This window comes from Anabrus simplex, chromosome 1 (assembly GCF_040414725.1).
Source record: "Anabrus simplex isolate iqAnaSimp1 chromosome 1, ASM4041472v1, whole genome shotgun sequence".
NCBI classification, from domain to species: Eukaryota; Metazoa; Arthropoda; class Insecta; order Orthoptera; family Tettigoniidae; genus Anabrus; species Anabrus simplex.
Window position 1 is genome coordinate 396782211 of NC_090265.1, and position 144179 is coordinate 396926389.

Genomic DNA, 144179 nt, shown 5'->3' on the forward strand with positions numbered 1-144179 from the left:
CATGAAATGATGATGAAGACGGCACATAGACCCAGTCCCCGTGCCAGCGAAATTACCAATTAAGGTTAACATTCCCGACCCTGCCGGGAATCGAACCCGGGACCCCTGGGACCATAGGCCAACACGCTAACCATTTAGCCATGGAGCCGGACAGGTCTGCATAGGACAGGCAAAGATAGCAGCACAATTAAATTAAAGACAGGGGTAAAAACAAAACATTTTTATATCAGTATTTGGAAGTTTGTGAAAAATGTAATAATTGCTTATAGCTCCGTTCTTATTATTATTCGTACGGTAAAAAATGAAAAACCATAACAGATCGAAAATTATATTTCTCGCAGCTCCTGCCATGTACAGTTTTTAGATACAGCTTAAGTTATCGAAGAAATGTGACATTTCTACTTGTTTAACTTCGCACTAACACATCGAAGGGTTTCGGTGACGGAAGGATGGGGAAGGGCTAGGATTGGGGAGGTAACGGCCGCGGCCTTAATCAAGGTACAGTCCCAGTTTGCGTGATGTGAAAATTGGAAACCACGGAAAACCATCTTCAAGGCTCCCGACGGTGAGATTTGAACCCACTCTCTCCCGAATGCAAGCTCACAGCTGTGTGGCCCTAACCGCTCGGCCAGCTTGCTCGGTCCATTTCCTGTTTAGGTACCTTTAATATTGCAACGCCACAGTAGACGAATAAAACAACATATAAGCTAGAGCACTCTCCGGCTATCCCAGAACTTAAGTACCGAGTTTCAAGAAATTATATCCAGTCGCTTTCTCGTAATGTTGAGACAAACAGACCGACAATAATTGAACTGAACCCATTTTCGACCTTTTATACCTAACGCGAGATAAATGCGACTTATAAGACTAACATTTGAAGTCTACAGACAAGAATTATAATTTTATTTAAATATATGAGGCTAATGATGCAAGGAATTTGAAATTCCTAAAATGAATCAGTACTGAGAAAAATAAAGCAGTGAAGACAACAGAAACTACAATATTACCAAAAATCCAGGGGAAGTGTCAGTGATGGTGATTGATATTGAAGGGGAAAATAAGAGGATTATCAAACTCCTCATCAAAGAACAAAAAAACAGTTCTAGTTCTTCAGGCAAGCAACTCAATGTTGAAAATATCCTAGGCATATGAACTACGAAGTTTAGATGAATACGATACAATCTATATATATAAAAGAACTTGTCCTGACTGACTGACTGACTGACTGACTGACTGACTGACTGACTGACTGACTGATTCATCATCGCCGAGCCAAAACTACTGGACATAAAGACATGAAATTTTGGGGATACATTCATATTAAGATGTAGGTGCTCGCTAAGAAAGGATTTTTGGATATTCCGTCGCTAAGGGGGGGGGTGAAATATTAAAATGAGTGTATCTATATCTCAGAACTTTAAACGTTCACAGATGTAAAAATTGGTATATAGAAACTTCTTTAAAAATAAGGAAACTCGTATTTCTTTGCTTTCAGAAAATCCCAATAGGAGGGGTGCAAAAGGGTGAAAAATGGGTTGAATGCTTTGAATCAGGATACCGGTACTTATATCTCAGAAAATGAAGATATAACAGACCGGAAAATTGGTACCTTTGATCTCTTTTAAAAATAAAGAAACACTTTTTTTTTTTTTTTTGGAAAATCCAAGTGATGGGAGGGTGAAAAGGGGGTGAATTTTTAAAATGAGTGCATCTATATCTCAAAACTTTCAAAGTTTACAGACGCAAAAATTGGTATTTAGAATCTTTATTAAAAAAGAAACACGTACTTTTTTGTTTTCAGAAAATCCCAGTAGGTGGGGTGAAAAAGTGGATGAATACCTTTAATGAGGATACTTATATCTCAGAAACTGAAGATATTACAGACCTAAAAATTGGTGTTTTGGGTCTCCTTTAAAAATAAAGAAACACTTACTTTTGTTTTTGGAAAATCCTATTAATTGGGGGGGTGAAAAGGGGGCGAATATTTAAAATGAGTGTATCTTTATCTCAAATATTTTAAAGTTTACAGATGTAAAAATTGGTATTTAGAATCTCTTTTAAAAAAGGAACACGTATATTGTTGTGGTTTTTTTTTTGTTTTCTGTAAATCCCAATAGGAGGGGTGTACAAGGGTGAATAATGGGTTGAATGCCTTTAATGAGGATACATATATCTCAGAAACTGACGATATTACAGAACTGAAAATTTGTATATGGGATCTTCTTTAAAAATAAAGTAACACGTATTTTTTTTTTTTTTGGGAAAATCCAATAAATGGCGGTTAAACAGGAGTGACAAATTGGGGTGAATTTTTGAAATACTATATCTACAGAATATCTGAGAAACGTAAAATGTTACAGACGTAAAAAGTGGGTATTTGAAACTTCCTGTAAATGTAAAGAAACATAGGTGATTTTTTTGGGAACTCCACTTAATGGGAAATAAAAAGGGGTTAAATTTTAAAATGACAATTTCTACAGTATATCTCAAAGAACTTAACATGTTACAGAAGTGAAAAAGGTATTTTTTATCTCTATTAAAAAGAAACGTGTATTTTTAGTTTTCAGAAATACAACTTTGGTGGGGGGGGGGAAGTGACTGAAAATGGTGTTGATTTCTTTTAATTAGGCTACTGATATCTCAAACATGAACATGTTACAGACGTGAAATTATATTTGGAATCTGCTTTAAAACTAAAGAAACACGTATTCTCTGAAAATCCAATGAAAGGGGTGGAAGGGGGTGGGGTCGAAAGAATTGAAAATATATTGACTTAATTGTATGAGAATATATCTAATAAAAACTAAAGTTGTTACAGACGTGAATTTGGATCTCCTTTTGGGGTGGAAACCATATTGGGGGGCGGGAGTGAAAAGGAGTAGAATTCCTTTCATGAGGACACATATATCAAAAACTGAAGAAGTTAGAGTCGTGATAATCGGTATTTAGAACATCCTTTACTATTAAAGAAAGAAGTATTTTTTGCCGGAAAATTCACTTAGTGAGGGGGGGGGGGTGAGTGTGAAAGGAAGTGAAATAAAGTGAGTTGTTTTTATGGGGATACTTATATCTCAAAACTGAAGATAATAGACGTGAACATTGGTGTTTGGAATCTCCTCCTTTAAACATAACGAAACACTCCTTCTTTTATTTTTGGGGGGGTAATATACTTAACGGCGGTGGGGTGTAAAAGGAGGTGAGACCAATTGATTTTACTGTTCATAATGTACTTATAAGGAGCCTCCGTTGCTCAGGCGGCAGCGCGCCGGCCTCTCACAACTGGGTTCCATGGTTCAAATCCCGGTCACTCCATGTGATATTCGTGCTGGACATAACGGAGGCTGGACAGGTTTTTCTCCGGATACTCCGGGTTTCTCTGTCATCATACATTCCAGAAACACTGTCCAATATTTCATTTCATTTGTCATTCATCGATCATTGCCCCAGAGGAGTGCTTCGGCAGCCGGCACAGTACCTATTGTCGCCGCTAGATGGGCCTTTATTCATTCCATTCCTGACCCTGTCGAATGACTGCAAACAGGCTGTAGATTTTCGATGTATTTATTCTGATTATAAACCGACCTTTAATCTTTCCTGAGTTCTTTTTCAACAGCTATCTTTTCCTTCGGAGAACATTCTTAGATTACAGTAGATTCTCCTGGCATATAAATAAAAATTTAAACACATTTCAAATAAACGATAAGAATGATATTGACCGTCATACTGTTCACCTCTGTAATAACGTCAATAATGCACGGAGGTACGTCATTCGTATCGCCAGAAATCCCGCACACTTGCCTACGCGCAAAAATGGTGCTGGTCACATTGTCAACAATGACAATGGCAGGAGATGTAATTTATCGCCAAGTAACGGTCTTGCATCTTGCTGTGGGGTCCAGAATATCTAATAATAATAATAATAATAATAATAATAATAATAATAATAATAATAATAATAATAATAATAATAATAATGTTCTGGACCGCCGTCAAATGTGCGGAACGCCCTGAAAACGGGTCCTGCACGGGTAAAGACTAAGAAAGCAGTCCGGCCGCGGGTTCAGTACCGCCAAGGCACCCAAGACGACACCACGCTGGATCTCCTGAAGGATTTGATCCATATTAAAAATGCTTATAGGAAAAGATGGCAAAGATTTAGGGACCCAACTGACCGGGTGGAATATCTGGACCTAGCCTGGGAAGTACGAAAACGATTGCTAAAAATAAAGATTGAAAAATGGGAGGAAACTTGCCGTAATCTATCAGAAAACGAGTCAGATCGCGAATTTTGGCGGATTCTCTCAGAAAACGAGTCAGATCGCGAATTTCGGCGGATAATATATAAAAAGTTAAGCATTCAATTATAAATGTCAGTACAACACCGTAGCGAAGCACGGGTATCTTGCTAGTATCTATATATAAAAGAACTTGTCCTGACTGACTGACTGACTGACTGATTGACTGAGAGATTCATCATCGCCGAGCCAAAACCACTGGACATAAAGAAATGAAATTTTGGGGATATATTCATATTAAGATGTAGGTGCTCGCTAAGAGAGGATTTTTGGATATACCATCGGTAAGGGGGTGAAAAGGGGAGTGAATTTTTAAAATGAGTGTATCTATATCTCAAAACTCAAAAAGTTTACAGATGTATAAATTGGTATTTAGAATCTTCTTTAAAAATAAGGAAACAAGATTTTTTTGTTTTCAGAAAATCCAAATAGGAGGGGTGAAAAGGGTGAAAATGTGTTGAATTCCTTTAATCAGGATACCGGTACTTATATCTCAGAAACTGAAGATATTACAGACCTGAAAATTGGTACTTTTGATCCCTTTTAGAAATAAAGAAACACGTATTTTCTTAAGGAAAATCCAATTAATGGGAGGGTGAAGGGGGAGTTTTTTTTAAAATGAGTGCATCTATATCTCAAAAGTTTTAAAGTTTACAAATGTAAAATTAGGTATTTTGAATCTTCATTAAAAAAAGAAACACGTATTTTTTTGTTTTCGTAAAATCCGAATAGGAGGGCTGAAAAGGGGTGAAAAAGGGGTTGAATGCCTTTAATGAGGATACTTATATCTCAGAAACTGAATATATTACAGACCTGAAAATTGGTGTTTGGGATCCCCTTGAAAAATAAAGAGACATATATATTTTGTTTTAGGAAAATCCAATTAAGGGGCAGGGTGAAAAGGGGGTGAATTTTTTAAATGAGTGTGTCTACATCTTAAAACGTTTAAAGTTTATAGACGTAAAATTGTATTTAGAATCTCCTTTAAAAATAAAGAAACACGTATTTTTTTGTTTTCGGAGAATCCCAATAGGAAGGGTGGAAAAGGGTGAACAATTGGTTGAATGCTTTTAATGAGGCTACTTATATTTCAGAACCTGAAGATATTACAGACCTGAAAACTGGTACTTGGGATCTACTTTAAAAATAAAGAAACAGGTATTTTTTCGTTTTTGGAAAATCCAAATAATGGGGGTGAAAAGGGGGGTGAATTTTTAAAATGAGTGTGTCTACATCTTAAAACTTTAAAAGTTTACAGATGTAAAAATTGGTATTTAGAATATCATTTAAAAATAAAGGAACACGTATTTTATTTTTTATTTTTGTTTTCTGTAAATCCCAATAGGAGAAACGTAAAAGGATGAATAATGGGTTGAATGCCTTTAATGAGGATACATATATCACAGAAACTGAAGATATTACAGAAACAGAAAATTTGTATATGGGATCTCCTTTAAAAATAAAGAAACACGTATTCTTTTTGTTTTCGGAAAATCCAATAAATGGCGGTTAAACAGGAGTGACAAATTGGGGTGAATTTTTTGAAAGACTATATCTACAGAATATCTGAGAAACGTAAAATGTTAGAGACGTAAAAAGTGGGTATTTGGAATCTCCTGTAAATGTAAAGAAACATAGGTGATTTGTTTTTGGAAACTCCACTTAAGGGGAACTACAAGGGGGTGAAATTTTAAATGAAAATTTCTATAATAAATCTCAAAAAACTTAACATGTTACAGAAGTGAAAAATGGTATCTTTTATCTGTATTAAAAATAAAGAAACGTGTATTTTTAGTTTTCAGAAATACCACTTGGGTGAAGTGGGGGGGGGGGTAAAAGTGAGAGAAAATCGTGTTGAATTATTTTAATTAGGCTACTGATATCTCAAAAATGAAGAAGTTAATTGATTTAATTGTATGAGAATACATCTAATAAAAACTAAAGTTGTTACAGACGTGAAAATTGGTTTGGATCTCCTTTAATACAAAGAAAAACGCGTGTTCGCGGGGAAACCATCTTGGGTTGCGGGAGTGAAAAGGAGTTGAATTCCTTTCATGAGGAGACATAAATAAAAAACTGAAGTTAGAATCGTGATAATTGGTATTTACTATTAAAGAAACAAGTATTCCTTGGCGGAAAATTCACTTGGGGGAGGAGCAGGAGGAGTGTGAAAGGAACTGAAAAAAGTGAATTTATTTTTATCTCAAAACTGAAGGTAATAGACGTGAACATTGGTGTTTGGAATCTCCTTTAAACATAAAGAAACGCGCCTTCTTTTAATTTTTGGGGGGTGGGGGTGTAAAATGAGGTGAGACCAATTGATTTTACTGTTCATAATGTACTTATAAGGAGCCTCTGTTGCTCAGGCGGCAGCGCGCCGGCCTCAAACAGCTGGTTTCCGTGGTTCAAATCCCGGTCACTCCATGTGACATTCGTGCTGGACAAAACTGAGGCGGGACAGATTTTTCTCCGGATACTCCGGTTTTCCCCGTCATCATTCATTCCAGCAACACTGTCCAATATTTCATTTCATTTGTCATTCATCGATCATTGCCCCTGAGGATTGCTTCGCCAGCCGGCTAGATGGGGTTTTATTCATTACATTCCTGACCATGTCGAATGACTGGAAACAGGCTGTATATTTTCGATGTACTTATTCTGATCATAAACCGATCATTTTTAACCTTTCCTGGGTTCATTTTCAACAGCCATATTTTCCTTCAGAGAACATTCTTAGATTACAGTAGATTCTTCTGGCATATAAATAAAAAATTAAACACATTGAAATAAACGATAGGAATGAGATTAACCGTCAAATTGTTCACCTCCATAATAAGGTCAATAATGCACGGAAGTATGTCATTCGTATCGTCAGAAATCCCGCACACTTGCCTACGCGCGACAATGGTGCTGGTCACATTGTCAACAATGACAATGGCAGCAGATGTAATTTACCGCCAAGTAATGGTCTTTCATCTTGCTGTGGGGCCTAGAACACCTATAATAATAATAATAATAATAATAATAATAATAATAATAATAATAATAATAATAATAATAATAATAATAATAATTGTACCGGGTGGTACACCTCCACGCCGCGAATTCAAATATTGCGCCAGTTGAAACTTCTCTACAGGAGAAAGCCTGAACTTTAACAAACTGTATTAACTCAACGGTTTCTCGGAAGATGTCACTACTGTAAATTTGGTAATTTTGAAGTGTTCTGAACTGTGTCTATTTTGATTTGTGTTTGTTTGCTCCGTATCAAGAAGTTTGAACATTCTCTAACAGATGTCGCTACCCAAAACTATGGTAACACACTCTGGTGCAATGGAATGAACTTTCTTGAAGAAATATTGTATTCTTAAGTTTTATCTTTACTAAATTTTGTTCTGTGGTTTGTGGGTTGGCAATATAAATCCTTTCTTTCCACCCGTTTTGAATGTAACCAATCGGGAATTTACGCCATTAATTTTCCACCAATAAGGTGTTTCTTCCTCGTCTTGTGTATTAGTTTTTGCTGTTGGCCAATAAAAGTTTGTGGGCGGGTTGTTATCATTCATGAAAGGTCTCGAATGTTCCACGAGGGTATATAAACTGCTTATTTTCTTGTCTCGGTGCCACTTCAGTAACATCTTTCTTAGTGTGTGAATATATAGCAGGGGGCGGGAAGCGCCTCTTTCTTCAAGCAGCTGTTCTCCTTCAAGGTAATGGCCTGTTAACATCTTCATTTCTTGCTAGGTCAGCAGTTTAACTCTCGGGGAGTGTTCTAAACCTTTAGTATGTAACCTACCTTTTTTTAAATGTAAATTCTTTTCTGTCTAGGTAAAATCTATAAATTACAAATCTGTAGAGAGGGGATAGAGAGTGCTTCACCCTCTCGAACTCCCCTTCATTTTTGAAACAGGAGGTGACTACGTTTTCATAACCGTTCTTCTCTTCTTTAATATAGTAAAGTTTTCTCATACGTGTCACCTCCCTAGCTTGGGATTAGCCCCTGTATGATCGGCCTAGCGCCACATAGGTTTTAGACAAAACTTGGTGTAGGAGTGCAAGTTATCGCCTCCATTCAATTTTGCATTTTGGGCCATTTACTTAATCTGTTTTGTTTCCTTCCTGCGAAGGCCCAGTAGATTGGGTACGATATACACCTGTTTCTTTATTATGCCTTGATGGCAGGTTGTGTAAGAGTCCGTTATTGCCTTTATAGGCTTGAAAGATCGAGAGCGGGACAGCTCTTTATAGTGTTGTGGTAAAAGTGCCTTAGAGAGGCTTGAGATGTAAAGTTGGGAGCTAATGCTCCATGTAATTAAGGGTGTTCTGCCCTTTGGTATCTTGTTATTGTGAGCTGAGAGCTCAGAAATTAGACTTGGGGCTCGAAGCCCAAATCTTGTAACAAACTGTAAATTGTTAATTCGTTGATCTGCTATTTGGTACCTGTTATACTCTGTTAATTGTTGATTTTGAAAAGAAAATATAACCTTTGTTAACTTTTAAATTAACTTTAATTCTGTAGTTGAGACCTATTGCAGCCCGCACCTTCTTTCACCTCTAACTACCACAGATATCTCCGTAACAACAACAATAATAATAATAATAATAATAATAATAATAATAATAATAATAATAATAATAATAATAATAATAATAATTGTACCGGGCGGTACACCTCCACGCCGCGAATTCAAATATTGCGCCAGTTGAAACCTCTCTACAGGAGAAAGCCTGAACTTTAACAAACTGTATTAACTCAATGGTTTCTCGGAAGATGTCACTACTGTAAATTTGGTAATTTTGAAGTGTTCTGAACTGTGTCTATTTTGATTTGTGTTTGTTTGCTCCGTATCAAGAAGTTTGAACATTCTCTAACAGATGTCGCTACCCAAAACTATGGTAACACACTCTGGTGCAATGGAATGAACTTTCTTGAAGAAATATTGTATTCCTAAGTGTTTTTTTTTTTTACTAAATTTTATTTTGTGGTTTGTGGGTTGGCAATATAAATCCTTTCCTTCCGCCAGTTTTGAAATCAGCCAATCATAAATTTCTGTAATTAATTTCCCACCAATAAGGTGTTTCTTCATCGCCTTGTGTATTAGTTTTTGCTGGTAGCCAATAAAAGTTCGAGAGCGGGTTTGCTCTTTTTCTTAACATTGTAATTAGGAGCAAGTGCTCCTCGTACTTAGGGGTTTTCTGCCCTTTAGCTATTGTGGTGGTGAGCTGAGAGCTCAGAAATTAATCTTGGGGCTCGAAGCCCAAATCTTGTAACAATTGTAATTTCTTAACTTGTTTTCCTGCTACTTGGTACCTGTTACTCTGTTGTTGTTATCTGTTGATTTTGAAAAGAAAATATAACCTTTGTTAAAGTTTTTCTTAACTTGTTTTCCTGCTACTTGGTACCTGTTACTCTGTTGTTGTTATCTGTTGATTTTGAAAAGAAAATATAACCTTTGTTAAAGTTTTAAATTAACTTTAATTTTGTAGTTGAGACCTATTCCAGCCCGCACCTTCTTTCACCTCTAAGTACCACGGATAACTCCGTAATAATAATAATAATAATAATAATAATAATAATAATAATAATAATAATAATAATAATAATAATAATGTTCTGGACCGTCGTCAAATGTGCGGACCGCGCTGAAACGGGTCCTGGACGGGTAATGACTAAGAATGCAGTCCGGCCGCGGGTTCAGTACCGCCAAGGCACCCAAGACGACACCACACCGGATCTCCTGAAGGATTTCATCCATATTAAAAATGCTTATAGGAAAAGATGGCAAAGATGTAGGGACCCAACTGACTGGGTGGAATACCTGGACCTAGCCCGGGAAGTACGAAATCGATTGCTGGATAGAAAGATTGAAAATGGGAGGAAGCTTGCCGTAACCTATTAGAAAGCGAGTCAGATGGCGAATTTTGGCGGATTCCCCCAGAAAAGAGTCAGATCGCGATTTTCGGCAGATTGTATATAAGACAATACGGATTCAATTATAAATTTCAGTATAATAATAATTCTTTATTGACTCCAAAAAATTACAATCCTTTTTCTTAATCATCGTTATCCGGTCGATTAGATTAGCAGTTTTCCTTTTTCTACCACTACGAGCGCTATTGTGAGTCAATTCAGAGTTTCATTTAAGCCCTGAAAAAATGAAATTGCCGGGATGTGTCCGAGGACTTCGGCTCACCATGTGCAGGTCTTTTGATTTGACGCTCCTAGGTGACCTGCACGTCGTGATGAGGATGAAATGATGATGGATACGGCACATATACCCAGTCCCCGTGCCAGGGGAATTAACCAATTATGGTTAAAATTTCCGACACTGTCGGGAATCTAACCCGGGACCCCTGCGACCAAAGGCCAGATAACTAACCATTAAGCCATGGAGCCGGACATTTAAGCCCTTATGACTACATTCGGTGTCGACACTTTACGAAAAATAAAAAAAAACCTGAAGGTATTGAACCAAGGAACACATTGCAGGAAGAAATATAAAAATAAGTTAATTTGGATAGGATTTGAATCAAATGGAAAAACGAGTAAAGGAAACAAGCCATTTTAGGCTGTTTTTCCGGAACTGCATTTAGGCCGGGAGTGATTTTCGAAATTAGTTTTATTTTAAATTTGATAGAACTACCCTAGACTCACAGTTTGAAACATTTCCAGGGCCCTTTAGCCCTTCATCTTACGGCACAATTGAGTAAATTGCTTAATTTTACATGCTTTCGTAGTATGTCGACCCCTCCTTTGTCTACTAAGAGGGTCTCAGCAAAAGGAAAGGAAGGACCGCAAAAGACGTGAAAATCAAAGGCTCCCCTGGGCCTCACTTTACTGATAATGTCGTAGACGGAACAGAACAAGAGTTCACAACGGGAGTTCAACAAAGATGAAGTAGAGGCACCTCACACAAGTAAGTGGAAGCAATGCTTAACTCAGCTGGGTACTGTGGTCGCCACTCTACGCTCCTAATTTAATAATCCTTGGGGGAAGACGCTACTCACACTGAAGTATTGGAGAAGAAGAATAAAGAGTCTTATATGCCCTACTTAATTTCCTGAGTCCCTGCATCCGGGACGATCATAGTTCATACCAAGGATAAGGTCGGGGAGCAACGCGGAAATCTGTCTTATGTTATTAATCAGTTGCCCTCGGGGTATGATATTGACTTGTGCTCTTAATTTGTCAGCCTCTATCAGTCTCAGTAAATGTGACTCACTTATTATAGAGCATATTCCTCCCAAGGATCATATGGCATGATTTTTTTATAAAAAGGAATTAGCACTCGTCCGCCTCTGTGGTGCAGTGGTTAGTGTGATTAACTGCCACCCCCGGAGGCCCGGGTTTGATTCCCGGTTCTGCCACGAAATTTGAAAAGTGGTACGAGGGCTGAAACGGGGTCCACTCAGCCTCAGGAGGTCAACTGAGTAGAGATGGGTTCGATTCCCACCTGAGCCATCCTCGAAGTGGTTTCCCGTGGTTTTCCACTTCCCCTCCAGGCAAATGCCGGCATGGTACCTAACTTAAGACCACGGCCCCTTCCTTCCCCTCTTCCTTGTCTATCCCTTCCAATATTCCCATCCCATCTTCCCCCCACAAGGCCCATGTTCAGCATAGCAGGTGAGGCTGCCTGGGCGAGGTACTGGTCATCCTCCCCAATTGTACCCCCGACCCAGAGTCTGAAGCTCCAGGACACTGCCCTGGAGGCGGTAGAGGTGGGATTCATGGCTGAGCCCGAGGGAAAAACCGACCTTGGAGGGTAACCCGATAGAAGAAGAAGGAATTACCACTCAACTCATAAAAATGTGTAACGCTTAGCGCTAATTAGCTGCCGTCCTTGGAAGCCTTGGCTCAATTTCTGGCACTGCGAGTAGTTGGCCGTGCGATTAGGGGCGCGCAGCTGTGAGCTTGCATCCGGGAGATAGTGGGTTCGAACCCCACTGTTAACAACTCTGAAGATGGTTTTCCGTGGTTTCCCATTTTCATAGCAGGCAAATGCTGGAGCTGTACCATAATTAAGGCAACGGTCGCTTCCTTCTCGCTCCTAGCACTAAAGCAACTTGTAAAATAAGGTCGAAAATGAATCCTTTCTATTATCGTACAGAGTATTCATTGATTCTCTCGCGGAATGAGGGGAGAAAGGTCCCAAAACAAAGCCGGGCTGAATAGCTCGGACGGTAGAGCGTTGGGAAGGGAAACAAACCAGGGTCAAAATAATCCGAGGAGAGAAAAATGAGACATGGTGAGAAGGAGGAAGAAGAAGGAAAACAAAGGATGAAGCACTGAAATCGGCACGTGATCCCTAGAATACTCTAACGGAGAAATAATAATAATAATAATAATAATAATAATAATAATAATAATAATAATAATAATAATAATAATGTTACTAGCAGTTTTCCGCTGGCTCCGCCCGCAATGTACAAAGTATGGTGTTGTTCGCTCCTATCCTCACGGATGTATTTGCAAAGTTTCGAGTTAATGAAATAAAGCACATGATCTGCTGTGGTAATAGAATGTAATATTATGTCAAAAAACACTTGAAAATACATCACACAGAGAAATTGAAGTAAACGTTCCTTGGAACAACACTACGCGCCGAACTGTTAAAAAGTCTTTCAAAGATCTTCGTCATGGAGACAAGTGTGCTCATAACTTTTCTCAGAATCTACCAATTTAAGTAGTTATTACCTCAAAAGAAAGCGCTTGATCCACTGAGGGTTTTTAGACCAACACGAACTGCGTACCTCAATTAGAACGTAAGATATGATTGCTTCAATGAGAAAATTTTTTGAAGAAATGAGATGTCAAATTGAATGTGCACTCATTATTTTCCTCAGAATCAACCAATTTGAATAGTTAAGAGCTGAAATGAAAGAGCTTGATCCACTGAGTGTTCTTAGGCCAAAACGAACTCCGTGCCTTAATTAGAACCAAAGATATGATTTTCAAAGAGACAAAAAATTGAAAAAAGCAAATAATTTGAGGAAGGCGGAGGTTAAGTGATTTGTAGTACCTGATGACAAATCTGTGCATGAATACCTTGCAGTTAAAAAAATGAAGGAAATCGATCGGATAGAATGGCCAGACTGACTGACTTTAGTTTTTATATTTTTTACATATATATAGATTGGTTTTATGTCCCTCTAACTACGATCCCACCTACGGTTTTCCGAGACGCCGGAGTGCTGCAATTTTGTCCCATGGGAGTTCTTTTACGTGCAGATAAATCTACCAACACGAGGCTGGCCTATTTGAGTACCTCCAAATGCCAATGGACTGAGCTGGAATCTAACCCGCCAACTTGGGTTCAGAGGACTAGCGTTTTTATCGCCTGCGTTCGAGCCACTCAGTCCGACTTCAGTAACGTAAAGAATTGCGACTGAGAGATTATAAATAGTAATTCTTGTAACATACCTCCTTGTTATGCCCTGCTACTTAACTGTAATTAAATGCAAATTCTACAATGTTACATGTACAGCACACAAGACTAAGGTTGCTGTATAGACTGCTACAAGGGCATTCAATAACACGTTTAGGCAAGATGTGAGAGCAGTTTGCTAAGATGTTGCTTGAGATTTCAGTCAAGAGTGGGATGCAATGTTCGTGGACTCTCTGGCCTAATAGAAGAGGGAGAAAGGGTCAGTGGGGGTGTTTGATAACAGATAGAAGTCATCTGCGTTTGTATTGTTTCCGACTTCTCGACACAGTGGGAAATGAAAACGAATGGTGGTGACGTGCACAGTCAACGCTTTAGAAGGCCTGATGCAAGGTAGCGTCAAGTTGACTTCCAACCTCTCTCTGTAAAACATTGGTTTCGATGTTTAGCTTCATATTCCAATAATTCAGTTTGTGCTCCACTTGAAACTACCAATTCATCAACGTTTAGATTGCCAGTTCAGGTTTATATTAACATATAGGTGTCCTGAAGGTCGTCACCAAATATCCAATTAATTAGCAGGTGGTCAAATTAAATACGTAGAAGTACATATAAAGAAGTAAAGAATAAAAGTAATTATAACAATTGTCTAGAATACTGATGTCTGTCTGTTAGGTCATCAGCCCAGAGGCTAGTTGGATCTTCAAATAGCACCACCAAAGGTTATGCGGTTATAAGGAAACCCCAAAAACCAATGGCAGCACCAAATGAGGCGTACTAGGCAAGATGAGAAGTGAGGTAGTTTGCCATTGCTTTCCTCACTGGATCAGAAAGTACTATTGCGCCACGACTGATCCTATGAGCAGCACCTTTCAAAACACTCAGATGCACTAGTCATGCTCCGAATGTCATTACTCAGCACTGCCCATACCCCAGCAACTTCCATATTGTCACAGCCATGGATGTTGACTGGGACTTCGGTGGAAGCTACACTTTACTCTGGCCTGTGCCAAGAGATTGATGCAAAAGTACTGTATCCATCAAGAAATGACAGCAGGCAGAGAATAGTGATATGAAAGGGAAATGAAGAGACAAAGGGAATTTATTCTTTTTTCTTCGTATTTTTCCAGTTACTTGAGCCTGACACCAGATGTGGCTGTCGACCTGCATAACGTATCAGTTAGCGCTATTAGCTGCTATCCTTGGAGACCCGGGTTCAATTTCTTCCACTACCATACAAAACCCATTAACGCCCAGGGTCCTCGTACAAGACTTTTTCGTTAAAAAGATAATCTGTATTTGATATTTCATGACTGTTTATTATGAAAACATAATAGGGTAACCTTTCTTCCAATCATTATGAAGTAAGCTATTGAGGTTTACAGTAACTCAACACTTAAAATTACAAGCGAAGTTTTCCCATGGCCTGTAAATTAAGTCAATCAATCAATCAATCAATCAATACTGATCTGCATTTAGGGCAGTCGCTCAGGTGGCAGATTCCCAATCTGTTGTTTTCCTAGCCTTTTCTTAAATGATTTCAAAGAAATAGGAAATTTATTGAACATCTCCTTTGGTAAGTTATTCCAATCCCTAACTCCCCTTCCTATAAATAAATATTTGCCCCAATTTGTCCTCTTGAATTCCAACTTTATCTTCCTATTGTGACCTTTCCTACTTTTAAAGACGCCACTCAAACTTATTCGTCTACTAATGTCATTCCACAGCATCTCTCCGCTGACAGCTCGGAACATACCACTTATTAGTCGAGCAGCTCGTCTTCTTTCTCCCAATTCTACCCAGCCCAAGCTTTGCAACATTTTTATAACGCTACTCTTTTGTCGGAAATCACCCAGAACAAATCGAGCTGCTTTTCTTTGTATTTTTTCCAGTACTTGAATCAAATAATCCTGGTGAGGGTCCCATACACTAGAACCATACTCTAATTGGGGTCTTACCAGAGACTTATATGCCCTCCGCTTTACATCCTTACTACAACCCCTAAACAACCTCATAACCATGTGCAGAGATCTGTACCCTTTATTTACAATCCCATTTATGTGATTACTTGCTTAACGTCGCACTAACACATCGAAGGTTGTCGGTGACGGAAGGATGAGAGAGGGCTAGGCCTGAATCAAGGTACAGCCCCAGTTTGCCTGATGTGAAAATTGGAAACCATGGAAAACCATCTTCAAGGCTGCCGACGGTGGGATTTGAACCCACTCTTTCCCTAACCGCTCGGCCAGCTTGCTCGGTCCATTTCCTGTTTAGGTACCCTTAATATTCTAACGCCACTGTAGACGAATAAAACAACATATAAGCTAGAGCACTCTCCGGCTATCCCAGAACTTAAGTACCGAGTTTCAAGGAATTATATGTTGTGATGCTGAGACGAACAGGCAGAACTGAGCCCATTTTCGACCGAATCAGTGCAAGCATCCAGGCCAGACAGGGTGCAACGTCATACATTAAGTGGTCTGGTACTGCCAAGTTCTTTGTAAATTTGACTCGATTTTGTAATCACTGAAATGACATCACATACCCTTCAACACGTGAAGTCTCGTTTCGTTTCGTCCTCCCCTTCTGGGTGTATCATTGTTTTTGTCGGGCGGTGTAAACTCTATTTACCGTCATATCAACTTACATACTTTGGCGACGAAGGGCAGGAAAGGCCTAAGAATGGAAAGTAAGTGGCCGTAGCCTTAATTAATGTACAGCCCCTGCATTTTGCCTGATGTGAAAATAAGAAATCACAGTAAACCGCTGCCGATAGCAGGGTTCGAACCCATTATCTCCCGAAAATCAATGTGATGGAAAGTTAAGAAAGTGTCCTACTTAAAAAGTTCTGCAACATTTTTACTGTTATTGACAAGGAATACGTATATTTGTTAGATGTTATTTACTGAAAAACAAACAACAATAATAATTGTTCCGGAAATTCCATGGCTCACAGAGGTGTAAGTAGGTGCCGGGGTGAATGGGCGGACAAGGAAATGTCCAGACCTTAAGTTAAAGCACTAAATTTTAAAATGTTATTTCTTTCCTTCCCCCACCCTTTTTTTTACTTTAAAATTTGATTAATAGAACATTGTTGTTGGAACTGACGAGCTCATTATTATACTGTTACTCTTTATTCAGAAGTTTTTAAAAACTCTAAGTGGGCTTATGGCCCAAAGATACAGAGGCTAAGCCTAGTCTACGCTGCGGTGACTAAATGAAAAACATTAAATACGGTACCAAAAGAGTGTTAAGAATTTTAGAGGATAAGAAACTTCACTCACCCCATACCAAGTTGAATGGGAATCAACAGAGAGAAATCATTCTTTGTTCCCTTACATTATATGCTTCCCAGCAGGGATTTGAACAGAGTCCTCGGACTTACCAAAAATCTACATTTGAACCATGAAATAAGAACTTTACATGAATGAAAGAAGTTTTAAACCTTCCCCTCAAGCTATCTGCCGGAGCTATCACATGTTAAGAAAGTTCTGCCATTAGCTGGAGTTGCTGGGCCTTCCGAACGCTGACCTGCGGCCCCTGCCTCCTTAGTACACGCCGCACACAATCAACTGGAGCGATGAAGATAACGACACAGCCCTAAAGTGCCCAGCTTTTATAGCATTTCGAGGGGAAGTTGGCAGAACGCTTTACAATAGCCTGGATGCCTGTACACACACCCAATTTTAAATGGCTAGAGAAAACATTCCCAAAATTTGAATTGGTTGATAGACACAGGAGATTGATTGGGGCTGAAGTGTTGACAACCTTGACACAAGAACAAAACAATCTTCAAAATTAAGGTTAGACATCTCTGAAAATTAAATTTCCCTTAAGAATTAATTGTCCTTAATCCCGCCAGAGGAGGCAATTTGGCCGATGATAGAGACATCTAACAGTTGCAAACCCAAGTATCTTGCCTAACATTAGTTCAAGTTAAATTACATAGATGGCCTTATAGAAGGCGCGCATTTTAACTGGACGGAGAAGGTGTACCCCCGGTACAATAATAATGATAATAATAATGTTATCGTTTCTACGTCCCACTAACTACTGGTGAAGGTTTTCGGAGACACCGATGTGCCGCAATTTCATCCCGCAGGAGTACTTTCACGTAAATCTACCGACACGAGGCACACATATTTGAGCACCTTCAAATATCACCGGACTGAGCCAGGATCGAGCCTGCCAAGAAGGGGTCAGAAGTTCAGCGCCTCAACCGCCTGAGCTACTCAGCCCGGATAAACACAAACGAACAAACGATGCTTTTAACTATGCGTATGATACGTTGAATAATACAGATTCATAAAAATGGGAATGATTATGAACAGTCCAGAGGAAAATTTTGAACGTTTGGTTGAAAATATCACAACTCAAAAGCGACAATTTAGCCTTAAAATCCGTGCTCCGGTTAGAGGCATCGCCGATGATATCGTTTCTTGTACTACATATGGGCATTGTAGTCATTCCCGTATATCATATCATACCTTTATTTCCTTCTACACCGAGCTCGATAACTGCAGTCGCTTAAGTGCGGCCAGTATCCAGTAATCGGGAGATAGTGGGTTCGAACCCCACTGTCGGCAGCCCTGAAGATGGTTTTCCGTGGTTTCCCATTTTCACACCAGGCAAATGCTGGGGCTGTACCTTAATTAAGGCTACGGCCGCTTCTTTCACACTCCTAGCCCTTCCCTACCCCATCGTCGCCATAAGACCTATCTGTGTCGATGCGACGTAAAGCAAGTAGCAAAAAAAATCCTTCTACAACACAACAGATTTCTCCATCAGCTACGTAGAGGAAATATAAACAAAAGAAACATTTAAAAAAGGGTTACACTAGTCGAGTCGGACACTGCACTTTATCTGTGTCAACGCAGTATCCCCTCCCTCGGATCATCCCCACAACCTCCCAACGGCTAACCTGTTGTTAGGCTGGGGGCTTTTTTAAGGGGGGCCCCCGTAGCCCGCTCCCCCGCCGTGACCATCGACTCAATCTAGGCTGGGGGCGAGGGGACACTCCACCACCTATTCTCTTCCTTTCCCCTCTTTCACCTTTCACCTCACGGAAAACCCTGTACTGAGAGAGGGGAACATCTTCCATGCTTCCCCATCGGAACGCCAAACGTAGGAGCCTCCCATCTCCCCCTCCCCCTTCCTTTGTGAATTCAGACCTAACTAGGTCACTCTCTCTCCTCTCATATTCGTTGACACAGCTAGAAGAATTATCCTCCGAAGCACCTTCACAACAAGTCTTTCTGTCTGTACTCGGTTCATTTTATATATTCAGATATCATAACAAGCCACCGAGTGTTTACATTACCTGACGTCACAATAAGAAGCAGACATAAAGAACCTCACCATTTGTAACCCCTGTTAAACCCTTCACTCCTAAAAATATTCCCTACTCTTAATTTCTTAATACACAACTTCCTCACTGTACTTAAATATTTGCATACACTACCCACACATTTCCATTCTTTCACAAGCCACCAAATAATTTGCTTAACTTGTTTATCTGCTTCTCACTCAATAACTTTTCTCTCACACCTTTTGTTTCTTTACACTCAAATATCAGGTGTAAACTTCACCACATAAAATACATACCATTGTATCTTTATTTCTCATCCAACCCTTATTCTTATACAAACCCTTCAACCACCATAAAAAAACCACTTCTCACCGATCTGTCAACGTTGTTAATTCTTATCCTACTATCTAAACGAATCCTCTTAAATATGTCTAGCGTCTGTCTTTTCCAGCATTCCTCGCTCCAAGTTTGCAGTTGTATATCTTTATCCTCCTTATAACAATCTGCTATAAGCATCTACCCTTTGTACTCCAGTCTTCAGACCACAAATGCCGTAATCCCAGACCTCCCATGGTCCTTTTTACAGTATTAGCCCAGCATTCGCTATACCTACTTCCAATCTGATATTGGAAAGCTGCTTGCAACCGAAAGCCACCTTCCCCTCTCCTTAATCGCCACCAGTATCTCAGTATCCTCTTCACACTTTCTAATTCCACATACTCCCTGGAAATTACTATCGCCCCAGAACCTTAGTCTTGTTATAATTTATTTTCAACGCCCAGTTATTAGCATATCCCGAGACAGCATTTAAGCTTTTTTGCAAACCTCTTCCCGATAATGTTAATAATAAAACAGCGTCTGGAAAAATCAGACCTGACATCTCTAGCAAAGCGGAACACTCATCACCGTTTTACTGAATCTACTGGCTATCTGATTTGGCTTATCTCTATCCTTTCCAAACCCCCACATCTCAGAACCATTAAGAAGTCTGCTTAGGGCCACTGTTTTATAAACCATCTTTTGTGTTTCATACCTAATTCTCTGGAGTCTGCTTTCCAAGATATTTGTGACTGACATAGCTGCTACTCCCTTCCACTTAGCTATTTTGATCTGGTCCTCCCATCCCCCTTTTTTATTAATAAAGATCCGCCAGATACTCCAACTTATCCACCTCCTCAATTATCTCGCCCTGCAATATCCACTTCCTCTTGCTCTTTTTCGTTTTATTTTGCGACCTATCAACACCTTAGTATTGTTACAATTTATTTCCAACGCTCAGTTATTAGCATATCCCAAGACTGCATTTAGGCTTTTTTGCAAACCTCCCCCCGATAACGTTAATAATAAAACATCGTCTGCAGAAATCAGATCTGGTATCTCTAGCTCTCCCAGGACAATGCAGGTCATTCACCCCTTCCATGCCAGTGCAAAATGTCATTTATAAATATTAAAAATAAAATAGGAAATAGTTTGCAACCCTGCTTCAGACGCATGCCACATTTAATCAACTCACTTACCACTCCTTCCTCAATCCGAATACAGCAGTAAACGGTCCCATATATAGCCTCTATCGCACGTATCAATATTCCTGAGACCCGAACCATTCCTAATTTTACAACCATCGCACTTCGATTCACTGCATTAAATGCTTTTTCGAAATCAGTAGCTGCTATGAACACTTTCCCTCTTTTCTTCCTCAGATATTCCTCTAGAATCATCCTAACTAGCATTATGTTGTCAGTCGTCCGTCTACCCTTTCTAGACCCACCCTGAAAAATCGACAACATCCTGAGTTCATCAACCCAATATCTCAATCTATCAGCCAAAATTCCCGTATAAATCTTACTCAACGAATCCAGCAATTTCTCCATAGTTACTCCGAAGATTTCTATCTCCTTTCTTCTTGTATATTGGGCATATAACAATTCCCTTTTGCCATTCTCCTGGAAACATTTCCTTCTCAAATACCTTATTAAATAACTTTAGTATACCCTCCGCCATCTGTCTATTTTTCACTATTTCTTTCCAAAATACGTAATTCGTCCCGTTTCTACCTCCTGCTGACTTCTTCTTCATTTTTACTGCCACTTCCATTATATCATCCCCTGTTACCTCTTTATCCAGCTGATAGATCTCCACCAATAATCCCCTCTGCATGACCAATTTCCCTCTTGCTTCTCTCCATCTGTCTCCCCCAGCTAATAATTTACGAAAGTATTCCACCCAATCTTCGCAGTCTATCTTCGTTTTTACATAACCGTCCCCCCCCCCTTTATTAATTTTATTCACTCTTTCCCAAACTTTATCGGGTTGATTCATTACACATTCCCTATTTATCGCCTCCGTCTGCTCTCATGATTTCTTTCTCTCAACAATTCTCGCCTTATATTCTCTCCTTAATTTACAAAACTTTCTTCTTTCGCTCCCTCCATATTTTCTGAACTCCTTTAGCGCTTTCATAACTACTATTCTCAATTCCTTGCATTCATTATTATACAAACCTCCTCCGCATCCTTCCTCCTATTACTAACCTTTGCTATCCTAGCTACCCTTTTTATCGAGTACTCGATTAACTGCCCTATCCACGTTACCTTCCCTTAACGCCACCTCCCATCCTATATTAACCATTGCATATCATTTTCTAGCAACTTTTAGCCCCATTTTTACCTCACCCGACCATATATATTTAGGATACCTCGAGCTCTTACCTACGTCTCTCTTAGTACCTCTTCTCTTTACCTCCCCCTCATCACGTCTTAACCTAATTTATACCGGACTGTGATGAGACTCGATGCAATCCCCTACTTCAAGAGTCTTAATTCTATCAGTATATCCTCCGTGCTGACTACCAAATCTATAACACTCCCCACCCCCTGTGGCGTAATATATTTCATTTTTCCTTCCCTATCTCCATTCCACCAACCGATAAGATATACAGATTACCTGCCCCACATAATTCAAGCAATTTTTACCGTAGCTATTGCATTCTTTATCTTCACTACACCTCGATCCCTTTCCCACCTCTCTCTTTACTATAGGTGGGGCTGAAGCCCCCTATTCTTGCATTCCAGTCCCCAAACAAAATCAGTCCATCTTCCTCGTATGTCTCCCAATCACGTTTATTTCCAGTAAAAGATCGTCGGAAAAACTTTCATTCGCGTAGGGCGAATTTTTGGTTGGTTGTACAGAAAGTTCAAGCATACGTTCTCCTCTTTATCTCTCGCTCCATCCCCTATATTAAATCTAATCCAGATCACCTCCTCTATCTCATTTTCGATGTTTCCCATTCGCTCACTAATCTCTTCCTTGAAAACCACAATAACTCCTGGGTCCCTCCCCCTGGCCGACTCCTTCCTTTTGGTTTTATTCTTCACCACAAACCCTCTCCATGTAAACACCTCCCCTTCACCTAGCCACGTCTCTAGTAGAGCTACAACTCCTTCCTTTTGGTTTTATTCTTCACCATAAACCCTCTCCATGTAAACACCTCCCCTTCACCTAGCCACGTCTCTAGTAGAGCTACAGTATCAAAACTCTCTACTAATTTAATCACTTCCTCGTTCCCCCATCTTGCATAACAAACCTTCTATATCTACAAAACCTATTTTCTATTCTAGTTACGCGTTTCTCTCCCCTACCAACCCTCTTCCTTCCTTGTTCTTATCCATTCGCTCGCGTTACCTGCCCTAATTCCTGTTATTATCACACATTCTCTTCCCGCATCCAGACCATAATTTTTACTTATTATGGAACACTCTTTATTCACTTTCTCATCCTGACCTCTCTTATTCTTCCCCCACAGATCTTTCAGACTGAAGAATCTTCCCCTCCTCAGAAGTCCACTTCTTTTCTCACCTCGTTCCTCCTCTCTTCTTTTACGATATTCCTGCCTACCGACTCCGTTCCTTTCATCACCGTTTCTCCCTTCCACCTGGGTCTGGTGATCTCTGCTCTCTCCACTAGCGCCTTCACTTACCTTAGACTTGCTTGTGCTGCCGCTGCCAGCTTGATCATCGCATTTCGACCTCTCTGCAACTTTTTCATCTTGGTTTGACACCGAACACCGTCCCTGTTTATGAATATTATCCATTTCCTGCAGCTTGTTCACAGACCACGTTCTAAACCATCTTCCATTCCCTACCACCACGTGTGTCCCCTAATGAAGGATCTTCTAAATACCAATTATCACGACTCTAACTTCTTCAGTTTTTGATTTATGTGTCCTCATGAAAGGAATTCAACTCCTTTTCACTCCCGCCCCCCAAGATTATTCCCCCCAAAACGCGTTTTTCTTTGATTTTAAAGGAGATCCAAATACCAATTTTCACGCCTGTAACAAATATAGTTTTTATTAGATGTAAGTATTCTCATACAATTAAGTCAATTAATTTTTCAATAACTTCACACCCCCCCTCATTGGATTTTCCGAGAATACGCGTTTCTTTACTTTTTAAAGCAGATTCCAAATATCAAATTTCACGTCCGTATCATCTTCATTTTTGAGATATCAGTAGCCTAATTAAAAGAAATCAACACTATCTTCAATCAATTTTACCCACCCCCTCCGAAAACTAAAAATACACGTTTCTTTATTTTTAATAAGATAAAAAATACAATTTTTCACTTCTGTAACATGTTAACTTTTTTTAAATATACTGTAGAAATTCTGATTTTAAAATTTCACCACTTTTAGTTCCCCTTAAGTGGAGTTTCCAAAAACAAATCACCTATGTTTCTTTACATTTACAGGAGATTCCAAATACACACTTTTTACGTCTGCAACATTTTACGTTTCTCAGATATTCTGTAGATATAGTCTTTCAAAAAATTCACCCCAATTTGTCACTCTTGTTTAACCGCCATTAATTGGATTTTCCAAAAGCAAAAAAAAAAAAAAAAAAAAAAAAAAAAAAAAAACGTGTTTCTTTGTTTTTAAAGGAGATCCCATATACAAATTTTCAGTTCTGTAATATCTTCAGTTTCTGAGATATATGTATCCTCATTAAAGGCATTCAACCAATTATTCGCCCTTTTAAACCCCTCCTATTGGGATTTACAGAAAGAAAAAAAATACGTTTCCTTCATTTTTAAGGGAGATTCTAAATACCAATTTTTACATCTGTAAACTTTAAAGTTTTAAGGTGTAGACACACTTATTTTAAAAATTCACCCCCCCTTTTTCACCCCCCATTATTTGGATTTTCCAAAAACGAAAAAATACCTGCTTCTTTAGTTTTAAAGTAGATCCCAAATACCAATTTTCAGGTCTGTAATATCTCCAGGTTTTGAAATATAAGTAGCCTCATTAAAGGCATTCAACCTTTTTTTCACCCTTTTCCACCCTTCCTATTGGGATTTTCCGAAAACAAAAAAATACGTTTCTTTATTTTTAAAGGAGATTCCAAAATACCAAGTTTTACATCTATAAACTTTAAAAGTTTTGAGATATAGATTCACTCATTTTAAAAATTCACCCCCTTTTCACCCCCGCCCCCCCTCCCCATTAATTGGATTTTCCGAAACCAAAAAAATACGTGTTTCTTTATTTTTAAAGGAGTTCCCAAACACCAATTTTCAGGTCTGTAATATACTCTGTTTCTGAGATATAAGTATTCTCTTTAAAGGCATTCAACCACTTTTTCACATCTTTTCACCCCTCCTATTGGGATTTTCCGAAAACAAAGAAATACGTGCTTCTTTATTTTTAATGAACATTCTAAATACCAATTTTTACATCTGTAAACTTTAAAGGTTTTGAGACAGAAATGCACTCGTTTCAAAAATTTACCCCCCTTTTCACCCTCCCATTATTTGGATTTTCCAAAAACAAAAAATTACGTGCTTCTTTATTTTTAAAAGCGAACAAAAGTTCCAATTTTCAGGTCTGTAATGTTGCGGTTTCTGAGATATAAGTACCGGTATCCTGATTAAAAGCATTCAACCCCTTTTTCACCCTCTTTCATCCATCCTATTGGGATTTTCTGAAAATAAAAAAAATTCGGGTTTCCTTATTTTTAAAGAAGATTCTAAATACCAATTTTCACATCTGTAAACTTTTAAAGTTTTGAGATATAGATACACTCATTTTAAAATTTCACACCCCCTTTTCAACCCCTTAGCGACGGAATATCCAAAAATCCTCTCTTAGCGAGCACCTACATCTTAATATGAATATATCCTCAAAATTCCATTCCTTTATGTCCAGTAGTTTTGGCTCGGCGATGATGAATCAGTCAGTCAATCAGTCAGTCAGTCAGTTAGGACAAGTTACCTTATATATATAAGGAGTCAACTACCTGGTAAGGCATAAATAGTTAGCAATATGGTACAAGGAGAGGTCAAAAGATAAACTTCGCAGATATCAAGGACTAGTAGACCAGAGGTTGACCGGATAACGCTCTGGTCATTGACCCGTAGGCACTGCGCCACACACGGTATATTCAACATCTCAAAAAACTGCAGAATGCGATAATTACTGTATAATACTCAACCATCTGTTACCGAGCAAGTCGCTGTGCGGTTTGGGTCAACTTGTATTTGAGAAATAGTGGATTCGAACCCCACTGTCGGCAGACCTGAAGATGGTTATCCGTGGTTCCTCATTTTCACACTACGCAAATGCTGGGGCAGTGCCTTAATTAAGACAACGACCACTTCCTTCCTACTCCTAGCCCTTGCCTATCCCATCGTCGCCATAAGACGTATCCGTGTCTATGCGACGTAAAGCGAATTGTAAAAAGAAAAACTATTGGTGACGTTCCTTGACGTCATCTTGGAAGTCAGTAAATGTCAATACACTCACATTCACTCGCACACTCATTTGTTGGTAGGTGTCACTCCAACCGTTTGAGAAAGAAAGACAAAACATAAGATGTCTCCGTTATTCATCCATATGGCAGTGCTGAACCTTGTATAGATTTTTAATTTTTTCCTCTAACTTAAAATTTTAAGCAAACAATGTGTTTTGACATAAACTGAGTATGCTATATGAAAAGTCGGTAAAAAATCCTATGCACTGATACCTGATTTACTGCTGTCGACTTTGTATTAGTAAAAAAATAGGGATGCTGACAACAGAAATAATGATAATACGTAAGATAGTATATAAGAATCTGTCGGTAAATGAAGATTCCTTCAAAATATTGATAATTCGAATTACAGACGTTTAACTGTATTCTTAAAGTTCTTCCCCTAAAAGTGAAAGAATAAAAACTAGAGTAGTTTTTCCACGATACCTGTTGAATCGTATTTCAATGAGCCAACACTTCGTTATTCTAAAAGTACTCATTTAACAGGCGGAGTACTCATGGAAAAGAGTCGCACGAGCCGAAACTTCGTTCTTCAAACAGTGCTAATGTGACGTACAGGGTTCTTAAGGAAAGAACGCAGGTGCGTAAGTTTTGTTTAGTTTTTGTTTGTTTTTTTGTTGTTGTTTTTTTTTTTTTTTTGCTTTACGTCGCACCGACACAGATAGGTCTTATGGCGACGATCCTACAGGAAAGGCCTAGGAATGGGACGGAAGAGCGGCCGTGGGCATAATTAAGGTACAGCCGCAGTATTTGCCTGGTGTGAAAATGGGAAACCACGGAAAACCATCTTCAGGCCTGCCGACAGTGGGGTTCGAACCCACTATTTCTCGGATGCGAGCTCACAGCTGCGCGCTCCTAACCGCATGGCCAACTCACCCGGTAGGTGAACGTAAGACGCACGATTAGTCGAGAGGAAAATTACAGCGGACACGTAATGTTTCGCTAATATGTCAACAGTCCTCCTAGATGGTTAATACTCCTACGCCTGCAGGGGTGGATCTTTAATCTAAATTCTAATATTAATCACTGGCTTTCAAACTTGCTTACAGTAATTTGGATTCCCATTAATATGTAAATTATCGGAATAAAATTCACTCGAAAATACTTCGAGTGGACACTGAAGTTATGATATTTATGTTACATGGTATGTGATTCGTAATTGTTGTAACATCTTATGATATCAGAGTAATTTTCGGCACCGAGCAAGTCAGGCAGTTGTGAGCTTGCATTCTGAAGATAGTGGGTTCGAGCTCAACTGGTGACAGCCCTGAAGATGGCGTTCCATGGTTTCCCAAATTTTACACTAGAAAAATGCTAAAGCTGTACCTTAATTAAGGCCACGGTCGCTTCCTCCCCATTCGTAGCACTTTCCTATCCCATTATCGCCATAGTGGTTAGCGTGATTAGCTGCCACCCCCGGAGGTCCGGGTTCGATTCCCGGCTCTGCCACGAAAATTTGAAAAGTGGTACGAGGGCTGGAACGGGGTCCACTCAGCCTCGGGAGGTCAACTGAGTAGAGGTGGGTTCGATTCCCACCTCAGCCATCCTGGAAGTGGTTTTCCGTGGTTTCCCACTTCTCCTCCAGGCGAATGCCGGGATGGTACCTAACTTAAGGCCACGGACGCTTCCTTCCCTCTTCCTTGTCTATCCCTTCCCATCTTCCCATCCCTCCACAAGGCCCCTGTTCAGCATAGCAGGTGAGGCCGCCTGGGCGAGGTACTGGCCATTCTCCCCAGTTGTATCCCCCGACCAAGAGTCTGAAGCTCCAGGACACTGCCCTTGAGGGGGTAGAGGTGGGATCCCTCGCTGAGTCCGAGGGAAAAGCCGACCCTGGAGGGTAAACAGATGATGATGATGATGATGATGATTATCGCCATAAGACTTATCTGTGTCTGTGTGACGTAAACCAATTGTACAACAACAACAACAAAGTAATTTTTGAGAAATTTGTAAACACCGCATGGAGGGTGGGTTAGTACAGAAGTGACTTTCGTTCAATCTACTTTACGTCACACCGGCGCAAATAGGTCTTATGGTGACGATGGGATAGGAAAGGGCTAGGAGTGCTACGGGACCGGCCGTGGCCTTAATTAATTTATTGCCCCAGTATTTGCCCGGAGTGAAATTGGCAAACCACGGAAAACCATCTTCAGAGCTGCCGAGAGTGAGGTTCGAACCCACTATCTCCCGGATGCAAGCTCACAGCAACGCGACACTAAACGCACGGCCAACTCACTCGGTATATTATTTATTTATTTACTAGCTGATGTACCCGTGCTTCGCTACGGGACTGGATTCTCAGAGAGACTGACCTTGTGGTTTTCCTAACTGAAGTCAACATAGGTCATTACAAAAACGTCGGTAGGAAAGTAGCGATTAAAAGCAATGATATCATATAAAATACTCGATCAAATGAAAAACCGCACATTTTCTCACTTTTAACGAACAGGATTACGCTGCCGATCTAACAGTCCAAAGTTCCAGAGCTGGAATGATCAAAGCCGCAGATAGCCGTGATCCGTGAACACCCTTCGTTTTTTTCGGCAGGGAGGGGGTCGAATAGTGGAGACTCCCACGGCATAAACTATGCCCTTCTACTAATCTGTTTCCTAGGAGTACCCGATGAGTCGGAAAATCTTAATTCACTACACTGGTGGCGGAAAAATCTATCTGACTTGGAGACAAATTTGTCCTCCAAGCAAGAGGAGAAACCCACTCTTCACTGCTAATTTGGAACAAAATGAATGTAGAATTTAATAAAAATAAAGAGGAAGAAGCTTTTCTTAAGAAACGGCTCTTTTCAGGGTCGAATTTTGAGTTATTTAGTGAATTGTGGTGCTATAATTTGGAATAGGCCTAAAAGGCGTAAATTGTTATTCTATACCAGGCCAACTACTGCTACTACTACTATACTACTACTACTAAGTGAGCCTCTGCCTTAAGTATGCACACTGCTCATTCTAAACAGCGCGTCAGATTAGGAATCGCATAGCTGGAATACTATGATGAACCTGTGTGTTACGTACCAGCTGTATCAGAAAATGTATGAACCAGAGGAATGACATGCTAAAGAAGAAAGTTTTCTAACTCCCCAGCTATTTCCCGCTAATATTCTGTCAGGCTGTTATACTCGGTACGCAGTAGTAATCCCATCTATCGGAGTAGAGGCAGCATAAGAGACAAAGAACATCACAACAAACAATGGTCATTGTTGATCAATGTTAAGCGCTTTCGATATTGTAGGCCGTCACATTTAGTTTCCTTCCTACTCTGAAATACCACTCTTACCACAGTCGGTACGATAAAATTGATTAAAACATAAATGATCGGAAATTGTATGTCCTATAACTTTCGTTATGTAATACTTTTCGATAGCACCAATAACATAGGTATTTAAAAATTACATTTTAGACGCCTTCCCCTAAAATACAATTCCATCCAGGGTGAATAAATTTATTTATAGCTTAGATTGTTGTTTCTCATTCCCCGACTCTATATAACGATTTTCATTAAATTCTGTTAACCCATTTTCTCGTGGCTCGGCGTTTATATGGACTTAGCAACAAAATTACAATTTCATGAATATCTGTGTTATCACAGTCGGTACGGTAAAATGTATAAGACATAAATGGTCGGAAATTTAATTCTATATAACTTCGGTAATGTAGTATTTATCGATACGACCACTAATAATTTAAATATTCGAGAATTACATTTTAGGCCTTCCCCTAAACTACCATTTCTATCAGCGTAATTAAAATTATTTATGGCCTAGATTGTAGCGACTTATTCCCCGACTTTGCATACCGATTTTCATTAAATTCTCTTCAGTCGTTTTCTAGTGATGCGTGTATATACAGACATACAGACAGAGAGACAGACAGACAGAAATTACGGAAAAGTAAAAAGTACACTTCCTTGTTACTGTGGACGTGACTGATACAGAAATACCATTCTTTTCAAATTCTGAGCAATGTACAGACAAAACTCTTATTTTATATATATATATAGATAGATGTATTATTATTATTCGTTTAGACCTACGATGGACCACGTGGTTCTTAACTCTGGTGAGCTCTTTCCTTCCTCTTAGCCCAGTATTAATTTATTTATTTATTTATTTATTTATTTATTTATTTATTTATTTATTTATTTATTTATTTATTTATTTATTTATTTATTTATTTTTGTGACACTTTGCTTTACGACGTACCGACACAGACAGGTCTTATGGTGACAGTGGGATATGAAAGGCTTAGGAAGGAAGCGGCCGTGGCTTTAATTAAGGTACAGCCCCAGCATATGCCTGGTGTGAAAATGGGGAAAACACAGAAAATCATCATAACACTAAACGGAAAGAAATAAGAGTCTTTAATTTATGTGAAATAATAATAATAATAATAATAATAATAATAATAATAATAATAATAATAATAATAATAATAATAATAATAATAATATGGCCTCACCTATCGTGTGCTGGTATTTTTATTTTACGCTATTTAGACTGCCCATGTATTAACTTCGACGTTCAGATGTGTTACCAGAGATATTTTACATATCGACATCGTACGGCATAGTGCCGAATGGCATTTTTCCGCCCTTCAAAAATCCGACTACCTCTGCCAGGTAAGAACCCGCGATATTGGACTCCAGTGACCGACACTCCTAGCACTCAACCGCAGAGAAGATAAACGGGGTGAAAATTGGAATTACTCTACTTGTTTTCACGCCTTCCTGAATAATAATATGAAATGCTGTGAACTTCGAATATCGTCCATTGATGGTGTACAGAACCTACTAGCGTGAACCAGATGTTGACGCACATGACCAAATTCCAAACAGTCAGTCTTGCAACAATAGCTGCAGTGTTCGACCTGGTCTAGAACTTTGTTCCTAGAGTGACAGCCACTGACAAATGTAATTGTAGATAACGTCAGATGGTTCTTGGTAATTGACGACGTCTTTCCTTAATGATGTCTGTAGTGACTTGCTCAGTGTTCTACAGAATTTTAATACTCAGTTGCAAAGTTGGACTTCAGTTAGAACGAGATTAGCAAGTGACATCTTAGTCATTAAAGACACATCTGAAACGGTGGCCATATCATTTCTATCATTTTACTTCACAAGCATAATTTCAGCTTAGCAGTAGCTCGAGGTTTTAACGTTTAATATTACCCTCAAGGAACACGTTTCTCCGCTCAAAATTGGGAGATCGAAGCCTGACACAGTCGGTTGACAATAAAATGTTCTTAGATGCGAGGAACATTTGGTTATAGTTTCACTGGAACATGAAATGAATATTCATCATCATCATCATCATCTGTTTACGCTCCAGGTTCAGTTTTTCCCTCGGACTCAGCGAGGGATCCCACCTCTACCGCCTCAAGGGCAGTGTCCTGGAACTTCAGACTCTTGGTCGGGGGATACAACTGGGGAGAATGATCAGTACCTCGCCCAGGCGGCCTCAACTGCTATGCTGAACAGGGGCCTTGCGGAGGGATGGGAAGATTGGAAGGGATAGGCAAGGAAGAGGGAAGGAAGCGGCCGTGGCCTTAAGTTAGGTACCATCCCGGCATTCGCCTGGAGGAGAAGTGGGAAACCACGGAAAACCACTTCCAGGATGGCTGAGGTGGGAATCGAACCCACCTCTACTCAGTTGACCTCCCGAGGCTGAGTGGACCCCGTTCCAGCCCTCGTACCACTTTTCAAATTTCGTGGCAGAGCCGGGAATCGAACCCGGACCTCCGGGGGTGGCAGCTAATCACGCTAACCACTACACCACAGAGGCGGACGAAATGAATATTTCCGAAGCAAAGTTCGGACAATGCTGAAGTAGAAGGAATTGTATTTATAGCAATCTATATTAAAAGAAATCTGGCTTCCTGCCTGAATAATCACCTTAGTGGTCTTCGGTTCAGAGGATTCTAGGTTCGATTCTTGAGAGAGCTGGGGACTTAGGCCACGTCTGGCTAATTTCTCCAGCTCGGGGGCTGAATGTTTGTGTTCCTCTTAATACACATATTCAATTACATACAACCAAACTTCATGGTGCAACATCCCCGAAGGGCCGTGGCCTACCAAGCGACCGCTGCTCAGCCCGAAGGCCTGCAGATTACGAGGTGTCATGTGGTCAGCACAGACTGATCCTCTCGGCCGTTATTCTTGGCTTTCAAGACCAGGGCCGCCCTCTCACTGTCAGATAGCTCCTCAATTGTAATCACGTAGGCTGAGTGGACCTCGAACCAGCCCTCAGATGCAGGTAAAAATCCCTGACCTGGCCGGGAATCGAACCCGGGGCCTCCGGGTAAAAGGCAGACACGCTACCCCTACACCGCGGGGCCGGTAATTACATACAACACATCACACAAAGACACGCTATAGTGAATACATCCCTCCACATAGTGTTTACGTCAGGAAAGGCATCCGGACGTAAAAATGCGCGAAATTCACACAAAATACTAATCCCAGGTAACTGAGAAACGGCAGTGAATAAGAAGTGTAATCAATGTTAAAGTCCGCCTCTGTGGTGTAGTGGTTAGCGTGATTAGCTGCCACCCCCGAAGGCGTGGGTTCGATTCCCGGCTCGGCCACGAAATTTGAAAAGTGGTACGAGGGCTGGAACGGGGTCCACCCAGCCTCGGGAAGTCAACTGAGTAGAGGTGGGTTCGATTCCCACCTCAGCCATCCTGGAAGTGGTTTTCCGTGGTTTCCCACTTCTCCTCCAGGTGAATGCCGGGATGGTACCTAACTTAAGGCCACGGCCGCTTCCTTCCCTCTTCCTTGCCTATCCCTTCCAATCTTCCCATTCCTCCACAAGGCCCCTGTTCAGCATAGCAGGTGAGGCCGCCTGGGCGAGGTACTGGCCATACTCCCCAGTTGTATCCCCGACCTAGAGTCTGAAGCTCCAGGACACTGCCCTTGAGGCGGTAGAGGTGGGATCCCTCGCTAAGTCCGAGGGAAAAACCGAACCTGGAGGGTAAACAGATTATGATGATGATGATCAATGTCAAAGAAGTATGTCTCCGTGGCTAAATTTTCAAATTAGTTGCCTTCGGTTCAGAGGGCCCTGAGTTCAATTCCCACCCGGGCAGGGGATTTTATCTTTGTCTGGTTAATTCCTCTATGTCGGGGACTGGGAGTTGTGTTCGTTTTAATGCGTGCATGCAACATATCACACTACCAACCTGTATAACAGGACTTAATCTACACGGTCAGTGCTGACGTCAAGTAATCGGGAGAAAGCTCAGAAAAACAAAAAAACAAAAAATAAGTCTGTAGGCCTATAAAAAGAATTCTTGAAGGTCTGCTATCTGTACATTCGTTCTCTTTACATATTTCTTGAATATTTATCTGTTTCAGGTTTTCTCAAGGCCATATTAGCGTTATTTTAGTTTTCATGTATGTTTGTTTGTTCCACCGTTACGGAGAAATAGCTCAATATATTTCGACCAAAATTCATATTTCGAGTTTACACATCCAGTAGCAAGTTGTCTAAGAAATATGTGTTCACAAATTCACTCACTGGACTGACCGAAACAGGCATTTAAATTTTTCTCATGTACTATTAATTTTCTGTCAAATCGCTACTCGTTATAAAACGCTTGTTTATTTTTTCAAATAATAATTATCCAATACACTTTTTTCTTGAAATAAACTAGCAAATTCACCGTTTCTGAGGGTTCGTGTTTTGCCGAAAGTACCTGACTCTCTCGTAGCTCGTAGTCGGCCGATTGGCATGCCAACACTGCGGCCTGCCCATAATTGTTCACATGTCTCCAGGGTATTTACTCGACACCATTGTTCATCATCATTCGTATTAGTGGTATTTGTTGAGTGGCGGTGAGAGGGACGTGAACTCTCAATACCCTGTTTATTTGGACGTCAGAACACGAAATATAGTTCATCACCAGGTTCTTTAAGATTTTGGTGTTTCCCCCGCTTCAACACCTACATGAAAATCAATTTCATTTGATTTGTGTGAAAAACTCTGTCTTCGTGCCGATGATGGTAGAGTGGCTTCTTCTTCTTCTTCTCCTCCTTCTTCGTTTTAAGACGCCGTCTCCATACGGAGTTTGGCGATCCACGTAGCCAGCTCTAATTTTGACAATGCAACATGAAAAGCTTCTTCTGATGTGCATCTGTGCCATCTTCGAATGTCCCTTGGCCATGAATTTCTCCGTCTACCAACGGACCGTTTCCCTGGTATCTTCATCATCATCACCATCATCATCATCTGTTTACCCTCCAGGTTCGGTTTTTCCCTCGGACTTAGCGAGGGATCCCACCTCTACCGCCTCAAGGGCAGTGTCCAGGAGCTTCAGACTCTTGGTCGGGGATACAACTGGGGAGTATGACCAGTACCTCGCCCAGGCGGCCTCACCTGCTATGCTGAACAGGGGCCTTGTGGAGGGATGGTAAGAGTGGAAGGGATAGGCAAGGAAGAGGGAAGGAATCGGCCGTGGCCTTAAGTTAGGTACCATCGCGGCATTCGCCTGGAGGAGAAGTGGGAAACCACGGGAAACCACTTCCAGGATGGCTGAGGTTGGAATCGAACCCACCTCTACTCAGTTGACCTCCCGAGGCTGAGTGGACCCCGTTCCAGCCCTCGTACCACTTTTCAAATTTCGTGGCAGATCCGGGAATCGAACCCGGGCCTCCGGGGGTGGCAGCTAATCACGCTAACCACTACACCACAGAGGCGGACCCCTGGTATCTTTCCCTCAATAATTAGCTGTAATAATTGATACCGCTCGCCCTTCATAACATGGCCAAGCACTGTGTTTTTGTTTGGTTTGTAATAAATAACCTTTTTTTTTTTTTTTTTTTTTTTTTTTTTTTTCATTCGATGAAGGTCCTCAACATTTGAAATTTTCAATATCTAAGGTATGCGCAAAAGACGGCGATACACATTCATTTCAAATGCATCTATACGTTTTTCAGTGCTTGGATCCAGGGTCCAGCTTTCACATTCATATAGGAGAACAGGGAATATGCAGCAGCGGATCATGCGGATTCGTAGCTGCAGACTGAGACCGGTCTTTACAAAGAATTTCTTCGTGGCCTGCTCATTTTAGATTTTATTTTATTTTATTTTATTTTATTTTATTTTATTTTTAAAAATAATTCAGAGTAATTTAATATTTAAACGTCAACATCTACGAGCAAAGGCTGTAGATTGAGAAAATATGCTCACCTGAATCACAGTAGCCTATTGTGTAGAATTTACTGTATGTTATTCTCAAAGAGAAATCAGTTTACACATTAAAAGCAATCGCAGGAGTCAAGAATGTCTAACATTGGCCGGTCTGAGTGGCTCGGGCGGTTGAGGCGCTGGCCTTCTGACCCCAACTTGGCAAGTTCGATCCTGGCTCAGTCCGGTGGTATTTGAAGGTGCTCAAATACGTCAGCCTCGTGTCGGAAGATTTATTGGCACGTAAAAAACTCCTGCGGGCCTAAATTCCGGCACCTTGGTGTCTCCGAAAACCGAAAAAGTAGCTAGTGGGATGTAAAGCCAACAACATTATTATGCCTTACACTGGTACAATACCGGCCGACTAGCTCCGACGGTATAGTACTGGTCCCGAGCACAGGGTGGCGGGGTCGATCCCCACTCAGTCCGGTGGTATTTGAAGGTGCTAAAATACGCCAGCCTCCTTTCATAGATTTACCCACGGTTACTAGTCTAGTAACCGTGGATTTACCGGCACGTAAGAGAACACCTGAAAGACTCAGGCGTCTCTGAAAACGTAAATGTTATTAATAAGACGTAGAAACAATAGCATTATTTCAAATGGTTTATAGTTGTGTGACTCATCCGGTGAAATATAAATAAAGGTGTAGTAGTCGCGAGGAATCCTTTAGGTTTGCGAAATTCTCCTGTGATACTTTTCTTGTCTTTATTGACCACTGGCTGATGTACCCGTGTTTCGCTACGGAATTCTCAGAAAGACTGTCTTTGTGGTTTTCCCAATGACTTCAGTAGGAGTGCAGCGATTAAAAGCAATGTTATCATATTATCGTTTTTATGTCCGACTCGTTGGCTGAATGATCAGCGTACTGGCCTTCGGTTCAGAGGGTCCCGGGTTCGATTCCCGGCCGGGTCGGGGATTTAAACCTTCATTGGTTAATTCCAACGGCCCGGGAGCTGGGTGTTTGTGCTGTCCCCAACATCCCTGCAACTCAGACACCACACATAACACTATCCTCCACAACAATAACACGCACCCTCATCGGAGGGTCTGCCTTACAAGGGCTGCACTCGGCTAGAAATAGCCACACGAAATTATTATTATTATCGTTTTTATATTATAAAATACTAGATCAAATGAAAAGCCGCACATTTTCTCACTTTTAACGAACAGTACTACGCTGCAGATCTAAGAGTCCAAAGCTTCAGTGCTGGAATGACCAGGCCGCACACAGCCGCGAACACTCCTCTGTCATTATTCCGTTAAATATGTCCACTGCTCATTCTAATCAGTGCCTCAGAGTGGGGATTGAATAGCTGGAATGCTATGATGAACCAGTGAGTCACGTACCAGTAGTATCAGAAAAGTTATGAACCAGAGGAAAGGAATGGCATTCTAAAGAAAAGAGAGATCTAACTCCCCAGCTACTTCCGCCAATATTCAGGCAGGCTGTTATACTCGGTACGCTGCAGTAATCCCATCAATCGGAGATGAGTGGCAGCATAAGACAGAAAGCACACCACAACAAACAATGGTCAGTGTTACTGTTGATCAATTTATGAACTTGCTATATTGTAGGCCTTCACATTTAGTTTTCTTCCGACTTTGTGATATTAGGGCATCTTATAAAATTATTTATAGCGTGGACTGTAGTTCCTTATTCCCAGACTTAGCATACCGATTTTCATTAAAATCTCTTTACCCATTATCTCGTGACTCGACGCTGGTATGGACTTACTGTAGCATCAAAAATCAAAATTCATTAATATCTCTTTTATCATAGCCGGTGCGGCAAAAATGTGTAAGACGTAAATGATCGGAAATTTCATACTATATATCTTTATTTGTGTAGTATTTGTCGATAGGACCACCAAACTAAACTACCATTTAACTGAAAAAACTAAACCCCACGACACTTAACGCCCTTGAAAGAGCCTTGACCTGCCCAGTGATCGCTGCTCAGCCCGAACGCCTGCAGATTACGAGGGGTCGTGTGGTCAGCACGACGCATCCTCTCGGCCGTTATTCTGGGCTTTCGAGACCGGGGCCGCCGTCTCACCGTCAGATAGCTCCTCAATTCTAATCACGTAGGCTGAGTGGACCTCGAACCAACCCTCAGGTCGAGAGAAAAATCCCTGACCTGGCTGGGAATCGAACCCGGGGCCTCCGGGCGAGAGGCAGGCACGCTACCCCTACACCACGGGGTCGGCAAGATTTTAGGGACTTATTCCCCAAATTTACATGCCGACTTTCATTTAATTCTCTTCGACCGTTTTCTCGTGATACAGACAGACAGGAATTACGGAAATTAAAGTGCACTTCCTTGTTACTGTGGACACGGCCGATAAGGAAATACAGTATTATTTTTAAATTCTGAGGAATGTGCAAACAAAACTCTTATTGTATATGTATATTTTGGAGCGTCCGCCTCTGTGGTGTAGTGGTTAGCGTAATTAGCTGCCACCCCCGGAGGCCCGGGTTCGATTCCCGGCTCTGCCACGAAATTTGAAAAGTGGTACGAGGGCTGGAACGGGGTCCACTCAGCCTCGGGAGGTCAACTGAGTAGAGGTGGGTTCGATTCCCACCTCAGCCATCCTGGAAGTGGTTTTCCGTGGTTTCCCACTTCCCTCCAGGCGAATGCCGGGATGGTACCTAACTTAAGGCCACGGCCGCTTCCTTCCCTCTTCCTTGCCTATCCCTTCCAATCTTCCCATCCCTCCACAAGGCCCCTGTTCAGCATAGCAGGTGAGGCCGCCTGGGCGAGGTACTGGTCATACTCCCCAGTTGTATCCCCCGACCAAGAGTCTGAAGCTCCAGGACACTGCCCTTGAGGCGGTAGAGGTGGGATCCCTCGCTGAGTCCGAGGGAAAAACCGAACCTGGAGGGTAAACAGATGATGATGATGATGATGATATTTTGGAGCACTATGATTTTATCAATGTTTTCTTTAAAAGACCAAACAGAAGATAATAGTGATGGCTCCTGAGGGTATGATTCGAAGCAGTGTATCGATTCATTCAAGTGTCCGACTGAATGGAATCGCAGGAACAGCGAGTTCACGGCACACGATTCAGCTGACTCGCAGCAGACAGTGCTGAGTGGCTCACTCACGGATCAGTGAGACAACACACTCACGGTTCATCATCGGCACACTGGACATTGGCGGGGAGTCGAATTTCTGCTGCAGCGAGACATACAGAGCCATGGCACACTGAAAGAATCGTACACTATAACAGACTCCCGCTCTCAGCTCATTTGAAAATAATACCCACTTGCATACACTGTCCTCTTATTAGTTTAATGAATATTAGTATTATAACTTAGTTGATATTCGACAATTAATTCAACTCAGCTCTCTAGTCTACCCAATTACTATGAGTAATGCTCATGATCACTCAAAAGTATCTGTTTTATATTGGGAAGAACCACTCAGTATTCTCTCAGTTAGTACGTCGCATCATTGCACCAGATTTCAATCATCGAAGAACCGAGATCACTGGTGTACTTGGACAGTGAGTAAGTGAGCCGTCTGACGCAATAACTTAAATATAAAGGCGTTGAATCAGAAAACCGTGAATACAGTGAAATTTCCAAGTTCTTTGAAATCATTTTTCAAAAGACTAGGCAATCAGTTGATAGGGAATTTGCCACTTGGCGACAGCACTAAATGCAGATCATTCATGATTGTGTGACCAGCTATTTTTTCATCTAATTCTATATACTTATTAGGGACCTACATGGAGTTGTCACCGTGGGAACAAGGCTTTGTAAGATCAAAACTTGATGCGAAGAGGTGGCTGCTTGAGAACTTTAATCTGAAAGCTGGATGACGTATTGGAAATCAGTTCATAGAATCAAAACCATGCTGTTGCTGCTCTCTATCCGTACACACTACACAGATGTAAAAGGAACGGTGACTCACTGTATCGATTCATTAACGTCAATGGAATCAAATGAATCAATTCAGTAAAATAATCGAACACCCCATCACTAAAAGGTAGTGCCATGGGTTGTCCTAATCGATTAGAAGACACGTGCGGCCTTAAAGCTCCCTCAACTTCCGGATGTGGGCGGCTCATTTGGCGCCGAGTGGGCTTTAGATCTTTGGTCTCTTGCCACGCACCACTTGTCCGCCAGTTTATCAAGGACGAGACACTGGAAAAAAGGATAGATTTAACGAGAACTGGTCTTATCTAACTGGGACAAGGTCGCCATACCTTCCATCTTCTTTACGGAGATAAGAACCGATTTCATTTACAAACAATACCGAAGCCATTCCCTGGTGCTCAGCCATTCTAAGGTATTACGAAAACGGATGTACGTTGTGAGGTGATCGCCTCTTGTGTTCAAGTTTTCGGTATCGAATCACCACCTATCTTATAACTTGGCACTAAGGATTCTTACGTATGAGCAATTAGCGTCAGAGAGCAATTAGCTCGTTAAAAGAAATCTATTTTCAGGGTAACTTCTCTGGTTTCTGCGTGGAATCCCTATCACAGGAATATCACTTACCATTTCAAAAATCCCGCACGAATTATTATTATTATTATTATTATTATTATTATTATTATTATGCTATTGTAGTAGTTGTTGTTGTTTTTGTTGTTGTATGTCTAATCCTTAGTCCCGTTTCTTGAAACGGGGTTGGGGATGAGGTGAGGTGAAATTTATGGCCTGTTTTTTATGGCTGGATTCCCTTTCCGACGCCAACCTGAGTTGAGGAGCTAATGAAAATGGGAAACCACAGAAAACCATTCTCAGGACAGCCGACGGTGGGTTTTGAACCCACTCGTCTCCCGAATGCAGAGCTTATCTCCATAGCCGTAGTGCGTTAACATGCGCGGGCACTCCACTCCGTTATTATTATTATTATTATTATTATAATTATTATTATTATTATTATTATTATTATTATTATTATTACTAAGATAATATTCCGCGAATGGAAGTATACTTCAGTTGGTGAGGTGGGGGAGGGGGTAGGAATATGAGATACCGGTACCTATTTGTTTTGGGACCTAGGAAGCATCAAAATAACCACACATCGTTTACCTATTTATTTTAATTATTGCCTTATTTTATATGGAATGGTTCAGGCTACGAAGCCTGCTGTTATGCCAAGCCATCTTACATATGCGTACAAACTGCGGACTCTTAAGGTTCCTAATTATATATAATTAACTATGAAATTCAACTTACATAATACGAAAGATAAATTTCTGACAGTTACTATAAGGAAACATTACATTACTGTATATATACTGCACCCATAAGCGAATTTACGTAATTAATTTACAAATTAAAGGTTGAATATTTCGCATATTGGGATACTACAGTAGGCTGTGAAGCTAGCAGTCACAAAGGAACTTTCTGGCGCCAGTCAGTCGCCAAGGAAAATCCACGAAACTCTTCTTAGAGCACGAGCAACTTGTAAACCGCCCTGAGTACTGCATCCAATAAATTTTATGGTACCGCCTAGGAGTGGCGACTTTCTACTTGTTTCCCACGAGAAAATCACGCGTTGAGGCCTGACCTACTTTGGAGGACAAAGAGACAACGAGAATACCCACCAACCCTCGGGAGGAAATGGAAGCATCCATTCTGCGAAGAGCGCGAAAGTCTCAGCCAATCACAAAATTCTAAATTTGAATGTCCTGTCATAGCGGGAATCTACAGTCAGTATTTCGCTATCTGAAGCCCGGTGTAGTGGTGAAAAAACAGTGTCCTGACTTCCTAATAATATTGGAAAATTTATCAGTGCGAAGGTGTGGTTAATTATTGGCTAATTAATAAAATTTTAACTTCACACGGAAGTGTAGTATCGCCCAGGAAATGAAGTGTCATGGCGGGAAGGAGCCATTCGCTGGAAGAAAATAACGCCGGTGACGCGCGCCGTCGTGTGAATTATCCTGTGATCGTTTCCCACGGCGCAGTATAACAAGTAAGTCAGACCAAAATTAGGAAGATTTTGTACATAAATTTTGAAACTTTAACCTACGGATGTATGATAAAGCGCTCCCAAGGGCTAGATCACTACGCCACATCCCTTCCACAGAACTATTTTCAAGGTGGGGGGAGAACTCATTACATAACCAGCGAGCAGGGTAGTTGAATCTTCAGTCTCTGTGACAGTGTGACAGTGTGTGACTCTGTGTTTCACTGTGTATCCTGTATTCGTGGGTTAGTTGAATCTTCAGTGTGTTTAGAGTATGTCAGCTAATTCAGTTAGTCAGCTTTGAGCTTTACTTTTGGCTGGTAAGAAAGTGATCAGAGACACTTGTTGGCATCTGAGTGAGCCATGTATTTACTTGGGAGAATAACATTTTAGAAATGAACACTTTAAGAAACTTTACTTTACTTTGAATTTATGCAGAGATGACAGGCAATAGCTACACTTTCAACACTTGGCTTAAATGAACTCACATCACGAATCGAGAGGGACAAGGCCATGTTTTTCAGCCTAGCTGCATAAAACCTCTCTAATCCACGTGTAGTTTGACATTTGTTTGAAAGCTATTTTATTCTTCATTTTGGGAGGACGATCAGCATAAATTTCTCCACATCATTGAAAACTGTACTTTAGCTTGCTTGTACCACTTATAATAAACTGTTTTGGCAAGCGAGATGTTTCTCGGGAGAAACTAGTTAAGGCAGACAGGGAGGAGAATGACTTTTCTTTAATGAAGGTCGCAGTGGTAAAGACCTTGAGCAAACTGTTATGGTCCGAAGGGGTGAACGATCGGTAAGCTGTAAGTAAACAAAGGCTGAGAGAGCGCTGTGCAGACCAGCAGGTGATTTTCCAGGCAGATAGCGGAGAGGAACTTCCGACTTCACGACAGGAGTCTATGCAGCGCTATCGTCTAATCTTCACTGGAGTGCGAGAAATACGAGTGTTTATGTTAATGTAAGCGTGTGTAACGGCATGATAAAAATTTATCAAATTTGCGTGTGTGAAAATTTGGAATACCACATCAGCTTCAAGATGGAATTCTAATTCACCATGACGGGGGCCGGAGGGTGAACCAACATGCCTCCATCACCCAGGTATGAGCATCAATAAATAATGTAAATAAATATGTAGGACCGTGCCTAATCGATGATCGAATGTAGCTTAGACTGTTAGGTAGGATTGTAAATAATTCACATTTTAATAATCATTATAATAATAATAATAATAATAATAATAATAATAATAATAATAATAATAATATATTTTGCGCTTTCAGCTAGGGTTATTTGCGCACTTCCTTTATGTAGATGTGTTTGCGTATTGTTATGGATTATTCTGTAGTATGTCACTTTGACAGTTTAGGATGTTATATTATTTGATCTCAATGAGTGTAATGCCGAATTATAATTATTATAATAATAATCATCATGTTATTATATCGTTGGTTTTGAGTGATATTTCTGTTGGAGTTGTGATCTTGTAGACGCCACCTTGTTGATTTTGATGCTTATTTTGCTATTTTGCGCATTCAGCTTGTTTTTATGTTTTGGAATCATCCTTCAGATGACCGTTTCCGGTAGTTCTTATACCGTGTATTTTGCGACGATATTTTGGTGGACGCGAGTATTTATTTCTGTGTAGTTGCGGTTACACATTTTTCTATAGCTGTGTTTTTTTTGAGGAGCAATCTCGTCATTTTAGTAAACAGTTAGTGCCAGGAAGCCATTGATGAGTCAGCTCTGATAGTTTGTGATATGTGAAGCAGAGAATGATCGAGAGATCGAGCTAAATGAACAATATCCCTGATGATCTACGTTGATAATGGAAATGTGATATTTGGACCATGTCATGAACTGTCGTAAGAAATAGAAATGTGCACGACAGATATTTCGCCCGCCGGATACGAGCGAGGCCGTATTATGAAGTACTACGTCGAGATTAATGTTGAGTAAATAGAATTGAGAGATGAATAATTTAACCAAGAGTGTTAAATATGTTGCGACATGGGTTATGATTGTAGGCAGAAGCCTGTATTTTGTTTCAAATAATTCCAGGGAAGCAGATGTTCGGCAAATAGGCCAGTTTATGCTAGCCGTAGTAAATGTGAGCAGAGCGATGAATCAATGTGCATTTTTGAATAGTCATGTAGTGTCATGGATGACATGGAATAACAGTAATTATTGCCCATAAAGGTTAAATAGTATCATGGCCAGACATTTGTCATCAGAGGTTAGAGATTGCCGTCAAATTCACAATATTTTTTTTTTTGCTACTCGTAGCGGGGTAAATTTTTCCTGTAGACTCCGACATTTTTGCGCATTTCATCCTTATTAATTTTCAATAGGCAGCGTTGTTGGGATCTAGTCTCGTTTATTTGTTATTCTTTCTGTGTGTACCTTTTATTACCGTTTATTGGTAGGATGTGATCGTATGTGAATTATTTATATTTGATTTGATGTAAATAGATAGGTGTAGTTAGGCTAGTTTTGATTTCTGTGTTTTCTTTTGTTGGAGCAGTGTTTCTCCATTAACAGATTCAGTTATGTAAATAAGATTTCATGTGTTAGGATAACGGATCATCGATTAGGTCACAGTCAAAACCATAGTAGTGGTATGCTCATACCAGGCATTCAGTAATTACCAAACCTTTTGAATCCACTACATTTTAATTAGGAAATGAAGCGATCTTTAATAAACCAGGTGTATAGAAATTGCCGCAAATGAATGAGGTAAATAAGATGGCATCTGCCTCCATCTAATAGTAGTACCACAAATAATGAATTCATAATGAAATACAGTCAGCGGCAAATTAAGTAAATTTTAATGTACAAGGATCGCTTTCATTTGAAATGTAAACATGAGGCACTTGGCCTAATCATTTGGATTATTTTAAGAAGTCCAGGCTATCACAGTCATGCAAGTGAAGTTTAAATAATTAAATGAGTGGTGTAACACTCAGGTTCATGTTTCAGTAATTTCCTTTTAATCACGAGGTGTTTGAATAAGACAGTGGTTACCTGGTAAATGAAGAGTGATGTTCATGGCTGTTTTCTTTGATTTATTCCTTACTTGTTACACATGGTTAGCGCAGTCCACGATTACTTTAAAGCTGGGTGTTTCCCAACTAGCCACATGTTTTAAAGATTTGATAAACACCTCTGAGTCAGTGATGATTTGATGACGTAATTAATTAATTAGTTAATTATTCGACTACATTAATTTATTTTTGAGTGACATTTTCTACGTAATACAATTCTGTATTTCAAATGATGGTGATATTTCTGACCAGAGTTTTTGATTTATTCACGTCATCGTCTTGAAGACAGTGTCGACATAGCCTGAATATTTTAAATTTTGATCGACTTTCAGTCAGTTTTATTAGGCAGACATTTGTGTTATTGTAAGGCAGATCTTCAATCTTTTTTTTAATTTCTATTTCATTACACTTTGTTTACATTTTCACCAGTTTAGTTTATTTTCATTTTTGGCACTTTGCACTTTATTCAATAAATCAGTTTGTTATTTAAATTTTAATTCAGTCTTTGGGTACAGTCATTTATAGTTAGTTTACCCCTACTTTTCATTTCCTCACTCCCTGATTGACGGGTGGCCTATCTTCGGGGATATCCGGACGGTCCGCGGCTGAGGAAGAAGAGTCTACATGCAGCGGTGAGTATCATTTAAATGTCATTTATTACAGGAGCAGCCGGCGCACAGAAGAAGGAAGGAATCCACCGCAGTTGTTGCCTTGAAAAGGGCACAATACCAACTTCTTATCACATCTCTTCTTAAACACATTTACACTAATTACAGGCGGAAGGGAATTTTAGTAGCATGTGGTTGCAGGTATGAAGAGCCTCTGTGGCTCAGGCGGCAGCGCGCCGGCCTCTCACCGCTGGGTTCCGTGGTTCAAATCCCGGTCACTCCATGCGAGATTTATGCTGGACAAAGTGGGTACTCCGGTTTTCCCTGTCATCTTTCATTCCAGCAACACTCTCCATTACCATTTAATTTCATCTGTCATCCATTAGTCATTGCCCCAGAGGAGTGCGACAGGCTTCGGCAGCCGGCACGGTTCCTATCCTCACCGCTAGATGGGGGCTTTATTCATTCCATTCCCGGCCCGGTCGAATGACGGGAAACGGGCTGTGGATTGTCATGGTTGCGGGTATGAATGAAATACCGCAACTTGCCGTGCGGTAAGTTGGGAAACTCAGTAGAGAAGAGGTTTCTGGCCTTGTAGGGATTCTGACTGGTGATGACAACTACAGTAGAAAGTCGATTTAACGCGGTTGTCAGGGGACATGTTTCACCCCGCGTTGTAGTTTAACCGTGGTAAATGATAAACGACCTCTAGGGCGACAGAAGATTTGAGGAAAATACAGTAGGCTACAAGAGAACACAGAAGACACGGTATCTAAAACACACAAATAACTCTCCATTTACAGTAGACACATTAAGCTTCTTACTCCAGTGAAATACACAAATACTATACTACTCTGAATTAACTTACAATTTTCTGGATGACTATTTACTGTCTTTTAAAAGAGTCCGTAAGTACACTCTTTTTCTACATTTAATTAACTACCTTTGCACAAGTTTGCCCTCTTTCTTTCTAGCCACATGCCACACTGAATCTACATAACTTCGAAGTATCTGTTCTTCTTCATCCACTTTCTAACTGTTCTTTCTGGGATTCCGAATTCACGTGATAATCTAGCTTTCAACACTCCATTCTTTACACGATCGATTATGTTCATTTTATCGTACACAGAGTACGCTTTTATTTTTTGTGACATCACATCACCTGTACTGAACTCAAGACTTGGGAAGATTATCTGACAAAAGCTAAAAAGCAACATGGTCACTTGTTTTGTACGCGCGGCTGCAGGCAAACACGTTGAAGGAATGGAAGAAGGCCATTTTAACTTTCCTCTGCGTACATTAAAGTTGGGGGGCTGTAGCTTAAATAATGCCACGGCAGCTATAGAGCGTTCCAACCTTAAATTGCAGTACAGCAGTAATGGGATAATTCCGTCTCTTTCCTTCTCCCATGTTTTGCAGGTAGCGCCGTCCTACTCTAACGCAGCGGGTTTGCCAAATATCCGTAAATCAGAACGTTATCGGTTAAAATGGGTGAATATCGTGTTATGTACAGAATTTCAAGGCTCATTTGATGCCGTTAACAAAAAAAATGTAAAAAAAAATATTTAGTGTGAAAATGGTAATATAATGGAAAGTTTCGCCAAATGCAAAATCTTCATTGCATAGAATTTATCATGCCATAACTCCTGTTTTATATTAATTATTTTCCTAATTTTTTCACTGCTGGTAAAGAAACATGTCAGCTCGATGTAGATAAGTTTATTTTTTTAATTTAAATAATAACAGAATGCAGTATATGCGTTTATTTTCAGTCATGTTCAGGGAATTTTATGTGCAGACACGAATAGTCTTCAGATATGGAAGTTATTTTTAAAACAATCCCGAAGTTCTTATCTTGCTTAGTTCTTAATTTGTGACAGGAAAAATATCTCCTTGAATTTTGTTTTCGCGCGTGACTCGGCTGGCTGTCTGTGTGGCTGGCTGAAGTACCGGTAGTGATCTCCCAAACATGCGCTTTTAACATTTCCAGACAGTCCAATGCAGTGCAGTGCTCATTTCGTCAGTAGTACGTATAATAGTGATTAAATACATATCAGCGACATATGTACAATTCTTGAGGGAAAGTGTATTTCGTTTGTGTGGTTCGTGAGTTCGTGCTCGTGCCTGGGGATCTAATTTCGAAGCAAAAGTGAAGAAGGATCATGGTGTGGTTAAAGCAAAGCAAACGGTCTTCGGATATGGAAGTTATTTTTAAATCATACCTCGAGTCCTTATCTCGTTATCTCTTAATTTATGACAGGGAGAACGTCTCGTTTGTTTACGTTTCACGAGTGACTCGGCTGGCTGAGCTTTTAAATATACTGACAGCCGTGTGCAGTGGTGTTCATTTAATCAGTATTATAAGATTGATTAAATAAAGATCAGTGATGTGATATATATATATATATAATATATTTATTGGCGTGTGGCCTCCGAACTGTGATGAATTCTAATGCTGAAGACGGCACACACACACAGCCCCCGAGCCATTGGAATTAACCAATGAAAGTTAAAATCCCCGACCCGGCCGGGAATCGAACTCGGGGCCCTCTGGACCAAAGGCCAGCGCGCTGACCATTTAGCCATGCAGCCGGACAAGTTCAGTGATAAATGTATAGTTCTTGAGGAGAAGTGGATTGTGTTTGTTGTGTTTGTTTAGTCTGTGTAGTTGTACAATGGATCGTCAAATTAAAAAGAAACGTTCCGTAGGTAAACTCATGGGAAAAGAACGCAATATTATAATGAGTGTCCTGGATTATTTTTTAAAGACTATGAATATGAGCAGCGCAGTCAGTGAAACAGCTAAAGCTACAGGTTGTTCCGAAAGAACAATCTATGCTATATGGGTGGATCATGGGAGACTACTGGCAAAAATGAGTGCAGTTGGACTAGACAAAAGAGTGACTGAATGGGTTGCTATATTTCTAGAAAATAGATCTCAGAGAGTTAGAGTAGGTGAAGCTTTGTCTGACCCTGTAATAGTTGAGAGGGGAGTTCCTCAGGGCAGTGTTATCGGACCTTTATGTTTTCTTATATATATAAATGATATGAGTAAAGGAGTGGAATCGAAGGTAAGGCTTTTTGCGGATGATGTTATTCTCTATAGAGTGATAAATAAGTTACAAGATTGTGAGCAACTGCAACGTGACCTCGAAAATGTTGTGAGATGGACAGCAGGCAATGGTATGTTGATAAACGGGGCTAAAAGTCACGTTGTGAGTTTCACAAATAGGAAAAGTCCTCTCAGTTTTAATTACTGCGTTGATGGGGTGAAAGTTCCTTTTGGGGATCATTGTAAGTATCTAGGTGTTAATATAAGGAAAGATCTTCACTGGGGTAATCACATAAATGGGATTGTAAATAAAGGGTATCGATCTCTACACATGGTTATGAGGGTGTTTAGGGGTTGTAGTAAGGATGTAAAGGAGAGTGCATATAAGTCTCTGGTAAGACCCCAACTAGAGTATGGTTCCAGTGTATGGGACCCTCACCAGGATTACCTGATTCAAGAACTGGAAAAAATCCAAAGAAAAGCAGCTCGATTTGTTCTGGGTGATTTCCGACAAAAGAGTAGCGTTACAAAAATGTTGCAATGTTTGGGTTGGGAAGAATTGAGAGAAAGAAGAAGAGCTGCTCGACTAAGTGGTATGTTCCGAGCTGTCAGCGGAGAGATGGCGTGGAATGACATTAGTAGACGAATAGGTTTGAATGGCGTCTATAAAAGTAGGAAAGATCACGATATGAAGATAAAGTTGGAATTCAAGAGGACAAACTGGGGCAAATATTCATTTATAGGAAGGGGAGTTAGGGATTGGAATAACTTACCAAGGGAGATGTTCAATAAATTTCCAATTTCTTTGAAATAATTTCGGAAAAGGCTAGGAAAGCAACAGATAGGGAATCTGCCACCTGGGCGACTGCCCTAAATGCAGATCAGTATTGATTGATTGATTGATTGATTGATTGATTGATTGATTGATTGATTGATTGATTGATTGATTGATTGAAGGAAGGAACACACACATGGTCATTTGCGAACTCCCGCAAAAAAGCAAAAAAGAGAAGGACGGCAGAAAAATTGCAAGGAAAATTAAATATGATGAAATTTTGCGAAGTAGAGTGCGTCGGGTGGTTCACTCTCTTTTATTTGCTAACATACCACCGACATCGAACGTGATTTTGAGTCGGGTAAATGGAGAAGATTCTTTGCCACGATTTTACAAAACTACGTTGTATTGCTTCTTGCATGATATAGGCTTCCGTTATTTAAGACGGGGTAATAAAGCAGCTTTCATTGAAACCGATAAAATTATTAATTGGAGGCACAGATATCTCAGGGAGATAAAACGTTTAAGGCACAAAATAAAGCTTTAATTTACACAGATGAATCGTGGGTAAATATTGGGCAAACAGTGACAAAAGAATGGAAGGATACGACAGTGAAAAGTGCACAGCAGGCCGCCATTGAAGGGGTGAGTTCGGGACTTGGGCCACCGAAAAGCCAAGGACCGTGATTTGCCTTAGTCCACGCGGGCAATGAACATGGTTTTGTTCCAAATGCTGAACTAATATTTTTATGCCATAAAAACATAAGAAATTGGACAAATTACGTGAACGAAGTAAAGAAAACTGAAAGAGATTTGTGGAAAGCAGACGAATTACAGGACGATGTCGACGATGAAAAGTTTTTAATACGACTTTCTTCATCGTCCGGATCATCCTCAAGTTCATCTCCCGAACCCGGTTCATCCAAAGCGGGAACATCAGGCCTTGCAGAAATGATAGGTGTACGTCCAATGTCTGAGAGCAACGCCAGTGATTAAGGTATGTTGTATTTATTTTACCATACTAACAATATAAATTTATGAATGAATGAACTTAAAATTACAAACGAAAAACGTGAAACTGTGACGCCCTGTTTGAGTCGCACTCCAGCGTGATCTTCACGAGTCGATTTCGCAACAGCGCGCTCCATCTACGCCAAACGATTCCAACTGAGGTGCTCCCATGGCCCCGGCCGGCCCCGACAGCAGCCCCGGCGCTGTGCTGTAGCCCCGGTGAGGTGGTGGGGGAAAGAGGGGAAGTGGCAGAGGCAGCACCACAGGTCGTCAAGTCAGCGCACAGCTTACGAAAACAATATTATTTATGACGATTCTGTGAACACATAAACGAACAATTTATTCTGTACATAAATTGCGTTTGCTTTAATGTACATTTAGGGCCGATTGCAGAAACGGCATTTAGACGATGTCTACGGTTAAACAATGCCTAAGTATGGCTGCCGCATTGCAGAGATGTTATTTATCACTTAGACACTGTCTAAAACCGATGTTCAACCGGTCATGTTTAAACACTGCCGAGAGCACTGTTTAACCTCAAATGACAGGAGTGAATTCACAATCAAAGGTTATGTACCGTGAAATATGTAATTTGTATTATCTTGTTGAGACGATTCCGGGAAGAAAGGTTAGTCCGACGGCCTCTCTGTGGGTCGCCCGCTGCTAAATCACAGCAATTCGTTTGACAGGCACGGGGAGATAATCATAAAATAAGGTTTCGCTTTACGAGAGACTTGTTTCTTGAGACTGACTAAGTGACAGTCCGGTAACTGTCAACTTGAATAAATTCTTGGCAATCGATATATTTTATTATATACATGGGGTAATTTCCATGGAATTATAGGTCACTTCGACAACATTCATATCACAATTACGTATCCCGATCGTCCGAGGGCTGTCACATACATCAACCGGGAGAGATTCACTTATTTTTACTGCCAAGTAAACACACATAATGGTAAAAACTAAAAAGTAGGTTGTATGGGATTTATATATATAATCGCATAAGTTTTCGGCAACTATCAGATAGGAAAAGGCAAGCGGTGGTGATTATCGTTTAAAGAGGACTGGGGAAGAAGAGCCGTGGCCATAATAAAAGCCCTAGTATTTGCCTGGTGAAAAAATAGGGAAACCATGGAAAACAATCTTCACGGCTGCCGATGATGCGTTTCGAATCTACGATCTCCAGAATGCAAGCTACATCTATATGGCCCCTACAACACATTCGGTTACACATTACTATTGCTTCATCTTCTCTTCGTTGAAGCTACTGTATTTATGAGTAAATTACACTCACTGTAACAACGCTATAATGAAAGCGTAAGCTACACTTCCCCGTACGGTGCCGTGTCGCTTTTGTGTCGATAATATTATGAGATTTAATTTGCACCCAAAGCGATACTCTTACCTGTGGGCAAGTCATGCTCATCCATATTTGAGTAATGTGTAGGAAGACAAACAGCTGACTGGCGTTCGGCGCGCGCACCGACGAATTTCATTGGCTGCGACAAGCAAAGAGTTGCATGAAAGATACTTCTGTCTCCATTTTCAAACCAAAATTGAAAGTTTAAGGGATGCCTAGTTAAACATCGACTGAATATTGTTTATGCAATGGAAGATCGTGAATGATTTAGACGTTGTTTAGGTAGATGATGTCTAATGCTTAAAACTAGTCATCGTTTCTGCAATCGGCCCTTAGCGTTTAAGCCGATTGTTGACATCGTTTTGCGGCAATTAATTTACCAATATTGTCTACAATCGATTTGGCAGTAGAAATTCTAAGCAGAGCCTTTAAGATAACATCAGTCAGAGAAGTCCTAGTTCTACATTTGTTTAAATTCAGAATTGAAAACATCTGTTCGCATGCATAAGTATTACCGAACATTGACGTAAATTTTAAGGCAAGTGCATGAAGTCTGGGAAATTCTTGTGGATGAATACTTTTGTAAAAGGAAATTAAATGACCGTAGTAATGGTAGTACCTGTCCTTGGGGATTGCGTCACACTGTAATTTTATCAGCCCTGTTTGGACATATGATGGTGTTTTTTCAGGACGCGCTGAAAATGGGGTCATAAATATTTCAAGTTGAGGTGCCATCTCATTTCTTTGAACTAGGCATTGAATTCATGGTGCAAAGTCTGTAACGACGTCTGATAATCTCTAAGATTTTCGTAAGTAGAGAAATGTAATGATTTTAATGAAGTAAAATAGTCAATTTTTCCGGCTTCAAGCTGATTTTTCAATAACAAAACCATGCATTTTGAAAGCCTTAATTTTATCACACATAGTGCTAATCAATGCGTTTCTCCTTTGCAATGAAATATTTAAATCATTTAAATAGGACGTTATGTCCGCCACGAAATCGAGATTAGCTACCCATTGTTTATTCCGCAAAGTTGGTTGTGAAGAACCTTTCATCTCCATGAACAGAGCAATTTCTTCAATTATTGCAAAGAAGGCTGCTAGCACTTTCGCGCAACTTTACCAGTGCACAATACAATAAAAGGGAATGTCTCTACATTCTGCCTCGAGATCTTTAAAAATCCTTTGAAATGCCAATGGTTCAAACCCTGCTTTCTGCAGAAATTTACACATTTTGACACAGTATCCATAAAAGATTTAAAGTTGCGAAAGTTCCTTGCACATAATTGTTCGTGATGTAAAATATAATGCACTGCGTGGAGTAGGTGGGGAAGGAGGGGAACGGTGCTGCTGAGTGCTCGAGTTGGAAAGGCCTGATCTACGCTGTACTGCAATTTAAGGTTGGAACGCTCTATACCTTGCCAATCCTAGCCCTTTCCCTTCCTTCCATCTCCAAAAACCATCGATGAGTTAGTGCGACGTTAAAGAAATAGGAAAGAAACCCTAAAGCTTGACCAGTTGTTCACGTCCCGTTATCTCCGTGAATAAACAGGCACGCAGTTTCTATAAACACATCCCGTCATCCCTTGAAGCTGTGTTTAGGGCGGAGTCGGTAACAGTTGCAGATTGTAGTGCAAAATCCCTCCATGCAGTTCGTTACTACATTTAAAAAATACGAATTTTATTGATAATTTTTTCGGAAACATATTTTGTACCGCATTCAATCCGAATCCGCAGTGAATCGGATCGGGTTTAACCGGCTTTCCGCTGCATTTAAGATCCGTTCTCTAATAACTTGGGGTACCTACACGGAGGCTGTGGACACGTGATACCACATATAAACATTTCCTTCCTCTGCTAAATATAACCTCGAACAAGACAGAGTGATATACGGCAATTCCTAGACATATTTAGAAGAAAAAGAACGGAAATTTCTTGGTAATTACGGTATTATGTGGAATGAGCTGCATGAACCTGCATTTTGTGATTCTGTTAGCATTTCCATATTTTTTTAAAAATAAAATCACATTAAAATATTTTTAAAATGTAATAGTAGTACGAGACAGTGCTATTTTGAATTAAAAATATGAAATGGCTACCAAGTGTTAGAGTATAGGTTCTAATGACATGACCTACATATTGTACAATGACTGTCGTCATACTTATGATTCATTTACTTGTGCAATTATCACAGACGTAGACTAGACTTTCTGGAACCACACAATCACATATTTCGAATAAGATGCACTGGATATACAATTCACCCCCAGACTCATTTAAGAGTCATAAAACAAGCAGTTTGCATCATCTGATCCTGTTTGGTACTATCTAGGATATTATCATCAATGATCGATTTGACATACTTGCGTCACCTCATGAATAATCTGTTCCTATACGTCTCACTTACCTTTAGTTTGAAATTGTTTTCTTGTTCCCGGGGCTGCAGGTCGCTTCAGATTATTACCAACCAAGTCGTTTTTATACTTTATGATCCAGCCCTAGGCTTAACAAATGGAACTGGAGATATGACACTATGATTTACTAATTGGGACGTTTCTGTTGAAGCATTTGTTGTTGAGCTAAAGCGAGGACGACCAGATGATATTCCATCAGCTACAGATGTGGGTTTGGGCCGATGACCTACATGTTAGGCCCCTTTAAACAACAAGCATCATCATGATCATCACAGATGTGGGTGGATCTGAGATTTGAGATGACGGAAGATATTCCAATATTTTCAGCGTTGTTCAGTGTTATTCGAGGTTTTGGTTTGTGAGCCGCTGACACAAAATCCTCATTTTTTAGAAAAAAATCCCACTTTAAAGGGTGTATTCTGGTCACTCGGAATTCGTTTACCACTATTTGAGCTTTCCGAACGTTCACATAAGCCTTCCCTGGAAATTATGCAAGTCAAAAGGACCTAATTACCCTTGTTGCTCACACATTAATTGCCGATTCCCCTCACTCCAATGTGTTCTCAACAGTTCTATAAACATTTTTTCCTGCGGTTGAAGTTCAGAGATAGATGGATTGGAAGAGGATTGCCAACGTTACCCACACCTCTGAAATGGCCACCCCGAAGTTCCGATCTGACATCCAGTGATAATGCGTTACGGGGCCACATCAAACAAAAAGTCGCCCACAATCGTTATCAGACAACCGAGGACCTCGAAGACGCTGTTCTGAATGCATCACTCCAGCATTGCTGCGGAGAATTCCAGGAGGTGAATAATACTGTGCCCTGAAAATGATGGTGAGTACACAGATAGCCTGAAGTAAATGGTGGTTACCTGTACACCCTCGTCTCATCATATACACGCTGTTGAAAGAACACTTCGCACGGATGTCATCAATCTGAGCTTACTTGTGCCAGGATCCTCACTTTCATCTATCCTATTCGACCTCCCTTGTTCCACTCTTGTTCTTTTCCAACACCGACGCTATAAGAGCACTCGAGGCCTAGGGAGGGTTTCTTTTTCACGCCCTCCGTGGCCCTTGCCTTTTTTGACCGATATCTTCATTTCTCGAAGTATCGGATCGCTTCCGTTTTTCTCTATGATTAGTGTTATATAGAAGTGGTTACCTAGTTCTACTTCCTCTTAAAACAATAATCACCACCACCACTCACCAAATTGAGCGGGTAGTGGGTAATGAGACTTTTGGAACATCTTGTACAATTGTCACAGACTGATCCGAATGGTGCTTGCTTTATATGAAGTCTCGCCAAGATGGTAGATTTGACTGGGGGTATATTGCTGTCTGTCGTACTCCTGACTACTACCTACCTGACATTAGATCTACTGGCACACCCTGTCACATTTGAGCTGTCTGACAAATCAACTGAATGCGCTAGGATTCGATTTCCTCCCCTCCCTACTGCTTTGAGCACAGGAGAGAAGCATCTAACCCAGGGCCTCTCAGGGTGCATGCGCGTGGTGCCTGCACTGTGCACGGTGCAAAAGACGACTTCGCTTGGTTGACCAGAATGCAGACACCTACTCCTTGATTTGGAGCAATAGCGCTGTCTCTCTCTTTCCTCACGTCTGTCTCGCTCGCTCCCCCTGTCTCCCTCTTTCCACTTGCTCCGTAGCGTTCCAAATCCGAGCTGAGTTGAGCCGAGTAGCCCAGAGACGAAGTGTTGATCCGAGGCGAGCCGAGCGGGACCGATGCACAGTGCACGGAGCTCTTGCGCCTCGATTTGCACGCGTGAGATTTTGGGCGTTTGAGAGGCCCTGATCTAACTACTAACCAGCAGCCTGCTATCTAACACAAAGTGTTAACCTGCTCCAGCTAGGAGTTAATTTCATAAAATATACTTGTTTAAGATGCCACTTTCACCTAGAATCTTGCCTTTTGTATTGAAATACTGGATTAAGCTCGCAATGAATGCTCATGCTTTAACCCCATTGTCTGGGGTATGGGTTAAAATCCTGCTTGTTGCCACACGTGGAAGAGGGACAGACCTTGAATCTGTTGAGTGATCCTGCATTCGAATGATTATCTCGCTCAATGTTGAATAACTCATTAAAATAAATAACGTGGTATCATTATCTGGTATAGACTACTTATCTGGTAAGAAGTTAAAAACAGTAAATCTAACCTTGAACTTCATTGCCTATTTGTATGATTATTGAGTAAACATAATATTCTCATGCTGCAAGAATTAGGCCTACACGTGCTATGAACGTGACTTCGCGGGAATGACAGGACAGGTATCCGGTTCTAACTCATAGCGAAAAAGAAGGCTGGCGAATCCAGCGGGCAAACAGACTCGATTTACAATCCCAAGCAGCGCTAATGTTTTATATTCATAAGCAACATAAATGTATATTTGGCTAGACTTTTTATCATGCTTAATCTATATGTATAAAATAAGAGGTCTTTCTCTACATTGCTCAGAATGAAAAAAGAACAGTATTTCTGTATCGGTCGTGTCCCACAGTAAGAAGGAAATGCACTTTTTAATTTTCTGTCATGTATGTATTTATATGCCGGTATGCATGTATGTATGCGTGCATGTACGCACATCACGAGAAAATGGACGAAGGAATTTAATGAAAATCATATTTAAAGTCGGAGAATAAGGCACTTCAATCTAGGCTATAAATAAATTGTATTCACACTGAGTTAGTTCAGGGAAGGCCTGAAAATAAATTCTCAAACATGTATGTTATTAGTAGTCCTATCAATAAATATCACATAATTGAAGTTTTATAGAATTATATTTCGTATCATTTATGTTTTATTCATTTTTACAGTACCGGCTATGGTAACACATATTCATAAATTTATATTTTTGTTTCTAAATCCATATCAACGCCGAACCGCGAGAAAATGGGTAAACTGACTTTAGTAAGAATCGGTATGTAAAGTCAGGGAATAAGGCACTACAGTCTAGGCCAGGACCTCTCAAACGCCCAAAATCTCACGCGTGCAAATCGAGGCGCAAGAGCTCCGTGCACAGTGCATCGGTCCCGCTCGGCTCTGCCCGGACCAACGCTTCGTCTCTGGGCTACTCGGCTAAGCTCGGCTCAACTCGGCTCGATTCGGCTCGGATTTGGAGCGCTACGGAGCAAGTGAGGAAGAGGGAGACAGGGGGAGCGAGCGAGACAGGCGTGGGGAAAGAGAGAGACAGCGCGATTGCTCCAAATCGAGGAGTGGGGGGTCTGCACTCTGGTCAACCAAGCGAAGTCGTCTTTTGGACCGTGCACAGTGCATGCACCGGGCGCATGCACCCTCAGAGGGCCTGGTCTAGGCTATAAACACTTTTATTCACGCTGGATGAAATGATAGTTTAGGGGAAGACGCCTAAAATTTATTTCTAAATGCCTTTTTATTGGTCCCATCGAAAATATTGCATAACAAATGTTACAGAGAATACAATTTTCGATCATTGTATGTCTTATACAGTTTAACCGCACCGACTATGATAATAGAATTCATGAATTTAGACTTCTGTTGCTTAGTCCATATCACCGCCGAGCATCGCTAACATGGAAATATTGTTCCATCGTATTAACTGGCGATGGTTTTTGTCAGAGAAAAAGACGGGCAACCCCGGAAAGGCGAAGAAGACGCAGGCGCAAGCCACAGCTCCGGTAGGCACCCCTGCACTCCCGTACCGCACCAGATCCACCCACGACCTCCTCCAGGCAAAAGAGATGGCGGAGCAACAGCAACAGCAGCCTTTGCCGAACAACATTGACTGGGAACAGCTCTTCGCCACTATTCAGAGAATCGATCAGAATCAGACGCAGCTTCAGTGAGAGGTCGCTCAGCTCCGCCATCAGGAAGACGACCCTGACGACGATGAGCGCAGCCAGCGCTCCGAGGAAGACCCGGCGGATGATCCCATGCCTTTGAAACTGGCGGGGCCTTGTACCCGCCACTTACGGAAAAGCGTTGCCCATTCTAGACAACGCGAAGGTCTTCCGCCTCGCCGAGGCACTCCGAGCGCTAGTTCCAGTGCCACCCACCGGCCGGGATCAGCACGAGGCGCTGGAGACACTGTGGGCCCTCAGCTTCTGGCCGGGCATGGACTTAGGCCAGCGGCAGTATTTCTATACCCGCGCCTCGCTGTTCTACTGGGCGCTTACCGAAGGCTGGAACTACGCCATACAATTAGATACAGCAGTGGGAGATGATCTGTTATCTCTTCCACCAGGGTTCCAGTTTCAACAGCCCACCCGGGCGCCCGCGGTCAGCCGCGGTACGTCTCGTCGCGGCAGGGGCCCCGGCGCACGCGGAGCCCGGGTGGGGGCGGCTAGTGATGCCACCTTAGGATCGAGGCCCGGTGCCTTCCCCGGTCCCACGTGATCCTCGCTAGTCTCCATGGACTCCGACGAGTGGTCTAGTGACGTGCATAGTTGGATTTTCAATTCTTCTTTTCTTTGTATCCAAATGGCTTTCTCGTTATTAATCGTTGTATTGAAGTATAATAAAGCACTTGAGAGGCTTCCCCGATTGGGGGGTCGGGGTTTTCCTAGTGAAGCTTTCAGTGGGATCGCTCGGCCCTCTCCCTCTGGGGAGACTGCTTGCCGTACCTCCTTGGCAACCGCGGCTCTCGCTGGTGCTTCTTTGTACACGCACCCCTGGGTTTTTTATATAAACCCGGGGTCCGTGTCCTGGCGAGTAGTCTGCCAGTGGGTGAGGAGGACGGTCTTCGCACCCGCGCCGACCCTCGAAGAGACTCTGAGAGAGTACTGGATGTCCTTCGATCCTGCACAACTGGATGACATCGAAACTACACCAGCTGTAGGCCCAACGGTCTATTCAGACGTCCTACACTTGCGATCTGCACCCTGGGACACTATGTCTGGCGACCAAGACGACGACTCCCGACTGGGCACCCCCCGCACCCAGGACAGCGACCCCGAACTGGACGGCGTGGACGACGAGGACGACGACCTCACCGCAGCAGATTTATCTGGCCCTTGGCTGCAGTCACGCCCGCCTCCGGAGCCTTCTCCCGTCACAGCAGATCCGCCTCGCCGCCCACGGCTTCAACGTTACGTCTCGGTTGCAATCTCCTTGCTCCACCCTGTGCACTACCCCGACACCGCCATGGGGTGGTATGCTACTCGACTCATGGAATGGCGCTCCTACCTTCCGCGCACGAAGGATGCACCTATCACCTTCCGCCCCACAAAGTCGTCCCAGCTGATGGACCAGGTCATCGAGGACCTCTTCGCTGCAGGGAGCATCGAGCGGGGTGAGTGTTCCCCTGTTCCTCGTTCTGAAAGAATCGGGGGACGCACCACCTAGCCTGCACGCTTGAATTGCGTACCGGCCTCTTCCAGATCCCTATCGACCAACATACCCGGCATCCCTACGGTATCTTATACTGTGGACGCCGGTATCGTTGGACCTGCCTGCCATTGGGCACAGCCTGACCCCCATCCATCATGCAACGCTGGGACATTGCCGTGCACGAACTTCTGTCCCAGGTGTTCGACGTCCAGATGATTCCTTACTTGGACGACTGTCTCATCTACAGCCCGGATCTTAACGACGACATGATGCAGCCCATTGAGATTTTCTTAACCACAATCCTCGGTATCACAATAAACTATACCAAGTCGGTCCTGCACCCGACACCCATCCTGACATACCTGGGAGTGACGATCGATATCGTCTCCCAGGTAATCACGATGCATCATGACACCCAGCAGCGTGCCCTCTCCCTCGTGCACGCGCCGCAGCTCCAACAGGCGGCTGGGTACTTATAATGGCTCGGTTGGGACATGGTGTGGCCCAGTTTCCTGCTTAGTCACATACTCGCAGGCGAATTTTTCTGGGTCCGGCGGCTCCTCGCCTCGGACTTGGTTGCGACGCAGCGCGCAATGCTCCCTGGCAACCAATAGGTTGCCATCTGCACCGACGCGACACCCTGGTCCATCGCGGCGGTGGCACCGGCCTACAACGAAGACTAGCACAGGCGTTCGAAGCACCTGCCAGAATCAACGTGGTGGAGACAGCTGCCGCCAACCTGGGTGTCCACCACTTCCTGTCTAATATGTCATTTGTGAACTGTAACTATGTCATTATGTATACCAACAGGTCCGTGGCCCGATACCCCTTGCAATCGGGCCGAGGAGCCGTCCTCCATGCTAACAATTATATTCTGTCTCTGTATCTAATCGTAATAAAGCTATGTGCACGGAGGAGCGTAACCCTCTCGTGGCGCCCCATCGCCTCTACCGACAACCAGGCGGACACTCCCTCCCGGGATGTGCTTTCCACACTACACGTGAGCCTCTAGACCCTATAAATAGGAGGCTCGCCCCGGGAGGGACGTCAGTCGGCGAAGGCAGGGCGATGAGGCGTCACACCTTTGAAACCCTTTAATATCTCCAAAAGTACTCATCGGATTTGCAAAATAAGCACCACTGAATTTGTCGCTGGATTCTTAATTGTTCTATTGGGTGAGTTCAGTATAGTCCTATTTAAAAAAATAAAAAAATTGCTACCGATTTCTCGGTAATTACATATATGATTGAGAAGAATAGGACAGTATTTTATGAGCCCCTTAATACAATTTAAGAATTTGGAAACAGAATTTCTATATCTTTAACGGATTAGATGATATTTGAAGTGGGCAACTTAGATGAATCACCCTGTATATACTTGGGGACATAATATGACGGCCTCAGTTCCTGGAAGCCAGCTGGAAGCCAGCTGTCAATCACACACTGTACCCTGATGAGTTAACGAGTTTTAAGTGATACTTGTTTGATGTCGAAAGGTTTCTAAACCACTTTCTTCCACACTTTCTTCCGCCTTTACTCGTTCTTCCTGTCGAGTGCAGTGTAGTGATCCTTTTAGCATTATTAGCATATACACAGTTCACAAAAAATTAGGGGAACATGTTTCTGAACGTACTCCATGCTCCACAAAACAATACCTCACACCCAGGTATATTACCAACTAAACCTTTATTCTTTGCCGCTGAAGTATACAAAAGAACATCGACGGATTCTAGTTCATTTTCAGAACACAAACGGAAATGTCCAAATAGGGGCGAAAACAAAGTGGTAACAGTCCTCCAGGGTGGATTTTTATCACAGTTGGAGAGCTTCAGTATGGTGTATATCCTCCACGAGCATTTATCACAGCTCGACATCTATGCGGCATGCTCCGTATAAGTCGACGGAGGTCACGTTGCGGTATCAGGATCCATTCTTCAATGAGAGCCTGTTCGAGGTCTTGGAGAGTTTATGGTGCAACAGGACGCCCACGAACACTTATTTCAAGCCTATCCCACACATGATCGATGGGCTTAAGGTCGGGACTCACTGTTGGCCATTCCATCTCTTGAATGTCCAGTTCTCGCAAGACAACTCTGGTGATGCGCGCTACATGAGCCCTGACATTGTCGTGCATGAGTACGAATTCAGGGCCAACACCGTATGCAGAAATCAACACATGCTGTAGTAGTATCTGTTCGATGTACCCCGCAGCGGGAAGATTACCACGGACGACGACAAGATCCGTACGGCCATCAATACTAATGCCACCCCACACTATCATAGAACCCTGTCCGAATCGGTCGCCTTCCTGGACAACATTTGGCATGTACTGGTCACTACCCGACGTCTCCATACACGTTGACGTCCATCACGCTGTGTAAGGGTAAATCTGGACTCTTCTGTGAACAACACAGGTCTCCATTGGCGAAGTTGCCAGTTGACGTGAGTACGGGCAAACAGAAGGCGAGATGCGCGATGTTGCTGCGTTAAACGGGGCTCTCGACTAGGACGTCTGGTCGTAAGGACACTTCTCTTAACCTGTTCCTTACTGTCTGGTCAGACATCGTGACTCCAGTGACCCTCATGAGATCTTGGTGCAGTTCTGTGGCAGTTGCTAAACGACGCCGCAACGCACAGATGGTCAGATATCGGTCATCCTGTGGGGTTGTCGTGCGTCCACGACCTTGTCCGACTCTCCTTGTGAACTGGCCTGCCTCACTGTAGCGATTCCACAAGCGGTGAATAACTGACGGAGATACATTGAGATCCACAGCAACACGACGAAAATTCCATCCTTCTTGGATCAAAGTGACGACTCTTGCGACTTGAACATCGTTAAGATGTCTCATGGGATGTGCTGTTTGATGTACAACGTGCTCAAATGACCGCAAGAGTCTGTGTACCTCACAACGCCACTCGGACTTACCGCTATTCGCTTTGCTTTGAGGGGTCACCTGACAGTTTAATGTATGGCTACGCCTACAGATGGAGTATAACAGAACTTCGATTTGACACACCCCGCGTAGCTAAGGTCTCAAGGTATGCTGTACAACTATTGGAACCCCATCTACCAAATTAACGTTCACATACCAGACGTTACAAAATATGATCCCCTAACTTTTTTGAACTGTGTATTTATTTAACGAATCAACGTTTTCCCGCAATTATGGCCTGCCACAGTGGACAAAGTATAGCGTATCAGGATATAGAAATGTTTAAAGTATTTAAATTATGGAGGTCCGAACAAGTGAGATCTCAGAATGTTTACAGATCCACGTATTGTGGTGGTAACTATGCTTTAAATGCTGTTCATAGGCAGCTCAAACTTTTTCCAGAATTAAGATACATCCCCAGCATTTTCCCGGTGTGAAAATTGGAAACCACGGAAAACCATCTTCAGGGCTGCCGACAGTGGAGCTCAAACTCACTCTCTCCCACATGCAAGCTCACAGCTGCGCGCTCCTAACCGTACGGCCAGCTCGCCTGGTTTTCCAGAATTCCATGAACAATGCAGGTATTGTGCCATGAGCCCCAACCATTAGGCCAATAATTCCTATATCATTCAGTTGGTACTTGGTTTTTGTACAACGATATGGCGGGCGCGTAAATGTTCAGCTTCTCAATGTGGACTTCATTTGGCTGGCCGACATGGTGCTCGAATCGGTTGATCGAATCGATAAAAAAGCCTTTCTTGTCATATTCTTTAAGGGAAATTATGTCAATTCGTCTTGTACTGCCTGTCATAGACAAACCGTGAACTTCTTCATGTACAAGGAAGTTTTTACTGCAAAGTTCTTCTGCATTCATTGATCTTATCTTGTGGTGGCGTGAGTTTTTCAGTACTTCGCCGTAGGGCAGAACGTGAGCCAGTGTTTCTGTCTCTTTGTCGCATCTGCTTTTGTCCTCGTTTCCACTTGCATGAAAGTAATGGTTCTGCGTTATCATTGTTTTAAAACTTGGATTCACAAACTAATTAGGTTCATATGGACGAAGACGTGGAGGAATGTAGCTATTTAGCTGAGGGTTTATTTATATGCACGTGGTCTCGCGGACTTTTTCGGAGATTTTTTTTTTTTTTTTTTTTTTGCTAGTTGCTTTACGTCGCACCGACACAGATATATATTATGGCGACGATGGGACAGGAAAGGGCTACGAGTGGGAAGGAAGCGGCCGTGGCCTTAATTAAGGTACAGCCCCAGCATTTGCCTGGTGTGAAAATGGGAAACCACGGGAAACCATTTTCAGGGCTGCCGACAGTGGGGTTCGAACCTACTATCTCCCGAATACTGGATACTTGCCGCACTTAAGCGACTGCAGCTATCGAGCTGTGTTTTCGGAGAAATTACTCTATATAATTCTTACACGCATAGTTGAGAACACCTTTATCTGCTCCTCTCACAACATTATTATGGTCTCCAGGGACTGCATAAAAATTAAGACACCAATGTTAAAATAGTTATCATGACACCATGGAGTCGAAAGAAGGAGAAAAAACTATAGAATGGAGCCATGATCTACTTACCATACAGCCATTATCTTTGCAATGTAATTCGAGCGCTTAACAATATCTTCACCTCTCGGATGATTCTAAAGGTAGAATGTGTCACCTTAAAATGTCAGATATTTCATCGAAAGAAAGTGATGCCGATGATATATTAGGAAGTATATCAGAAGGAAATTAGCTTGTAATTTTACAACCAATTTCTATCTCCCTTAAAAACAGTTGTCAATATTTAATATTGTAGTTTACCACGTAAGCCCCAGGAGGAGGGTAAAACTACTGTCTTGCATCACTCATTTCTGGATAGTTGCTTCTCTGTCCTAGCCCTTGATTCTTTTCACTGCAGGCTGATCTATGTACAGATTATAGATAAACCTTCTTTTCCGATATTTGATCCTTATCACCTACATAATACCAAATAGGTTGGTCTAACCAATTGCATTAAGTGTATTTTCTAGATCTACGAAACCTATGTAAGTGGACGTGCCCTTTTTCATTCAAACATCAAAACGACCTTTGCCTTATTTTTCAGCAGCGCTCTTATTTTACAAAGTGCTAAAAACGAATGATGTCCACAAAGCAGTGTGTAAAACTGTGACCTATATCTAGAAGGTTTATCACCGTCAGATTACTCTCCTCCTTCATGATTATGGTAGTAAATTAGAATGAGATGTTTCATTTTCTTTTGGAATAAATAGCACTGTTCTTAAATGAACTGTAGTAAGCGAAGTTGTATACCTCCTAAAGAATCTGTCATGGGTACAGAGTTTGGGCTTTCTAGTAGATATAACGAGCCAGTTATACGATCAGGTTATATAAAAGAGGGGCTATTTGATTGCGCGCATGCACGATGCACTCCCTAGTTTTAAAAAAAAATGACTGCAGAAACGGTGGGAAGTTGTTGACGATCCACCCTACAGCCCTGGACTGTAACGTAGTATCCTCCATTTATTCCAGGTTCTCAATACAATTTTGAAAGGTAAAAGTCTCCACAACCGAAGGCTGCCGTGGTGGAATGGTTCAAGAAGCAATCACGTTCCTTCTTCTGGGACGGTATCTTTTTTCAAACAACTTTTTATTGATAAAAATACATGTTAGAAAGTTTTACAGTTGGTAGAGTTACACAGGCTAGTACATGTCTCCTGTTCTATAATAAGTCCTTTCCACTCCCACTATCTTGTTGGTTCTTGTTGGTTATTTAACATTCTTTCTTACATTGCTATGACAATAAATTGATTACCAGTAACGACCTCTTCTTGGATAAAAACTCTACCGGGAGGTACACCTCACTGCCGCGCATTTAAAACTAGCGCCTAAATGAACTCCTCTATTGGTGAAACTATGAAACTGAAACTACACCAACTTGGATCTTTAATCAGAAGATGTCACCACCTAAATATTGAGTAATTTTGCTATTGGGAAGTTTCCTGAACTGACTGAATTTCTACTAGTTTTGTTTGCTATCCATCAAGAAGTTTGGACATTCTTCTACAGATGACACTACTAAAAACTATGATCATGCACCCTGGTGCGAGGTGTAAGAACTTATAATTCAAAGCAGTTTTGTATTCATAAGTTATTTTTTACTGATTGATATTCATTTTATTTTTGGGTTGGCAATATTTCCTTTTTATTTCCGCCAGTTTTGAATCTAGCCAATCCCTAAGTTCTGTAATTAATTTTCCACCTATCACTGGCTTCTTCTTCGATTCTGAGTGTAACATTGAAATTAACCAATAAACTTGAGAGGGTGTGGCTAGTTTAATCTTGAATGGTCTCAAACCTTCCCTGAGGGTTTATAAACTGCGGATTTTCACGTTTCTTGGGCAGTTGATCGTCATCTTACCGAGTGTGTGTGTGTCAAAGCAGGAGGCGGGCGGTCTTTTCGTCGGCAGCTAAAACTGTTACCAGGTATGGCCACATAATTCCATCTTTCTTGTTGTAGCTACCTCCGCAGTTTAACCCGAGGGAAAGGTCCGAATCGTTAACTGTGTAAGCTTCTTTTCTAAAAATGTAACTTTCTGCTGGCAAATGTAAAATCTTCATAAATTTTAAACTGTAAATCGGGGATAGAGAGTGAATTACCCTCTCGAGCTCCCCTTCATCTTGGTTTGAGGTGACTACGTTTTTCTCTAACTGTTTTTCATTCTGTAATGTGGTAATGTAAATTCTATACGAGTCACCTCAGTAGTTTGGGAATAGCCCCTGTTTCATCGGCCTAGAGCCCTTTAGGTTTTTAGTGTTTATTATCTTGGAATGTAGGGTACGCCTCCATTCATTTTGTGTTTGGGCCAGTTATTTAACCTATTTTTCTATGAAGGCCCCCGTAGGTTGGGTATTAAATACCCCTGTATAAATCAGTTTTCATATCGCAAGTTGTGCCTTGAGAGGCCATTGTTTGTAAGTTGTTGCCTTAAGTAGGCAGTAAGAAACAGAGAGCTTGTTAGCTCTTTTCCAAGTTTGTAACTGTAAAGTGTGCCTCTGGGGAGGTCGTATTTTTCAGTAGGCGTAATTAAGGACACTTTTTTTTCTCCGTCCCGTGGAGTAGGGAAAATAATAGTAATCCACCAGCTGTAATAATCACATAACCACATTTCAGTAGAATTGTAGTGAAGATAAGGTATAATATATTAGATAGTATCTTGCCAGTTATATTCGTGTTTTTCTTCGTGTACGGCAATCCTTTTGATACTTAAGCATTTAACCAAACGCAGTATAGTGTAGTGTAGATACATTGTAGTATAGATACAGTACGGTACATTTAGATAGTGCTGTATCTTGCCTGCTATATTCGTGTGTTATCTTTCGTGTGTATCTATTAGACCCTAATACTAATAATAATTTGTCTAAGCATTTAGCTTAGTACAGTAGTTCTTGCAAATTTCATTTCTGTTGTGCTTAGTAGTGACATACGGTACGGTACCGGTGTCGTAATTAGGATACGTCTGAAAGTAGTTTAAAAATTACTGTAGTGTACTGTACAGTAGTATACGAGTAATATCCTATTAGAATTTAGTGTGATTATTTTATTATTGTAAAATATTTGTGTAGTACTGATGTAGTAGAGGTATCCGTAGAAACTCTTACTAAAATATTGTTGAAATTAAGATAGGCTTAATTGCAGTTTGGAATTGTGTAGTTCTTGTGTATTACTTTCGATATTCAGTAATTAACAGCAGTTTTTATCCTGTTAGGGGTTGTAGGATAAAAAAAATAGAGCACGACTAAGTAGTATTGTAGTGTAGTCGTATATTAATTACCTTATTGTTGTGTACTATCCCAGACAATATATCCCTCCGTTCATTTATTTTTTTGCAAATAAGTTACTTCATTTTTTTAATTTATAATTTTTCCCCCGTAAAGAATGGCTAAGGAGCGCGAGTGTACTTATTGTGGGTGTGGTGAGGCATTGAGGGGTATGAGGGAGGAGTTGGAAAGTTTGAGGGAGATAATTAGGATTCTCACAGAAGACAGGAAGGAAGGTAGGACTCCCTCAAACAATGTACAGGTTACAGTAGGTGTACAAGAGGGAGGGGAAGGAAAGGGAGAAGTTGTAGAAGACAGGTGGTCTAATGTTCTAAGGGGAAGGAGATTGCAGGCCAAGGGCTCTATTCAGGATCAGAATTCAGGACAGGTGTCTGTGCGAAATCGGTACGAGTCACTCCAGGTAGAACAACAGAGGGAAGATGAGGGACAGGGAACTGTTGCTGAGATGCATGGAAGTAGGAGGAAGGGAAATGTAGAGTAGAGGATAGGAAAAGACAGGTGGAACAGCGTCATGGGAAGGAGAAAAGCGAGGAGGAAGTAGCTTCTGCAGCTATCAGGAAAGATAGGGCTGACCAGGAGGGGAGAGGATCAAATGAAGTGGGTAGGGTTGAGGCTCTGGTCATGGGGGATTCCATCGTTAGACACGTGGGGAAAGTGTGTGGAGGAAAGGGAACCAGGGTAGAATGTTATCCAGGAATTAGGTTGAGGCAGATGTTGAGGAAAGTAGAAGAGAGGGAGGAGGGGAAGGAGAAGGTGGTAGTGTTTCACGTTGGTACCAACAACGTAAGGCAAGCTGATATAAGTACCAACATAGTTGGAGATGTGTGGGATCTGGTAAATGCAGCACGGGTGAAGTTTAAGAAAGCGGAGATTGTTATTAGTGGAATACTGTGTAGGAGGGATACTGACTGGAGGGTGATTGGGGATTTAAATGAGACTATGGAGTGGGTATGTGGGAAACTGGGAGTGAAATTTCTAGATCCTAATGGGTGGGTAGGAGATAGGGATCTGCGCTCGGATGGCCTTCATTTAAACCGCAGTGGTACGTATAAGTTAGGAAATTTGTTTGGAAGGGTAATAGGGAGGTACATTCAGGGAAACGGGATGGCCTAGGGAGCGGTGATAAGGGAACAGGGAACTGGAAATCAAGTAGGGATGACATAAAATTGTTAGTGCTGAACTGTAGAAGTATTGTAAAGAAAGGAATAGAATTAAGTAATTTAATAGATATATATTTACCAGATATTGTAATAGGAGTTGAATCATGGCTGAGAAATGATATAATGGATGCAGAAATTTTCTCACGGCACTGGAGTGTGTATCGTAGAGATAGGATAGGATTGGTAGGAAGGGGAATATTCATCCTCGTAAAAGAAGAATTTGTAAGCTACGAAAAAGTAAAAGATGAAAAACATGAAATTCTGGGTGTAAGGCTCATCTCTAAAGATAATAGGCAACTTGATGTCTTTGGAGTGTACAGACCGGGAAAGGGTAGCGCTGACGCTGATTCAAAATTATTTGATAAGATAATCAGTTATGTGGGAAACGATAAGGAAAGGAACGTGATTGTAGCGGGTGCTCTCAATTTGCCAAATGTCAATTGGGAAGGTAATGCGAACGACAGGAAGCATGAACAACAAATGGCGAATAAGTTAATATGGGAAGGGCACCTGATTCACAAAGTGATGGAACCAACTAGAGGGAAGAGTGTTTTGGATGTGGTGCTGATGAAACCATATGAGCTCTATAGAGAAACTGAAGTAATAGATGGTATTAGTTATCATGAAGCTGTTTTTGTGGTAGTTAAAAATAAATGCGATAGAAAGGAAAGTCTTAAAAGTAGGACTGTTAGGCAGTACCATATGGCTGATAAAGCAGGTATGAGGCAGTTTCTAAAAAGTAACTATGATCGGTGGAAAACGGTAAATAAAACTGTAAACAGACTCTGGGATGGGTTTAAAGAAATTGTTGAGGAATGCGAAAACAGGTTTGTACCTTTAAGGGTGGTAAGGAATGGTAAAGACCCACCTTATTATAATAGAGAAATAAAGAGACTAAGAAGGAGGTGCAGACTGGAAAGAAATAGAGTTAGAAATGGCTGTGGAAGTAAGGAGAAATTGAAGGAACTTACTAGAAAATTGAATCTAGCAAAAAAGACAGCTAAGGATAACATGATGGCAAGCATAATTGGCAGTCATACAAACTTTAGTGAAAAATGGAAGGGTATGTATAGGTATTTTAAGGCAGAAACAGGTTCCAAGAAGGACATTCCAGGAATAATTAATGAACAAGGGGAGTGTGTATGTGAGGATCTTCAAAAGGCAGAAGTATTCAGTCAGCAGTATGTAAAGATTGTTGGTTACAAGGATAATATCGAGATAGAGGAAGAGACTAAGGCCAAAGAAGTAATAAAATTTACATATGATAACAATGACATTTACAATAAGATACAAAAGTTGAAAACTAGAAAAGCGGCTGGAATTGATCAGATTTCTGGGGATATACTAAAGACAATGGGTTGGAATGTAGTACCATATCTGAAGTACCTATTTGATTATTGTTTGGTCAAAGGAGCTATACCAGATGAATGGAGAGTTGCTATAGTAGCCCCTGTGTATAAAGGAAAGGGTGATAGACATAAAGCTGAAAATTACAGGCCAGTAAGTTTGACATGCATTGTATGTAAGCTTTGGGAAGGCATTCTTTCTGACATGTTTGTGAAATTAATAACTGGTTCGATAGAAGGCAATTCGGTTTTAGGAAAGGTTATTCCACTGAAGCTCAACTTGTAGGATTCCAGCAAGATATAGCAGATATCTTGGATTCTGGAGGTCAAATGGACTGTATCGCGATTGACATGTCTAAAGCATTTGATAGGGTGGATCATGGGAGACTACTGGCAAAAATGAGTGCAATTGGACTAGACAAAAGAGTGACTGAATGGGTTGCTATATTTCTAGAAAATAGATCTCAGAGAGTTAGAGTAGGTGAAGCTTTGTCTGACCCTGTAATAGTTGAGAGGGGAGTTCCTCAGGGCAGTGTTATCGGACCTTTATGTTTTCTTATATATATAAATGATATGAGTAAAGGAGTGGAATCGGAGGTAAGGCTTTTTGCGGATGATGTTATTCTCTATAGAGTGATAAATAAATTACAAGATTGTGAGCAACTGCAACGTGACCTCGAAAATGTTGTGAGATGGACAGCAGGCAATGGTATGTTGATAAACGGGGTTAAAAGTCAGGTTGTGAGTTTTACAAGTAGGAAAAGTCCTCTCAGTTTTAATTACTGCGTTGATGGGGTAAAAGTTCCTTTTGGGGATCATTGTAAGTATCTAGGTGTTAATATAAGGAAAGATCTTCATTGGGGTAATCACATAAATGGGATTGTAAATAAAGGGTACCGATCTCTACACATGGTTATGAGGGTGTTTAGGGGTTGTGGTAAGGATGTAAAGGAGAGTGCATATAAGTCTCTGGTAAGACCCCAACTAGAGTATGGTTCCAGTGTATGAGACCCTCACCAGGATTACCTGATTCAAGAACTGGAAAAAATCCAAAGAAAAGCAGGTTGATTTGTTCTGGGTGATTTCCGACAAAAGAGTAGCGTTACAAAAATGTTGCAATGTTTGGGTTGGGAAGAATTGAGAGAAAGAAGAAGAGCTGCTCGACTAAGTGGTATGTTCCGAGCTGTCAGCGGAGAGATGGCGTGGAATGACATTAGTAGACGAATAGGTTTGAATGGCGTTTATAAAAGTAGGAAAGATCACGATATGAAGATAAAGTTGGAATTCAAGAGGACAAACTGGGGCAAATATTCATTTATAGGAAGGGGAGTTAGGGATTGGAATAACTTACCAAGGGAGATGTTCAATAAATTTCCAATTTCTTTGAAATAATTTCGGAAAAGGCTAGGAAAGCAACAGATAGGGAATCTGCCACCTGGGCGACTGCCCTAAATGCAGATCAGTATTGATTGATATATGATATTGTTAGGGAGCAAGTGCTCTTGAATTAGGGGATTTCTTCCCCCTCATTAAATAATTCCTCTTCGTTTTGTAAAATTGTAAAACTAGGGGCTTAAAGCCTAAAGTGTTAAGGTTCTGTATCTTGGAATTTTTCCAATCTTGTTTAATGATTGCTACTTGTACCTGTAATATTGTTAAAACAATTATTAAGTTTGAAGGTCTAAAAATATAACCTTCAGTTTAAGTTTTAAATTCAATTCTTGACATTGTAGTTAGACCCATTTACCCCAGCACCTTCTTTCACCTCTGCGTTCCACGGAAACCCCGGAACAAAAACAATGAATAGTTCTTGTGCCTAATCCTTTCGCCCTTTTGGTACTGCTGGTACACATATAGAATACAACACCAATAATAACATCATAGATGATATTACAAAGTTAGCAAACAATGTCTCGGTAAAAATACACTTATTGAAAAATTAAAAGTTCTCCTTTTGCCTTTATAACTTTGCACTATTAAAATTTCTCTGGGAAGCATTACTATTTAACAGTTATGGTGAAAATAATAAAAAACAAATAAAAAGAGTAGCGCATTCTTTTTGGCATTACAGAGCCAGAACGTTAACATAAATTCACCGGGCGAGTTGGCCGTGCGCGTAGAGGCGCGCGGCTGTGAGCTTGCATCCGGGAGATAGTAGGTTCGAATCCCACTATCGGCAGCCCTGAAGATGGTTTTCCGTGGTTTCCCATTTTCACACCAGGCAAATGCTGGGGCTGTGCCTTAATTAAGGCCACGGCCGCTTCCTTCCAACTCCTAGGCCTTTCCCATCCCATCGTCGCCGTAAGACCTATCTGTGTCGGTGCGACGTAAAACCCCTATCAAAAAAAAAAAAAAACATAAATTCAGAGAAATACAAAAGACAAATTCAAATTAATATTTTTCTCAATTATTCATATTGTTTTCAATGTAGAAGTCTTCCATTGTTGAGTACAATAATACAACATATTGAGCTTTTGGTGACGATTAAACTTGACCAATACCATCTTGGATATCTGGACACAAACTGTGGTGTCGAGAGTTCCAAGTTCCATGGGATTTTAACACTGTATGCACGTACACTGCAATCACTAACACTAGCACGGATGTAAAATGAGCTGGAGTCGTCCCAAAGGTGGGACTTACAATCCATTCCGGTGGTACTTAAAAATGTCGGGATCGAGCAGCCCGTTTGACGATGTGCGTCACATATCGCCAAGCTTGCGTAACACGGCTACAATCATGCAGACGGTGGAGAAGAGTGTCTTCTCCTCTGCGACACACGGTACATAGTGGACTTTCTGCCATACATGATGAGCCCAATTGGCTCATATCATTGTCTTTAAGAATATTAGAAATCAAAAAAATGGCATATGAGGGAATAGCCGCAGTTACATTATAGGCCGGATGTGTGGCGCCATTACGCTTGCCCAGGTTTAAAGATAGTTCCACGTGTCAAGGTCATCTTGTGATGAAATGGAAAGCATTGGAATATTCCATGAGGTGTGATGACAAAAGTCACCAGATTTAAGTTGGCAACATTTTCAGGCAGCGAATCGCAGCAGAGCAGGTTTTGGAATGATGGGGGTAAATTAAAGATGGGTGCCGCATAAATGACTTCTAAAAATGTTTAAATCCACCAGGGGATAAGGTGAAAACAAGATTAAACCATTTTGAGAACAATAATTAAAGACGGCGTATTTGCAACAATTTATTGGAATAAATAATCGCAGGCATATGTGACGGGATGTTACATCATTGTTAATGGGGTTCCCCGAGCTCCATATCCAGAATCCGCGTGCATGGAGAGGACGCGAGCCGCTAAGAACAGGCACTCTGCTACGGAAATTTGAACGTGTCGGACGTACATGTATGTGGTTCACGAGAACCCTAATCTAGAGCATTTCCTATCAAATAACTAGCTGTCGAAGATACTACGGGTCCGATAGACTTTGCATTTAACTCAATAATGACCGAAATTTTTGTAAATTCAAGAAGGTGAATTTTTACAACATTAACTGAAAAATTAGGATCGGAGCGAGATCAAACAAGGACGCATCGCAGTGCCACGTGTAAACTCGCGGAAAGCAGAGACAAAGTGTATATTACAATTGTGAAGAAGTGTATGTGCTAGAATAATTTAACTTTATCTGTGTTTTTATATGTATTTTAGTGTAGTAGGAAGCGATGAGCGTGTGATTTCATGAAAGCAACAAGAGTGAAGACCATGGGTGTGGAGAATGGTATGGGTTCAGGTTTTGAGGCCGTTAGCATGATGGCTTAAGTACATCATGGGGCCGACCTGAAACCATGAGGTCGTGGAGCTGAGTATGGAGCGTCGCCGAGTCGATAAGTACCCTGATTCATTATCTAGCATGTGCATGATTAGCTGTTAACTGTAAATAAGTTAATGCATGATTATTCGTTTATTTTCCTTTTGAAGTACTGTAGCAAGGATAGTTAGGTTTTTTTTTTAGGTTTTATCTTATGCTGATGCCTAGGGGGGTGTACATATTGTGATATTAGCGTGTGGTAAAATATGGTCTTCGCGAGTGTGGAAATAATGTGTGTAAATAATGATTTTCCATTACGGGTGTGAAACATGGTTTTTTTTTTTTCTCAGTGCGTGATCTTCTAGCAAATATTAGCGTGTGCGTGTGTAAATATTTAATGAGTTAGGAGGCATCAGTAAGGATTAGTTAGAGGAAATAGATAGATTAACCTGGCATGTCGCATGAAAAGTTCGTCAAGAAAATTTTCACTGACCCAAGTTTCGAACCCGGACTGTTTGGCACATTACAGTGGGATTTTGGAAAATATATGTCATCAGTAAGTAACGTGCACCGTTAATCAATGAGAAATTTTGTGCTGAAGGGAATAATTGTCATCCTAAAAATGTCCGAGAAGTAGTTAGCTAGTGTTGAAATAGGGACCTCTAAGACACAAAATGCCGACCGCAAGAGTCGAACCAATGATTGTGTAGCGCCATATATATATGTAAATACCGGCATAATGATATACGTGTTCCTGATAATGGAGTGAGAAATGTAGAATAATACGTGAAATATGAAATGAATAAAATATATTGAGAGTATTATATAATTAGTAACTGTTCGCACAGGCGCATGATATTGTGGAGGAACATATGGCTTCATTTAGAGTAGAGAGAGAGAGAATTTAAGTGGGTGCGAACATGTTAGAATGCCGTGTCAATGAAATGAGTCGGGCGTGCGATAAGGCTACAGACCAGGACGGCGCGTTGTGTATTAGAGAGGCTATGGCAGCTGTAGTAAGGTCTTATAAGTAACAAAATATTGCATTCATCCGTAAGAAAAATTCTGTTTGTGGAACTCAGGACAGCACAATTAGATTAAATAATGATAGCTAGACTTCGTGACAGATCATTGCGGCAAGCATAATGATAGGTCACTGTAATGATGCCATGTTGAGGGTCGGAGTTCGATGCCCGGCCGAGCCAGTGTATGATGATTTCCCCTGTGACTATATGATTGAAATTATGTTGTGTTTGTTTATGTTATATGTTCTTCAATATGTGGGCAATGCAAATTTTGATTTTGCAGTTGCAATATATTTTTTTTTGATGTTGAATTCAGTTCATGTGGTTGTTTATACTTGCGGCAATGAGGTTCATCCCATTGTCTGTAGAATCAGTGTAGGTTAAGATGTATTTAATATTATAGTATAGGGTTTCTTGCTACAGGGTAGGCATATGTTTTGTATATGATAAAACAGCTAATTAAGCATATGTGAGATATTTATCATTTTAATGAATCGGTAAATTAATTTAATTTATTTATGTCAGGGTTACTTTTCGATTTCGTGCGTGCGTTCCATATTATCAGCATTATATGAGGGAGGATGGTATTGAGAAAGAATAAGTTAAATAGTTTCGGACTCAAATAATAATAGGGATTATTTTTAGATAAAATTTGTGATGAATAATTTTATGATATATAAAATTTTGGATTGAATTACCAAATCTAACAAATTTTATTGGATAAACTTATGATTTTCAAGGTAACAATTATACCGACATTGATAACTGCGAATTTGTAAATCATAATGAATTTAATGGATTTAATTAATTAAAAGATGAGTTGTGAATTACACGGCGGATGTTGCTTAATGAATTTACACAGCCTCATACATTTCATTTCGAAGAGTGTATTTAAATAAATAATTTGGTATTTAGTAAATGGTAACTACAAGGTTTATAATATGGTGAGGAAATAACTTAAAGGTATGGAGAGCAAAAATGAATTTGTTATTCAAAGAATGAACGGAAGAAGTTTTGGTTGTATTAACATTTTAAAAAGGTACGTTGACAAATTAACAAAGGTCATGATGATAGATTATTATAATATTTTATTATTGAAAATTTTGAAATATGGTGTTACCAAAATATGAGTGGAATGAAATTGGATTAAAATTTTTGAAGTACTGAAGTAGAGTTGATGAATAAGATGAAAGGGAATTGTAATAAGATGAAGTAATGTGTTTAGAAGGATTTGAAATCTATGAGTCATGAGGTTGATATTTTATAGTCGAGGGTGATAGAGGTTGTGAACAATATTTGGTCCGAAGAGTTTATTGTTTGTATAGAAGTATATTTGCTTTGCCAAAGTTTAGCCTTTTTCAATAAATTTTGCATTCGTAAATGTTCTCATTCGGATTTTATTTAATTATTTTATTTCTTCTCTTTTATCCTTCCCGCTTGATTAATTTAAGGTTAGTTTATAATATCTGAAGATATCTCTGAGGGTAGTACCCAGTCAGCGACCCTGGGATGTCTCGAGCCGGCGCCACATTTCAAAGGCAGGAAGGGTAGAGGGTTGAGTTGTCGCCCGTGACGTGGGGCACGATTGTGTGTTTACCCATTAAGTGGAACCAAGTTGATCATGGTGATGATAGAAATTTTGGAAATTTTTTTGGAAAATCCTAAATTTCGGGTTTCACGATTTTTGTTAGATATTTTATGAGTGACATGTAAATGTAGATTATTTTGCGAAACTGAATGAGAACAGATCGTGAGTACCATTGTTATGGACATAGGCTCATGGCAGTCACTTAATAGAAATGCCCAAAAGAATAGAGGGATTGTGTTAAATCCAAACGAGGTTAAAAATGTCTGGTTTATTCTTCAAATAAATTCAGCCAGGGGCAATAGTTTAAGAAATTGTAGATTTTCGTGGAAGGATGAGATGACCTCGGTCTCAAGTTGTGGAAAATGGCAGTAACAAATGTTATGGTGTCAGTTTACGACGATATGGGCCATTGTTTCGGTCATATCCGCCGTAATGCTGAGGGCATGTGTTTGTATACTGGCATGTACTGTATGTGAAGTACTTAATAATTCGAAAGCCCAATGGTAGTATCGCGATATTCGGTGGTTCAATGTTAAATTTCTTTGGGGCTGTGTTAATTATTTGTTAGCGAATTTATTTCGGGTTTTGTTTTCTTTGTATAAAACTTTGGCAAAATGTAGATGAAATAGGGACAGCTTTTAGACGGCAAAGTTTGGCCAAATTTTTGATTGATATTATCCACGTAACGTAAAGTAAAGAAGCTGGAATTAAATTATATAATAGTAATTATGGAAATTTGAACTTATTCTTTCTCATATCCACGGCACATGGTTAGAGGGAAGGCCCGTTTTCTCAGAAAGATAATATGGTAGATGTGGAGGTGATGAAGGGTCTTATGACCGAACTCATGAATGAATTGAGGGAGGACATGAATGAACAATTTAGGGAAGCGAAGGAGAGCACTAATGAACAATTTAGGGAAGTTAAGGAGAGTGCGAATTAACAATTTCAAGGTGTTAACCAACAATTTCAAGGTGTTAACCAACAATTTCAAGGTGTCAATGAACAATTTAAAGAAGTTAAGGAGAGTGCAAATGAACAATTTAAAGAAGTTAGGGACCAGATGGTCAGTATCAAAGATCAGCTATCGACAGAGATAACTATAGTTAAAGAGGGCTGCGATAGGAATGCTCAAAGATTAGAGAAGCAGATAGAAGAGGTCCGAATGGAAGCAGTTACCCGCAGTGACAAGGTGGAAGAAAAGATAGATCAGGTCGCTTTAACAGTATCGCAAGTAGATGCCAGGTTGTCGGAGAAACTGAGTCAAGTCGAAATAAACGTCGAAGGTCAACAGAAAGCTGTAAATTCGATCAAGGATAAGATGGTTGATGTTGAGGAAGCGATCGTATTGACAGACGCCAAAGTCACCAAGCTACAAATAGAAACACATGAATCGTTTGTCAAGACTGCCGAGGGATTCAATGACCGGTTGTTGCAATTGAGAGATAATGTCCATGGAGAAGTTAAGAAGGTAGAAGACCAACTGAAAGAAGAGATGGCTGAAAATAGGAAGGAACTCTTGGAGGAAATAAATGGAGTGCAAGCGGATCTTCGAGCTGAAGGTTGTGAAGTAACGAAGCAAATTAGTGAATGGGCTCATAAATGCCATAAGACGGAAGTGAAGGTAGACATACATGAAGAATTAATGAAAGAAATGAAAGAGGAGATCGGACAAATCAAGGGACTTAAGGAAGATGTCGAGATATTGAAATTACAGGAGACTAAGGGAGAACTGCTCATGCGATCGATGATAAATAAACAAAATGTCTTAGAGCAAGCAGGAAGCCATTCTAGTAGTGTAGGATTGGGAAATGGAGTAGATCAGACCCGTTTACCTGAAACTACCAACCAACCATTTGAAGAACGAACTTCAACGCCACAGATTATGGGACCAATTCCATATTTTGAATTGATGAGATTATCAGAGGGAAAGCCAAGGAAATTTACTGGCGGGCCCGAGATAACACCGAAAAGTTTCCTTAGAGAGATGACAGAATATATTCAGGACAATAGAATTCATTCGGATAGACAATTGAGGATTGTAGAGCGATTTCTAGATGGACAACCATTGATCTGGTTTAAAGCATTCAAATATTGTTTTGATGACTACGAAGGTTTCAAGCGTGCCTTTTTACAAAAATACTGGGGTCAGGAGGTTCAACAAGGACTCAGACTTGAACTGTATTCACGAAAATACCAGAGCACAGTACCCACGAGATACGCAGACTTTTTCAGTGGGCAACTTTTGAAGCTTAGGGAGTTAGACTGTCCGCCTCCAGAAGAAGAGTTAATCGCATCAATCGAAAGACAGTTACCTGTGGATGTGCAAAGGACATTGATAGCTGCGAACGTGAAAACAGCTGTAGAGGCCGAAGTATTGTTGAGGCAATTAGATCAAACATCGAACTTGTATCATCCTAGGAATCGGAATATTGAAGCAGTCCATACTATTGATTTGACCAAGGAAGAGAATTCATCAGAGAAGAAGACCCAGGGAACCAACACGTACAACAATAAGAACGATGATAATCAGAACAGAGAGTATCGAGGAGGATACCAGGGAAGAAATTGGAAAGCTCAATCCTTTGGAAGAGGACGAGTCAACGATAGAAGTTATGAGTCAAATTATAATCAGAATTATGGAGGAAACAGAAGACAAGGGTACCGATATAGATATGGAAGGTTTGGAGAGATGAGAAGACCATATCCACCATATAATAGATCAGGTGATGCAAGAGGTCGACCAAGAAGAGAAGAAAATGACAGAATGGATCTTCAAGAACGCAGGAATGAGTCTAGAAGATATGTTGAGGAGTTGGCCACGAAAGGAGTATCGTCAGACCAGTGGAAGAGTGCGATTCAACAAGGGAATCAGGACAGAAGTCATGGAGCTGAGAGTAGGGAATATCAGGCTCATAGACGTAGAGAGGAATCTGGTGGATTAAATATAAATGCCCCGAGGTTTTCAATGGAGGGAAGTGGAGCTAAAAAAAAAGCCGAAATGTAGTATTCCAAGATAGTGCAACCGCAGGACGTCGCCATCAGGATAATCATGGATGGGCAATTGCAACCATTGATTCTTGGATAGCTAGACCAGAAGATCTTGTAGAGGATAAAGATAGATTTGTGAATAATGAAATAAAGAAGTTACCTGTCATTTATGTCAGAGTTGGGAGTCTGAGGGTCAGGTGTTTGGTGGATACTGGGGCCAGTGTCAGCGTGGTATCACAAGTTTTAATCGATGAATTACAGAGGAAATGTCAAATACCAATTATACCAGTAGCGTCAGTTAAAATTCGAGGCATAATACCAGACAAAGTTACAACATGTAAAAGTCAAGCTTATGTAGATGTAGAAGTTGGAAGTAATATCATGTCTCACCCATTCATTATAATGAACCGAATGGAATTCAACATGATTATAGGGGCTGACTTTCTCCGAGAATTTAAGGCAGTTATTGATATGGAAAAGGATGTAATAAGCTTCAATCTCAGTGATGATCAGTCAGAAATTCAGTTAAACCAACTACCAAATGTTGAGGGAGAAGAAAGAATTTGGTTGGCAGAACAATCGGTGGAAGATATAGTTAGAAACATACATCAAAATCAGGATGCTATTCTAGAAGAATTTGAGGAAATGATTTTCGCATTGGAAAGGGAGACTGAGTTACCAGATTTCGGGGACAAAGTCAAAAATAAAGTATCAGAAGCCATGATAGGAGAAGAAGATAAGTCAAAATTAAAGGGGATTTTAGGCCACCATAAAACAGTATTCGGATCCAAACCGGGGAAGATTCCAAATTATAAATATGAGCTGAAAGTAAATAGTTGGGAACCGTTTAAACAAAGACCTTATCCAGTAGCAGAGAAGTTTTACCCTAAAGTTAAAGAAGTAATCAAGGAAATGGAGGATAACGGTTTAATATCTAAAAAACCTACACCATTTTTGAATCCTTTGGTGATTGTTGAAAAACCTAATGGAAGCATCCGTGTTTGCTTGGACGCAAGGGCCATAAATCAACGACTTGTGCCTGAATACGATAAGGCCCCTCCTATCAAGGAATTGCTGAGAAAATTCCGAGGCAAACATTACTTTACGACTATCGACTTAACGTCATCGTATCACCATATTGAGTTGGATGAAGCTACTAAGGTTTTGACAGGATTCCTGTTCGACCAACAGACGTATATCTTTAACCGATTACCTTTTGGTTTGAAGACAGCTGGTTCTGCTTTGATCCGAGCCCTAGATAAGAATTTAACGCAGGAAGTCAAAGATTCTACGGTCAGATACGTAGATGATATCATGATTGCAACGGAGACTTTGGAAGAGCATTTTGATGTATTGCACAAACTTTTGGAAAATTTAAATCGTGCAAATTTTAAAGTAAATCTTGAAAAGTCCCACTTTTGTCAAAGAAGTATTATGTTTTTAGGTCATATTGTGGACGGTAATGGCGTCAAACCTAGTCCTGTAAAGATCAGATCAATACAAAATTTCCCCAGACCCATGAGAATCAAACATGTTCGTCAGTTCTTGGGAATGTGTAACTTTTTCTCAGACCATTGTCCTTTGTATACGGAAGTTGTTGCACCTCTTCAGGATTTGTTAAAGAAGGATAAGAAATGGAAATGGGGTGAAAATTGTGAAAATGCATTTTTGAAGACGAAGGAATTATTAGCTAATAGTGTGAAGTTGGGGTACCCAGATTTCGGAAAACCATTTATAGTTCAGACAGATGCTTCAGCTGTGGGAATTGGAGCAGTCTTATATCAAGAGTCGGAAAGCAAAGATCACCAAGTAAATTATTTGGCCTTTATGAGTCGGAAATTGCGGTCTCACGAAATTAAGTACACTACGACGGAGTTGGAGATGCTTGCCATTGTTACAGCATTGGGACATTGGAGGAAGTATATTTATGGCTATCCTATTATCATTCGGACGGATCATAAAGCCTTAACCTTCCTTTTCAAGACAACTATGTCAAGCGAGAGGGTTAGCCGATGGGGCTTATTTGTTCAGCAGTATGATGTTACCCTTGAACATTGTGCCGGCAAGTTAAATGTGATTGCAGATGCGTTGAGTAGAAATCCTGAATCTGGAAAAGCAGAAGTAAATTTGATTGAAATTACACAAGAGGATAATCAGTTTTTGGAAAAACTTAGGAACATTTCGGAAGCACAAGAGTTGTGGGATGAGACCAAGAAATTGAGGGATTATTTTCAGAAGAAATTGCAGTCGGGAACAGTTGAATATAGAGAAGCAGAAAAACAAGCTATAAATTACAGTTTCTTTAATGGCATACTTCACAAATTCATTGATGAAGAGCACACGAAATTGAGAATTGTTGTACCACCACAGTTGAGATGTGAATTGATCTGGCTTACACATCATTCGATAGGACATGCTGGGATTGATAAGGTGACGGCGACCATTAAGGAAAACTTTATTTGGCCAAATTTGAAAGACATGGTGCGGAAAGTCATAATGACATGTGATATATGTCAGCGAATTAAACCTTGTCCATTTTTAATGAGACAAATTCCTAGGCCAGTGCTACCCTCTAAGCCTAAAGAGTTGTTTGCAATGGATTTCTACGGCCCTTTGCCACGTGCAAGTAGAGGATTAAAATACATTCTGGTATGCGTTGATGTGTTCACAAAATTTGTGACATTATGCCCTATCCAAAGAGCAACTACGAAAGCCGTTATTAATCAAATAAAGAACAAAATTATACCTCAGATGGGAAAGCCGGAATTTGTACTAACGGATCATGGGACTCAGTTTACGTCCGAAATTTTTAAAAGGGATACTCAGAATTTGGGAATAGGACATGTGCTCAGTTCAATTAGAAATCCCCAGTCAAATCCTGCTGAGAGAATTATGAGAGAGATTGGGAAGTTTTGTAGAATTTATTGTCGGAATGAACATTGGAAATGGATCAGAGTATTGCCAATCATAACTGAGAGTATTAATTCAACGATACATGAATCTACTGGCCAGATACCCGCTGTCGTACACCATAATGAGTATCCAAAAAGACCATGGGAAGGTATAATCCCGTTACCAAGTGATCCAAGACCTTCACACGAGCTTTGCGTCCAGAATACATCTCAACATCTCAAGGAACAAGCTGAACGACGTTTACGAAGAATGCGTAATAAGAGGTTCCACCGAAGTTTACGTGTGGGAGAATTGGTGCTCGTGAAGAAACCTGCAGTCTCAAATCCTAGTTCAAAATTTTATCATAAATTTGCTGAACTTTATATTGGGCCATATGAAGTCATACAGGACTATGAGAATAATTCTTATAAAGTCAAAAACTTAGAGACAGGAGTTGAAAGCACTTATAATGCTGGAAATTTGAAATTATATTATCCCACAAGGAGAAATATTGACCAGGAAACAATGGTTGACGAAGACGATCTTGAAGGACATCCTGAAGAAGATGAAGGAGGAGAAGAAGATGGTGGAGAAGACGATGAGATGGAAGATGAAGAAGAAGAAGATGTTATGTTAACCTACGATACTACATACGAGATGCCCAGAGGAGAAATGGATGAAAACGAAAGTTCTGGCGGAGAATGTGCCTGTGAAGAATTAATTGAATTAAGAGGAATGATGGAGAAGGTGGTTACTAAGTTAACAATGAATAATACTCGTCTTAAGGAAGAAAATTTGAGTCTAAAATCTGGATTTGTTAAGTAAATCATGGAAAGACAATGATATATTTGGAAGATGTGTGGTTGGAAAAATCCCTTGTCAGTAATTTTTCCAAAAAGAAAGTGGGGGAAAGATGAGCCCAATTGGCTCATATCATTGTCTTTAAGAATATTAGAAATCAAAAAAATGGCATATGAGGGAATAGCCGCAGTTACATTATAGGCCGGATGTGTGGCGCCATTACGCTTGCCCAGGTTTAAAGATAGTTCCACGTGTCAAGGTCATCTTGTGATGAAATGGAAAGCATTGGAATATTCCATGAGGTGTGATGACAAAAGTCACCAGATTTAAGTTGGCAACATTTTCAGGCAGCGAATCGCAGCAGAGCAGGTTTTGGAATGATGGGGGTAAATTAAAGATGGGTGCCGCATAAATGACTTCTAAAAATGTTTAAATCCACCAGGGGATAAGGTGAAAACAAGATTAAACCATTTTGAGAACAATAATTAAAGACGGCGTATTTGCAACAATTTATTGGAATAAATAATCGCAGGCATATGTGACGGGATGTTACATCATTGTTAATGGGGTTCCCCGAGCTCCATATCCAGAATCCGCGTGCATGGAGAGGACGCGAGCCGCTAAGAACAGGCACTCTGCTACGGAAATTTGAACGTGTCGGACGTACATGTATGTGGTTCACGAGAACCCTAATCTAGAGCATTTCCTATCAAATAACTAGCTGTCGAAGATACTACGGGTCCGATAGACTTTGCATTTAACTCAATAATGACCGAAATTTTTGTAAATTCAAGAAGGTGAATTTTTACAACATTAACTGAAAAATTAGGATCGGAGCGAGATCAAACAAGGACGCATCGCAGTGCCACGTGTAAACTCGCGGAAAGCAGAGACAAAGTGTATATTACAATTGTGAAGAAGTGTATGTGCTAGAATAATTTAACTTTATCTGTGTTTTTATATGTATTTTAGTGTAGTAGGAAGCGATGAGCGTGTGATTTCATGAAAGCAACAAGAGTGAAGACCATGGGTGTGGAGAATGGTATGGGTTCAGGTTTTGAGGCCGTTAGCATGATGGCTTAAGTACATCATGGGGCCGACCTGAAACCATGAGGTCGTGGAGCTGAGTATGGAGCGTCGCCGAGTCGATAAGTACCCTGATTCATTATCTAGCATGTGCATGATTAGCTGTTAACTGTAAATAAGTTAATGCATGATTATTCGTTTATTTTCCTTTTGAAGTACTGTAGCAAGGATAGTTAGGTTTTTTTTTAGGTTTTATCTTATGCTGATGCCTAGGGGGGTGTACATATTGTGATATTAGCGTGTGGTAAAATATGGTCTTCGCGAGTGTGGAAATAATGTGTGTAAATAATGATTTTCCATTACGGGTGTGAAACATGGTTTTTTTTTCTCAGTGCGTGATCTTCTAGCAAATATTAGCGTGTGCGTGTGTAAATATTTAATGAGTTAGGAGGCATCAGTAAGGATTAGTTAGAGGAAATAGATAGATTAACCTGGCATGTCGCATGAAAAGTTCGTCAAGAAAATTTTCACTGACCCAAGTTTCGAACCCGGACTGTTTGGCACATTACAGTGGGATTTTGGAAAATATATGTCATCAGTAAGTAACGTGCACCGTTAATCAATGAGAAATTTTGTGCTGAAGGGAATAATTGTCATCCTAAAAATGTCCGAGAAGTAGTTAGCTAGTGTTGAAATAGGGACCTCTAAGACACAAAATGCCGACCGCAAGAGTCGAACCAATGATTGTGTAGCGCCATATATATATGTAAATACCGGCATAATGATATACGTGTTCCTGATAATGGAGTGAGAAATGTAGAATAATACGTGAAATATGAAATGAATAAAATATATTGAGAGTATTATATAATTAGTAACTGTTCGCACAGGCGCATGATATTGTGGAGGAACATATGGCTTCATTTAGAGTAGAGAGAGAGAGAATTTAAGTGGGTGCGAACATGTTAGAATGCCGTGTCAATGAAATGAGTCGGGCGTGCGATAAGGCTACAGACCAGGACGGCGCGTTGTGTATTAGAGAGGCTATGGCAGCTGTAGTAAGGTCTTATAAGTAACAAAATATTGCATTCATCCGTAAGAAAAATTCTGTTTGTGGAACTCAGGACAGCACAATTAGATTAAATAATGATAGCTAGACTTCGTGACAGATCATTGCGGCAAGCATAATGATAGGTCACTGTAATGATGCCATGTTGAGGGTCGGAGTTCGATGCCCGGCCGAGCCAGTGTATGATGATTTCCCCTGTGACTATATGATTGAAATTATGTTGTGTTTGTTTATGTTATATGTTCTTCAATATGTGGGCAATGCAAATTTTGATTTTGCAGTTGCAATATATTTTTTTTTGATGTTGAATTCAGTTCATGTGGTTGTTTATACTTGCGGCAATGAGGTTCATCCCATTGTCTGTAGAATCAGTGTAGGTTAAGATGTATTTAATATTATAGTATAGGGTTTCTTGCTACAGGGTAGGCATATGTTTTGTATATGATAAAACAGCTAATTAAGCATATGTGAGATATTTATCATTTTAATGAATCGGTAAATTAATTTAATTTATTTATGTCAGGGTTACTTTTCGATTTCGTGCGTGCGTTCCATATTATCAGCATTATATGAGGGAGGATGGTATTGAGAAAGAATAAGTTAAATAGTTTCGGACTCAAATAATAATAGGGATTATTTTTAGATAAAATTTGTGATGAATAATTTTATGATATATAAAATTTTGGATTGAATTACCAAATCTAACAAATTTTATTGGATAAACTTATGATTTTCAAGGTAACAATTATACCGACATTGATAACTGCGAATTTGTAAATCATAATGAATTTAATGGATTTAATTAATTAAAAGATGAGTTGTGAATTACACGGCGGATGTTGCTTAATGAATTTACACAGCCTCATACATTTCATTTCGAAGAGTGTATTTAAATAAATAATTTGGTATTTAGTAAATGGTAACTACAAGGTTTATAATATGGTGAGGAAATAACTTAAAGGTATGGAGAGCAAAAATGAATTTGTTATTCAAAGAATGAACGGAAGAAGTTTTGGTTGTATTAACATTTTAAAAAGGTACGTTGACAAATTAACAAAGGTCATGATGATAGATTATTATAATATTTTATTATTGAAAATTTTGAAATATGGTGTTACCAAAATATGAGTGGAATGAAATTGGATTAAAATTTTTGAAGTACTGAAGTAGAGTTGATGAATAAGATGAAAGGGAATTGTAATAAGATGAAGTAATGTGTTTAGAAGGATTTGAAATCTATGAGTCATGAGGTTGATATTTTATAGTCGAGGGTGATAGAGGTTGTGAACAATATTTGGTCCGAAGAGTTTATTGTTTGTATAGAAGTATATTTGCTTTGCCAAAGTTTAGCCTTTTTCAATAAATTTTGCATTCGTAAATGTTCTCATTCGGATTTTATTTAATTATTTTATTTCTTCTCTTTTATCCTTCCCGCTTGATTAATTTAAGGTTAGTTTATAATATCTGAAGATATCTCTGAGGGTAGTACCCAGTCAGCGACCCTGGGATGTCTCGAGCCGGCGCCACATTTCAAAGGCAGGAAGGGTAGAGGGTTGAATATATTATACAGTTTACTATTTGTTGGCACAATGTCATGAACAACTATATACTACTTTGCTTGAAGTTCAAGAGGAAGAACCCCATGTGTAATATTCCTCCAGATGTGGTTCCAGTTGCATACCAGAAAGACTGCTGATCCTGGGAGTGGCTGTGAGCTTGCATCCGGCAGATAGTGGGTTCAAATCCCACTGTCGACAGCCCTGGAGATGGTTTTCCGTGGTTTCCCACTTTCACACCAGGCAAGTGCTGGGGCTGTACCTTAATTAAGTCCACGGCCGCTTCCTTCCAACTCCTAGGCCTTTCCTATCCCATCGTCGCCATAAGACCTATCTGTGTCGGTGCGACGTAAATCCACTAGCAAAAAAATAAAAGATCCTGGGAGCTACATATTGGCTACGCTGCAGAAACATATAGATGGTTTAGGATGCCACGTTATTGTTCATAAAAGTTTGTGGTAGATAGCTCATTTTATATTTCAAATATCGTGCATAAGGGACGTGTCGATTGAGGAATAAGGCTGGCACATGATTCTGGATATCCTTGAGTCCTATTCCACCAGTAGGTCTTGACAGAGTTGAAGTGTCACGATTCACCCTTAAGATTGAACCTTACCAGATGTACCATCCTATAGCAGACATTTTCTTAATACCCGCGGTAGAGGTAGGATTTGACCCATGTATCCCAGTTTACTGATTATGTATGTACTGATATACTGAATTCTCTTCATTAACGATAGATTCCTGTATTTTTCTCGCTGTAACAGTCCGCCTATCACATTCACTGTTTTGCCCCAGTTATCCTGGATCATTTTGTGAATACTGTTAAAACAACTCATAAAATGTTTACCTCTTTCTGCACCGTTGTCCAGTTTAACAAAGGTTTATCAAGTAGGTGGATTGATCCTAATTTTAACAAACACGATTTATTAACATTTATCTTTGCACTAGATATATTGCAGTAGTCACTGATAGTTTGTTGAAGATCTTGTGTTTTTGTTCTGCGGTCCGCAATGATGGTGACATCATCAGCAAAGGCAAGGATTCCCATCATATCCCTGTCCCGTAAACATGTTAAATTACTCAATAGTGGTTCAAGAGATAGCACAAATAATAACATCGATAACGGACATTCGCTGTTTAAGACATCGGGTGAGTAACTTGTAATCGAAGTTCAGCAGGGTAATTGGTCTTCAATCTTGTATACACTTAGGATCAGGCTTTTTAGTACCAATACAATCAATCCCTCTTTCATGCTTAGTCTTGAATGTAACACATCATTTAAGGCTATCGTAAGGTCTTCCTTGATAACTGGCCAATGCCAGGTAGAATTCTCGTCCAAGGCCATTTACTCCAAGGGATTTCTTAGGCAGAATTCGCTGTATGGCTTCATAAACGTCTTCCTCTGTAATTCTTCGATAAGATTGTTCGTGCGGACGCTTTAACGCATGCACAACAGTAAATTTATAAAGATGCAGGTCCTTTTTTATAATGTTTCTCTTAATTCCCACGTGCACAGATAAACGGCGCTGAGGTTTCGTTGGACTTCGTTCCTTTCCTTCTGGTGTTCGAACTCTTTTCGGATAGTTACGGTTTTTTACTCGCTCGATTCACGCCTTTCTTGTCACTAACGAGGGAACACATACATGTGTTACACTCAGATTCGGTTGAAATTTGGTAGGAATATTCGTGGGAGGCAGTAAAATGCTAAGGTGGAAACTGCATGTACCCAGCGCAAGTTTAAACGCCAAAATTTAACAAATAAATAGTCGTAAAATTAGAAGTGTCGCGGGAGTATCGGGATGTAGCGGAGAGGTAGGGAGGAGCGAAGCAGCGGACGTGAACCAACCAGTCTGTAACGAGTTGCGCCAACAGCCAGGCAGCGTATAGTTAGCGCGTTTCCCTTAACTTCCCGGTCAGATGTGCAAAACGTAAATATGAAAAGAGCACATGAAACAAGAGGACAAAGGACGATGTTTGAACAAGAAGGTTTGAAAAATTCACGCCCGAGTTCTTGTTACTCGTAATTTTTCAAACCTTATTGGCATCGTTGTTCAAACATTGTCCTTTGTACACTTGTTTCATGTGCTGTTTTCATATTTACGTTTTGCACATCCGATCGGGAAGTTAAGGGGAACGCGCTAACTATACGCTGCCTGGCTGCTGGCGCAGCTCGTTACAGCCTGGTTGGTTCACGTCCGCTGCTTCGCTCCTCCCTACCTCTCCGCCACACCCCGATATTCCCGCGGCACTTCTAATTTTACGACTATTTATTTGTTTAATTTTGGCGTTTAAACTTGTGCTGGGCACATGCAGTTTTCACCTTAGCATTCTACTGCCTCCCACGAATATTCCTACCAAATTTCAACCGAATCCGAGTGTAACACATGTATGTGTTCCCTCGTAAGTTTCGCATTGCAGACTTTGCTGGAGGTTTTGCCAAAACACTTCCAGTCTTAAACTCTGGTTCAAACAGTTCCGTACAGGTTTTCCTTGAATCGTTTTATCGTGAGTACCTTTTTGTGTTATATTCAAGTGGCCGCTAAACAGGTCTGCTCCTCTCACTCACTCACAGCGACGTACTTGGGAGATCCACACACGCAGACATGTGACAGCAACCGATTGGTACATCGAGATCACGGTTTTCAACATTTCCTGTGATGGGTAGTCCTCCTGTTCATTAACAAGGGTCAATTCCGCGTCAGTCTTATAAATATTTCCCGGGTCAATTTACGTTGCCCAACCCGTAGTTTGAGTTAGGTGAGGGCAAGTATGTTAGTCAGAAGAATGTATTTATTTATCGTATGGCACTTAGTGCCGGGAGTGTCCGAAGATATATGTTCGGCTCACCTGGAGCAGATCTTTCTATTTGCCACCCATGGGCAATTTGCGCGTCTGGATGTGGCACGATTACACTATGATGAGGTAGAAAGAAGGTGAAACCTGGTGACGGCACGAAGCCTACTCCTGTCGAATAACACCAAGGGGTCTGCTCAAAGCTTTACGTCCCCATCCGACGGACGAATCACCGTCAACAGCGTCATATGCCCTCACTGCATATCAACACTGCGAAGAGGTTTGGAATTAAATCCAGGCTTTAGGCACGCAATCTAATTATGAGAAATTTTATACCACCACCTCTCCTACCTTGCCCACCAGCATTCTGATGGTGAAAATTTTTCAACCAACGGGACTCGAACCGGCTAACTACGGTGTCACACCATATAGACTCGACGCCTTAACGATCATGGCTACCAGGCGGACTAGTAAGACGAAAAAAATAAGCTGACAATTCCGTTTGAAGAACTTGTATATCTCATTATTATCATTTTTAAACAACAGTCTTTAGCTTGATTATCATATTTAAATGTCTTTAGCTTGTACCTCTGATTTATTATAATATTCAAACAACAGTCCTTTTTTCAACCTGTTTTACCTACGTCGCATCGACACAGATAGGTCTTACAGCGACGATGAGATAGGGAAGGTGGTGGTGGTGGTGGTGGTGGTGGTGGTGGTGGTGGTGGTTACTTTTTTAAGAGGGAGTACAGCTAGGCATCCATCCTCTACATAACACTGATCAGATACAAAAAAGGGAAGGGATCCGACACTTCGAAAAATGAAGGTATCAGTCAAAGAAAGGCAAGGACCACGAAGGGCGTGAAAATGAAAGACTCCCTAGCCCTTGCAAACCTAATAGCGTCGGGGTCGTAAAATAACAAAAGTTGACCAAGGGAGGTCGGATAGGATAGATGAAAGTGAGGAGCCTGGCACAAATAAGTGGAAACAATGCCATAACTCATCTAAGGGCCCCGTGGTCGCCAACCCACGCTCCAAAGGTCAGAGCCCCTTGGACCCCTTTTAGTAGCCTCTTACGATAGGCAGGGGATACCGTGGGTGTTATTCTACCGCCCCCACCCACAGGGGGAGATAGGGAAGGGCTAGGAGTGGGAAGGAAGCGACCGTGGCCTTAAATGAGGTAGAGGCCGTGGCATTTGCCTGGTGTGAAAGTGGGAAACAAATGAACACCATCTTCAGGGCTGCTGACAGTGAGGTTCGAACCCACTATCTGCCGAATGCAAGCTGATAGCTACGTGATGCAAACCACGCAGCCACTTGCTCGGTTCAACAGTAGCTTGATTATCATGTATACAAAGTGTATCTAAATTATATCGATAAAAAAAAAGTCAGGGATGCTCTTCGTGTTATGTGAAGAACGATGGAGCAATCGGATTGGTGGAGAAAATTCTTCTTTTCGAGTAAGTGTGGTTACTTTGTTACTTCCAGGCACGCGATTCGGATTGACGAACTCGCCGTATTTGCTGTGCTTCAGGGAAGTGGGGTGTATGATAGACGGAGACAGAGATAATGCAAATGCACTTCTTCGTTCGACTCGCACAGAATTATCCTTGTCTCTTACAGGCAATATCCTCAGTTTGTTTATTAATCAGCCGTAATTGTACAGACAATAATTAAAACACACTTGTCAGTCAAGGTATGCACCGTTCGTTCCTCCTCTCGTCTGTAGGTCGCAGTAATGTTCTTTATTATTTAACATGCAGGAGGATAGTGCACGAAGTGCATTCCTTTACTCACAACATTGTAAAGGAATGAAATACTGAACGAAAGAAACAACACGCCCAATGGTTTGATTACAGTAAATGGTCAGTATTCCCACTTCTACTTCGATCTTCAAGCAACAAGGAAAGTCCATGGGAATTAAATCGGCCAAGCGAGGAGGCCATTTAAATCGCCCACCGCGGCCTACCTATCTCCCATGATAACGATCATAGTGTGGCCTGACACGGCGAGTGAAATGCTGCGGATCCCTTTCATGACCCAGCCACATTCGCTGCCGAATACCTAGAGGAGCATCTTCCAATAATCCAGGCAGTGATTCTACCAAGAATCGGGCGATGAGGAAGGACAAGCGGCCCAATTCAATAGTCACCAACAGTGCCGGCCCAAATATTGACACTAAGCCGATGCTGAAATGTGCGCACTACTGTTACGCCCTTCTTCACGCACTCACCTGCCAATGGACACGAAGTTTGAGTGATGAGGCTGGCGGTGATTAGGGTACCGGGCACCATAAATCCGCGCGGCTTTTCTCCCGTTGCCATTTGCTGAGCCACAGGCTAAGTGCATATCAGCCATTTCTTTGTTCGTGTACCGAACGGAGCCATTATCATAAATTTCTGCTGTAAACATAGTAGACTCCGTGTGCAAAACAAACTGTACATCGCCTACTGGGACTGCGAAGCGACTGCACGGAATGAACGAGAAACTTGAGCATCCGTACCGAGCATTATCTCTGTCTCCGTCTAACCAACACACCACATCCCCTCCCTTCGCTGAAGCACAGCAGTGACTTGCGCTCTGACAGAGCAAATTGAACTGCGTGCCCGGAAGTAACAAAGCAACCTTACGTTTTCGAAATCGTACATTTTCTCCACCAATCTGATTTCGCCATCGTTCTTTATGTAACACGAAGAGCATCCTTGATTTTTTGTCGGTATAATTTAGATACACCCTGTATATATATATGAAGTCCCTATTCTGTCTGTCATTGGGCCGATGACCTTCGATGTTAGGCCCCTTAAAACAACAAGCAACAAGCTGTCTGTCATTAACAATGATATTGAGAAAACGGGATTGTTTCAACAATTGAAATCGGTACCAGTTATAGACTGTTATGTCTTTTTTACATGAAAAATACAATGAACCTCTCACAACCATGACTTTCGCTCTTTTGAAAGAAAAATACGGTTCTTTCAGCGAAGTGATTGTGCCATACTCGCAGTGTAGACGTGCACATCTTCACCTGTTGGCAAGAGGTCGAACTATGTCCATCCACAGTTGATTTTACATGGCAGGTACGTGGCCTTCCTTTGGTGCTCGTGGGACTTAAGTGGACGAAGAAAGATAGCGACACATACTGCAGTGAATTCGCTCGCTGAAGCCGAGTTCACTGGGTGAGTTGGCCGTGCGGTTAGAGGCGCGCGGCTGTGAGCTTGCATCCGGGAGATAGTGGGTTCGAATCCCACTGTCGGCAGCCCTGAAGATGGTTTCCCATGGTTTCCCGTTTTCACACCAGGCAAATGCTGGGACTGCACCGCTTCCTTCCAACTCCTAGGCCTTTCCTATCCCATTGTCGCCATAAGACCTATCTGTGTCGGTGCGACGTAAAGCAACTAGCAAAAGAAGCCGAGTTCTGTGCTCCCTCACCATGTTCGCAATAATATACACGCCAGCCAACGGCCACAGAATAAGATAGAACTACGGCCGGACTACACAGTAAGGCCGTGACATAGGAGAACCGACAACATCGCTTGGGGTCAAGCCTGTGACTTGTGTGTTCGTAATTTGTAAACAAGTCTAATGTGGTGTTATCATCATATTTTGTGTTGTGCGTGAATTAACTTGATGGCATTGTTTTAAATTCAGAGTATACTGAAGATATTTTATGTGTTATAGTTTAAGAAATGAACCTACACGCTATTCGGTATCCTGGAACGACATTAATTTACGGCAAAGGTGAGCTTTCTCATGTGCAAGTAGTATAATAGTGACAATCCGCATCGTTTTTAAAGCCATTCTGTATTTGTATTTTTCAAATTGCGGTCATTTAATAGTGCAGCAGGATTATGTTATTTTATTTTACGTTTCAGAAGAAAGACAACCACAACTAAAGCTAGGCCAAGGCATTGCTGCATTCCCTCTTGCTCCAGCAACTATGAATCTAATCAAGAAGGATACATTTCAGTATTCAGATTTACAAAGGATGATGTAATGAAAGTTTCATGGATGAAATGTATCCCCAGAGACAACTGGAACCCTACTTCATCTAGTGTAGTCTGTGTGAAACACTTTGCTCCTGAAGATGTGGAAATATTTGAGACTTGCATTAATCTCAATGATGAAACGAAAACAGGAAAAAAAAAAAAGACAGGCTTACATTAAAGTCTCGTGCGCTAGGATTTTCCCAAAACTTCCCAATTATTTAACCAAACCCAGTCCATCCACAAGAAAAGCTCCAGATAACAGGCATACAATTCATGAAAGAGAGGAGGAAGAATGTCAGAAACATGTTGAGCTATATATAATTGTAGATTTAGTAGCCCTAAAAGATTGTAAAACCCTCCTTGCTGACTGTTTAGGAAACAACTGGTTGACAGCAAGTAGTGAAAATGAATTTGTATATTACACTCGATCAGTCAATGAGGTACCAAAAGTTGAGGTAGCAATAAAAGTGTCAGCGTTGTTGGAGCTATCAGTATTTGCGAAAAGAAAAATGTATGTAAGGATGATCCCTTATTAAAGGGAAAGTTACAGAAGTGGTCACAACTTAGGGACATTCTGAACAATTATTGTGTACGTCATGAAAATAATGAGCTGGAACTTCAGGTGCATTACAAGAAAATTATTAACCATATCAAAGGCCAGCTATCATATCTTCATCAGACTTTCATTGAATCTCACTCAGATGAGGAATTTCCAAACTTTAAGTTAGCAGTGTTTTAAGCCATCAGTTTCAACTCCTATGTGTCCAAGAAATCACAGTATATTCCTGACTTCTATTTCAGTTTTCATTTTTAATTTACTACATATCTTCTTGTTGTGCTGCAATTTTTAATCAAAACATTATGTTCTTTCCTCATTCTAGAGATCTCAAACGCATAGCAAATGCATTACACGAATCACCTGATCAAGATAATGACAGTTTTCTTAAGAGTATAGCACGTGGTCTTTCTGTAAGACAGCGATATGTAAATCTCCTTCTGAATGAAATGTACGTGAACTCATATTGCTAGTTTAAGTCAGGTGTTGCACATGATCATGCTCAGAATCATACAGGAAAGTTATCTAGAACCATTCGGGCCTCTCTGACAAGTTCTGGTTTTGGAAGTGTCAGTGTGCCTGTTGTAGTTACACTGGTGCCAGTAAAAATTTAACAGGTGATGACTTAGCTAACTTGACCAAAAAAAGCTATAAGTACTGTCCAAAATTGCTGTGATTAGTATTATTTCTGATAATAATCTGATAAATCGCAACGTGTTTTCCCTTCTATGTGAAAGTTTATGTTATAAGATGCCCAATACAAAGTGTGATTCTTTTATTCACTTTTTATTGGATACTATTCATCTCCTTAAATCGGTCAGAAATAATTGGTTAAATCATATCGTTGATCACGGTTGTTTAGTTTTCAAAGCCCAGTTTTCAGTGTTAAGAGAATTGTTCAAGTTAAGAGTCCAACAACTTACTGAAGACTAGACTTAATTACAAGTCAGTGTTTCCATCAGTCATAGAGAGGCAGAACGTGACTCTTGCTTGTAATATTTTTTGTAACGAAACAATTACAGCAGTGGTGGTGGTGGTGGTGGTGGTGGTGGTGGTGATTATTGTTTTAAGAGGAAGTACAACTAGGCAACCATCCTCTATATAACACTAATCGCTAGTTGCTTTTACGTCGCACCGACACAGATAGGTCTTATGGCGACGATGGGATTGGAAAGACTTAGGAATGGGAAGGAAGCGGCCGTGGCCTTAATTAAGGTACAGCCCCAGCATTTGCCTGGTGTGAAAATGGGAAACCACGGAAAACCATCTTCAGGGCTGCCGACAGTGGGGTTCGAACCCACTATCTCCCGGATGCGAGCTCACAGCTCCTAACCGCACGGCCAACTCGCCCGCTATAACACTCATCAGAGGGAAAAATGGAAGGGATCCGACACTTCGAAAAATGAAGATATCAGTCAAAGAAAGACAAGGGCCACGAAGGACGTGAAAAATGAAGGACTCCCTAGCCCTCGCAAACCTAATAGCGTCGGGGTCGGAAAAGAACAAGAGTTGACCAAGGGAGGTCGGATAGGATAGATGAAAGTGAGGAGCCAGGCACAAGTAAGTGGAAGCAATGCCAGAATTCAGCTAAGGACCCCGTGGTCGCCAACCCTCGCTCCAAAATTCAGAGCCCCTGAGGCCCCTTTTAGTCGCCTTTTACGACAGGCAGGAAATACCGTGGGTGTCATTCTACTGCCCCCACCCACATGGGGATTACAGCAGTGGCTACAAGGTTCTATTCTGAAGTAGAACAAATTTTGAACTTGATTAGAAGATGGTGGATAGTTATAAGCATTAAGAGCAAGTCAATTGGAAGCAGAAGGAGAGAAGTAGATGCTTTTCCATTCACATCAAGGGATGATGTCAGATCACAGTTTCTTGAAGAATTTGTGAATTGGTTGAGGACATGATTTAATATGGCCTTGCAATACGGTCGCCTTTTAGTAGACACTTCCAGGGCTCTCATACGTGCTTACTTGTAATATATCCTGTGTATATATCTGCACACATTTTTCTACTTATACTCCATTGAACTTTCTTTTTACTGTGTTTTGTCTATACTTCTCTGCTGTTATGTAAAATGGTATTTCCGTTAATAAAGTATTATTATTACAAACAACGAGAGCCATGATTGAATTAGATTTTGTTTGGATCTACCTCAAGTCGAGAATGTGTTGCCAGGAAAGTTTCAAACCGATAAACTTGAGAAGAATTTTGTTCTTATAGATAGTTGTGTGGTGCCAATTATAATGTATCTGTTTTACAGGTTTTTGAAGCGTAGAAGAAGACAAAAGTGCAATGTTTGCTAGGATTAAGATCTGCAAAAGCAGCACGCGTTCGAATTAGATTCCGATTCATTGAATATAACTAACGAAACAAATATACGCAGTGAATTTTCCAGTGTGCTTGTTAAAGTAAATGAAATAGAAGTCGACTTCGATAACATGTTCCCTGTCATTTACATTTCAGGTCATGTAGCTTTTAAGCTAGCCAGTAAACTTACTTGCAGATACTGTATTCGAACATATCAAATGAAACAGTGGAAAATGACATGTTTAATAGCTGAAACAGTGGTGGGTGGTTATCGGTCCCATCAGAATTGCTCATAAATATATGTACAAGTGTATTATAAGATCATGCAGATTTTAATCTCTCAGGAATATGAAGTAGCATTCCTTCGGAGTAAGAATCATAAGTGTGTATTGATACAGTTTGCAAGGCAAAGTGTGATACATGGGAGTGCTGCTCAGTTTGTGAAAAACCTCTATATGAACTTCTCTGTCTATCTTTGCCCTATTTTTCAAGTATTTTAATAAACAACTACACAAAACACGTTAATGTTGCCGATGCTATGGTTAAGAGTTCCGGCAAGAAAAGAAAACCCCGGTTATGTTGTATGTAAGTTGATACCTATTGTTAAAATTGTATTTTGATTGACATAGGATTGTAAAGTTTTTTTAGTTGTAGCCATGAAAATGAAAATGAAAAACCTACAACCTGTTTTTCAGTCAATGACCGGGTCAGGGATGTAATGAATGAAGCAGATATAGGCTATTAGTACGATGGGGTCGCCACTCCCAAAGTGATTTATTAATGACTGCTATGAAATGAGAATGGGGAGTGTTGCTGGAATGAATGATGACAGGGAAAACCGGAGTACCCGGAGAAAAACCTGTCCCATCTCCGCTTTGTCCAGCACAAATCTCACATGGAGTGACCGGGATTTGAACCACGGTATAAGTTCATATTTACATTGTCGTATTTATTGTATATTCAACTTTTTTACATGCATCCAATGAAAAGTGCTCTTCCAGCAACGTTTTATTTGAGAAAACATCATGTAAGGTCACAGAACACCAAACGTTGGAAATAAGACTCCAAGGAATAGTAATACAGTGTTGCCAAGCTTCAGTTTCACGGCCTTAGTGTAGTCCGGACCTCTAGTGTATTTGATATAACACAAGACCAATGTACTGCCAGAGCCGAAGCAAACAGACACGCGTGGCCGCCATATTGCATGAGCCAAAACGTAACCGTTTGCTAGTACTGATCAGTTTACGACGTTTGAAGTAAATACACGAATTCCATGTTCTGATTTCAGTTTATTGAGATATCATGTTGAAAGAAGTTGCAATAAAAAGGAAGACATGCACTTAGGAAAGAAAATCAAAAATGTACATATACATGACAGGAAATTGAAAACGACAATCAAATTAGCTGCAGGTGTTTTGAACCACTTTAAACAACTCCATATGTTAGTGCCAGCAGGACTTTATATCCTCGCTGTTTCCAACCCCTGTCCAAATCCCATCGCAGTTGTGGGTATCCACAGGGTTTGTATCTACAAGAGAGGTGAATTATATTTTGATAATAGTTAAAAATTAAGTCTGATAAAATATTAAATGCAAGGAACAATACCATGCGTTCATTCTTCGCGCGCGTGTGTAAAGGGGATTGTGTTGCGTCTATAACGTTAGAATTGACTCCGTAGAATACGACGATGTTTCCGAATTTCATTCACCCTTCAAGCATGCCACATCACAAATTAAACATAAAAGTTGACTGCGTCGTAATATTCTTTACAATCTGAATATTGATGCTGGTATGTGTAATGGAATGAGATTGCCTGAGGTAAAGCTAGACAAAAATGTTGTTCATGCAGACATTCTGATGGAGTCAACTTCAGAAAAAAACGTGTTTTATTCCAGGAATAGAATGGAAATAAGTATTTTATTTTGTCTTCCGGGTCTATGTGGTCATTTGCAAGTGCGGTCGGACTTGTCTATTTTATACGGTATATGAAAACCTACAACCTGTTTTCCAGTCCTTGACCGATTCAGGGATGTACTGAATGAACCATATATAGGCTATTAGTACAGTAGGGTCACCACTCCCAAGGTGATTATTAATGACTGATAAATGCTATGAAATGAGAATGGAGAGTGTTGCTGGAATGAAAGATGACAGTGAAAACCGGAGTACCCGAAGAAAAACCTGTCCCGCCTCCGCTTTGTCCAGCACAAATCTCACATGGAGTGACCGGGATTTGAACCACGGTATCCAGCGGTGAGAGGCCAACGCGCTGCCGTCTGAGCCACGGAGGCTTCCTTATACGGTATATATATATGTAGGGGTCTATGTAAAAGAAATGTCATAATACCTGTTATGATTCTGTACAATTGACATGTATGTAACATGGAACGTGTAACTTTTTTCGTAAGATGCAAACATTCATGTTCATTTCAATTTTCCAATTAAATTTTACGTGCTAATTTCGACTGTCGAAGACAGACTTACATACTAGTATTTAAATATTTAGCTTGTTTATTACCATATTAAGTCTTTAGCTTGTATTTCTGATTATTATCATATTTACTAGACAGCTTGCACTTCTGATTATTACGATACTTAAACACTAGTTTTGAGCTTGTACCTTTGTTTATTGTCATATTCAAACACCAGCCTTTAGCTTGTACCTCTGATTATTATCTTATTTAAACACCAGTCTTTAGCATGCACCTCTGATTATTATCTTATGTAAACACCAGTCTTTAGCATGTACCTCTGATTATTATCTTATGTAAACACCAGTCTTTAGCATGTACCTCTGATTATTATCTTTTGTAAACACCAGTCTTTAGCATGTACCTCTGATTATTATCTTATTTGAACACCAGTCTTTAGCATGTACCTCTGATTATTATCTTATTTAAACACCAGTCTTTAGCATGTACCTCTGATTATTATCTTATGTAAACACCTGTCTTTAGCATGTACCTTTGATTATTGTCAAGTACAAACACCAGCCTTTATAATGTAACTCTGATTATTGTCTTATTAGCTAATGTACCCGTGCTTCACTGCGGGATTGGATTCTCAGAGAGACTGACCTTGTGGTTTTCCTAACTGAAGTCAACATAGATCATTACTAAAACGTCACTAGGAAAGTAGCGATTAAAAGCAATGATATCATATAAAATATTCGATCGAAAGAAAAACAGCACATTTTCTCACTTTTAACGAACAGCACTACGGTGCCGATCTAACAGTCCAAATTTTCAGAGCTGGAATGACCAGGCCGCAGACAGCCGTGAACACTCCTCTGCTATTATTCCGCTCATTCCAATCAGTGCCTCAGAATAGGAACTGAATAGCTCGAATGCTATGATGAATGAACCAGTGTGTTACGTACCCGTAGTATCAGAAAATTTATGAACCAGAGGAATGGCATGATAAAGAAGAAAGTTATCTAACTCTCCAGCTACTTCCCGCCAATATTCAGGTAGGCTTTTATACTCGGTACGACCGGGCGAGTTGGCCGTGTGGTTAGGAGCGCGCAGCTGTGAGCTGCATCCGAGAGATAATGGATTCGAACCTGTCGACAGCCCTGAAGACGGTATTCCGTGGTTTCCCATTTTCACACCAGGGAAATGTTGGGGCTGCATCCTAATTAAGGCCGAGGCTACTGTCGATGTGACGTAAGGCAAATCAAAAATCGGTACGCAGCAGTAATCCTATCTATCGTAAATGAGTGGCAACAGAAGACACAAAGCACATCACAAACAATGGTCAATGTAATGCTATTGTTGATCAATTTTATGAGCTTTCTATATTGTAGGCCTTCACATTTAGTTTTCTTTCGACTCTCATATTAGGGCGTCTTATAAAATTATTTATAGCATAGACTGTAGTTCCTCATTCTCCGACTTCACATACTGATTTTCATTAAATTCTGTTTACCCATTTTGTCGTGACTCGGCACTGACATAGACTTAGTAACAAAAATCCAAATTTATGAATATCTCTGTGATCATAGCCGGTAAGGTAACAATGTATATAAGACATAAATGATCGGAAATTTAAAACTATTTAACTTTAGTTATGTAATATTTGTCGATACGACCACTAATAACATAAATATTTGAGAAATAAAGTTTAGGTCTTTCCCTAAACTGCCATTTATCTCAGCGTGAATAAAACTATTTATGACCTAGATTATAGCGATTTATTCTCCGACTTTTCACACCGATTTTTATTAAGATAGGACCACTAATAACACGAATACTGGGAATTAAATTTTAGACCTTCCGCTGAACTACCATTTTTCTCAGCGTGAATACAAGTATTTATGGCCTAGATTATAGCAACTTATTCCCCGACTTTGCATACCGAATTTCATTAAGATACGACCAATAGTAACATAAACATTTGAGAATTAAATTTTAGGCCTTCCCCTAAACTACCATTTCAATCAGCGTGAATAAAATTATTTACGGCCTAGATTATAGCGACTTATTCCCCGACTATGCATACCGATTTTCATTAAATTCTCTTCAGCCGTTTTCTCGTGATGCGTGTACATACACACAGACAGACAGACAGACAGACAGACAGACAGACAGAAATTACGGAAAATTAAAAAGTGCATTTCCTTGTTACTGTGGACACGACTGATACACAAATACCATCCTTTTTAAATTCTGAGCAAAGTACAGACAAAACTCTTATTTTAGATATTTATTTATTTATTTATTTATTTATTTATTTATTTATTTATTTATTTATTTATTTATTTATTTATTTATTTATTTATTTAAACACCAGTCTTTAGCATGTACCTCTGACATTATCTTATTTAAACACCAGTCTTTAGCTTGTACCTTTGATTATTGTCATATTCAAACACCAGCCTTTAGCTTGTACCTCTGATTATAATATTATTCAAACACCAGTCTTTAGCTTGTAGGCTATTTCTGATTATAATTTAAACACCAGTCTTTAGCATACCTAAAAAGGAAATATTGTAATACCTTGTGCCTCTGATAATCACAGTATTTAGCATGTACCTCTGATACTATTCAAGACACGTTTACAAATTGTGAAGTTCAGCATGAGTTCATTTCATTCTAGCATTTATTCGAGATTTTGCACGCGTGGAATTTTTTCCAGTTTGATATGAATTTCAACCAATAGTAGCTCGCATCTGTTCCCTAAAATTTTGAGTGAATGAAATAAATAAATAAATAAATAAATAAATAAATAAATAAATAAATAAATAAATAAATAAATAAATAAATAAATAAATAAATAAGTAAAGAATGAAAATAGGTCTCTGTCTGCATAAAGAATCATCTACGAATACGCCTCTGTTAAAAATGTCAGATCTCTGCATGCCGTAGATTTGGCTGGGCATCGCACAGTTACACACAGACAAACACTTCCGAGTACCACGGACTGAACATGGCTCCCCATGTCCGGGACCGAGGAAGGCTTCCTATGCCATGGACTTAAAATGGCTTCTTGACTTCTATTACCTATGTTATCTGCGTTGCCCAACGACAGTGAATCCATACATTTTATGCTGGGGACAGCACGTTGGATCGTCATATCCCAACACAGGTTTTCCGCCGGTTTTTCGTTCACAACTTGCCAACGAACACGAAAATGAAAATTCCGGCTTCAAGGTGCATTTGGAACCCTTCCATTCATCTATGCTAACAAGTTCAGATCCCTGTGTGTCGTAGATTTTGCTGGGCATCACGCGTGCACGCGCCCAAGCACACGCACACACATACACACACTCTTCCTTTTATTATTATAGAAATCAAGCAGATTGAAATTTGACGTGACTATTAATCGGAAGCCGTACAAGACCAACAATTTCGATCGGAGTCCGAACTGCTGTGCGTGACTTTCCATTTCGGAAATATTTGCCGTAAAAAATTCAAAAGCCTGTCAGAACTATATTATGGTAACTAAAGGGTATCCACGACATAAGAATTACCTTCAAGATAGCTGTGACAGTCAAGTAGCATCCTCACTTTCATGCCAAGAGGGTCGCGTTTTGGATCCCGGCCAATGCATGCGGGATTTTTGAAGTGAAAAGTCACATCCCTTTGGTTCGCATTCCAAGTAAAACTAGAAGCCCCATGGCTATGATACTGAGACAGTTACATAAATGGGATTGTAAATAAAGGGTACAGATCTCTGCACATGGTTAAAAGAGTATTTTCTTTCTTAAGCTGCTTACCCACCAGGGTTGGTTTTTCCCTCGGACTCAGCGAGGGATACAACCTCTACCGCCTCAAGGGCAGTGTCCTGGAGAGTGAGACATTGCGCCGGGGGAGACAACTGGGGAGAATGACCAGTATCTCGCCCGGGCGGCCTCACCTGCTATGCTGAACAGGGGCCTTCGTGGGGGATGGGAAGATTGGAAGGGACAGGCAAGGAAGAGGGAGGGATGCGGCCGTGGCCTTACGTTAGGTACCATCCCGGCATTTGCCTGGAGGAGAAGTGGGAAACCACGGAAAACTACTTCCAGGATGGCTGAGGTGCGAATCGACCCCACCTCTACTCAGTTGACCCCAAATAGAGTATGGTTCCAGTATATGGGACCCTCGCCAGGATTACTTGATTCAAGAACTGGAAAAAAATCCAAAGAAAAGCAGCTCGATTTGTTCTGGGTGATTTCCGACAAAAGAGTAGCTTTACAAAAATGTTACAAAGTTTGGGCTGGGAAGACCTGGAAGAAAGGGGACGAGCTGCTCGACTAAGTGTTATGTTCCGAGCTGTCAGCAGAGAGATGGCGTGGAATGACATTAGAAGACGAATAAGTTTGAGTGGTGTCTTTAAAAGTAGGAAAGATCACAATATGAAGATAAAGTTGGAATTAAAAAAAATAATTGGGGCAAATATTCGTTTATAGGAAGGGGTAATGGGGATTGAAATAACTTACCAAGGGAGATGTTCAATAAATTTCCATTTTCTTTGCTATCAGTTAAGAAAAGGCTAAGAAAACAACAGATAAGGATTCTGCCACCTGGGCGACTGCCCTAAATACAGATCAGTATTGATTGATTGATTGATTGATTGATTGATTGATTGATTGATTGATTGATTGATTGATTGATTGATTGATTGATTGATTGATTGATTGATTGATTGATTGATTGATTTAAGATAATCCACTAAAAGGCTATTTCCATGATCGGAACGTTTAGTGTCACTATGGTACGGAAATAATCATATTTTTAAAAAAGCAAAAGCAAAGTCATCTCCGTACAGGCCATGAAGGTCCCTGGAGCGGTGGAAGGTAAAGACTTCCACTATTCGTAACCTCGGCACTTGATGGGGTAGAGTGGTTAGCTCTATGCCCGGCCGCCTCTGCCCCCAGGAATTAACCTGGTACTCATTTTTGGTGTAGGCTGAGTGAACCTCAGGGCCATGTGCACCTCCGGAAGTAGAAATCTTTTTTCTTAAATTTTACGACTTCCTGACGGGGATTCGAACCCAGCTACAGAAATATCCTCTTAAAAACTTGACAACATGAAATGAAGTGTCCAAGGACATGTTCGGCTCGCCAGGTGCAGGTCTTTTCATTTGACTCCCGTAGGCAACCTGCGCGTTGTGATTAGGATGAAATGATGATGAAGACGACACATACACCCAGCCCCCGTGTCAGCGAAATTAACCAATTAACCAATTATGGTTAAAATTCCCGACCCTGCCTGGAATCGAACCCGGGATCCCTGTGACCAAAGGCCAGCACGCTAATCATTTAGCCATGGAGCCGGACTTGACAACATGGTAAACACTTAACAACATCTACAAGGAAGTAGATAATAAACTGCAGAGCCATGGGCTATCAAAGATAACAAATGGACGGAGATGGAGTCATTCTGTAGCAGTTATACAAATGATAAATTAACCCATATGAGTAGATAAGGATGACAGGATTATCTGTCTATATGAACTGTTTTCTGAGCACTTTATGACCGAATATATGAAAGTGAAAATTAATTTCAGAATAGCCTAATGTTTCGAGCTGTAAAAAAAGTGTACGTTGTCCTTGTTGTGGATTAGTGGTTGAGGTTCGGTCTTCTGAACTCAAGATTTGGGAGGGGGCTTCAATTATGGCAGAGGCAGTAGGATTTCTGAAGACGGTAGAACGCTGGCCTTCTGAGCTCAAGCTGGCTGGTTCGAACCCGGTTCGGTAGATTTACTGGCATATAAAAGAACTCCTGTGAGACAACATTCCAGCACCTCGGCATCTACTTAAAACCGTAAAAACCGAGCTCGATAGCTGCAGTTGGTTAAGTGCGGCCAGTATCGAGTATCCGGGAGATAGTGGGTTCGAGCCCCACTGTCAGCAGCCCTGAAGATGGTTTTCCGTGGTTTCCCATTTTCGCACCCGGCTAATGCTGGGACTCTACCTTAATTAAGGCCACGGACGCTTCCAACCAACTCCTAGCCCTTACCTATCCCATCGTCGCCATAAGACCTATCTCCCGAATACTGGATACTAGCGGCACTTAAGCGACTGCTTGGTATAAGGGTTTAGGTCAATACGCTTTCGTTTTCGAAAGAAATGAGGTCAAATATCATGACACAGGATTCGCTTCGGACAAAGTGGAAGTGACAGAACGCTAAAAGGCGAACAAATTTTACTTAAACGTGTCAGGTCCGCAACCTAATAATTTCTGAAATATTGATGATCCCCGATTCCAATGCAACGTATATATATTTGGAGTTACATCACAGTCGAACGAAGTGGTGGTCTAGTCGTCACCGTACCTGTCTGCGAACCTCGTAGACGTGAGTTCGAGTCTCTCTCTCTCTCTTTGAAGTAGAAAACAAAGTTCACTGCAGTTTGCCTAATATTTTTATTCGCATTTTTACCTTAAAATTCCCTAAAATAATAATTTAATTTGTAGAAAAGCTTTGCTAGAGCGGGTCTCGAACTCACGTCGGCGGTGTTTGTAGACAAGGGCCCACTCGGCCACTGCTCCACTTCACTGTATTGCAACTCTCCAAGAACATACGCGATGCATTGGAATCGGGGAATTCGTCAATTTTTCGGAAATTATTAGGTTGCGGACCTGACATGTCTAAGTAAAATGTGTTCGCCTCTTAGTGTTCTATCACCTCCACTTGGTCCGAAGCGGATCCTGCCTCATCACATTTGTCCTCAATTTTTTTTCGAAAACGAAAGCGTATTGCTCTAAGCCCTTACGCACGAGTTACTGTTGAGGGTCCCCCAACAGGTACATTAAGATCGTTGAAATGGATTTGACGCAGGGTCTGACCTCTCCTTGTAAAAACTATATTCAACTGATGCACTGGAGACACTGATAAGTTTCAATCTGTTGGAAACTCTAACCTATTTTCAATTTTTTCTAGTACCTTGTTCATTATGGCTGTACCGAGCTCGATAGCTGCAGTCGCTTAAGTGCGGCCAGTATCCAGTATTCGGGAGATGGTGGGTTCGAACCCCACTGTCGGCAGCCCTGAAGATGGTTTTCCGTGGTTTCCCATTCTCACACCAGGCAAATGCTAGGGCTGTACCTTAACCAAGGCCACGGCCGCACCCTTCCCAGTCCTAGCCCTTTCCTGTCCCATCGTCGCCATAAGACCTATCTGTGTCGGTGCGACGTAAAGCCAATAGCAAAAAAAAAGCGTTATGGCTGTCGTAATTAGATACCTTTGTAGAAATTTTCCCTCTGACAACTCTAAAAAGTCGTTTTTTTCTTAGTATGGGTCGTCCTTTGCCTTCTTCAGTTTATAATTTGTCTTCATACAGCAGTAAAGCTTCAAACGTCTTCTACAGGCCTCCATTTTGAAATGTTAGCAGCTGTTAAGAGGTTTAACACAGGGCCCCTGCCATGTTAATTTAACACAAGTATTAACAATTTGTTGGTCCGCCTCCGTGTGTAGTGGTTAGTGTGATTAGCTGCCACCCCCGGAGGCCCGGGTTCGGTTCCCCGCTCTGCCACAAAATTCGAAAAAGTGGCACGATGGCTGGAACGGGGTCCACTCAGCCTCGGAAGATCAACCGAGTAGAAATCGGTTCGATTCCCACCTCAGCCATCCTGGAAGTGGTTTCCCGTGGTTTCCCACTTCTCCTCCAGGCAAATACCGAGATAGATAGATAGATAGATAGATAAGATAGATAGATAGATAAGGAATGGGTGAGCCCTGCCAAGGCTGATTCTGTCATAAGAGCACATGTATTTGTGTGTGAAGTTTTTTGTGTTATTTATGCGGTTTCAGTGAGTTCATATAATTAAATAGTAGCGTTTGTCATTCCATGGTATCTCCTCTCAACGTGAGGGGAAAGGTATGTGTTGTGTTTGACTGCAGTAAGTATGAAGCAGAGAAGAACGCGCGGTCTGTTCTTCCGTTTCCCTCGTGACAAGAAAATGTAATATTGTGTTTGCATATATATTCTTCCAGTGACAAAGAGATTTTTATAGTACTTCATAATCTTCTGACCTGCTCCATCCATATTTTAACGGGTTTAAAATGTAATACGCATATTTTATTGTATAGTGCAGTAGTTAACCTTCAATACCGATGTGTTGTTGTAGGTGTGATCTGTGGGTTTGATTTAATTCAGAAAAATACATATGCATATGAGTGTGGCTGGTTGTGTTCCAAGTTACCCTATTTGGAATGCCGTAATGCGTAGTCAAGCACTGAAGAAAATATGGGTGATTTAAGAAATGTGCATATTTTGTTGAAACTATGATGATGCAAATTTGCTTTACCCTCATGTACAGTAATGGCATTACGGGAAGTATAGCTTATAAGGAAAATTTGAATGTTTTTGGGGCTAAATTTATAGATTTTCTTTCTGATAGTAGGCTTCAAGTTAAAAGGAAAATTGTCCAGCTCTTTAATGTAAATTCATTGAATCATGTGTGTAAGGAATGTGCCGATATTTTTGTTGACAAGTGTTTTAATATGATACAATGCTTTTAAATGGGAAAAAAGGAAAAATCTAGCCGTGAACGTTCAGGCAGGAATTCTAAAACTAAAAAGGTAATGCAAAAATGAAAGATCAAGCCCTTTCACAGCAGTCCATTTCACATTTTGATTATATGTCTAATTTCGGTCTTTAAATAATAACCTGTTAAATAATTATTCATTCATTTATCCAGAATTGCTTTAGCAACTTTGAAGTTAATATCTTAATAACACTTTATATCTAGAAGTAATTTATTTATCCATTTCCGTATATACATTTCCATTGATATTTGAATTTAGCGCGAATTTTCATGTCAAGCCACTAGGAGCGCCACTTGCGACTTGTCTCCCATTTTAACAAGGCTAAATCCGGAAGTGTCGCGTATTGTCTCTACTGTATTTGATGTGAGCCAAGATATCGATGTCTAGTGCTTGCAAGAGCCTCGCACTGACACAACACATGCACAGAGGTCTCTTCCTCCCTACCGCATCTTCTACACATCGGATCCTGACTGATTTTCATGTTGTGTAGGTGTCTCTGAAAGGTATTGTGGCCTGTCAACAGTCCAACTACCATTCGTATTCTGGTCCTATTCAAATTTATTAGGACCTTTTTATATCTTAGCCTAGGCCCTTCGATAGTTCACGTGCTTCCTTGTTGTGGTTAGCCTCTTCCAAATGTCTAAGTGAGACTGGTTTGTCCACTGGGATATTACCAGTTTCACACTTTGGAGTGATACTCCCAGGAAGGGCTCTGGTCCTATGAAAGGACCTTTCGTGCCCTTTTCCGCTAGTTTGTCAGCTTCTTCATTTCCACTGATTCCTGTGTGCCCAGTAACCCATAACAGGGTAACTGGGCTAAGTTCACACACCTTATCTAACATCCTTTGGCACTCTCATACCATTTTGGATGTTGTTCTAACTGCGCATAATGCTTTTAACGCTGCCTGGCTGTCACTGCAAATGGTGATGCATCTTCTACGTCCAGGCATGTTCCATACGTGTACAGCAAGGCCAGTATTGCATATACTTCGGCCTGGAAAACAGTAGCATATTTAGCCAAGAGAAGGCCCCCAGACCCCAGCGCCCGTGCCCGTCTCCGTCCGCGAGCCATCTGTGTACCATATACAGCCAACAGACCTAAGACGGGCCCCAGCATCCGTGACCCACTCCTCCCTTGTGGGTATCACCACTGTGAACTAATAATTCAGATTAAAACTAGGCTTCATCAGGTCCCCGATCATCATTGTCGTAGGCCAAGTCTGGTGAAGCCTTGTAAGAATAGAAGCATGACCTCTTATTCGGATTCTTGAAAGACCATCCTCCGAGTGACCAGAGGCGGTAAGCACTCATTTCCGCTATCTCCTTAACATATAAATATAAAGGGGTAAGGCATAGGATGGCCTCCATTGCACATAATGGTGTAGTATCCAGTGCCCCTGTTATTCCTAGACACGCAAGTCTTTGGACAGTGTTTAACTTGGTGGACACAGTATTACTCTCAGAACCCGGCCACCAGACTAAAGATGTAGGTGATCGTGGGCCGTACAATAGAAATATAAAGCCATTGGACCACCCTAGGTCCTAGGCCCCAAGTCTTTCCGACGGCCCTGCGACAGGCCCTCATAATCTTGCGAGCCTTATCCACCTTATGATCTATATGTTTTTTCCAACTCAGTCTTACCCCTAGGTACTTAACTGAGGTTGTATTAACTAATTTTTTTCTAAATATGAATGGCTCCGAATGGCTCTGACAGTCCGTCTAGCCTCCTCCTCCTGGTAAACACCACGAGCTCCGTCTTGTCGGGATTGACCGACAAGTCCGTATCGTGGCACCATCTTTCCACCCTGCGTAGGGAGCTCTGTACGAACTCTGAAACCGTACTGGGGAAATTTCCTACCGCCAGCAGGCTAATGTCATCTGCATATCCTTGGGCATAAATTCCTCCAACATTTAACCTGGTAAGTAGTTCATCCACTACCAGGCACCATAATGTTGGTGATAATAGCCTACTCCTCCCTGTGGACACTCCCTGTCTATATTAGCTCTCAACATTACTGTGTTGAAGGTAAACAGAACTTGACGGCCCTGCAGTGAGGCCATAATCCATCTTATGAGCATCCTACTAACGCCTCTTCTCTTTAGACTAAGTTCTATGGAGCCCAAAGATGTGTAGTTAAAGGCCCCTTCTATGTCTAGGAATACCACCATAACAAGTTGTTGCTGATCTAAGGCGTTGTCCAGCCTGGAAACAAGCTGGTGTAGTGCCGTCTCAACCGACTTCCCTGGTTGGTATGCATGTTGATGAGGATGCACAGGACAGTCTCATAATACTTTCTCCCTGATATTTCTATCCACCAGTCTTTCCAAAGTCTTAAGAAGAAAAGACGTTAGACTAATAGGTCTATAATCCTTAGGTCTAGTAATGATGACCTTCCGGGTTTAGGTATATACACTACCTTCGCCTAACGCCACAAGGAGTACACGTACCCCATTGTGAGACAGGCTCTAAAAATTCTGACCAGGTATGGTATAAGGACCACTCCCGCTTCCTGAAGAAGCGCTGGGAAGATCCCATCCATCCTTCTTGGGGTAACAATCTCTGCGGTTTCCTTCCAACCACTTCTATCGGGTCGGAAGGATCCGCTCGATTCAACTTCACTATTCGTGACTACTGAACCTGGAAAGTGGGCATCAAGCAATAAGCTCAGGATCTCCTCCTCTTTGGATGTATATCCACCCGAGGGAGACTCCAATGAGCCCAGCCTACCCCTTCCATCCAAAGTTAGAATTTTATTAAGCCTTGCCGCTTCATGTTGACTCTCGATGGAGTCGCAAAACTGTCTCCAGGATTTCCTAGAAGCCTTTTCGACTTGTGACTTGTACTTTCTTTGTGATTCTTTGTAAGAATCTAGACTTCTTGGTCTTGAAGTTCCCTGTATTTATTCCAGAGCCTTCTTGTGTTTCTCCTCAGGTGTTCCAGATAACTGTTCCACTTGAAGCTTCCTGTTGTTCTTTTTGCCTTAACAACTGGGCGGTTTAATTCATAAGAGGTAACTAGTGTCTATGTGAGAAAACTCACACTGAGCTCCAGCTCCTCCTTATTCTTGATTATATGTTCCAGATCCCTCCTCACATCCTCCCTAAAAGACGCCCAATCGGTTCGTCTAGGATTCCTGTAAGATGGGATCTCGAAGGAGCCCTCTGTATGAAACACAATGTGTCTGTGTTCTGATAAGAAAGGCTCCAAAGAAACTTTCCAGTCTTTAAATTCCTGTATGATTCCCATGGAGTCTACGATCCCCTCACCACTCCCATCAGTAATGAAGGTTGGGGTATCACTTATGTTCATGATCTCAAAATCGGTTGTACATAGAAATTCTATGAAATTCTCTCCTCTTCGGTTTGTATATTTGCTTCCCCAAATGCTGTGGTGAGCATTGGCGTCACATCCTACAATGAGGTTAAGTCCTTGTTTCTTACAATATGTCACCAGTCTCTTGAACTCCTCCGGCGGCGGGGGTGGATAATCAGAGTCTCCTGGGAAATTTGCAGAGCAGACAACCAAATCTCATGGCTGTCCGCCCTCTTCATATCTCACTAGGACTGCTACTAGGTCTGTAGTAATGAAGCCCGGTATAGCCCAGGCGTTATGATCCTTAACTAGTACACATGTTCTAGGCTTCTCCTCCGCTATTCCACTGAAGAGAGTTCTTGTATCAAGGCGACCGAAAACCCACCTTTCTGGATACTTCTTATAAGTACCCTAGAAGCCGCTATACAATGCTGTATGTTTGATTGTATGAAAGTAATCATTCCTTACCGTCATGCAATGCTTTACCTTATGCAGTCTCCGGAACATGCAGCTCCGTCTCCCGCGATGAATCTTGAGGGTTGACTGGTGCCGGCTCCTGTCCAGGCTCCTGCTCCTTTCCCCCTATTGGTCTCAGTATTGTCTGTGGTGGGGTTGGTCCTCTGCTTGTCACGTTTGCCCTCCACCAGGGTGAAGGTAGCAACATGCACCCCGCAGAAGATCTTATTTCCCACCACTTTTTCCACACCCCTGGAATCCATGTTGACCACAAGACGGACACCCTTCTTCTCCTCCTTGCGGTCGTAGATTCTCCAGCTACTGCGGTTTAGACCATGGTTCTGGCGTGCCATTCTTCTCAAAAGGACATTGTTGTCCTTTGGTGGTCCTGGTATCCAGACCATGACTCTCTTGTAGGAGAGGAGTTTATCCATGCCCACAATTGTGAGCCTGGCTCCTTCCCACGGCTGCATATCTGTGACAAGACATGCTTCAGTCTCGTCGTTCTCTGCAATAATGATGGCCGCACCTCTCGACACATAGCAGTCCAGGAACTGAGGCTTAATGGGCCCCTGCTCCGGAAGCTCATCAATCATATTGGTGATAGCATCCTCTACAGACTCCACCTGTTTTTCAGTTAGCTGCTGGTCATGATATCCTTCAGGCACTATGGCCCTCCTGGTCCCAGCTCTAGCTATCCTGGCATACTCCACCTTAGGTCTTTTGTGGGCTTGCCGATCTTCTTCTGGGGTTGCCCCCGACAGGAGTCGTTTTCCCACTGGCGTTTTGGTGGGAGGAGTCCTCTGTGCCCTGGAAGCAGAGCCCTTTTCAGGGTCCCGCCTCTTGTGCCCATTGTATTCCCCCGCAGTCGTCGTTGCCATGACAGTAGAAGGCCTTTCAGCTCCAAGAGTTAGACCCTTTTGGCCTGCTCCCGGGCCTTTAAAGACTTCTTGTACCTTCTCTTCTCAGCGCCGGAGCGCTGTTTCTTCTTCTTCCTGTGAACTAGAAGATTGCCCACCTCTAGAGTGAGCTGTCTTACGGTCGAGTTCCTGCTGTCCGAGGGTATCTCCAAAGAGTCCCCATCGGTTGTCGTCGAGCTAGTGTTTCTCTCAGAGGCCCCAGAGGAGCTCTCAGGATTTTGGGTTGCTACAGTACTCATGTAGGTGCCACGAGTAGCCGGGAAATATGGTGTCCGCTCAGGCAGAGCCCCGCATACCCGGGTAAGGCTACTTACTTCGAGAGGGCGCCAGGTATCTCGAAGGCTCCGTTCAAGACACATCTCCCACGTGTCGTGCACCCCATCGACACGGGTCGCGTTACACCTTAGGGTTGGGTGGTGCTTTAGCTTCCTCCTCCTTGTATACCGAATGGTTACCCAACATTGCTCCATTCGGCATCTCAAGAAAGGAGCTACTAGTCCCCCTCACCACGCAGAGGATCTTTAATTGAAGAGGGTAACCAAGGTTAGCCCCTACAATTGTAGAAGCACACACGAGGGGGAAATGGCAGGATGGTACCTAACTCAAGGCCACGGCTGCTTCCTTTCCTCTTCCTTGTCTATCCCTTCCAATCTTCCCATCCACCAACAAGGCCCCTGTTCAGCATAGCAGGTGAGGCCGCCTGGGCGAGGTACTGGTCATCCTCCCAGTTGTATCCCCGACCCAGAGTCTGAAGCTCCAGGACACTGCCCTTGAGGCGGTAGAGGTGGGATCCCTCGCTGAGACCGAGGGAAAACCCGACCCTGGAAAGTAAACATAAAGAAGAAAAAGATTAACAATTTGTTAGAGTTAACAATTCTTGATGAGACGAGCATGTTGTTAAATTATGTGTTAAGTCTCCTTAACAGCAGTGTTAACGCTTAATATTCGTTGAAGAAACTGGGCCAAAAAAGAAATAAAAGTTTTGTCGTGGATCTATGTACAAATAACACACTCACATCACGATATCCCAAGAAATACTAAACCGATGAGAGTACAATCAGTGTTGGAATTGCAGAAGTGTTAAGCCACTTAACCTTCAGCGGGGGAGAGTAGTGGTTCTAACAATTTTCAAGCTGGTGCCCCCTTTGTATGCGCTGTAAATCCTATGACCCGCCCTCATCCAATACCGTTATTACAAATCATATTTTTCTGAGGAGCTTATATTTGAAATATTTATTCCATTATCTGACCTAGCATCTTAGATTTGCCAAATAACACAGAATAACTCACAAATGTTTACATAAAAATAAATAATTATATTTAGGAAATGGTTATCATTACAAACATGAGCAGACTTAAAGAGCAGGCTTCTTAAGTACTATATACACCATATAAGTTAATAATGCCAAAGCATTTCTACCGAATACTTGATTATGCAGGAGGCAATCTCATTTTGAATGACCTTAGACAACCTAGACTTCTGCCGCCACGTCACAAAGGACCTAGGAATACATCCCTCGCACTGACGAAGAGACAAGTGACATATATCTGCTTTTGCCGGGCTAAGTGGCTCAGGCGGTTGAGGCGCTGGCCTTCTGACCGCAACTTGGCAGCTTCAATCCTGGCTCAGTCCGGTGGTATTTGAAGGTGCTCAAATACGTCAGCCGCGTGTCGGTAGATTTACTGGCACGTAAAAGAACACATGCGGGACTAAATTCCAGCACCTCGGCGTCTCCGAAAACCGTAAAAGTAGTTAGTGGAACGTAAAGCAAATAACATAATTATTCTATCTGCTTTAGACTGTACGATGCAAGGAAGATGGCACAACAGCCTACCAAGTGACTGCTGCTCATGCCGAAGGCCTACAGATTTCAAAATGACGCGTGATCAGTGCGACGAATCCTCTCGGCCATTATTCCTGACTTTCTAGACCGGGGCCTTCATGCCGTCAACTAGCTCCTCAATTTTTTTTTTTTTTTTTTTTTTGCTAGGGGCTTTACGTCGCACCGACACAGATAGGTCTTATGGCGACGATGGGATAGGAAAGGCCTAGGAGTTGGAAGGAAGCGGCCGTGGCCTTAATTAAGGTACAGCCCCAGCATTTGCCTGGTGTGAAAATGGGAAACCACGGAAAACCATCTTCAGGGCTGCCGATAGTGGGATTCGAACCTACTATCTCCCGGATGCAAGCTCACAGCCGCGCGCCTCTACGCGCACGGCCAACTCGCCCGGTGCTCCTCAATTTTAATGGTCCTCGAACCAGCCCTCAGGTCCAGGTAAAAATCCCTGACCTGGCCACGAATCGAACCCGGGGCCTTCGAGTAAGAGGTAGGTACGCTTTCCCCTGGACCGCACGGTCAGCACAAGAAAGAAATTGGCTGATAGCTTTCCTTCTTTTCAACATCAACGTCAGTTGACTGCGAGATCGAAATTTCAAATCGTATATTAGTATCGATAATTTCTGCATCGCGCTTTCATCTATTAATTGCAGTGATGTCTGTCCTATTATTGCTGCCTCCATCGGCGATGCAATGTACTTCTTCACGTACTTCGAGATCTTTGAGTCGATGGGCATTAGCAATCATTATTCGGCCTTCCCTGGCGTTTAATCCGAGATAACTCTCCCTGAGAATATTTCCCCAGCATACAGGGTCTCTCATATAAAGTAAGACCGAACAGGCGGTGTTTGTACTCTGCGCTACGGCAGCTGCCTCAGCCGAACGTATGGCGCACGCGGCCGCCCTGCTTTAAGCGTGTATACAGTCTTATATGAAATCTTATAAAAGATGCTGGAAGTGTCGTCTTTCCTGGGTTGTGAAGGCATTGTATCTGGTAACCACATTCTGGCTGACGCTGAGTTCTGCCACTGTAATGTTTCGGATTTCATTCGTAATGTTTTCTTTTAGTTCCTCCAATGTGTGAGGATTTGTTCGATATACTTTTTTTTCTTTCAGTTTACCCTACAAGTATAAATCACACACTGTTAGTTCTGGAGAACGAAGGGGAAATAGACCAAGCACTCTGTCTGCAAACACTTCCGAGATTGTAAGAGGGGAATCTTCTGCTGTATGAACAGGGGCTGAATCTTGTTGAAACCATACACGCGATTTTTTTTCTTCCGTTAACTGATGTAGGAACGGCGTCAAAATATCATCTTGGTATCTCTCTGCATTTATTGTCGTCTCGAAAGAAAGGGCCAATTATTCGTCTTGCACTAACAGCACACTAAACACCAATCTTCCTATCAAAATGAGGGACTTCATAAACATGATTTCCTGCACACCAATAGCGAGAGGTATGGCTGTTCACACGACCATTAAGATGAAACCAGAAATTTTACATACGAAAATACGGTGTTGTAATGATAACTGTTTCACCATGTTAACAGCTGAGATTCAGACTGGCTACTGAGTCTTGCCAGGTCGAACATGTGCAGGCTGCTTGTAAGGTCAAGAACTATGCGCACGGCTCCAGTACTGCAGCTTACGGATCGGGGAGTAAAAACGCCACTTCGATGGTCTTATTTTATATGAGAGACCCTGTATGTGGTAAAGTTTCATACTCACTACAGTATCTGCAGTGGTTCATGCTGTACAAGTGCCCCAGAATGCTGTCATTTTCAGCATCTCTCTCCGTCCAGAACTGGTCAAACCATCCTAGTTTTAACTTAGGAATTAGCTTATGGTACCTGGGCAATCAGTCCCACGCCCCTGCCTTCCTAAGGGTACGTACACCACACTCTTTTAATAGTTCCCGCAGTTGCCTGACGTGGCTTGCTATTATTTCCTCCGCATTCGCTTACACTTCTGATAAACATCGAGTTCTAAAGCTGCGAAATTACGGACAGCATTATTTTGCATGAGGAACGTTAACGGTTTCAACTTTATTGTTAATGTTGAGTTGTAAGAAAGCCTCCCAACTAGCACCCAGTACTTACAACCCCTTAAGGCAGCCATACACGCGATCTGATCGCCCGTCAACCGGCAATCTGATCGACAAGCGATTAGATTGCACGAATATTGCCTCGTGATCACCCGGCAATGGTTTGATTGCCAATAAATTTCTGTCGATTTGGGGAACACCAGGCGATGGGATTGTCAGAAAAATACCATGCATGGCTCCAAGGGATGATATTGGGCGAATACTGAGTGTATGCGCATGCGCACCACAGCCCCAGTCGCATGTATTCGCAGCAGACGCCATTGTTATGCATGTGTGTTGCAGTACGGGTGGTGTTTGTGTAGGCCTACACTGTGTGTTGCAGTGTCGGTAAAAACTTTGGTTTTTCGATTTATAGTCCTTTATCATGAATGAGGGTAGCGCAACTCCTTTCGACAACGTTTCTGTCATTTCAGAAGAACAACCGGTGGCATCGCAGCAAAACGAGAAAGAGTTGAGTAAGAATGGAATAGATAAAGAATTTTCCAAACACTCTTTTCTGAGTAATTTCATTGAGCTATACCAAAATTATCCGTGCTTGTGGCAAATTTCTTGCCAAGACTATTCAAACAGTATTTTTTTCGTTTATTTTGTTGTCGCTTTAACTTAGAAAGTCATATCGCGACATTCATAATTATACATAAAGGATTATTACATTGATTACATAGAGTTACAATTGCAAAAATAACAACAGTACATATTGATCAGATAGTGATTTCATGTCATTGAATAGATTTGTTTGTCTAAAAAACTTAATGACGTTTTTACACTGAGTATCTTTGTTCAAGATGTCACATACACTATTATTCTGATTTAAATTACACAATTGTCTTTGTTGATCGTATATATGGCATTCTAGTAAAATTTGGTCATCAGCCTTTCTTTTTTGACAGGTGTCACATATTGGTGGAGGTTTCTTAGAGAAGATATGTACATGAGTCAGTTTGCTATGGCCTAGATCCACGCCTGATATCATGGAGTCTTGTAGGTTGTTCCCGTAAAATGAAATGGCGTATGGCTTTTAGTGCCGGGAGTGTCCGAGAACAAGTTCGGCTCGCCAGGTGCAGGTCTTTTAATTTGACACCCGTAGGTGACCTGCGCGTCTTGATGAAGATGAAATGATGATGAAGACAACACATACACCCAGCCCCCGTTCCGGAGAAATTAACCAATCATGGTTAAAATTCCCGACCCTGCCGGGAATCGAACCCGGGACCCCTGTGACCAAAGGCCAGCACGCTAACCAGTTAGCAATGGAGCCGGACGGTTGTTCCCGTGTCCACTCAGTTAACCATTGCTTTCGGATCTTTGTAGGTAAGAAAAGGAGCAACATCGGTGTGGGGAATTAGAAAGTTTGGATCATGTACAGGAAGACGAGTTGCTTCTTTAGCTGATATGTCAGCTTTTTCATTGCCTTTTATTCTCTTATGTGAGGGAATCCATATTATGGTAACTTGCTGTCCTTTATTTTTCACAGTATTGTAAGTCTGCAGTATGTCTTGGGCTAATGTATTTGAGGATGATGCATTTTGAATGAGTTTTACTGTTGATAAAGAATCACTAAGGATTTAAAAAAGGTTCTTTTGGGGGGAACTCTTTATGGATTCCATAGCTCTTAGGATAGCATACAGTTCACATGCGAATATGGAGCATGTAGCTGGGTAGTGCATACTTCATTGTGTGATCGGGGTGGACAACAGCACAGCCGCTACCATATTCGGTTTTTGAGCCATCAATGTATATAGGAGTGTGTCTGGACAGACTTTCACACTTTTCAGATAGTATTTGTTCAAATACGGGACTGTCTGTTGTTTCTTTATTGAATTGACTTAAATCTTGACTTAATTGGTGGTGGTTCAGCTTTCCATGGAGGGAATGTGATGTCTTTTTTAGTTCTTGAAGCAATCGGGGGAACTGAAGAATTAATTTCCTGTAAGTACTGCGTAAACCTAATGTGGAAGGGTATATGTCTCTTTTGTTGCGAGGAATAGCGTTGAGGCTGATAGCGTGGGAAAACATAGGCCCTAAGCATGTGCTCTGGAGTTAAGAGAGGCCACTATCTTTACTGCGTAGTTGATAGTCGGTTGTTTTCTGTGAGTCCGAAACAGGAGTTTCTCGTGCCGTAACGTTCTTCTTAAAAGTGCAACATGACTAAACTAATTCCTATTTTCGAACCATCTTTTTTCGCCAAAATCGTGTGAGCCTCTTCTTTCTTCTTTTGATTTCACTACAGTTAATTAAAATTATAACGGCGGCAGCTACCTCCTCTCCGTCATCCATTTTGTCACCACAAAGAGTAGTTAACAACTGAGGGATTGCCTATTTGATTGCTAGGACAAGAAAACCTCTTTCAACCGGCAATCTGATCCCCCGTCGATCAGATTGGCGCCAAATCGCCGCATGTATGGTCATCTTTTACTTGTTGCTATAATAGATTTTACCCGTAGAAGTGTCATTTGGAAGCTTCAAAATCTATTTGACTCACTCCTGGTCATGTCACCAGCTTTCATCAGACTCGTTTGGGGATGTTTTCCACTTGGGCCGTCTGGAGAGGATATATTATGTCGGGCCGAAAAACTAATCAATAACTGATAATTTCTGATGTGGATGAAGCAAACGAAGTGTCGTTAAAAAATAAAGCTCAGTCTAAAGGTAGCATCTAAATATTTAATTTCTTCCTTTTCACTTATGCTTGTGATATTACCAGAGACTGTCCAGAAGTTTTCAGAAACCCATTTTTGATGATAATAATAGGCCTATCACTTGACTATTTTTCTACGAGAATTGCGGCAGCAGTTACTAGTACGGAAGCAACTGCTTGGTCTTTGCCAATACTTACAAGATTGTCCGCAATACACAGTCACCGAAAACCGTAAAACTATGTAGTTAGTGGGACGTAAAGCAAATAACAAGCAATACACAGTGCTGTTATAGGCGCAGTGCTAAAGTTTAACTGTAATACGCACATTTCCAAAACTTTCAGTTAATTCTTCAAGAATGTGATTTGTTCCCCGGTTGAATAAAAATGGTGAAATTGGATCATCTTGCAATATTCCACATTTGATGTTAATCTTTTCCGTACGACCATAGGAAGTTATTATACGTGTGTGTTGTCAGTGAAAAAGTTCATGAGTAACCTCTTATGAACTGGAATAATGTGATTGCTGAATGGTTGCCCTTAGATGACTATAGCCAATACTGTCAGAGGCCTTACTACTGTCAATGAACATCATACATCCTGCAGTCCTTTTCGTTGCTGCTGTTCGTAAAATGCCATTAATTATACAGTATTTACATTGATGAATATAATCAATGAATAAATGGGAGGTCTTTAATATTCATAATGGCACAATAGGCTAACTGATTTTAACAAAAACTAAGATATGTGGCTGAAACAAGAATGTAATTTGAAATATACAGGATGTTTTCATTATCATAGCGATATTCAGGGACGCTGGAGAAGGGAACGGGTATCAATCTGAGATAGAAAACCCCGGACCGGAAACGTCTCAATCAGTAGGTACAAACCAAATGTGTTGTGGGATACTTATGAACGTCGGATATTAAAATCTTAATAATCTTTGTGTAAAGATGCAATACCTGTATTTACCTGCACTGCTTGCACACGCTACGAGGACATGTACAAAAACTGTTCAAAATAGCGTCCTCCAGCTTCGACAAGTTCGCAGTAAGTTCTGGCGTATCCGGTGGAACATCTCTGGCGTCGTTCTAGCAATGTCACTAGCAGTGATGATTCTTACGAGGAGCTTCATTTAAGTCCTGCAGACAAAACTCTTCTCATAAATCCGCAAGGAGAAATCAAGTGGGATCAGATCAGGTGAACGAGGTGGCCACGCTAAAGGATCTCATTTTCCTATCCTCTTTTCCGGGAACGTCTGATTAAAGTCCTCGAGTGAAAAGTGAGCTGGATTCGCATCATGTTGAAGCCACATGCGTTGACAAACCTGCAACCGACGAAAACCAGAGTTGGAGTACTTGATGCGAGTGAAGCGTTTCCGGATCGTGGTTCTCTATCTCAGACTGATATTGTTCCCTTCTCCAGCATCCCTGAAATACGCTGTATCAAAATAATCTAACGTCAACAAAATGTCAATATCAGGGAAATTTTAAATAAACATGCAAGTTAACTAAATTATTTTCTCTCACATTAACGTATCTGAACATGTTTAAAAACAACAGTTTGCCTTTAAGAATTGGACCTGTACTTCAGTACACAGACGTTCAATGACGAAACTGGAAGAAACATGTTGAGAGAATTGACTGTAGAAGGATACGTAAACAAACCCTATAATATGTGCCCACTAGGAAAAGATATCTTAGACGTCCAATGAAAAGATGGACTGAGACCGTAACGAACCAAATGGCCTGATACTCAGCTGGAGCATCATGATGATGAAGATTATTATTATTATTATTATTATTATTATTATTATTATTAATTGTTCAGGCGTCATCCGTGGAGCAGAAAGAGGTGAAAGAAGGTGCTGGTGTTGAATGGGTCTAACTACGATATTAAAAATTGAATTAAAACTTTAAAAGGGTATATTTCTTTTCAAAAAACAAACTTCATAATCTTTCACTTATTGAAATAACAATGACAACTTTGGATAGTAAAATAGAGAACCCCAGAAAAGGGAATTTAACAATTTTGGGCTTCAAGCCCCAGATTTACAAGTATCGAGCTTCAGGCTCCAAATTTTCAAGTTTCATATAAGGAGAGATATCTCCCAGTACACAGTGTTCACGAGCACTAGGTTCCAACAGTAACAATTTACGGCCTTCCAAAGGCACCCCTCAATATTACAGGAATTGCAGAAAAGACCTTACATGCTCTCTGGCATTAACCAAGTTCTAACAGCCCGCTTAAGGCAACATTACAAAACCTTACAATCTCTGACCTCTCTTGGCGCAATTAACAATTAACAAAAGTTAGTGCACAGGGGTATCTAGTACCCAACCTACTGGGCCTTCGTGGAAAAAGAATAACAGGTTAAATTAATGGCCCGAACACAAAATGAATGGAGGCGTATACTTGCACTCCTAGATAATGAAGAATAAAATCCTAACGGGGCAGTGATACAGGGGCTAATCCCAAGGTACTGAGGTGACTCGAATGAAGGTTAATTTAATACATTACAGGAAAGAAAAATAGTTACGAAATCGTAGTCACCTCAAACCAAGTTGAAGGGGAACTCGAGAGGGTAACGAACTCTCTATCCCCTATTTACAGTTAAAGACTTTATGGAATTTTACATTAGCCGAACGAAAATTCACATTTTAGAAAAGGTTGGTTACATAGTTAGAAATTCGAACCTTCCCCTCGGATAAGTTTGCGGGGACAGCTAGAAAGATAGAATATTGGTGGCCATTACCTGGCTGTTGTTCTGCCTGCCGAAGAATGAGGCGCTCCGCCTCCTGTATTAACACACACACTCAGAAAGACGACGTTCATTGAGATAATGTAGCCAGAAAAGCCTCAGCTTATATACCCGAGGGGATTGTTCGAGAGGATTCTGGACTAATCCGGACACACCCTCTCAATTTTATTGGCAAATTCAAAAGATACACCCAAAAAGCAATAAGAAGCCTGTGATAGGCTAAGCAATAATTACAGAAAATTCTTATTGGCCGGATTCAAAACTGGCGGAATGAGAAAGAAGACGTGTTGCACACTTCGAAATATATACAAAAAATAAATGAAAGTTAATTTACTTGAGAAAACCCATAAACACAAAATTTATTTCAATAACAACTTCTTTTACCTTGCATCAGAGTACATGACCTCCATTTTTGTAATGGCATCTATGGAGAAATGTCCAAACTTCTTGATGTACAGCAAAACAAAACAAAATAAATCCAATCAGTTTAGGAAACTTAGAAATGATAAACTTCTCAATTATTCATTAGTGACATATTCTGATTAATGTCACAACTTCATGCAATAGCAGTTTCACGTTTGTTGGATAGATAGAGTTCATTGAGGCGCTTCTTTTGGATGAGCGAAGTTGAGGTGTACCTCCCGGTATAATAATAATAATAATAATAATAATAATAATAATAATAATAATAATAATGAAAGTGTACAGGAACAACTCTTTCTCTCCTAGCAGCCTTTCCTTATTAATCTCACAAGAACACCGAACATCAGTGGGGTGTTCGGTGTAAAGTTCGATAAGGCACACTTGGGTTCACTTTTCACGTTCAAACGTTTCCAGTTCTAAAAAAAAAAAAAGGGAAAAAACACCTCTCCCTCGCAAGTTTTAATGTCATATGGATGTGTATTTCTCTATTTATTAGATCTCGTGTTTATTTTTTAAATAAGTTTGTGCCTTCTTCTAAATCTCTCAATCCCCCACCCACCCCCACCCCCACCTCCAAGGGGCACGCCACGAACTTTGGGTATCGACATATTTCTGTCATTTACTACGAACGGAGGATAGTACGAACTGTTCGTCAAATACTTAATAATAATAATAATAATAATAATAATAATAATAATAATAATAATAATAATAATAAGTATTTGACGAACAGTTCGTACTATCCTCCGTTCGTAGTAAATGACAGAAATATGTCGATACCCAAAGTTCGTGGCGTGCCCCTTGGAGGTGGGGGTGGGGGTGGGTGGGGGATTGAGAGATTTAGAAGAAGGCACAAACTTATTTAAAAAATAAACACGAGATCTAATAAATAGAGAAATACACATCCATATGACATTAAAACTTGCGAGGGAGAGGTGTTTTTTTCCTTTTTTTTTTTTTTTTTTAGAACTGGAAACGTTTGAACGTGAAAAGTGAACCCAAGTGTGCCTTATCGAACTTTACACCGAACACCCCACTGATGTTCGGTGTTCTTGTGAGATTAATAAGGAAAGGCTGCTAGGAGAGAAAGAGTTGTTCCTGTACACTTTCATTATTATTATTATTATTATTATTATTATTATTATTATTATTATTATTATTATTATTATTATTATTGTCCGCTAGGAGAAATCAGTTGGGATCAGATCTGGTGAACAAGGTAGCCACGATAAAGGAAGCAACTGCCTGGTCTTTGCCAATATATAAGATCGTCCGCAATACACAGTCACCGAAAACCGTAAAAATATGTGGTTAGTGGGACGTAAAGCAAATAACAAGCAATACACAATGCTGTTATAGGCGCAATGCTAATGTTTAACTGCAATCCACGCATCTCCAAAACTTTCAGGTAATTCGTCAAGAATGTGATTTGTTTCCCAGCTGAATAAAAATGGTGAAATTGGATCATCTTGCAATATTTTCCGTACGACCATGGGAAGTTATTATTCGTGTGTGTTGTCAGTGAAAAAGATCATGAGTAACCTCTTATGGACTGGAATAATGTGATTGTTGAATGGTTGCCCTTAGATCACTATAGCCAATACTGTCAGAGGCCTTACTACTGTCAAGAAACATCATACATGCAGTCCTTTTCGTTGCTGCTGTTCGTAAAATGCCATTAATTATACAGTATTTACATTGATGAATATAAATGAATAAATGGGAGGACTTCAATATTCATAATAGCACAATAACTGAACGTTTTCCACGATATCAGGTTCTTAAAATTTTGTGGTTTCTCTTAGGTCTTAATTGAGAGCTAAGAAATATTTCGAAAACTGTCAACCCTTAAATTATAAAAAATGAGTGGGTAAAAATTACAAATAGTCACTTTCGCAGCAATAGTTCGCGTGCTATTATGATAGTTTTTTTTATGCCTCTTAGTAGTGTTCATATTTTTTCTTCTGGTGGATTTCTCTATGCTGTGATAGTCAGAAAACCCTTGTGCGAAGAACGGGTAATTCCATTAGTTACGTTACAAATGAAAGTATGGGCTGTTGGTTCGTTTTATCTATCTATATATTTATATTTATATTTATATTTATATTTATATTTATATTTATATTTATATTTATACATCTGTCCGGCATTCCGGATGACAACCAGGATCCAGAAGAACCAGACACAAATACAAATACATGAAAATACCAAAAATGACATTCCCCATTATTTATAATGTAATGATAAAATATTTGAAAAGGTGCCATACAAATGGGGGTGTAAAATGTTTGGTGAATATTTTATGTAGTGGGTTTACAGAATGGTGTGATTATATTTTTAAAATTCACGAACATTTGATTTACATTGTGTACAGTCTCAGTAATGCAGATCTCATTCTTGCAGTCTGCATTCAGGTATCATAGGTAGGACAAATGTTCACTATGGTTGATCTATTACAGTACACATATTCTCTGCACTCTAGTTCTTTCTGTGAGAACAGAATGAGCAAATATCCAAGAACTGCATTGGTTTGCTTTCCTTCAGTCCCTTTGACCCTGGTATGTCTTCACTGTTGTTTACAGCAAACTTTGAGTTCCAAAGCAAGGGTCTGTACAAACACATTCCTAGCGAGTGTTAGCTGTGTAGATAATGTGGCTATTGATATCATGTATGTTTACCTCCTTCTTCTTCTTTATCTGTTTACCCTCCAGGGTCGGTTTTCCCTCACCTCTACCGACTCAAGGACAGTGTCCTGGAGCTTCAACTCAACACAACTGGAGAGGATGACCAGTACCTCTCCCAGGCGGCCTCACCTGCTATACTGAACAGGAGCCTTGCGGTGGGATGGGAAGATCGGAAGGGATAGACAAGGAAGAGGGAAGGAAGCCGTCGTGGTCTGGAGGAGAAGTTAGAAACCACTGAAAACCACTTCCAGGATGGATGAGGTGGGAATCGAACCCACCTCTACTCAGTTAACCTCCCGAGGCTGAGTGAACCCCGTTCCAGCTTTTGTACCAATTTTCAAATATCGTGGCAGAGCCTGGAATCGAACCCGGGCCTCCGGGGGTGGCAGCTAATCACACTAACCACCACACCACAGAGGCGGACGTATGTTTAACATTCTGAAAAATATTGTCATTGGCTATCTAGAGCTGTTTCTCAATGTTCATTTTTCAGTTCATCTCATCCACACCTACCTTTGTCCACTAATAAAATGTAACTAACTTTAATTTATGTAGGTCCCTCATTTCGTCTGAAGTTCCTCGTAGTGCTGAGCAGGCAAACCAGTATTTCTGTTTAGGTACTTCTGTGAGACTTAACACAATATCCCAGTTTTCTAGAATGAAAACATGTTTTTTAGTTTCTCTTTTGTATTGATAAAGGCAGAAACAATTTCCTTTTTACAAATAAAATGACAACTTATACACTTCAGTTAGATCAGCTACCTTGAGATCCGGCTCCATGGCTAAATGGTTAGCGTGCTGGCCTTTAGTCCAGAGAGTCCCGGGTTCGATTTCCACCTCAGCCATCCTGGGAGTGGTTTTCCGTGGTTTCCCACTTCTCTTCCAGGCAAATGCCGGGATGGTATCTAACTTAAGGCCACGGCCGCTTCCTTCCCTCTTCCTTGTCTATTCCTTCCAATCTTCCCATCCCCCCACAAGGCCCCTGTTCAGCATAGCAGGTGAGGCCGCCTGGGCGAGTTACTGGTCATTCTCCCCAGTTGTATCCCCCAACCCAGAGTGTGAAGCTCCAGGACACTGCCCTTGAGGCGGTAGAGATGGGATTCCGAGGGAAAAACCGACCCCGCAGATTAAACAGATTAAGAAGAAGAAGAAGAGTATGGTCGTGACATGCGTCAAGACAGCAGTTTTGTGGTAAAATTGGTCCTTCAGCTCGACCCTGGAGGACGTCGTCCACATGGTAGACCAATGAAACGGTGGATAGACTCCATCACAGAAGACATGCAAGTTGCAGACCTCGGTAGACATACAGGATCGAGTAAAATGGAGAGAAGACATACCAAGATAGCGGACTCTCGTGCAATGAGATACACGCTAGGAAAAAAGAAGAAGAAGAAGGTATGAGCACAGTCTTGGAGAAGGAGTAAAAGATGAAAATAAATAAATCCAAAACAAAAGTAATGAATAGCTATCGAACGAAGTCAGGTGATGCAAAAAACTATTAGATTATGAAATTAAGTCTTAAATGGAGCACCTGTTACTTGGATATAAGTAGAATAACGATTGCTGAAGTAAAGAGGCCTTAAAAATGCAGACTAACAAAAGCAAAGAAGGTCTTTCTTAAGAAAAGAAATATATTAACTTCGAACATTGGTGTAGAATTAAAAAGATGTTTTTGAAGACTTTCGTCTGGACAGTGAAACATGGGCAATAACTAGCTCAGAAAGAAAGAGAATAGAAGCTTTTGAAATGTGGTGTTACAGAAGAAAGCTGAATGTGAGATGGGTAGATAGAATCACGAATGAAGAAATACAGAATCGAATTGGTGAGAGGAGAGGAGAACGAAATTTGACCAGGAGAAGAGTTAGAATGATAGGATACAATTTAGTCACCCAGAATTTGTTCAGTTTTTTAGGGAAGTGTACGGGATAAAAACAATAGGGGTAGACCAAGGCATGAATATGACAAACAGATTAGAGAAGATGTAGGATGTAGTGGTTATGTAAAAATGAAAATATTAGCAAAGGGTAGGGTGGCGTGGAGATCTACAACAAACCAGTCTATGGACTTAAAGCCCAAATAATAATAATAATAATAATAATAATAATAATAATAATAATAATAATAATAATAATAATAAGAAGAAGAAGAAGAAGAAGAAGAATAAGAATAAGAATAAGAATAATTTCGCGTGACTATTGCTCGCCTGGTGCACCCCTTGTACGGCAGACCCTCCGATGAGGGTGCGTGACATCTGCTATACAGGGTGTTAGGTGTATACGTGCAGATATTTCTTGTAGCAATAGAGAACGATGTGACGAACCACTATATATCAAACTTTTAGTAATCCGCGGAAGTTATTTCCGAGAGCAAAGTGATATGATGTTTTTAGAATAGGTAGTATGCCTCGTTCTGCGAATGAATAGCTTTCCGTTGATAACAGGCAAGTCACGCGCCATCCGTACCAAACTGGTTCTACTGTAACAGCTGAACGCCACGAGATGTTACGTAATATACTTGCCAAACTGGTTTTATGTTTACGAGCAACTGAACTACGATAACAGCTGAAGGCTGCTACCGGTGTTCACAATGTTACGTTACATTCTCGCCAGACTGGTTTTGTTGTTAGTATTTAGTTTCCGTCAGACAACCCTAGTTATCGGTTTCGGACCCTCGAGCTGTATCGAATTGTCAGCGTTAATACTGGTTCATTTGCTGTTACGTCATTTAGGGGATTGGGATATCTGTGGTCGTCAGCCCCATGGTCTAGTGAGTATGGAAATGACCTGAAAACCTATGTCTTTACGCCAACGAAAGTAAGCATGGGATTGAATTGAATTAGGCAAGCACAGCCAACGTTTTACTTCAAACGAATAATGGACATGTTATACAAATAAATAAATTAAACGTACCTACATTTCGTGCCTCCTGCCGGGCTGTGTGGCTCAGAAGGTTGAGGTGCTGGTCCTTTGACTCCAACCTCGCAGGTTCGAACTTGGCCCAGTCCGGTAGTTTTTGAATGTGCTCAAATACGTCACACTCGTGCCGGTAGATTTAGTGGCACGTAAATAGAACCCCTGCGGGACTAAATTCCGGCACCTCATCCTCTCCGATAACCGTAAACGTAACGCAAATACCATTATTATTATTATTATTATTATTATTATTATTATTATTATTATTATTGACTACTCGCCAATAATGTCTGCCTAGAAAATACTTCTCATCGTTTATAACTATGGATCTCGACAGTTGTATAATGTCCTAATTATGATGATTTTCAAAATTGGCTTTAAGTCGCACCTACACAGATATGTCTTATGGCGACGATGGGACAGGAAAGGTGTAGAAGTGAGAAGGAAGCCTTCGTGACCTAAATGAGGTTCAACTCCAGCATTTTCCTGATGTGAAAATGGGAAACCACGGAGAACCATCTTCAGGGCTGCCGACAGTGGAGTTCGAACCCAGTATCTCCCCACTGAAAGTTCACAATTTCGCACCCCTAACCGCACGACCAACGTATTCCAAGCTCTAATGCCGGGTTGAGTACCTCCGACGATAGAGCGCTGGTATTCTGATCCCATCTTGGCAGGTTCGATGGAGGCTCAATTCGGGGGTATGTGAAGGTGCTGAAATACGCCAGTTTCGTGTCTGTAGATTTACTTGCATTAAAAAAAGTCCTGCGGTACAACATTCCAGCACCTCGGCGTCTCCAAAACCCGACAAAGTAGTTATTGGGACGTAAAAAATTACATTATTATTTCGTGCTTGCAAACGAAAAGCATATGTGTAATGGTAAAATAAAGCAAAATAAAAGTGGCCAGTCTGAGTTGCTCAGACGTTTAAAGCACTGGTTTCTTGTTTCCAACTTAGCAGGCTCGATCTTGGGTTCGTCCGGTGGCATTCGAAGGTGCTCGTCAGCCTCGTGTCGGCAGATTTACTGGCACGTAAAAATAACTCCTTCGGGACTAAATTACAGCGCCTCCAGAAACAGTATGAGTAGTTAGTGGGACGTAAAGCAAATAACATTACCGGTATTATTATTATTATTATTATTATTATTATTATTATTATTATTATTATTATTCACCTGTTCATACTTTCGTCTTATTCCTCTTTTTACTCTCCTTTTAAGTCGTATACTTGTTATTCATATTTGATGTTTTGTTATTAATATTACTGTTATTTTTATATAATTATTATTTTTATTATTTAGTTTATTTCGTTTATTTATAACATCTCTTTAGCTTCATGTGACACAATACTTTTTCCGTCTTTAATTCACCTTTTGTGTCGTGTGCCGGTGTACTTCTGTCTTGTGCTTCAAGACAGTGCTGCAAGATCTGTGTTTGCTTCCCCAGCCCGGGGGTGTTTCGTTTCTCATGTGACAGAGTTACATCTTACGTTCTGTTACATGTTTAAGTTTGGCCTTGTGATACATCGCCTTTCATCTGCTCTGCAGCCTTTAAAAGTGTAGCATGGTCAATGACCTCAGTGCTTGTTTTGTTCACATATCTGGACTAAGAACTTGTCTCACTCGGCACAGCAAGTTCAAGGCCAACCACTTCTATCTGTTTGTTTGTTTATTTATTTATTTACCCAGGTATGTATGTCAACATTGTACTATGTCAACATCGTACCATGAAAACGTACTCAATAAACGGGGTGTTTGGGGGGTCTCTGTCCTGGGTGGTGTGTTCTGCGGGCCTCCTCTGGGGTCCGTGTTGTTGCTGCGGTTATCTCTCTGCGCGTTCAGGTATTTACTAACATGTTCAGTTCAATTTATTGTATGTACAAGACATACGTCCAACTTGAATTATTTCATCCTCACAACTCTACTTCCTTACTCCATGGCCCAAGAGCTACACGTATAGCTGACGGCCCACCCACCCCTCTACGAGTGTGGGAATGAAATAACTAATTTGATTGAATTTTTGAATTTGTATACGTGTTAATGATGATGATTGCTGTTTTAAGGTCATCGGCCCTTAAAAACGCAAAATGTCTTCTGTTTTAACTCGTAGTGAATAAGAAACAAAATATAAATTTCTCGAACACACGTAAAGAACCAAAAAACCGAGCTCGATAGCTGCAGTCACTTAAGTGCGGCCAGTATCCAGTATTCGGGAGATAGTAGGTTCGAACCCCACTGTCGGCAGCCCTGAATATGGTTTTCCGTGGATTCCCATTTTCACACCAGGCAAATGGTGGGGCTGTACCTTAATTAAGGCATGGCCGCTTCCTTCCCACACCTAGCCCTTTCCTGTCCCATCGTCGCCATAAGACGTATCTGTGTCGGTGCGACGTAAAGCAAGTAGCAAAAAAAAACATGCAGTGTAGGATTGAGCGACTGCCGAAATGCGTTCAAGGTCAATGTCTAGCGTTTTAACAAGCACGTCTTCCGCACTCGCGCACTGAAACTCTCGATTTATATTTTTTGTTACCGGTACATCAATTTCCCTGCTCGGATTTATGAGAATATCGACCTATCGAGACTCAAAATACTAAGGCGATACTGTACTGTACTCCCAAGCCATTACGTTGCAGAAATGGCGTAACATCTGACATACCAAAGTAAAACTCGTAGCAATTGTTCAAAGTGATCACCCTGGGCTTCCCTGCAGGCTTCACTTCTCCGAATCCAGTTGCGACGCATTCGAGCCAAGACACCAGGGTTGTGTTCGACTCGTTGGCTGAACGGTCAGCGTACTGGCCTTCCGTTCAGAGGGTCCCGGGTTCGATTCCCGGCCGGGTCGGGGATTTTAACCTCAACTGGTTAATTCCAATGGCACGGGGGCTGAGTGTATGTGTTGTCTTCATCATCATTTCATCCTCATCACGACGCGCAGGTCGCCTACGAGAGTCAAATGGAAAGACCTGCACCTGGCGAGCCGAACTCGTCCTGGAATATCCCGGCACTAAAAGCCATACGACATTTCATTTCATTTCATTTCATTTCACCAGGGTTGTTCAGAATATCCTCTGCTGCTTAAACAATACGTTCACGGAAGTCGTCCGAAGTGGTTACTTCAGTTCGATATACTTTGTGTTTCATGTTCCCCCAGACATTAAAGTCCATTGGAATAACGTCTGGAGATCTGGCTGGCCAATTGATAGTTCCATATCGTCCTGTCCACCGTTGAGGAAATGTCTGCACCATCGTGTAAAATCCACGTGGTTCTGCGTAGTCGAAGCGACACGTCCTCTGAAAGCTCAAGTAATGTACTGTATCTACAGGAGCAAGGTAACATTAATAAAAAAGATGATTAGTCCACGTAACCGACTTCCTACTACACCCATCCAGGTATTAATTCATAACCGGTGCTGGAAATTGCCTTCTCCTACTGAATGGGGACGTTCTACAGCCCATGAGTGGGATATAGTGGGTTCGAACTCCTCTGTCGGCAGCCCTAAAGACGGTTTTCCGTGGTTTGCCATGTTCACACCAGGCAAATGCTGGTGCTGTTCCTTAATTAAGGCCACGGTTGCTTCTTCACGATCCTAGCCCTTTCCTGTACCGTCGTCGCCGTAATATCTATCTGTGTCGTGGCGACGTACATCAGCTCGTAAGAAAATGGTAATCAGCTGTCAAAGACACTGCACCCGTTGAATATGGTCAGGATGCACTCGTTCTTCATGCAGTGACCTACGTATGGTCCAAGTTGGTACACCAACGGCACGTGTTATACTACGCGTACGGCGCCCGGGATCATCGTTTACTATTGTTAGGATGCCCGGCTCCATGGCAAAACGGTTAGCGTGCTGGCCTTTGGTTACAGGGGTCCCGGGTTCGATTCCCGGCAGGGTCGGTATTTGAACCATCATGGTTATTTTCCCTGGCATGGGGCTGGGTGTATGTGTTGTCTTCATCCTCATTTGATTATCATCAAGATGCGCAGGTCACCTACGGGAGTCAAACCAAAAGACATGCACCTAGCGAGCCGAACCCGTCCTGGGATCTCCCGGCACTAATATCCATACGACATTTTATTTCCATTGTCAGGATGTCTTCTTCCGCGTCTAGAATTACACGTGGCCGTTTAGGCCATCGCTTCTGAAAGCGTGATGTAACACAACCTGCATCGCGAATACGCTGCAGTACAGCAAGTATCGTTGCTGGGTTCGGCACCCGTCTGTTGGAAAGCCTTTTCCGATAGATTCATTGAGGGCGACCCGTGTTCTGTTCTGCCACTCGATACACTAGCAGCATATCATGGTATTCGTGGTATTCATACACTGGCATTATTCAAATACTGCTACTACGAAGTAACTCGCGTACTAAACGGACGATAATTCGCCTCTCTGACAGCTGTTATTCAGGTCAAGGTCAGACAGACAGCTCATACCTCTAGTTCGGTGGTTTCATGTAGGGGCGGGAACCTGTCCCACCACACCCCCGTCGCTAGAAACAGCAGACGACCGACCGGCCCGTGACAGGTCTAGTGAATTTGTCAAACTGCTTACGTGAAATATTCTCCCACAGTGTGATTTCAATACCATGGATTCTTGGGAGACCAACTCGCCGTATGCAGAAACACTCCGTGTTGACGTGTACGTAAATAAAGTTTCTTACGTCAACGAAAGAATGCGTGGGATAGGATTTCCAAGTGAGTAGTATCAGAACTGAATTGTCAAAGCACATCGAACGTTTTGCTTCATATCAATAAGGGACATGTTATAAAAATAAATAAATTAAACGTACTTCCTTTTCGTGCTTCCAAACGAAAAGAACTTGTTTAATGGTAAATTAAAGCATTCTGCTTTTGCAGTGCCTATTAAACGTATCCAAATAAACGTTGCCAGGCTGAGTGGCTCAGGCGGTTCAAGCTCTGGTTTCATGAACTTAGCAGGTTCGATCCTGGCTCAGTCCGCTGGTATTTGAAGGTACTCAAATACGTCCGCTTCTGATCGGTAGAATTACAGGCACGTTAAAGAATACCCGTGGGCAAAATTCCGAAACCGCGCGTCTCCATTGGCACGTAAACATTTATTATTATTATTATTATTATTATTATTACTGAGCGAGTTGGCCATGTGATTAGGAGCGCGCGGCTGTCAGCTTGCATTCGTCGTAAAACCACCTACCAATATTATAAAAAAAGCTGTGTTACTCCATTATTACTAACTATTACGAAAATAAAAGTTAAACGCCCCACTCAAACTTCGTAGCTGGTAATCTGTCAGAAAACACTAAAGAAAATAGTGAACTTTTAACAAGTCCGAATTATTATTAATCTTATAATTGCGGACATGTCTCCGAAATTACCGAAACATGTACTTACAAATTGTTTTTACGTCGCACCGACACAAGTAGGTCTTACGGCGACGATGGGAGAGAAAAGGGATACAAGTGGGAAGGAAGCGTTCGAGGCCTTAATAAAGGTACAGTCCCAGTATTTCCCTGATGTGAAAATGGGAAATTACGGAAAACCATCTTCCCGGCTGCCGACAGCGGAGTTCGAATCCACTATCACCAAAATGCAAGCTCACAGCTGCGCGCCCCTAACCACACGACCAACTTATTCCAACCTCTAATGCCGAACTGAGTAGCTCGGACGATAGAGCGCTGGTCTTCTGATCCCACCTTGGCAGGTTCGATGGCGGCTCAGTTCAGTGGTATTTGAAGGTGCTCAAATAAGCCAGTCTCGTGTCTGTAGATTTACTTGCATTAAAAAACACTGCGGTAAAAAATTCTGGCATTTCAGCGTCTCCGAAAACCGTGAAAATTAGTTAGTGGAACGTAAAGACATTATTATTATTATTATTATTATTATTATTATTATTATTATTATTATTAGCAGTAGTAGTAGTATTATTATGATTACGGAAGTTCTAATTAAGCGGGTCCATTACAGTCATCACTTTACCTATCGGCACTTACTGTCCAGTAATAAGCCTTCTGTCCGCCTCTGTGGTATAGTGCCACCCCCCGAAGGCCCGGGTTCGATTTCGAGCTCTGACACGAAATTTGAAAAGGGGTACGAAAGTTGGAACGGGGCTCATTATGCCTCGGGAGGTCAAATGAGTAGAGGTGGTTCGATTCGCAACTCAGCCATCCTGAAAGTGGTTTCCCGTAGTTTTCCACTTCTCCAGGCAAATGCCGCGATGGTACCTACCTTAAGGCCACGGCCGCTTCCTTCCCTCTTCCTTTTCTATCCCTTCCCATCCCCCCGCAAGGCCCCTCTTCATCCTAGCAGGTGGGGCCGCTTGGGCGATGTACTGGTCATTCTCCCCAGTTGTATCCCAGACCCAATGTCTCACGCTCGAGGACCCTGCCCTTGAGGCGGTAGAGGTGGGATCCCTTGCTGAGTCCCAGCGAAAACCAACCCTGGAGTGTAAAAATATTAGGAAGAATAAGCCTTATATTACAAATGCCCGGCGGCAATTCCACAGTACCGGTAGCTCTTTTTCCTTCGAGCAATGTTCACGATGGATGAAACTACGGTTTTTGAAATTTGTCTCATTAATAACAATTTCACTGAATACTTATAGCCTTTTCTTTCAGTGTCCACCGTCCTTTCATTGACCTGAAAAGGTTATGAATAAGCATAGACAACTCGCATTGTCTATTGTCAGAAGTTCATCGTAGACTGTTGCAATAACAGCACAGAAATGTTGCGCCCATTTTTCATTACTTATTAACTATTTCCTTTAATTTTGTCAGCTTGGATCACTGAGTAATGCCAATGACGTCTTATAAATCACACACAACTACACAACACTTGATTCGCATGCATGTGCTGGTACGGATCTTCGACGTCACTGTAAGAATTCCGTGTACTTTTCAAACAGACTACCCTAGACCGGTTTTCGAGTACAGCAAGTGGCCAGGCACGTGAGTCAACTTCTCCTACTTGCCAAGCCTTTAGGGGAAGTGCACAACAACATGTGTTGGCCTGCGATAAGAAACAGGTTCAACAAGCCCTATACTCTGCTACTGTACTTCCATTACGCGTGGACAGAATGACGTAACCGGCGCATCCTGCTACGGCCGTTCAAAACACATTAGGTCCTGAAATATTTGGCTCTGTTATGGGCAAACTAATAGGACAAGGTAAAAAGTATATAGCATATATTGTGAGATGTATTTTTCTTTGCCGACTAGCTTAATATCTGCACGTATACCCCTAACACCCTGTATATTAGAAACTGCATGTTATTATGATGGGGAATAGTGTTGTGTGTGCGTATAAGTTGTAAAGATATTGGGGACAGCACAAACACTCAGCCTCCGAGCCAAGGGAATTAACCATTTAAGATTAAAATCCCCAAACCGGCCGCGAATCGAACCCGGGACTCTCAGAACCAAAGTTTACTACGCTGACCATTCAGCTAAGGGATGTATTATAACAAGAATAAATACATACTACATTAGAGAAGGTATACAAACAAACCAACCTGATAAAACTGCAGCCCTGCGAACCTTCGCCTACCAAGTGACCGCTACTCAACTCGAAGGCCGGCAGATCACGCGTGGTCAAGGCGACGAATCTTCTCGGCTGTTATTCTTGGCTTCCTAAACCAGGGGCGCTATCTCACCTTCAGATATCTACTGCTTTTCCCACACCTGTGGGGTTGCGGGTGCGAACTGTGTCGCACATGTGGCTTTGGCGCTTTTTACGGCCGAATGCCCTTCCTGATGCCAACCATATATGGAAGGATGTAATCACTATTGCGTGTTTCTGTGGGGGTTGCTAGTGTAGTGTGTTGTGTAAATATGAAGAGGAAAGTGTTGGGACAAACCCGGGACAAATCCCCGACCCGGCCGGGAATCGAACCCGGGACGCTCTGAACCGAAGGCCACAACGCTGACCATTCAGCCTGTGAGTCGGAACACTATCTCCTAACAAAATTAATATCTGAAGTAAGTTGTTTGTAGTCTTAATGTATCTGCAGATCAGTGTGGACTAGGACTTCATGCCAGTAGACCTACTGCACGGTTACTTGCATAACATTCTAAAATGGACCTCTTTCTCACAAAGCCCTCCCCCTGTGGGTGGGGGCGGTAGAATAACATCCACGGTAACCCCTGCCTGTCGTAAGAGGCGACTAAAAGGGGTCCCAAGGGCTCTGAACTTTGGAGCGTGGGTTAGCGACCACGGGGCCCTCAGCTGAGTCCTGGCATTGCTTCCACTTACTTGTGCCTGGCTCCTTACTTTCATCTATCCTATCCGACCTCTCTTGGTCAACTCTTGTTCTTTTCCGACCCCGACGCTATTAGGTTTGCGAGGGCTAGGGAGTCTTTCGTTTTCAAGCCCTTCGTGGCCCTTGTCTTCCTTTGGCCGATGTTGTAACCAAAGTTGAAATTTACATAACACAACTTTTATTGCTTCACTTTATGATATTTACACAAATAACTGAGATTTATTTTGAAGCAAAAAGGAATATTGAATCTTGAGAAAAGTTTGTCTTTATACAATATGTACAGATTTACAGTCTTTATATACACTTCTATCTTGAAAAGATAGTCTTTGTGACTTGACACGTTGATAGTCGAGAACCATCTGGCACACTAACATAAATGTCTTTGAGAGTCCTTGTTTGTTGAAGTGCCTGAATTCCTAAAAAGCAAGTTCAATTGATTGAAGAAATTCCACCTAGCGAAACTAAGGGAGCTTGCATAAATTAGGGAATGAAAATGGCTTGTAAAAGAATTACGGAACATAGGCAGCGGAAACAGGAAAGGGAGCGGTGACCAGAGGTGAAACCACGTACTGCCAGAAATTCAGTCCACCTGGTCGAAGCACATTTTCAAGAGGAGTAGCCTCCGTGCTCGACGTAGGGTGTATTCTGGAGCTGGACACCGGGGCAAGTGGGCCATTGAGCAGGTAGGGAACTCCTATTTATAGTACACTCGATGGTCAGGCACGCGCACTGAGGGCTGCGCGTCGAAGCTAGCAGAATGATACACAGGCGCGCGTGCAGCTGGCTTGCGGAGCGAGAAAGAGAGCGCCGGACATACAACACCCTCCCCTCCTAAATACGCCGGTACGGCGTGAAACGGCGGCGGCGCTGGCGGCGACTGCGATGCTGGGGCGGAGCTGCAGATGTCTCTGTTGTATTGTCCGGAGCTGGAACTGGGCGGAGTGGCGCTGTATCGTCCTGAAAGGAACCCATTGTTATTAAATGATCTAAAGCGCGTTCAGCAATAGATTTATCAGGTTTAGCAATAGCATCAATAGCTGGACAGGGGCGGTAGCGCAGACGTATCTGATCTTGATGGCGGCAGATACGTTTCTCCGTAGTCTGTATCTCGTATAGACGATGACCCAAAGATCTGCAGATGACTCCAGGTATCCAGAGTGGGTTGGATTTGAATGTCCTGGTGTAGACCTTGTCGTTGAGGGAGAACTTCGTTGGTGATGTCTTATGCTGGGCCGGAAGAGGCTGTAACAGAGAAAGTAAAGTTCTGTGAGGTCGTCCATGGAGCTTCTGTGCAGGAGTGATATTATCAGCGCCGGGTAGAGTTCTGTAGTTGTTTAAGAGTTGGAGCAAGGCTTGGTCTTTAGTTAAGCCTGAAGAGACAGCTTTCTTCATACTTCTTTTAAATGTTTGTACGAAGCGTTCAGCTTCACCATTAGATTGAGGGTGAAAAGGTGGTGCTAGGATATGACGAATGCCATTATGTGTACAAAAGTTCTGAAAAGCAGTAGCTGTAAATTGAGGTCCGTTGTCCGAAATGAGTACTTGCGGTAAACCTTCTGTAGTAAAGATTTTCTGGAGAGCACGAATGGTAGCTTCGGTTGTAGTAGTCGAATGCATATCCACGACATATGGAAAGTTTGACAGTGAATCTATGACTATTAACCACATGGAATTGAGGAAAGGACCTGCAAAATCGATGTGAACTCGTTCCCATGGAGTAGTAGCAGGAGGCCATGAAGCAAGATCAGAAGACGGGGCGTTCTGATTCGTTTGACATTGCTCACAATGACGTATTAGCTTTTCGATGGCGGCATCAATACCGGGCCAGTAGCAGTGTTGACGGGCGAGTTGCTTTGTTCTGGAGATACCCCAATGACTTTGGTGTAATAATTCGAGAACTTGTTTCTGTAGGCTAAGTGGGATAACCACTCGGAAGATGGTGCCTGCTTCTAGTAATACAACTCCGGCACGAGTCGTGAGACGATGCTGCATACGATGATAAGGTGCCAGGTGGGCAGGAAGTGTGCTCTGAAGAGGCCAACCGTTGCGGATGTAAGTACGTACAGTAGCAAGAGTACTGTCCTTATCCGTAGCTTTAGCTATGCAGGTAGCATCAATAGGAAAACTGGATACAGTATCTTCAAGTTCTATGTCCAACTGAAGACATTCAGATTCTTGAGAATCGAAGGCAGTATCAGGACCAACGGGTAAGCGGGAGAGGGCATCAGCATTACAATGCTGGGATGTGGCTCGATATACAATCTGATAGGAATAATCAGAAAGGAACATGGACCATCTGTGAAGCTTTCTGAGGGAATTCTCTGGGATCTTATTACCAGGATGGAATAAGTGTACGAGAGGCTTATGATCGGTAATGATCAGGAAATGGTTGCCATAGAGATATTCATTGAAACGGCGAATACCAAAGATGATGGCTAAAGCTTCTTTCTCTAGCTGTGAGTATCGACGTTGATGGTCATTAAGTGTTTTCGAAGCGAAGGCGATGGGGCGTTCTTGTCCATGACGATCCTTCTGGGAGAGAACGGCACCGACACCGTAGTCTGAAGCGTCAGTAGCTAGCGTGATGATCTTGTCGGGCTGAAAATGAGTAAGTTGTATAGCTTGAATTAAGGCGTTGTTGATTGTTTTCCATGCCTGTTGGCATTGCGGAGTCCACTGAAATTTAACACCTTTTTTACGTAGAGCGTTTAATGGAGCTGCCACTGTAGCGAAGCGTGGAATGAACTTATTATAATAGTTCGCTTTGCCTATGAAGGACTGAAGCTGCTTGAGGTTCTGAGGTGCTGGCATGTTTACTATCGCTGAGACATTCTGTGTACTAGGACGAATTCCATTCTTATCAAGTATATGTCCTAGGTAGTGAACTCGAGGTTGAAAGAAGGTACATTTAGCGAGATTCGCTCGTAGGCCATTGTCTTTCAATTTCTGGAGAAGGAGGCGTAGATTGGTTAGATGTTCCTGATGATCTTTTCCAGTAACAATAATATCATCCAGGTAGTTAGCACAACCGGGAATGGAGGCGGTGAGTTGAGCCAAATAGCGCTGAAAAATAGCCGCTGAGGATGAAACACCGAATGGGAGCCGCTGGAGCTGGAGCAGTCCGAGAGGAGTGTTGAGTGTGAGAAATTTCTTAGATTCTTCGTCTAAAAGTAGCTGGAGATATGCTTCTTTAAGATCAACTCGAGAGAAGAATTGTCCACCAGAGAGACGACGGAATAAGTCTTCTGGACGTGGAATAGGAAAGATATCTGTGTCGAGTTGTGCGTTGACTGTAGATCGAAAATCGCCACAAAGTCGAACATTACCATCAGGTTTCTTGATTACCACGAGTGGAGTAGCCCATTGACTAGAAGTAACTGGTACAACAATTCCAGTTTGTATCCATCTTTCTAATTCTTTCGTGACCTGGTCTTGAAGTGCTAGGGGTACTGGACGAGCTTTAAGGAAGCGAGGCTTAGCTCCGGATTTCAGCTGTATGTGAGCTGTATAGTCTTTTGCTGTTCCGAGCTGAGAGTCGAAGACTTCAGGAAACTGCGCTAGGAGAGCGGTAACGTCAGAAGTAGGATGCAATGTAGATACGACGTTAATGTTGTCATGTATCTGGAAACCAAATAAGTTAAATAGATCCATGCCCATAATGTTTGATGCAGTGTAGTTGTTAACTACGAGAAGAGGAATGGCCTTCTGAATTCCTTTATAACTAGCCTGAAGTTTGATTTGACCTTTGATGTCAATTTTCTTCTTGTTAAATGTCACGAGCTGGATATCAGCTGGAGAGCATGAAGGTGAACCTAAGTCGTGGTAGGTAGTCAGGTTAATAATAGAGACCGGTGATCCAGTGTCCAATTGAAAATCGACAGATCGATCAGAGAATGAGAGAGGAATGATGATTTTGTGAGAATCCTTTGTGGGAAGAATAAGATTGATCTGATCAACTTCCATGTCTTGGCGGGGCTGTGTATGCTTCCGGCGTGCTGCAGTAGTCTTAGCAGGGCGGAGCGAACTTTGACAGACAGTCTTAATGTGTCCAAGTTTATTACATCGTTCACAAGTAGCTGTGAAAAAACGACAGTCACGACGTTCATGATGCTTGAAACAACCTCGGCAGGAAGGCAGGAGTTTCGAGGTGTTTTTAGAATTGGGCTTCCGTGTAGCATTACGAGAGGGAACCTGGCGAGAATGCTTGGTGGAGAGCGCCTTATCCGTACGGTTCACTGTAGCAGAGGACTTGCGGGCCTGAGGCGAGACTTGTGCAACTTCGTGTGGAGAAGCTATGGCTGCGGCGGTCTTGGTAGTAAGCTCATAAACCGTAGCAATACGCTGGACGTCTTCTAAAGAAGGGTTACTCTGCTTGACAGCGTCAAAACGTATTTTGTCTTCAGGAGTATGTAAAATTATCATGTCCCGAATAAGAGAATCAGTGTAGGATGAACCACAACCGTCCTTGGAGCAGATGAACTGGCAGGGTTTAGCTAGACCACGCAATTCAGTTATCCATTCAGTATGTGTCTGATGGGGTTGCTTTCTGCTCTGAAAAAATTTATAGCGAGCAGCCACTATGTGAGGAGCTTTGGCATAGTGTTCCGTGAGACGGGCCAAGAGCTGCGTGAAGGGTACCTCAGATAAGTGTTCTTCCGGACTTAATTTACGTAGTAATTCACACGTAGCATTGCCAACCGAACTAAGAAATAGTGCGCGGCGGCGTTGATCATCTGTGACAGAATGGCAGATGAAATGCTGTTGTAAACGAGCTAAATAAACTGACCATTCTTCCTTAGCCGGATCAAAAGCAGAGAACGGAGGAATAGCTGATGGCTGTGTAGAGACAGAAATAGCTTGAATAGCCTGAATTAATGCTGCCTGTTGTTGTTGCATAAACTGTTGTTGTTGCTGCTGTAAGGCTTGGAAGACCGTAGCGAGTTGTTCCGCAGTAGCCATTGCGAGATGCGTGCAAGAAAGAGTAAGGTAAGCTGTGTGTCAGAACTGGTTGGAGTGTCGTTGTTGTTTAGCACGTCGCCGTAGAGTTGACAACTGGGCCTGTTGAATTGTAGTGTCGTGTTTACCTCGTCGCTATAGAGTTGGCGAAGGGGCTGATGACGTGTAGTTTGTTGCTTTTTTACCTCGTCACTATAGAGTTGGCAACTGGGGTCGAAGAATTGTAGGTTGTTGCTTTTTACCTCGTCGCCATAGAGTTGGCAACTGGGGTCGAAGAATTGTAGGTTGTTGCGTTTTTACCTCGTCGCCATAGAGTTGTGTTGTAACCAAAGTTGAAATTTACATAACACAACTTTTATTGCTTCACTTTATGATATTTACACAAATAACTGAGATTTATTTTGAAGCAAAAAGGAATATTGAATCTTGAGAAAAGTTTGTCTTTATACAATATGTACAGATTTACAGTCTTTATATACACTTCTATCTTGAAAAGATAGTCTTTGTGACTTGACACGTTGATAGTCGAGAACCATCTGGCACACTAACATAAATGTCTTTGAGAGTCCTTGTTTGTTGAAGTGCCTGAATTCCTAAAAAGCAAGTTCAATTGATTGAAGAAATTCCACCTAGCGAAACTAAGGGAGCTTGCATAAATTAGGGAATGAAAATGGCTTGTAAAAGAATTACGGAACATAGGCAGCGGAAACAGGAAAGGGAGCGGTGACCAGAGGTGAAACCTCGTACTGCCAGAAATTCAGTCCACCTGGTCGAAGCACATTTTCAAGAGGAGTAGCCTCCGTGCTCGACGTAGGGTGTATTCTGGAGCTGGACACCGGGGCAAGTGGGCCATTGAGCAGGTAGGGAACTCCTATTTATAGTACACTCGATGGTCAGGCACGCGCACTGAGGGCTGCGCGTCGAAGCTAGCAGAATGATACACAGGCGCGCGTGCAGCTGGCTTGCGGAGCGAGAAAGAGAGCGCCGGACATACAACAGCCGATATCTTCATTTTTCGAAGTGTCGGACCCCTTCCATATTTTCCCTCTGATTAGTGTTATATAGAGGATGGTTGCCTAGTTGTACTTCCTCTTAAAACAATAATCACCACCACCACCACCTCTCACAAAGGCCGTGAAAAGTAAACGTAGTCGGAACTGTCTAAGTAGGAATTTTCCCTTATGTTCAATTGGAAGAGCTCAAGATTTTCTTGCCGTAATTTTACTGTAACACTGACACGACGTCTGATTTGGTCGTAAAGGTGAAAATCTAGTGCAACGAAGAATATGATCCAATCGTTTCCGCAATGCAGTGTCGCCAGATTGTGCGACAAAAATTATATTGTGCAAAATTTGAAATTAGCATTGTCATCTCTATTACAGTCTAGGATTCACATGGAGTGTGTCCGCCCATACCTGTCAGTTACTGTATGTATGAGCTAGGAACGCCCAGTGCTCAGGTAATACTGCCTCAGACGAAAAACACAATTAGGACCAGCCAATGCTATCTAACTGACTATGAAGCAACTAGAAGCTGACTGGTGGTACGGATCATTAAACAACAACCTCTCATATGATGAAGTTGTAACTTTTGATAAATTATATCGAGTTCTCTTTCAGAGGTCGTTACCGTTCATGCCACAAGATGGATCGCTCTACTTCCCACGACTTACTACGGTACTTCGATAAAATAAAAATAAAAACACTAAAAATTTCCATTCTGCCAGATCGGAGGCTCAAAATATTCTATTCATATGGGAGTGGTACTGTTTCCATAAAGCAGTAATATTTATTTATTTATTTATTTATTTATTTATTTATTTATTTATTTATTTATTTATTTAAACATTAATTAAATACGAAATAACCAAAATTCGAATTATCCAATACTATGAGTATTTAGTCAAATGGTAGACAGTAAATTAATGACCTATACTAGAATGCAATATTTTATTACACCAAACTATTAGATTTTGCTGTCTTTTCTTTTAAAGATTCCAAATATAGCTATCCTGTACACAAGCACACAAACGCGTTTCTAAAAACCATCTTTTTCTTCTTCATCTTCCCAGTCTTTTCTCATTTACCTGGAGTAGGCACTTTGTAGGGATTAGCCCAGTTTTACGGCCAGATGCCCTTCCTGACTCCAATCGTATGTGGAGTGGTATCTTTGCAATTGCGTGTTTCTGTGGTAGTTTGTAGTGTTATTAGTTGTACGTAGATGAAGATGTTTAATAAGACGAACACAAACACCCAGACTCCGAGCTAGAAAAATTAACTAGACACCATCAAAATCTCCGGTCCGGTCTGGAATTGAACCTACGGTCCTCTGAACCGAACACCACTACACTGCCCGTTCAGACGAGGAACCGGACTCCGAGCAAAACATTGGCCTAGTATAGGTGAAAATTCCACTTTCAGTATTGGTTTTGTGCACGCTGGAGAAAGTGCAGTAACCTTGGTTAGTGTAGGCCTAGTTAGTTTACCTTGACATAGTAAAATCTTTCAGGTTCGAATGGCGTGTGACCTCCGAAGATGCCTGGTGCAGGTCTTTCGAGTTTACGCCGTATAGGCGACCTTCCTCTTCCAGATTATTCACTGCAATGGAAATCTCCTGTTTTAGGCCTGCTTCTAATTGGATTTCAAAAAATATTTTCAGTTTTTCTAGCATTGTAACTGCTTCAGAATTCGATGAAACTGATTCTTCTGCTAGTAGGCCTACAGCCTACAGTACATCTGTGTTATGTATTTGATCAGAATATTTTTGAAAGCTTCTGTCCCTTACTTCTCCAAGAATATTTTCACCTATCGACGTTCCACACGCTAATATGGTCGTCATTATTGTTAGATAATCGTCATTGTTCATATCCTCCACTAAATCTGTCTACCACTACTGAAGTGCAAACTGATCAGTTACCGTACATCACCTATTCTCTGCGTAGGTTTAGGTTTGAAACCAGCCTTAGGAAAAGAGTTTGTAGTTATCTCTGAAATGATTTGTTATCAGGCATTACACAGCACGTGAGCTAGTGTCTAGGACAGGGCCTCTCCAACGCCCAAAATCTCACGCGTGCAAACAGCGGTGCAGAGTCCCTGTGCACAGTGCATCGGTCCCACTCGGCTCCGCTCGGACCAACGCTTCGTCTCTCGGCTACTCGGCTAAGCTCGGCTCAACGCAGCTCGGATTTGGAGCACTACGGAGCAAATGAGGAAGAGGAAGACAGGGGGAGCGAGCAAGGCAGGCGTGGGGAAAGAGAGAGACAGCGCTATTGCTCCAAATCGAGGAGTGGGGGTCTGCACTCTGGTCAACCAAGCGAAGTCGTCTTCTGCACCGTGCACAGTGCATGCACCCTGAGAGGCCCTGGTGGTGGTGGTGGTGGTGGTGATTGTTGTTTTAAGAGGAAGTACAACTAGGCAACCATCCTTTATATAACACTAATCAGAGGGAAGAATGGAAGGGATCCGACACTTCGAAAAATGAAGATATCGTCTAAAGGAAGACAAGGACCACGAAGGGCGTGAAAATGAAAGACTCCCTAGCCCTCGCAAACCTAATAGCGTCGGGGTCTGAAAAGAATAAGAGTTGACCAACGGAGGTCTGATAGGACAGATGAAAGTGAGGAGCCTGGCACAAGTAAGTGGAAGCAATGCCAGGACTCAGCTGAGGGCCCCGTGGTCCCCAACCCACGCTCCAAAGTTCAGAGCCCCTGGGGCCCTTTTGGTCGCCTCTTACGACAGGCAGGGGATACCGTGGGTGTTATTCTACCGCGGGCTCAATCGGAGCAGCTTCCCATTTGACATAGACTAACAGAAGTGATTAAAGTAGTACATTTATTAGTCCACTATATCGTTCTCCTCGGAATGTAAGTGATTCGTCTGTCAAAGCCTTGAAATACATACATTTCTGACATACGCCCAAATGTTCTTTGGTTATAATCTGCAATGATATTTAGAAAATCATTTAACCACCGTTTACCTATTTCTTCTCCAGACGCTGTCTCACCACGAACACTTTAAAGAAGCAATATAATTTCCGTCCTTGAATCCTTCCTTCAAACTTTCTACACTCAGCACTCAGTGTTTTTCAAAGTCTTCCGCCTTAACTCAAGATAATCGGGCTGCTCAAAGATAAAATAATTTTAATACACAGCAATATGTCTACGATTATCTCTGACACATATTCCAGCTCTCAAGTGTTTCATATGTATACACTAGTGGCCAAAAGTTAAGCATAAGTTACGAGTAAGCAAGGCAACAGGAAATAGACCGCAAATCGCACGACATATGCACCTGCCAACCTTTCGTGTTCGCTCTGTATAGGAAAGGAGTGTTCCCTGCTTTGACTAGCGGCGTAACCGCAAGGTAAACACAGCCAGTGCCTGCGCCCTATATTCCCTCAATCGTGTTTGCCCTGTTATAGTGTGTGGAGTGTAACCTCGTGGTGAACGTGACAACATAATGGCACAACGACGCCATTTTGACCCCGTTTTGCAGGGTAGAATACTCGGCCGCCTGGAAGCAGGCGAGACACAGACCGAAGTCGCCGTATCCTTGAACGTGCCACAAAATATCATTTCCAGGCTTCGGAGACGATTTCGAGACACAGGAGATGATAGTCGTAGGCCAGTACCAGGTCGACCAAGGGTAACCACCCCACAGCAGGACCGATATCTGGCCTTAACCGCCCGACGAAATCGGAGTACACCTGCAAGACATTTGTCGACGGAGCTTGCAGCCGTCTCAGGGGTTGCCGTTTCCCGGCAAACTGTGTACCGAAGACTCAGAACAGCAGGGCTG